A 129,307-nucleotide genomic window follows, 5' to 3' on the forward strand; every position below is an offset into this window, starting at 1 on the left:
AAAGCAAATAATCAAGAGGGAAAAGCACAAAAACAAGAAATACAGAGTGTGAGAAAGAAAACCCATACCTTTTTCTTGAAGATTTTGAGTTGAAAAGAAGCAACAATGGAGTTCGAAGTGGGTTACACGGAGCGTTTGGGAAGGAGACAGTTGAGAGAGAAGATGAACAGCCACAAAAAGTTTGAGGGAAAACTTAAAAAGATTTTAAAAACTGCCCTCACTATGCAAAACTCGCGTTTTTCGCGGCTAAGGTAAGTCGCCAGATAGTCACCAGACACACCCGCCAAAACACTTCAAGCCAAAATTTTTGAAAAATTTTCTAAGTGTTTTTCGCGACTGGAAGTCTCACTCGCGAGGGAGTCGTGAGCTAAGCCGCAAAAATCTCTGTGTACCCCTCGCGACTAGACCTTCCACTCGCGAACAAGTCACCAAAACTAACCCGCGAGCTCACGACTATGGCATGCAACTTGAATGACCTGCGACTGAGTCGCCAAAAAAAGGAACACTGTTTTTTGAAATTTTTCAGTTTTTGAAGAACAAAGTACTTTCCAAAAACACCTAAAACACTCAAAAATCGTTTTGTGTTTGAATCAACAAAGATTGAGCATGTGAAAGCACATTTTATCAAGTACAATCACACAAATGAATATGGCATTCATTGAACATAAACTTGTGTGTTGTGTGTGGGTATCAACAATGAGATAGTCCTTAGTCTAATGTGAAACTTCAATGATCAATTCAACCAAGGCATACACAATTAGCACTAGATCATGTGACTCATCTCAATTACAGAAGTGTGCATATATGACCTCCCACAAGACTTGATTACATAATTTGGAGCTTTACATTTTACTCCACTTTCAAACATAACATTTGATCTATTTGATCCTTTTGAGACAATCACCTCTCATTGTGAGAGTGATATTTGATATTTCACCTTGATGAGATAGCCTTTGGCTTTTTGAATGATCATTCACTTTAATTTTTGGTCGCTTTCCCTTTTTCCTAGTCGAATACTAGTATGTGCAACAGGCTTTTGCAACTCAATATCTCTTTTCATTTGGAGATTTACATTTGGTGAGCTCTTTTTAGCAAAAACAAAAATAAAGAGTGGGAAGATATATAGGCACAAGTCTATGCATGTCTCAAGATCAACATAACCATTCATTAATCATTCATGACAAGTTTGAAGATCTATTTACAACAATCGCATAGATTTCAAGATTTCTTCCACAGTGATAAGAGTGCAAAGAAACAAGCTACGCTCGTAAATGCACAAAGCCATTAGCACAAAGGTACAAGGCAAAACAAGTTTTGAGACAAAACTCAACAATGTCGATCAAACTTTTTGATTTTCTACTTTTTATGTGGTTTTTGGATTTTTGACACATAAGAAGGAAAAGATTGATAAAAAACAACACAAAGGAATAAACGATAGAATGCAAAAATAAACAAACACATTTCAACCAACACAATTAAATAGCACACAACCAAACAAAGTTACAAAGCATAGGAAGTATTGATGCATGGACATGTTGTAATGCTTATGCATGAGTACCCTTTTTCACCCACACGTCACTTGCGTTTGGGGTGATTTCCTTATAGGATTGGGTACGGGAGTTAGAGCTTTCAAACCTTCGTGTGAAGCTTTCTAAGCAGTTGGTGAAAGCACCAATCATCTTCATCACGTCCATCATTCCGGTATCACCACTTTGATCTCTTGATGGTTCACCAGCCCAATTTCTAGGTCTTCGACACCTTGGAGCAGTTGCATTATTCATTGCTCTCAGCTTTTGACAATTTGGCCGAGTATGCCCTTGAAGTCCGCAATGATGACACACATAATTCTATCTAGGACCTTTTTGTGATCATGGACGAGACTTGGCTCGAGATTCAGACCTGCCCACAGATTGATTACGAGGGTTGTTCAACATCCATTGGTTCTCCATATTCCTCTTCTCCTCAATCTTGGGCTTCTCAGCAATAGGGCCAACTTCAGCTGACTCTTTGGCCTTTATAAACTTCACTTCTTTAGTGATATTGCCAGATGAGCTACTCCCTCCGGTATATCCCAATCCGGATTTGTCTGAAAAGCTCTTTTGTGATGAAATAACATCATCTAGCTTCTTAGTGGTGACACTCTCTATTTTAGCATTTGCTTGCACGACCTCTTGCTCAAGAAATCTCACTTTTGTGTAAGCTTCTGACAGCTCACTGTTCAGTGTTTCTATCTCACATTTGGCCTCCTTATAGCGAATTAGAAGACTTTTATAGTCCTCCTCTACCTTCTTCATCTTTCTCACAGCTGCCTTAGCCACCCTTGTGTACTCACCCGACTTCTCTAGGAGTGAGTTATAATTTTCTTGAAGATTGGCTGTGCTTTCATCTTCTTCAACACCTGATTCTTCAACAACTCCCAATGATTCTTCATCACTATGTTCTCCAAGTTCTCGTACAAGCAAATTCAACTCGTCTAAAGACTCAACATGGGTGATAGTCATAAAAGCTTAATAATTCCCTTCTCCGTCACAACTTTCGTCAGAATCTGAGTCGGATGAATCCGAGTCACTCAATGTCATGGCATACACTTTGCCTTTCGATTTCAAATAATTCAGACATTCTTTCTTAAAGTGTCCATGCCCGTTGCATTCAAAACAAGTGACACCTTGTGTAGATTGGGATTCTTTTCTATCTTTCTTTTTGAATTCCCTTTTCTCCCTTCCTGAACTTTGGAATTTCCCTTTATCACCAAATTTGCCATTATTCTTGAATTTCAAGAATTTTCGGAAATTTTTTACAAGGTATGCAACATCTTTGTCAACCACATCTTCTTCCGATGAGTCATGGACTTCCACCTTCTCATTAATGGTCTTAAGAGCAAGAGATTTGCTCTTCCGTTGATTGGACAGAGACATTTCATAAGTCTGAAGAGAACCCACCAGCTCTTGGACTTTGATGTCATCAAAGTCCTTACTCTATTCAATCACTGTCATTTTGGCACGAAAACTTTCCGGCAATGATCGAAGGATCTTCCTTACAATTTTAGAATCCTCCGTTTTCTCTCCCAAATTGAACTTGCTTACAATCACCTCATTCAGCTTACTATAGAAAGAGTCAAAGGACTCATCCTCACTCATTTTTAGCTCTTCAAACCGAGTGGTCAGCATCTACAGCTTGGTATCTTTCACTTTCTTCGTTCCTTCGTAGGTGGTCTCCAATATCTCTCATACTTCTTTGGCAACGGTAATGTGAGAAATCCTATGAAACTCATCTGGAGACACACCATAGAAAATTGCATTAAGTGCTTTACTGTTAGCATTAGATGCAGCGAGTGCTGCCTTATCCCATGTGGATTTGGCTTCCTCAAGCCTGGTCCAACCTATATCAACAGCATCCCAAACTGATTCATCAATGGAACATAGAAATGCTCTCATGTGAACCCTCCAAAAAGTATAATTACTACCATCAAAATATGGATGTGCATTTAGGGATTGAGACCGATCCATCTTAATATGGAGTCAAGGATCACACTATGGTAATGAAACCACTAAAAGTGTACCCGCTCTGATACCAATTGAAAGTTCAAATAGTGTATATATCACCCTTGAACGTTTAGATCCCCAATTACAAAATAACTAATTCAAACTTTATGTCAAACAACTGGTGTGCGGAAAATGAAGAAAAGCTATAAACAGAATTGGTAAACAACCTAAGCCAATTAAAATCACAACCCACAGCAAATAATAAAAGGCAAAGATAAAAGGGAAGGAAGATGCAAACACAAGGACAACACCCGATGTGTTATTGAAGAGGAAACCGAAGCCCTCGGTGTAAAACCTCTCCGCCGCCCTCCAAGCAATAAGTAATCCACTAGAAAATGTAGTTGGGATACATGAACAGCAATAGACCCTCCAAGCCTAATCTACCCAGTGTACCTAAGCCCTCCAAGCTTCTTACTCCAACGAAGTTGCGCCGAACCTATTTCTTTTCTAACTTCCCGGATTCCGCTACTTGACCATAGCATCAACCAATGTAGATTGGTTCTTTCCTAACTGCTTCCCAGAACACCAAACAACCCTCTCACAGTAATGGATATGGTGAGAACAAGTTTTGGTAAATGACCTTTCAAGGGTTTAACAATGGAGACGAAGAAAGTTGAGGAATTTGAAGAGACTCTTATGTAAAGATTGTAGATGAATCAATCTTGTTTTACTCTAGGGTTTCTCTCTCAAAATTTTCTCTGGAAGCTCTCTTTCTTATGTGGGTATAAGGGGTATTTATACTAGGGTGAGAATGGAATGTGAAGAGTCAGGTTTTTCAAAACAAGGATGGCTCGCAGCTTGACTGAGTCACGAGATCCAACCGCGCGATAACAGAACGGTCAGTTTTCCTATTTTGTCCTGTAGTGCTTCAACTAGCATGACGCTTCAACTTCTAGCATGCTTGGCACATGTGCTGCTTCTGGCGGCTTGAAGCCATGAGTCACCCGCGAAATCAAGTCGTGAGTCTATGTTTTCTTACACACTCTTGAGCATTTCAACACTCTATCTCACTCACTACTCTTACAACAATCCCACCTAAATACAGGGTTGCTAAATGCTGAAATACAAGCAAATTTGGCACGGAATAAAGCCAACAAGATGGTTGATTAAATTCAACCTTACACATACCAAGCTCTAAGGGCTTGCTTTAAGCCATAAAGTGCCTTCTTGAGATATAGCACATGATCTGGAAAGTGTGAATCAATGAATCCTTTTGGTTGAGCCACATAGACATCTTCTTTAAGTAGCCCATTCAAGAAATCAGTTTTTACATCCATCTGATAAAGTTTGAACTTCAAATGACATGCTAGAGCAAGGAGAATTCTGATGGACTCCATACGGGCAACTGGGGCAAATGTTTCATCATAGTCTACTCCTTCCATTTGTTAGTAACATTGAGCTACAAGCCGAGCCTTATTGCGAATCACATTGCCCTCCTCATCAGTCTTATTGTGGAATATCCACTTTGTGCCGATGATGTGCTCACCCACTGGTCTAGGTACTAAAGTCCAAACATCATTCCTCTAAAACTGAAGCAGTTCATCATGCATTGCTTCGATTCCTCTAAAACTGAAGCAGTTCATCATGCATTGCTTCGACCCAACTTTCATCCTGAAGAGCTTCCTCAACTTTCGTGGTTTCAACCTGTGACAAATAACAAGAATAAGACACAAAGTTAGCAATACATTTATCAACTGTACATTTCCTTAATGTGAGTTCATTCATATTTCCCACAATAACTTCTAGAGGATGATTTAATTTAATCCTGGAGGAAGGTCCTTTCTCTTCATGAGATTCAGAATTTGGTGAAATGGGTATATCTGTAAAATCTTCCACAACACTAGGAGTACCGGGAGTACTTGGAGATGCAGGTTCTTGTTCAACAATTTCTTGACTTTCCTTAGGCTCAGAAGGAAGAATTTCTATGGGGAATTCCTCAATACCTTTCTCAGAACCATAATCTGAAGACTCATCAATAACAACATTCACTGTCTCCATTACCTTCATAGTTCTTTTGTTGTATACCCGATAAGCCTTGCTTGTGGAGGAGTAGCCCAGAAATATACCTTCATTACTCCGAGAATCAAACTTTCCCACATTCTTTCTATCCTTGAGGATGAAACAAGTACTTCCAAAGATTCTAAAATACTTCACATTTGGCTTCCTTCCTTTCCATAATTCATATGGAGTCTTCTTGGTGCCGGGTCTGAAATACACCCTATTAACCGTATGACATGCAGTGTTAACGGCTTCTCCCCACAAGTTTCTAGCCACATCCTTGTTGTGTAACATGGCTCTGGCCATCTCTTGAATAACCCTGTTCTTCCTTTCTACTACACCATTCTGCTGAGGAGTAATAGGAGCAAAGAATTCTTGAAATATACCTGATCTTGTGTAAAAGGACTCCATATACGAGTTCTCGAATTCTTTACCATGGTCACTTTGAATTCGATCAATCTTTAGGCTCTTTTCATTATGCATCTTGTACACAAAGCTTCAATGTGCTCAGGAGTATCAGACTTGGATCGTAGGAGAATGACCCAAGTATACCTAGTGAAGTCGTCTACCACAACCATGATGTATCTTTTACCACCAAAAGACTCGGTTCTAGTTGGACCCATAAGATCCAGATGTAGAAGCTCTAATACTCTAGATATAGCTGATGTCTGAGTGCCTGGATGCTTAGCTTTCATCTGTTTCCCAAGCTGACATAGTCCACACACTACATTGCTCATTCTACTAAGCTTTAGCATTCCCAAGACTAATTCATGCTTAGATACAATAGAAAGATGTTTGTAACTAGCATGTCTCATCTGTTGATGCCATAGATCTTTATTTGGCAAACGAATGCTATTGCACACAATATCAGTATCAGGAACCAATCCATCACAATTGTCTAGAGTGCGAACGCCACTTATGAGTTTCTTTCCAAACTCATCCATGACAAGACACTTTCCTTTTGAGAATAGCACCATAAAGTCTTGATCACATATCTGACTTATGCTCAACAGGTTCACCATCAGACCTTCCACATATAGAACATTTGCAATGTTCGACAGTCTAGGTAGAGAGATAATTCCCTTTCCTTTAATTTGTGACTTGCTCCCATCACCAAAAGTGACATTGCCACCTTTCTTAGACTCGAAAACCTTGAAGAGAGATCGGTCTCCAGTCATGTGTCTTGAGCAACCGCTGTCAAGGTACCACAAACATGTGTCCATAACTTTAAATGTGGACTTCATCATAAAACACACTTCGTGCTTAGATGACAAATCAGTAGGAATGGTGATTTCTCTCATGTGCCTTTTACAAGCTAAACCTTTAACTTTCACTCTTCTCAGACGAACTCCTTTACACATTTTCATTCTGAGACAGACTAGTTTCTTCTTAGGCAAACTAAGATCTTTTACAATGGTCATCACAAGTGAATTCAAATAACTTTTAGACTTGTATTTCCTGATACACTCAAACAAATAGAGATTAGAAAAACAAGATGTATTTGAATTAAAATATCTCTTCAAGCCAGTTGCAGCCATGACAACAAAGGTCAATGGATCAAAAACAACAAAGATTAAAACCTAATCAGAGTGTGCCTACTCTGATACCACTTGATAGGCCAAAAATGTATTGACCCCTTGTGATGAATTAATTAACTAATTAGCCAAATTTATTAATTAATCGAATTAACATGCTAACGCGTGGTAGCATAAACAAATCACCAATTAAACTAAGTGTAGCAGAAATTAAATTGAAACGGTGATTTATTTACGAATGGGGAAAACCAACACGGCAAAAACCCCACCGGGTAATTTTAAGGTCACCACTACCGAAATTCTACTATTGTCACAACAAGCGGTTATAAGTAAAGGAATCCCAGTACCTTATACAAACCTACAGTTGAACCCTTACTCCAATACCCAATTGGACTTGTTTTGTAGTGACAATTTCTCCTTTTGATGCACGGCTCCCAGTACGTGACTAACCAATTGCGCAGATCCCAATACGCGACTTCAATCACCAACTAGAGAAGGTTGTTGGTTGCAAAGTTTTTCAATTCATCCCAATGATGAAGATCAAGAAGATGCTTGGTCACAAAACTCTACGGTGCACAAACACAGCAACTTCTTCACAAGAACGATGAACTAGGGCAAAACTATGTCTTCAATCACAACTTGCTTGAACAAACTTTGCTTAACACTTGTGCAACTTGTGTCCACTTTGACGGCCTTTAAAATAATCATTTTATATGTCTAAGGTTGTGAGAAAAAACAGCCCAAACACATAATTTGTAACAGAACTGAAATTCTATTTTTCATAAACCTCGACAAATGTCTATCTGTCGAGTTGCTGTCAAGCTACAGGGCTGGAACATCTCTTCAAGCTCGATAGATGGCTAGCTGTCGAACTTTAATGACAGGCAATTTTCAGACTTGAATCTTGGACAGACTTGCATGGCTTCAACACTTGATCTTGAAATACAGTTTCTTGAAGTATTAAACACATCCTAAATTTACCCAAATACAAGTTAAGTGCGTTTTGTCAAAGGATTAGCCAATTACATAAAATAATGATATATGTTCCTAACAAGTGAATCACATATGTCCTAATAGTTTTGAATGCTCATCAATTTGCTTTTCTTGTATCCAAGTTGAATATGGTCAATATTCATGCCCCTCTTCCACTTGAGAGGGGGGAGGGGGGAGGGGGGTCAAAATAATACAAAGAAGAATAGAAAGGTTCAGGACAAACTACAAAATCAAGGGAAGAAGAAAGTTCATAACTCTGCTTAAACGACAGTGAGCAAAGTTTGTATGTTTGTTCTTATTTTATCCTATACGACATGTAGTTTTGCATTAGTGTATAGCTTTAATAATTGGCATGTGGACAGCACGTGGGTGGTTGTTAGTTCTGTTAGTTACGTTTGGAGGGTAGTTAGTTAGCTCCTTTAGTTCCCTCTATTTTCCCTTACTCGTGTACACAGAAATTCATCAATTCCATATTCTTCTTTCTCTGTTTTCCTAAAACACTATCACTATCACAAAAGAAAAAGGGTGGAAATTATGTGAGGTGCAAGTGGCGGGTGAAAGTGACGAAATTGCCATAAATTTGGCTTTTCTAATAAAAAGAATCGGACGTCTCAAGTGGGTTGCATGCCACATAAAAGGAAAAAGACAGAAGAAATTCAAATTCTACTTAGCTTTCGGTTAGGGTCTTGGTCAATTGTTATTTCGTTTTCAACAAGTCCCTGCTTTTCTACACAATCACCAACTCTCCCGGCGTTTTCTGCTTTTCTACACAATCAAAGTCACTACTTTCCTATATAAAAAATAAAAAAAGTCACTACTTTAAGAACGTTCTAGTTCATAAGTTCTAAATTTCTAAGATTGAGAGCTACTTGACTCTTGTACTGGGCAAGGCAGAGGTAGGGTTCAAGGAAGATGTGAAAAAGAGAGAAATATAGATTTTTTATTTTCAATTTGAAGTTTTTGGTTAAGACTTAAAGAAGGGGAAAAAGGTAAAAGGAAAAAAATTTCGTGTGTTGTGTTAAATTCTTAATACATCATTGTCTAAATTAATTTGTTCTTAATAAATTGGTGGAGTGACCGATCTTCACCATAAAAATTGGAAAACAATGCCATCTTCAATTTTTCTTATTTCATTAAACTAGAATTTGTATACAACAAGGGGTGGCCATGTGTATCACATTTAAAAAATAAAATAAAAAATTAAAATAAAATAAAAATAAAAGTATAATACAGAAAAGAATAGGTCCATGAACATAACTTTTTTTTTAACGATTTGCTTAAATAAAGTAGCAAATAATAAGATGTAATTGATAGATAAGTGTTGGTATTAACTAATAACCAGCTCATGTGTGATTGATATTAGACTTATTATTCGTCAACTTGCTAAAATGATATATATTATGGTTTACCATCACTGTAACCTACCAAAATATGAGTTAACTACAAACTCAACTCAAGTCACCAAAAATGTAATATAAAAAAAAAAAAAAAAAAGTATGGTCTTTTAATCCTTACCTTTCCCAAAAAAAAAAAAAAAAATGGTGTGGTATTTTAAAAGCCCAAAGAAATAAAGGATAATGGGCCGGAGCAAGTTAGAGAATGATGAGGAACATATAAATAAATATATTCGATAGGTAGAATATGTTCATCAAAAAAAGATAGGTAGAATATAGACATTGACTTGTAGTCTTGTGATGCTTTTTAGTTCTTTCCTACGAAGTTTCTAGGTCATAGTTCTAAATTTCTATGATTGAGAGCTAGCTCTTGACTCTTGTACTGGGCAAGGCAGAGGTAGGGTTCAAGGAAGATATGAAATAGAGAGAAATATAGATCTTTTATTTTTAATTTGAAGTTTTTGGTTAAGACTTAAGAGAGGGGGAAAAAGTGAAAGGAAAAAAAATTTCTTGTGTTATGTTAAATTCTTAATACATCATTGTCTAAATTAATTTGTTCTTAATAAATTGGAGGAGTGACCGATTATTAAAAAAAGAAAAGATGTTGGAGTGAAAATGTCAAAATTACTTATTTATACTATTTTCTCTCTATTTTTTCATACCAATTAAGTTCCATTAATGAGAGAATGAAAGATGATGGGCTCTCATAAGTCTAGGTTCATCCTTCCCCTACTTCTTTTCTTCACTATAAAAATTGAAAAACAATGATAAACCATCTTCAATTTTTCTTATTTCATTAAACTAGAATTTGTATACAACAAGGGGTGGCCATGTGTATACAAATGATATAAATTATGGTTTACCCTCACTGTAACCTACCAAAATATGAGTTAACTATACACTCAACTCAGTGGCGGAGCCAGGAATTTATATTAGGGGGGGCAAGATTAAAAGACAAAATTGGAAATAAAAAATTAATCTAAAAAAATTAATCAATATTAATAACAAAATAAGGAAACAACTATATGATAATGTAATTGTCATACAGAATCTAACATAATATGTAAACTTTAATTTATTTTTTCACACCTAGCTTATTTTACTCAATTGCCCTCAACGATTTTTTATATTTTGAAACCGTCGCATGATTTTTTCACACTTAATAGTTTTGAATATATCTTTCTCAATATATGTGACTAAGCAATCATTCATCCATTGATCTCCTATTTGATTGCGTAATCGATTTTTAATTATGTTCATTGCTGAAAAAGCTCTTTTAACAGTAGTTGTTGGCTTGTTGCAACTAGTAAGATCAATGCCAAAGTCACTAATGAGTAAACCAATGAATATGAAACATTCTTTTTCATTTCTACCATCTTTTCAACAAATTGTCCAATTCCTCTAAATGCTGAAAACTCTTCAGTGAACTGCATGTCGTGGATGTATGTCTCAAGTTGGTTATCCAAGAAAGAAACTTGAGACATAAAAAAATTCTAGGCGGTTTGGTCTAGTCCATCAAATTTACTAAGTGGGACCCATTAATATTTTATATATAGAGAATTGTACTAAGAGTAGAAGTCTACTACTGCTGGGAAAGCTAGAAAGAAAGAAAGAGAATGGAAGAGCTTTTGTTCTTTTTCTTTTTTTTTTAATTTTTAATTTTATTTTAATTTTTGTTAAGGAAGTTGTCTTTGCTTTCTACTTTTGTCGTTTGTTTGTAGCATGGACATGAGAACGCCGTGTTGTAACCGTTGAACCAATTTTCTACTTTCACTTCGCTTTTTCAAGTGTGTTGGGAATGGATGGCATTTTTGGGGGGTGGGGGGCAGGGGGGCAAAACATTTGAAATTTCAGGGGGGGCAGGTGCCACCCCTCGCCCCCACCCCCCCCCCCCCCCCCCCCCGACTCAACTCAAGTCACCAAAAATGTATTTAAAAAAAGTATGGTATTTTAATCCTTTCCTTTCCCAATTTTTTTTTTTTTATAAAAAAAAATGGTATGGTATTTTAAAAGCCCAAAGAAATAAAGGGTAATGGGCCAGAGCAAGTTGGAGAATGACGAAGAACATATGAATAAAAATATATTCTATAGGTAGAATATAGACATTGACTTGTAGTCTTGTGATGCTTTTTAGTTCTTTCCTACGAAGTTTCTCTTCTGAGACCATGGATTAACATTTATAACTAGCAAAGAGTGTTGCACAACTAGTCCTGTGGCTGATCTTTTCCTAAAGCTGATCTAACAAAGCAATAGATCGAGATTCGCGAGGATGAGCAAAACTCAATTGTAAGTTTGTAACGCAAATCATTTCTTCTTTCCCTATTTGTTTGTCCTTGTTTTCCTTCACTCTGTCTCTTTCCCTCTTCCTTTCAACTTTGTTTCTTGACCAAGAAACTTGATGCATCATCATATGTTAGCTAATTTTTCCTATGATTCATGATGGCAGGTATAGCAGTGGTTTAGAGTTGGCAAATTTCGTGGTGACCCATGATATCTTGCACGATGCATGGACTGCAATTTGGAGTCTATACTCAGAAATTAGTCAGAATGAAGGACCATCTTCCTTCGTGAGATTCAAAGTTTATGAACTACCAAACTATACCATTATAGCGTTTTTCACTTGGCCCTCTAGTAGCAAAGACTCCGTTCAGGGCGGTGGAGGAGGAAATTTAGTTTCATCTTCAACTTTTAAGGGGTCTTTTCCTTTCTTTGATTTCCTGTGCCCCAAAACCAAGGACCCAAGTTTCTCCATTAACGAACCTGCATTTCAGCTTTTTAAATCCATTTTTGGCGTGCTCCCAAAATTTGAGGTACCTCTCTATACTCTGAAAAATCTTTTTTTTTTTTTTTTTTTTTAATTATAAATTTTTAGTTTTGGTCATAGCACTTGTAAACTTGTCAAAAGATCAAGCAGTTAAGTCTCTAATTCAACCGTAGGTCATAAGTAACGAACTGCCTGAACAATATATCATTGCCCAAAATATCTTTATAAATTGATACAAGCTACTTTTTTTTATTCATTTATTTCAGAAACAGAGTTGTTGGTAGTTGGTAGTACACATTTGTGAAGTACTAGCTATTATTGTTATTATTATTATTTTTTTATCTGCAAATATTATTGATATTAATTAATAATTATTATCTACTTCTAAACTTTTAAAAATATCCTTGATATGATGTCGGATAAGTGATAATTGATATGACAAAAATAATATCTCGTGAATACTTGAGATGTCAACCACTATTTTTTTTTTTTTCGTGAGGATTGATTGATATTTGATTATTAATTATTTATTTAATACTCCGATTTTTTTCATATATTTCTGTATTTTTCGAATGTATTGATCTGTAACCCAATATATTAAGTTTGGGGGTGGGGGGGACCAATTTTGTATTATCGATGTGTTAAGTGGTCATGTGCACACTATATAACCATTTTTTTTATTAATTATAGTTAACAAAAATCAAATAGAGGTTAATTTGAACAATTTTCAAACTTCCGGTTAAAAATCGAAATAATACAAAATTGATAGCTCAACCTAAACCCAACCAATGGGGTCTTTTTGCATTTGAATTGTTTTTGTTGGTATTTTTCTTTTTAAAAAGTTTGATTTTTAAAGGCCAACAAGATAAGAGTATAATCATTTACATATCTGTTCTAGATAGAATTCCAATGTCATAAGCTTTCTACTTCTAGCATTCTCAATTTCAAGATTGTTTTATTTTTATAATTGTGTTTTTTATATTAAATTATGATATTTGTGCTTAATTAGGTTCGTTGAAATTGTAAGTTTTGTTCATTTTGATTGACTTGGTCTGTAGTCTTACTTTGATTTGTTCATTCTCTAATGGGCTTCTTTCATATCTCTCTCTCTCTCTCTCTCTCTCTTCCATGTCAATGGTGTCATTCTTGACTCAGTATACTCATGGCTTTTGACATTGTAAATCAATTCACCTCCCCGTTCTTGCTGATGGTGTCAACCGTTAAGAATGATTAATTATTATTGAATAGTATATTCTTTGACTTTATATACTCATGACTTTTGACATTATAATTTAATTTATATACATTTTATCTCTTTTTATATTGTATTATCCTCTCTTTAATCTAATAGATTCTATAGTAAATCAAGTTGACATTGTAAATAAAATTAGGGGTTTTTGTTTTTATGATCATATCCAAAATATAGTTTAGTTGGAGCATTTGTTAGATTAAGTCAAATGGAACAAATCAAATAAGGTAAAAGACATATGTCTCTAAGATTATTTTCACATGTTAGTCAGATTGTAAGTTTTCGTGCAACATGGTTCAAAGGGGTAAAATCTTTACTACAATTTTCTACCATTCCAAGCAGCTCCCCACTTGCTATTGTAAGATTAATTTCAAAAGTTGAATTTCTTATTAGTATGAAGATTTTAATATTAATTTATGCAAACTTAATTTGGTAGTAATATTATTAGGTTTAGATAATGTATCATTGAGCTGAAGTCATATATTTCGAATACATTAGGAAGTTATATTTATTAGTTTTGACATAATTGTATGCCTATATTTCCTTTGAATCACACGGAGTTGGTGACTAACATTCATAGTTACCATGTCATGCATAATAACATTTAACATGTACAATATGTTATGTAATTTTTATTGAACTATGAGAATTTGACAAGGCTAGTTATTAACACTGTAAGATTCATATCATAATGCAGATTGACAATTCCAAACCTTTAATTATCACCGGAAACTCTTTGGGAGGATCTGTTGCCACTCTATTCACCTTATCACTACTAGAAAAATTCAATTTTTCAAAAACCAAAGGCCCACTTTGCATCACTTTTGGTTCACCCCTTATTGGTGATGAGAACCTGCAAGAAGCCATATCTAAATATGCAGCATGGAACTCTTGCTTTTTGCATGTAGTTTCTGACCAAGATCTAGTTCCCAGAGTCTTAATTAACGGTTACCAACCTTTTGGCACATTTCTCTTCTGTTCAAAGCTGGGTTGTTCTTGTTTTGAGGACCATCATACCATTTTGGAGTTGTTGACAACAACCAATTTAGGGACTCTTGAAAATCAAGATCCTAATAAAGTTTTCGAGTCCTATGGAACATTTGTGAAGGATCTCAACCATAAGGTAATTTGCAAGGATACTACAGATGATGAGTCCTTAATTGATTGGACTACAACACCATTACGAGCAGGCATTATTACACAACTAGTAACAATCGGACTGGTGCAATCACAGGTAACTCAGTTACAACTCTTTTTGGATTGTATATAATTAGAATACTTATTTGAGCTATGTCATTTTATGGTACAGATAATGTTATACCTAGGCAATACACTAAATAGAATAATGTAATGAATGAAATACTTAAGGATTAAGTATTAATAACGAACCAAAGCCTTTATTGTTTCTTACATGGATAAACATTACTACAATTTGAAGTCTTTGTCTATGTCCTTGTGATCTTTCAAAACACCCCTTCTAGCCCAACTCATATTTACAAGTTATTGCAGCAACAGCAAAACGTTGACATCAACATTATCATAACAAAGACAGAAAAACAGGCAAAAATGATGGCAATTTCAAACCAGCATGCTTTTGATCCCACCAGGGGGTTGAATGACATTAAAGTGCATATGGTCTATCTAGAACAGTATAAGAAGTTGTCTAAAGAATATAAAGATGGATACTATGATAGATACAAGAACGGAGTCGATAGGAGTGATATTGACCTAGTAAAGCATAAGAAATTCCTCACATGTTACTGGGAAGAAATGGTTGATCAAGCAGAGAAAAGGCCTCAAACAGTAGGTGCCTCCCTTCGTACCCGTTCACTCTTCGGGGGAACAAATTATCGAAGGATGATTGAACCATTGGACATAGCTGATTACTACAAGGCAGGCAAACAAGACTACATAAATCAAGGAAGGTCAAAACATTACATAATATTGGAGCAATTGCTGAAAGAAACGGAGAAACCTTCAAGTGGTCCAAATGAATTGAAGAAACAGAATGTGGCGTCAAGTTTGACAGAGGATTCTTGCTTTTGGGCACATGTTGAGGAGGCTCGCATTTCATGCAAATTGCTGAGTAGCAGAGAATCAAATGATAGGGAGAAAGAAACAAACAAACTGATTGAGTTTGAAAAATATGTATACGGTTTGATGAAAAATTATGCAGTGTCTTCTGAGATTTTCTTACCTGAGAGTAGCTTCATGACATGGTGGAGAGAGTATAGAGAGATTAAGGGAACTTTTTATCGTTCACATCTCACTGGCTTAATGAATAATGAAGAGAATTACGACAAGTACGCTAAGGGCCGCTTGGTGATTCCCTGAAGGTTTATATGATTTTGATCACATATTTCAATATTTATGTGTGCACTTCCCTTCAAACATTTATGGTATTTCGAAGTCATTCCCCAATAGATTGTAAATTAAAGAAAATCATCTTTTCAACTTTTTTATTATTTTTATAAAATTTTCATGTCTTGCTTTTTCCATTTTTGGGTTGGATACTTGGATGTATGAGAGCACATTTTGGATGAGCATAATTCTCCTCAACAAGACCATTCATGATTTGCTAAACCCTTGAGTCTTAGTTTCACCCCCACAATCCTTCTGCAACTGAAATGGATTCACAAACTTAAGGGTACAAGCTGTGTGAGATTTTTCTCGTGTTTGTAATTCGGTAAATATAGGGTCTAAACTAGTTTAATTAGGTAATATCATTGGAATATATTGTATAATTTATTTTTTGAAATGATCAATATCATATATTAGGATTAGCCATATTAACAAAAAATTTCGCTCAATAAGAATATTTTATTTTAATGTATTAAACTATTAATTATAAAATAAATAAAAATATATATAAAATATAAAAAAATTAAAATAAATAAAAAAAACTCTTTCATCTTGCTCTTTACAAAACCGGGAAGGAGGTTTTTTATTTTTATTTAAAAAAAAAAAAAAAAGAATGTCACACTGTTTTCTCAATCAACTAATGAAAATTTTGACTAAATTTTACAAGTTCTTTTTCCATTTCACCATACAACGAAAACAATCACATTCGCATCCCTCAACCTTAAATTGTCTCAATACTTTTAAAGGGTACATTATCATATCTAAAACTGCAACTCTTAAAAAAATATTCCTGTTCTAGTGTACTAAGCCACTTGTTTCATAATCATTACAGAAGAAAAAAGAAAATTGAAACAAAGAACGGAAGAGAATAATCTAAAATGATAAATTTACAAAAGTTTTCAAGAAATAGGTCTCAGAAATCATGATTTGGAAAGCCAATTCAAGTTGATATCTTTCTTAGCCTTCATTACCTTTAAATTGGAGAAGAATTCCTCAAAAGGCTCCCATAACTTGGCCCTCTCTTCATCACATACCACAAGTCTCAACTGCTTGAGATCAATAATTGATGATGGCAACTGCTTGCGCAATCTCAAGCACTCTTTCATGTGTAACTCTTTCAATGTATGCAACTCACCGATGTGTTTTGGCAACTTGATAATGCTTAGGCAGTCAGATATGTCAAGAATGCGTAACTTATGGAGGCTTCTGGTTGACTCTGGCAACTCTGACAATTCGGTACAAGACCTAAGCCTTAGCTCTTCTAAATTCACCAACTTTCCGATTTCTTCAGGCAATTCAGACAACTTATGACAATTGGTGATGTTGAGTTTTTTTAGGTGGAGAAACTCACACAACCATGTAGGCAATTCCACCAAATCATTGCAATAGTCAATGTTTATCTCCATTAGATTTGGAAATGAATCTGAAACTTGTATAGTAGAATTCCCAAAAGTTTGACCAATATTACACATAAACAAAGATATTTTCTTCAAACTCCTCAATTGTACAAGGGTATTGCAAAGGGAAGAAAATGAAACCTTCTCTAATCTAATTCTCTTTAGATTGGGGAGAGAACTGAGTAGCTGAAAATTACTTAATTCAGCAGGAAAGAAACCATAATTAGTGACAATCATAACCTTGAGTTTAACCATATTCTTCACAAACTCAGGTAAGGCGTAATTCCTTGTTCGAAAATTCAGAATTAAAGCCTCAACTTCAGGTGCTTGAATGTCGTTGCACCAACTCGACGAAAACTGCTCATCTGCAAAACAAATATTCCATATGGTTTGACAAGATACTCATTGGTACGTTACATAGTGTGTGTGTGCCTTTGTTAGAGAGAAAAATGTACCAACCAGTAGAGATAGATAATAAGCGTGCATTGATAAGTTGTGGTTTCATCCACCAGTCTGGCAGATTGTTCTCCCTGATGTCCACAATCAGTCTTGTCCTTTCTATTATTGGCTTCTGGCTGCTCAATTGGATAGCTAGCTCCCTAAGAAGATCATGTTGGGTGACGAATTCTTCATTGTAATAGTAACTGCCCTCTTCTGCATCTTTCCTGGTGAATGACCAAAAGTATAAGCTTATAAGAGATTCAAATTCTTCAGTCCTCACATAAGAAAAATATATATTCCATGGCAATCGAACATAGTTGTGGATTCAATAACAAAGACATGGATTGAGACAATTAGTTTCTATCTGTAACAATTAAAATCAAACGGTTATAAGATAAGCAGCAAAAAGGTAAGACTACGAAAAGTTGAAATTCCCCTCTTTTATTGGGCAGAGTAATTGGACCCCTTATTGTTTATCATTTGATATAAAATTCCTTTTCTCTTTTTAGTAATCACCTTTAGCATCCTTGGTGTGTATATATATATTATCAATTGTGGCCAGAAGTTGATCAAGCTAGAAGACATAATGCAATATTTTGGGCCTTAGGTCATGTATAGAGATATCACATCACAACTAGCAACTAGAAATGATCAAATGAAGAACTTATCCTACAAGAAAATCACACTTTAGAAATCAGAAGTCTGAACAAACCTTTTCATAACAAGACTAGCCAAATTCCGACTGTTGAGTTCATGCAAATTAGCAATAGCATGGACATCGTTTTTGCCTGATTCATGTAATTCTGTCCAAACATCAATGAGGGCAGTAGCAGGGATTCTTTGGTCTTCAGGAAATGAACCTAGGTCCATGAAATACTCTTTGAGGATGATCTTGTCAGCAGAAAAGTCTAGACATTTTTGGAGACGAGCAAGCACCTCATTATCAGAGTCAAAAATAGAATGACCTTCAGACCATCCCATTACTTTACTTTGCCAAACCTCTACAGGCTGCCCACAGAGTGAACCGCCAATCACTTCAAGGGCTATTGGCAACCCCCCACAGTATCTTACTATCTGCAATTCAAGGAACCAAAGAAAATTAGTTCTTATCCATAGGTTACAAGGGTAATATTGGTCAAGACTGTTTTTTGTCTAAACTCTAAACCACTGTTTGTTCGGAAATGTGAAAATGCATTTTGTATGACTTTTTTATTTTCTTTCTTTTCCCTTGTCTTCACTCAAGTTTTGGGGACAATTCTTTCTCAAAAAAAAAAAAGGTTTTGGGGACAATTGGTTTGCCAGAAACAAAACAAACAAGCTTAAATATAATGCATGTGCAAGTATGAAAACACAATTTGGGCAAGTATATACGGTATATGGATCCATCAACCCAAAAATAGAATGTATATCTTTGGTCATATGCACACCTTAACCCAAAAGGCAAAAGCACAAACAAAATTAACCATATTTCTTATATATATATATATATATATATATATATATATACTGACAAAGTACCTTTTCCATATCTTCTTCTAGTATGTAAGAGCTCCCATCTTGCATTGATGCTGAGTGACAAAAAAGTCTCATTGCATCTTCATGAGCTAATGGATTTAATTGAAATCTAAACTTAAATCTTGAAAATGCTTTTCTTGAAGTCACCACAATCTTGTAATTTGGAATATTAAACTTGAACTTATCAATAAGGGATTCTGATTCAGGCCAGACATCATCCAAGATCAACAATATGGGTTGACCAATTTGATACAGTAGTTGCTCCAGCTGGTTGATTGCATCTTCATCACTTTGAAACTCAGGGCACTCATCACCATTATAACTAAATAGGTTTTGTACAATGACCTTCAGGTTGGGAGTTTTTGAAACGTTGACAAAAAATATATTGCCCATATATATGTCTATTCAAACACAATGTAGTTAGAAAGCTGCCACCAAGGCATGGTTCATGTCTAATAACATTATACAACTACATGCATAATGGTGAAGTGAAATAAGCAAAATTCCCAATCCCAACCACAGGGTAAGAAGTGAACAAAATCAATTTTCTAGAAAACTACACCAATTAGGAATATAAGAAAATTCATTTTTTTTTCTCCTTATCTTTTCTTTATCACTACTCTTCTCAGTAATTCTAAAGGATGAAATATGCCAAAAGCACTTCTCTGACCATTGAGAAATGTCCTACCATATCTTACCTTATGGCCCAAATATTTGTTTCAAAACTTAGTTCAATTCATTTGCATAAATTGGAATCTTCTGTTTGAATGAAGTATTCCCATTTGTTACAATTATGGTTAAACATATAATAATCAAGCAATGGTACATTTAAAGATTCATCAATAAAGTTCTCTATGTATTTTGTTTTTAAATGACCTAACCATTTACTTTTACTATAAAGTATCCACATACTAATACTATCATTACAAATAACCAAAATTAAAGTATCGCTCATGTTTCTTTAAAGCAAAATGTTATGAACACAACATTTTCACAATAATTCAAAACGGGTTTATTAGTGTCAATCACTTTTATTATGTAACATAAAGTACCAACCATTCAGATAAAGACATGGTAGTAGTTGGAAAAACAAAAAATGAAAAAAATTGTATTCACTAGACATATTTTAATTTGAGAAAAAGTACCTATAATTTCCTCATCCCAACCAAGCATTTTGACCAATGTGGTCTTCCCGCAACCTCCAAGAGCAGTCACTATAAGCACAGACACCTCTTCCTTCAACAGCTCCCTCTTCAACTCCTTCAAATGCAAATCAAACCCAACAATATAATCCCTGAGTTTAGGAACCGCACACGACGATGTCCCATATTTCTTCTTCATGTTCGAATTCTGACTCTCCACATGCTTCAAAACAAGATTCAAAGCCCTTTTGTTCTCATTCACCTCCGTCAATGTCTCCAATCCAATCCTTGTGTTGTGATTCACCTCGGCCAATGTCTCCAACCCAACCCTTGTGGTGTAATTCACATCGGCCAAAGTCTCCAACCCAATCGTTGTGTTCTGATTTAACTCGGCCAAAGTCTCCAACCCAATCCTTGTGTTGTGATTCACCTCGGCCAAAGTCTCCAACCCAATCGTTGTGTTGTGATTCACCTCGGCCAAAGTATCCAACCCAATCCCTGTGTTCTGAGTCACCCCTGTCAAAGCCTTCAACCCAATCTTTGTGTTCTGACTCACCAAGGTCAATGTCTCCAACCCATTCCTTGTGTTCTGTACTATCAAATTAACCTGACAGAACTTTTCAATAGCCTTGTTCAACTTGGATAGCTTGTTCGAATAAGAATAGGCTTTGACACAATAGTTCCAATTCCGACGCTTGATTTTGGAGCACTTGAGAACCAGCTCCTTGCCCTTCTTCATTTGTTCCACCAAGCTCTGTGTTTCCTTTACTGGGAAATTAAGAGCTTGGCTTAATTCTTCTATTTCTCGGACCATTGGTGCCACACCATCTAGCGTGGATTCTAAGCGTTTGAGTTCGGATTTGAACATGATGATTTGGCCAACCACATGCTTAACTGTATCGTGCAAAATAGCAAATCCCTCTCCAAAAGCTGCCCCCACAACACCCCCTGAAGCAAGATCAGCCATATCTCTTTGGGACCTCAATTAAGAAAGAAACACAATTTCAGATCTATCTACCGAACCATACCAACAAAAAAAAAACATGGACACCAATTTTTGCCTGGATGAATTAGATTTTCATTCAAACAAATGAAAGTGCAGAGAGAACGATCAAGAAGCTAGCTTTGATCTCAAAGCTCTTCAATTTGTTCTTCTCTCAGCTTTGATGCAAAACAATATGAGAAAAAAAGAAGAAGAAGAAGAATTTATGCTTCATTGTGTTTTCGAGTGACTATTGTCAAGCCGTCCACTATGACTAACAAGTTAGATATTTTCTGGAGTTTCCAAGTTAGTGCTAATATGTTTTTTTTTTTTTTTTTTTTTTTGGGGGTGGGGGGGGGGGGGGTTGTGGGAACTACTGTGATTACTTGTCCTACGAATAAATGGACGGTCGTTGTTGTTGTCGTCTTCGTGATTTTTTTTTTTTTGGTGGCTACCCAAATGGACGGTTGTTTAGGAGATGTTTAGTAGAGAAGTTTGAGTAATGTTATTTAAATGTTTTTGATATACGTGTAAGTAAAAAAGTGTAAAAAAATGTGTAATGTTGTTTAAAATACTTAAAAATGTGTTCAAAATAAACTACCAAACGGATCCTAAGGACAATTGTGATAGAGCCGTAAAGGAAGGGTTGTCTTTACTAACCTAATAATAAGAACCTGTGACCCATTATCTTGTGAATTTGAATTTGTTAGAGCATTCGCATTAAGTATCTCCAAATTATTCTATGTTACCATCTTAAAACCTACTTTATCATTTATACCATACTATTTTACAATACTTCCAACATTCCAACTTTTATTTTTCTATTTTATTCATTAAAATAATATTTCTATACAATAAAATAATATTTCTACACAATAAAATTATATATCTCCCAATCACCATCATCTATTCTTTCTTTCTCATTCTTTTTATTCAACAACCACAAATTTTACAGAAAACACCATCACCACATGCCCACCACCGCTGCACTACACACACTTGACACCACCACCACCACCACCAACCCATAATCTACCATCAACACCAAAAAAAAAAAAAAAAAAAAAAAAAAACACCCAAACCATCAAACACCAAACACCACAGCGCCAATCACCCAAACACCACACCGATCACCGATCACCCAAAAAAAAAACTACTTGCAGAAATCCACAGCCCAACGCTAATCACCCAAACACCACACCCAAACACTGATCACCCACACCAATCCAAACCCACGCAACCCACAGCAAACCCAAACAAAACCCCCGACAAACCCACAGCCCAACGCCGATCTCCACACCACCCCCAAACCCACACCAATCCAAACCCATGCAACCCATGACAAACTCATAGCTCAACGTCGATCTTCACACCACACCCAAACACCGATCTCTGCGCCAAACCCCAAACGCCGATCTCCATGCCACCACACTGATCTAGAGTTTTGGTGGCTATGGAGTTTTGAGTCTGAAGAGAGGGAGTGAGTGAGGATTGAAAGGAGAGAGAGTTTGAGATTGAGAGACGGATAGAGAGAGAGAGACACAATAAAATATTAGTTTTTTGTTTTAGAACGTGGAAGGAATGACAAATAAAGGTCAAGGCATTAAGGCTTCATTAGGCTCAAGGAATGAAAAAGTGGAGGAATTAAAAATATTTAAGTTATCTCATATGTGTTTGGTTGGAAGTAGTAAAATGGAGCAACGAATTTCTTTTTTTAATTGAAAAGAAAAATAAAATAATAGAAAATGTAGTTTGTATAAATATACCCTCATGCCTCTATTAGGGGGGAAAAAAAAAAAAAAAAAAAAAAAAAAAAAAAAAAAAAAAAAAGGTGCACATTATATTTTATTTTTTTGAGCGAAGATTTGCCCTTCATTTGGTTGAGTAGAAAATTGATAAATAGGAAAAAAGAATTAGGTTTTTTGAATAATCCATTTTTATGTTTTGGGGCTTAAAAACGGTAGCTATAAATCGTAATTAAAAACAACGGTGGCGCCTGAGTAAAGACAAAACAGTAAAAGAGAGAAAAAGAAGAAAAAATAATAAATAAAACTGGTAAATTAGACTCTGGACAAAAATTGAATTAGGATTAGTTTGAAAAGGGGGGGGAGCCATGTAATAATAAGTCAGCCATGTAATTAAATTCTGCTATTAACTTGGCGTTAAAACCCAATAATGACCCAACACTTCTGGTCTCTGATATGGCCAAGTCAAATTTTTTTTTTTTTTTTTTTTCTATCACTTTTGTCAAAAAAATTTTTTTTTTTTTTGAAAACGGCCAAGTCAAATTCTTAAGCACCTGGATTATCGTGTTTGCTGTTGTCGTTTTTATTCTTAACGAGTATGAATAAAAAGAATTCTGCAGCGCAGAGTCATTGACTTTTACTCTTCGTCTGGTACTAAGAAATTTCTCATGGGACCATGGATTAATTCGTAAGCAAAGATTGGCATTTGCTTCTCATCATTGTGTTATAAACTCAGAAGACACTAGTTTTCCATACCCAATGCATTTCTTTTTCTTTCTTTAGTTTTTTTTTGCTTTGTAACTTTGTTCTCTCTCTCTCTCAGTTTGTTTTTTGACCAAGAAACTCACTTCTAAACTTTGATCCACCACCATTTCTTAGCTATTGTTTTCTTTGATTCTTGGTTGTAGATTTAGCAGTGGACTGCAATTTAACAACAACATATATAGCCTTAGTTTCAAAATTTTGAGAGTGGTTATGGATCCTCCACAAACATTTAGCAGTGGGCCAGAATTGGCAAATTTCGTTGTCAGCTCTGGTGTCCTGAACCAATCCTTGGCAACGGTTCAGGATCTTCATGGAGAAAAAATCAATCAAAATGAACACCCAGTAAGACACAAAGTTTCTCAGCAATCAAACTGTACCATCATAGCTTTTTCTACTCAACCTGCTCGTGCCAAAGACTATATTCAGGAAAGAGGAGATTTGGTTTCATCATCAACTCTTGAGTCGTCTTTTCCTCTCTTCAATTTTCTGTGCACCAAAAACAACCCAGATTTCGCCATTAACAAAGTTGCTCTTGTGCTTTTTGCCTCCATCAGTGATAGGCTTCCCTCCTTGAAATCTGAGGTACATCTATCGCCTGAAAAATCTTTCTTTTTAATTATTTTGTTTTGTTACATAATACATTAATACTACTACTTAGCTTGGCAAAAGCTTGAGTATGAGCATGACTGTGATTGGAAAGTACAATAAATTGATTGGTCGTAATTAATGATTAGCGTTTTTTTTGTCCGTGACCAGAATAGAAATGGTAGCTACTCATTTGTTAATAGCTAAAAAACAATTCAAGATTAGAAAAGATATTAGTATATTGATGTTTCATATGATAGTAAAACGTTATGCTTAAAAATAACAAATTTGAAATTTTTGTTGTCGTATAAAGATTAGTCAAATACAAAGTGTTAAAATAATTTTAATTATAAAGTATTTTTGTATAAGTATAATATGTGTAATTTAATATATTCTTTATACACTTAATAAAAAAATGTATTTCTAAAATAATTTAATAGAAAAATTGGAGTTTTCAAAAAATACATAGTATAAAAATATAATACAATACGCATGTATTACTTACTCTGTTTTTCTTATTAAAAAAAAAAAAAAAAAAAAAAAAAAAAAAACAACAACAACAACAACAACAACAACAATAACAACAACAATTTGGAGCAAATACTATAGGATATTTTAAAAACTTGATTAAAAGATTTTTGAGAATGTGACTTGTCTTTTTATCCCCTTTTATATGTGATTTGCCATATCAATAACATTGTAAGATTCTAATGTTAATGCAAATTGACAATTTCAAACTATTAATTATCACTGGAAACTTTTTGGGAGGATCTGTTGCCTCTCTATTTACCTTATGGCTGCTAGAAACAATCAATTTTTCAATCACCAAACGCCCACTTTGTATCACTTTTGGCTCACCCCTTATTGGTGATAATGGCTTGCAAAATGCCATATTGAACTACCCAACATGGAGCTCTTGTTTTCTGCATGTAGTTTCTCACCAAGATCCAGTCCCAAGAGTCCTAATTTCACCCCACAATCCTCCTGCCACTGAATCAGCTTCACAAACAAATGTTTACAAGCCTTTTGGGACTTTTCTCTTGTGCTCGGAATCCGGATGTGGTTGTTTTGAGGACTCTCAAACCATTTTGGAGTTGTTGATGGCTACCTACTCAGAGGGTCCTGGAAATCAAAATCCTAATCAAGTTTTGGAGCTCTACAAAAAGATTGTGGAATATCTCAATCATAAGGTAATTTGTGGGGATACCACAGGGTTGCTTCAATGGACTACACCTCCACTACGGGCAGGCATTATTATTCAACTAGTAGCAATTAATGGACTGAAGCAACCACAAGTAGCTCAATCACAACTTTATTTTTTTAGATCAAATATAATTACAATGCTTATTTGTGATATATGTCATGCTATGGTATACATATGATATATGATACACCTAAACCATGTAAAGAATGAAATGCTCATTGATCAACAAGTAACCAAAATCTCTAATATTTCAAAAATAGCTAAAATTACTAACTTGTAAAATTCTTGTCGTTGCAGCAACAACCACAGAACAATGGCCTAAACAATATGATTACAAAGACAAAAGAGCAAGAAATGAAATTGTTCAAGTCCAAGGGACAGGGTTTTGATCCCTCCAAGAAGTTGAATGAAATAAAAATAAATATGGCTTTCTTTGAATGGTACAAGAAGTTTTTTAAGCAAAAGGGAATTGGATATTATGACAACTACAAGAATGGAAGCTCTACAAGTGATATTGATGTGATAAGGTTTAAGAAAATCCTCACTAGTTATTGGGAAGAAATGGTGGATGAAGCAGAGAAAAAGCCCCAGAAAGAAGGTGCCTCCTTTCGTACCCGATGGCTCTTTGTTGGAACAAATTATCGACGGATGATTGAACCACTAGACATAGCTGAACACTACAATGAGAGCACACAAGACTACATATTGTCAAGGTCTAAACATTACGAAAAATTGGAACAATGGTTGAAGGAAACGGAGAAGCCTTCTAGTGGTCCAAATGATTTGAAGAAACAGAATGTGGCGTCAAGTCTAATAGAGGATTCTCTCTTTTGGGCACATGTTGAGGAGGCTCGCATTTCAATAGCTCGCATTTCATGCAAAGGAGAAAGTGATATGGAGAAAGAATCATTAAATTGCAAACTGATTGAGTTTGAAAACTATGTGTTGGATTTGATGAAAAATTATACAGTATCGCCTGAGATTTTCTTAACTGGGAGCAGCTTCATGAAATGGTGGGAAGAGTATAGAAAAATTAAGGGAACTTCTTATAGTTCACGTCTCACTAACTTAATGAATAATGCTGAGAATTACGACAAATACGCTACTGGTTGTCTAGTGATTCACTGAATGTTTTATGATATGAATCACATGTTTCAATATCTATGTGTTTCTTAAGGTTATCATGACTTTTGAGTGGATTTTGTGGTGTCCTTTGTGTTAGAACCACATTTTTGTTTTTTCTTTTGTGTGTATCTATATGTGCACTTTCCTTCAATTATGTCTATAATAAATTGTATTTTTTTTTTCGACAATCGAAGTTATCCAAATATTTTGGAATATTTGACTATTTTCTTAAGTGTATGCAGTCTCTCCGTCTCACACGCACTAAGTTATTATAGGAAGGAATCTCACGAGAGTGGCTCCAAAATGTTGGTGGACATCATCTTTTCAATTTTTTGAATTATTATAAAATTTTCATGTTTTTCTTTTGCCATTTTTGGGTTGGATACTTGGATGTAGGGCTGTCCAGCGGTTCTTTGACCCGCCCAAACCGACCGGGTCCGACCGACCCGCATCCCAACGGGTGAACCCGAAACATGTAGTGAGTCGAATTCGGGTGTATTTCTTTCAAAACCCGATTATTCGGGTCGGGTAGCGGTTTAAGGAAGAAAAAACCCGCATTACCCGACCCGACCGATATTTAAAAAAAAAAAAAAAAAAAGTAATTCAGAACTCAGTTTACCCGTGAAGACTGAGTACTGAAGGGTGCTGTCCAGGACTGAAATGAGGGGACTGATTGGACTTAAAGCACTCAGTTTTTTTTTTTGTTTTACACGCTAAGTTCAAATCAGCCAACTTGCCCTTAAGATTTTTACATACCAAGCAATCATGGCCGTCCGATTTGAAAGTGATCAACGGTTAAAGCACTCAGTTTTTTTTGTTTTACACGCTAACTTCGCTAAACTCAAATCAGCCTACTTGCTCCTAATATTTTTACACACAAAACAATCATGGCCGTCCGATTTGAGCGTGATCAACGGTCTTGATCCTTCTGAAGATCAACAAAATCATTCCAAATTTCCAACGCACAAAAGGAAATCCCACAAAATCTCTCTTCACTCTTTAGACTCTCAGAGGTACAGAACGGCTAACCCTCAGTCCCTCACCTCACCTCAAATCATAATAAAAAATTTCCACTTCCCCAAGCCATGGCCGGTTACCCTCCCTCAGCCTCAAGAGACCCTCAACCCTCATCTCTTTTTCTTTTAAATAGATCTGAATCATCTGATATTTCTCTCTCTTTTACTTTTCTCTGCTCTCTAGTCTCAACTTCTGATTCAAAATCTCTCTTTTCTTTTGAAACACTTGACTTCTCAACTTCTGATTCACACGTATCCCCGCTGAGCAGAGGATCGGAGTGTTGTCGGCGTCGCTGGTCTGTCGCACCAAGGGCGCCGTCCGCCGCCTCTCAGCCTTCAAGCACGACCGCGGTTTCGCTTTCCTCGTCAACACTCAACAGGTTCGTGTCGCTCAAACAAATCTGTACTTTCTCTTTTTTATTAGTTATTTAGATTCTTCAGTTCTGATTGTTCTTTCTTTTCTCTCTAGTCTCAACTTCTGATTCAAAATCTCTCTTTTCTTTTGAAACACTTGACTTCTCAACTTCTGATTCACACGTATCCCCGCTGAGCAGAGGATCGAAGTGTTGTTGGCGTCGCTGGTCTGTCGCACCAAGGCCGCCGTCCGCCGCCTCTTAGCCTTCAAGCGCGGCGACCGCGGTTTCGCTTTCCTTGTCAACACTCAATAGGTTCGTGTCGCTCAAACAAATCTATTCTTTCTCTTTTTTATTAGTTATTTAGATTCTTCAGTTCTGATTGTTTTTTAAAGCTTTTAAGATTATTTGATTGCCTTATTGTATAAAGAATGGTGAGGACAATTTCTTTCACATGATTCTTCAGTTCTGAAGTTGTGTCTATGATCTGGTTTTATAAAAAAAAAAAAAAAAAGATTTGGGAAAATGTATTGGGCCTCTATGTTTTGAACAAGGACAATTTCTTTCACATGCTTATAGTTATACCAGTTCTTAGTTTTGTCTTGACTCTTAAACAATGCATACTTGCAATTTAAATGAAATCATGAAGTGCCATGTAATTTACCTTGATACAGAACACTGAGTGTTAAATGAAATCAGTACTAGTGAAGTAAATTCTTATGCATATATTTCTTATTTTACAAAGCTCCAATGTATGTGATTTTGCCCTTTAAGAGGTCAACTACAATGATATTTCTTAGTATTAGGTTTTTTATGGTTGTTTGTTTATACTTAAATTTGATGTCTTTAGGTCATGGAACCCTCTACTAATGCCCCCCCTTCCCAAACAACACCCGCTGCCCAAGCTGGACCTGCTGTCCAAGCTGAACCTGTTCCCACTCCAATAAATGCTGAGGCACTTCCACCTAGACCTAGTGATAAAACCAAAGTGAGTGAGATAGCTGTTGATTGTGGTAATAATAGGAAGAAGTCTACTGCTTGGGATCATTTTGAAAAAATAAAAATCAGTGAGGGTCAATTTAAGGCTGTCTGCCATTATTGCCAAAAAACTTACCGTGCTAATAGTAAGGGTCATGGTACTACTAATTTATTGAATCATACACCAAATTGTGTTAAGAACCCTAATAGAGCTTCACTTAAAGGGCAACAAACCTTAGCATTTGAACCCAAAATGAATGGGGAGGAAGGGTTTAAGCTTGTACCAACAGCCTTTACTGTTGAGGCTTCTAGGAAGGCACTCGCAGAAATGATTATAATAGACGAGTTGCCTTTTAGGTTTGTTGAAGGGTATGGGTTTCAAAAATATTCAACAACCTTACAACCTAAGTTGCAAATTAGGGATATCCCATCTCATCAAACTGTGGCTAGAGATGTGATTAGCATTTATGGTGTTGAGAGAGAGAAACTAAGGGAAGCCTTGAAAGGTCGTAGGGTGTGCCTTACTACGGACACATGGACTAGTATTCAAAATCTGAATTATATGTCCCTCACAGGTCATTTTATTGATGATGATTGGAACTTGCATAAGAGAATTTTGAATTTTTGTCTAGTGGAAGACCATAGGGGGGAGACTATAGGTAGAAAGATTGAGATGTGTCTCCGTGAGTGGGGTGTTGATGGCATATTCACCTTGACAGTGGATAATGCTTCCTCTAATGGTGCTACCATTAAATTTTTACAAACAGTCACTAAAGATTGGAAGGGGACTATTTTAGAACATGAGTTCTTGCACATGAGGTGTTGTGCACATATCTTAAATTTGATTGTGGGAGATGGTATGAAAGAAATTGATGCGTCCATTGCTAGGGTGCGTGAAGCAGTGAGGTATGTGAAGTCCTCACCAAATAGAAATCAGACTTTTAGGAGTATTATGGAGAGATTAGGTATTGAATCCAAATGTTTACTAAGTCTTGATGTACCAACTAGGTGGAACTCTACCTATCTCATGTTAAATACTGCTGAAAAATTTGAGAAAGTGTTCCTAAGAATGGACTTTGAGGATGATAGCTATTCTTCATACTTTTTGAACAAGGAAAATAGTGGTGGTTTGGGATCTCCTTGTGGGGTTGATTTTCAAAATTGTAGGACATTTGTGGGTTTCTTGAAACTTTTTTACAATGCAACTAAAAAGTTCTCCGGTTCTTTGTATGTGACTTCAAATACCTTCTTTGATGAGATGTTTGTGATTCAAGAAAATATTGCTCATTTAATTAAATCTCAAAATCATCTCTTAAAAAACATGGCAACTAAAATGGAAGCTAAGTTTGAAAAGTACTGGGGGAAAGGGGATAAAATTAATAAGCTTTTGTATGTGGCTGTGGTGCTTGATCCAAGGAAGAAAATGAGGTTTTTGAAGTTTTCTTTTTTTGAAATATATGGGAATGAAGTGGCTAATGAGATGGTTGACTTGGTGGGGAGTTTTATGGCTAGGTTGTATGATGATTACTCTAGGGTTGATTCACCAAATGTGGTGCTACCAAGTGAGAATGAGAGGACACACATGGAAGGTGATACAGTTGGTTGTAGTGATCCGTATGCAATGGTTAATTCACGATATGAGCGGTTTTTAGAGGTTGAGAAGTCTATAGGGTGTAGCAATGAGATTGAAAAATATTTGGCTGAAAATTGTGAAAGTAGAAGGGATGGGAAATTTGAGATTTTGAGGTGGTGGAAAGCCAATTCAGATAGGTACCCAGTGCTGTCCAAAATGGCTAGGGATGTGCTGGCTGTACCTGTTTCTACGGTTGCTTCAGAATCGGCTTTTAGTACCGGAGGGCGCATACTTGATCCATTTCGAAGTTCACTCTCCCCTCTCATGGTTCAAAATCTTATTTGTGCTCAAAACTGGCTGCAAGCCCATGTCCCAATTTCTTTTCGCAAGTCAAAGGACGAGATGGAGGCCTTGGAGGATGAATTTCATGAATTGGGTAATATGTTTAACTTCCAATCTTCTTGTTTACTTAGTGTTATTAAATGTGTTATATACTTGAGCAAAATTTAATCTATTGTCTCAATTTTTTCTTTTCTAGTTTTAAATCAAGCAACAACAGCAGCAAGTTCTAGTTCCTGTTCAAACAAAGGTGGTACTCGTACCACAGTCAATATTGATGAATGATCACTGATTGGATATGTTTCTGCCTTTATAATTTTTGTTCATATTGGTGTCCCTTTTGGTTATTCTGTTGCTGTTATTCTGTCTTTATATAGTATTGATAAATATTTTTCCCCTTGAATTGTAGGAGGATGGAAGGTCGCCTTTTGTATGGGAGGCAGTTTTTTTGAATATATTTTGAAGCTTTTTTGGACAGATGTGTAGCTTTTCTAATTATAATTATACATGAACTCTTGTCTTGCTTAGAGGAAGGAAAGCTTAGCATCTGTGTAGGCTTTCCTCTCTATAAGTTATGGACATGTTAACTATAGAAAATAGAATAGTTCTTTACTGCCTTAGGAAAGCTATTTTTTGGAAATACTTAATAGTATTTCATAGTTGTAACTTATTATATATACTGCTGGGAACTGCCTACTGCTTTGGTAGTTTATTGCCTTGTGCAATAACTGCCTTTTCTGCTGCCTCTATGGCTTTATATATCAAATTATGAAGATGATGTATTTTTAGTAGTGCTTGTAGCCTATGTGGTTCTGGAAATTTATTTGATGTGTGGAATGGTTGGTAGGTACTAGGTATGTTTTCACCTTGACAGATTGATGAATGTGGAAACAAAATGGTACTGCCTAGGCCTTAAGGCTTAGGCAATTTGGAAAATATTTGTTATAAATTTATAATGTGTGGATGATGAAAAAGGTGGTAACAAAAATGGTAATTGTGTTTTATTGATGAATGTGGAAACAAAATGGTACTGCCCAGGGCTCAAGGCTTAGGTAATTTGGAAAATATTTTGTTATAATGTGTGGATGATGAACAGGTGGTAACAAAATGATAGTTGTGTATTTGTGTTTTTATCTATTTGATTAATGCCTAGGTTTTACATTCTATTGATATTTAACAGGTATTCAGATTTTACTTTGAATTCATACTCAATGAAGGCCCATTTTACATACTTTGAATTCATAATGTATTGATATTTTACATTCTGGGAAGTATGAATTTGGAGTTTTGGACAAATTATAGTAGAGATGAAGGCCCATTTTAAAAGAAATTTAGTAAAAAACAGGCCCAATCTGATATGTTAAGATTCAAAAACTATTAATTCCTGGAAAAGTCCAATAATTTCGGCCAAAAGGCCCAAAAAAATTAAATTCAATAAAATTTACAGAAAAGGCCCAATAAGAGGTCCAACCCGTTCAAACCGATGATCCGACCCGGCGGGTTTAACCCATTTTTCAATTGATTGCGGGTCTTTTTTTCAGTGACCCGATCCAATCGGGTCGAGTGCGGGTTGGGCCTAAACCCGAGCTGACTCGACCCGTGGACAGCCCTAGTTGTGGCACATTTAATGTGGTGGTGGCAGCTTTCCATGAGATATTTTGGGTTTTATTCTTTTTATATGCTGGGAGGATGAACTGCAATGGTTGGGGCGCGGTTTTTGATCGGACTTCGTAATGTCCGAGGAGGAGTTACTCTTCGGACAGGTTTCTTTTATCGTAATTGGGCATGAATAATGCTTTATCTGTGACTTCTCCTCGGACAGGACGCTCCTTGGACGGGCCTGAATGTAGACTAGCCCATTATTTTTGGGCCGGGCCCCACATTAACCAATATTTTTTATATAATTATTTTATTAAAATAAATGTTTAGATTTAAAAAAGACTATATATATATATATATATATATATAGGGAGTTGGGGGTTTAAGTTATACCTGTTGTACCTTTTAGTAATGGTACACCACCCAATATTTTTTAATTATATTTGAATTTTGGTAAATTCACGGTTGGATTACATTATTTTTGTATATTCTCTATTCTTACAAAATTTAAATATAGTAAAAAATTAGTAATCATGTCATTAATCAATTGTTTAAATTCAATTTTTTGTAGTTTAAAATAATGTATAAAATATGGTTCGAATGGTAAATTATATCCGATTAGCATAAAGATTGGCATATATGTTAAGAATATATAAAACATGTAATTCAATAGTTGGATTTTCAAAATATGAATTCAAAAACAAGTAATTGGGTGGTGTAATTTGAACTCAACCCATATATTGAATATCCACTATCTAGTTTCAAATATTTATGATATTTTTGCAAGTATTTTCTAATAAATATGAAATATCAAAATACATATTTATGAACCATATTTTAAGATATATCTTTTTTTTAATGTAAATTTATGATAGTTTTCTGTTTGATATGAAATTGATGTCCTAATTCTATTTTAAGATATTGAAAACTCTTTTATGAGTTCAAAAAGAATTTTCTATTATGGATACCAAAATAACGTGATATCTGATACCTCAACAAGATTTTAAAAATCATTATTACATATTTACAAGTACATTATACTTTTTTATATAGGATATTACAGATATAAGGTATGGATTATTTATGTAATTTATTCAATTAAAAAAAATTAAATATAAAAAATTCAACATAAAAATGGGAAAAAAATACTAAATGAAAGTACATACAGATATGTTACGGATTTGAATGAAAATTTTAAGTAAATGAAAAACTGTAAGTGTTAAATTACTTTTTTATTATATTCTAATTTTTTTTTTTTAATATATATAGCATATGCTTTTGTTACCTTAGTATAATTTTACAAGATATTGCAAAAAAAAAAAAAAAAAAAAAAAAAAAAAAAAAAAAAAAAAAAAAAAACTAATTGAGTACGTATTGGTTATCTACCGTTTTTGACATAAAAAGAAAAAGAGTATTTACTAAATATTTTCTCTAGTTTCGGCTTGTTTTCGAGCAAAGTAGAAAACTAATTATCATATTACTATAGTTAAAAAATATTATACTTGTTTATTAATTTATAGCTAGCTAAAAAAAATTCTAGATTATAATTGAAAATATTAAAAATGTCGATGTTTCATATGATAGTAAAACTTGATGCTTAAAAATAATAATTTGTCTTATTGATAACATAGTAAGATTCTTATGTTAATGCAGATTGACAATTCCAAAGTATTAATTATCACTGGAAACTCATTGGGAGAATCTGTTGCCACTCTCTTTACCTTATGGCTGCTAGAATCAATCGATTTTTCAATCACAAAATGCCCACTTTGCATCACTTTTGGTTCACCCCTTATTGGTGATAATGGCTTGCAAAATGCCATATTGAAATACCCAACATGGAACTCTTGTTTTCTGCATGTAGTTTCTGACCAAGATCCAATCCCAAGAGTCCTAATTTCACCCCACAATCCTCCTGCCACTGAATCGGCTTCACAAACAAATGTTTACAAGCCTTTTGGGACTTTTCTCTTGTATTCGGAATCCGGATGTGGTTGTTTTAAGGACTCTCAAACCATTTTGGAGTTGTTGATGGCTACCTACTCAAAGGGTCTTGGAAATCAAAATCCTAATCAAGTTTTGGAGCTCTACATAAAGATTGTGGAATTTCTCAATCGTAAGGTAATTTGTGGGGATGCCACAGGGTTGCTTCAATGGACTACACCTCCACTACGTACAGGCATTATTATACAATTAGTAGCAATTGGACTAATGCGACCACAGGTAGCTCAATCACAACTTTTTTTTGGATCAAATAAAATTACAATGCTTATTTGTGCTATATCTCATTTTATGGTTCCCATATGATATATGATACACCTAGATGTTGTAATGTAAAGATTGAAATGCTCAGGATCTACTGTTTTGATACCTTGTTAAATTAATAATTGTTCTAGAAGTTTAAATTATTAGGATATGATAAATTTAATATTTAATCACATACTTATAACACATCGATCAACAAAGTAATCAAAATCTCTAATATCTCATACAAAGCTAAAATTACTACCTTGTAAAATCTTTGCCATTGAAACCCTTTATAATTCCACTTGTAGTCCAACTTATTTTTGAAAGTCATTGCAGCCACAAGGGCAGAACAATGGCCTCGACAATCTGATCACAAAGATAGAGAAACAAGAAATGGAATTGGTAATGTCCAAGGGGCTGGGTTTTAATCCTTCCAAAACGTTGAATGAAATAAAAATAAATATGGCCTTCTTTGAATGGTACAAGAAGTGTTTTAAGGAAAAGGGAATTGGATACTATGATAGCTTCAAGAATGGAAGCTCCCAAACTGATATCGAGGTGGTAAAGTTTAAGACAATCCTCACTCATTACTGGGAAGGAGAGGTCGATGAAGCAGAGAAAAAGCCCCAGAAAGAAGGTGCACCCTTTCGTACCGGATGGCTCGGTGCAGGAACAAATTTTCGACGTATGATTGAACCACTGGATATAGCTGAATACTACAATAAGGGTCTAAAAGACTACATAAACCAAGGAAGGCCTAAACATTACAAACAATTGGAGCAATGGCTTAAAGAAACAGAGAAACCTGCAAGCAATCTAAGTCAGTTGAAGAAGCAAAACGTGGCTTCTAGTCTAACGGAGGATTCTTGTTTTTGGGCACATGTTGAGGAGGCTCGAATTTCATGCAAATTGTTGAGCAGCAAAGAATCAAGTACTGGGGAGAAAGAATTGTCAAAGCACAACTTGATTCATGAGTTTGAAAACTATGTTTTGAGTTTGATGAAAAACCATGAAGTATCGCCTGAGATTTTCTTGCCGCAGAGCAGCTTCATGCTGTGGTGGAAAGAGTATGAGGAAATCATAAGAAAAGGAATTATGGGAGCTTCTTATTATTCACCTCTCACTGACTTAATGAAGAATCGCAGTTATCAAAACTATGCTACTGGCGACCTAGAGATTCCCTGAATTTGTATATGTATCAAACATTTCAAATCTATGTGTAATGTGTGCACTTGCCTTCAAACTTGTATGGTATTCTGAAATCGTTTCCCAATAAATTGTAGAGACATCATCATCTTTTTCCCAATAAATTGAGTTGGATACTTGGATGTATTTAGATGAAAACACTTTTAGTCATCATTATCAAAGGATTTTTTTTTTTTTTTTTTGGCATTGTTTAATATTCGTCTCTCACAGCAAGGAAAGGCCACTCTATTTTCTATACCATTGAAATAGCCTAGCATAATTCTCCCCAACAAGATCATTCTTGATTTGCTAATACTTCCTACATTTTTCATTTAATATTCATAATTGGTTAGTTGGGAAAATATTGGAAATTAATCAACAAAAGTCAAAAAATAGGATTTTGAGAGTGAAAGGAGCAATTCATATAAGGAGTAGGTTGCCTCTTGTTTAGAAATAAGTCCAAATTGTTACCGGTAGTTAACATATAAAAATCATAGGTTCACGTTCATTTACACTTTTGCTCGCTTTAAACCAACCCAAAAAATAAATGCAAATATTTTTGTGCATAATAAAAAAACTTTAGGGTAATTTATGTATTTAGTCTCTATCTTTTACGTTATATTTCAATTTAATTCCTAACATTTCAATTGTGTCAATTTGGTCTCTAACCTTTTAGTGTCATGTCAATTTAGTCACTACCGTTATTTTTTGGATGAAAATTGTTGGCATAGCAAACGATCAAAATAAAAAATTAGTTTATTGTCACATCAACTGACCAAATACGTATTTTATCCAAATAACTTTAACAATAATTGTATTTTTATGCATAATAAAAAGGGGTAATTGTTAAAAAGTTGTCAAAATTTTAATTTTTTTCTCATAAATTTTTTTTTAAATATATCATATATCAATACTTTTATGATATTCGTTAACTTTTCCCTAATAAAAATAGTGTCAATTGTGAATTATGCGAAAGTGATATCACTTAAATCATAACTTACTGTCTTAACTTCTTATAAAAATAATTGTATAAAAAAAAAAAAGTTGTGTCCTTAGGTAATGCTATGGAAAAAGAGAGAAGGAAAAAATAAATAAATAAATAAAACAAATTTTTAGTATATAAAAAAAGACCTCATTCCATTTGAAGACCCTATTTAACCATCCATAATCACCCATAAGATTGGAGTTCTGTCCTAAACGAATAAACAAGCCTTTAACCCAACAACCATCATGGTCCCGCATAAGGCCACCAGTCCCTAAAAAGGGCTTGGGTTCACATATTTTAGTTGTGGGGCCCAAGAAATGAAAGACGGAAAATTGATAGGCTAAAATGCTAAACAACATAATTCTTTAGCATATAAATGGTCTTTCTCTTAAATTTTTTATTAGGAATCTTTAGCATATTGTCGTTGACTTCAATCTATGCTTTTGTTCTACGAAATTTAGATTACTCAGCTAATTTTGGTATTGATTCTCATCGATGTTATAACTAACAAGACACAATATATTCTATATTATACGTTGCTGATTTTCTAAGTAGATCGAACAAAGTAACAGAGGATGAGCCGAATTCACTTGTAAGTAAAAACCATTTTCATTTCTTTTGTTCAGCTTGTTTTCCTTCTTTGATGCATCATGATTTCTTAGCTTTTTTGTTTCTTGATGACAGATTTAGCGGTGGGTTAGAGTTGGCCAATTTGGTGGTCAGCTCTGGTGTTCTGTACCATTCTTGGGCTGCAGTTCGGGACCTGTACAGTGAAATCAATCAAAATGAACAGCAATCTTTGTCAGTAAGGTACAAAGTTTCTCAGCAACCAAACAGTACCACCATAGCTTTCTTTACTTGGCCTGCTTGTTCCAAAGACTATATTATTCAGGGTGGAGGAGGAGAGGATTTGGTTTCATCATCAACTCTAAAGGAGTCTTTTCCTCTCTTTGAATTCCTGTGCACCAAAACCAACCCACAATTCTCCATTAACAAAGCTGCACTTGAGCTTTTTGCCTCAATCCGTGATAGTCTCCCCTCCTTGAAATCTCAGGTACCTCTATGCCCCGAAAATTCTTTCCTTTTTTTCTTTTCTTTTTTTTTTTTTCTTTTTTGACAAAAGTTTAAAGCATGAACTGCAACTGAGTCAATTGACAAACTTCTAGAACAAAGTCTAATTTTCTTAAACTTTCAATATAATTGATAACCAGGTCGTAGTTAACCAGCTACTTTTATTTTTTGCTACGTTTTCCCATTTTCTATTGTGTCTGCTGACTCTGCTTGACCAGAAATGTGGTCGCTAGTACTTGTCAATATATTATTGGTATCATGATCGTTATTAACATGAAGGTTTAAATTTAAAAAATATCATTTCTATTATTATTATTAGGGTATTAAACAAAACAATTAAATATCGTTAATATTGAAAAGATATGAAGAGAACGATATCTCATTGTCACTATTGATGTTTTTGTTTTTGTTTTTTTGAGAAGATAATGTTTGACATATTTAATTTAACAAAAAAAATTTTGTGATGATTGTTATTTAATTATTTTATTACTCCAATACATATATATATATATATATATATATATGTATATATTATTTTTTCCAACCCGTAAATTTAAGATATTTCAGATTTATTTTTTCTAATTTTAACGGCTAGTATCCTGCTGATAAATAAATTATAACCAACTATATATTCTTAGTCTACTAATTTTATCATGAAATATAATAACATATTAACAAGATTTTAATTATAAGTGCTAGTGGGATGTAGGAGGCAAGGGATGAAATTTAAGTTTTTTAAGAGAGAATTTCACACACATATACAGCTAAATTATATTAGAGTAGAATTTCTATTTTGTATATAAAAAAAACTATAATTATTAATTATTGCATAAAATGATATTTTGAGAGTAACTCTATAATCTATATTACTGCTTGCATGATGCATTAGGAATCTTGCATGATGCATTAGGAATGGTTTTGTTTTGGGAAAATAGAGAATTTTTCTGAGCAATGCTAATACTACATAAAATGGCAGAATTTAAACCGCAACTCGCCATGTGAGCAAGTTATGATACAAATTGTGTCATTTTGTATGATACTAGCGTTATTCAAATTTTTTATTAAAAAAATTAAATAAAGATTTTGGCCCTCTCATCCGGTCAATATCTCATGAGTGCGCTGTACCTTTTTTTTTTCATTTCTTTTCTTTTCTTTTCGTACAGGTAATCATTTTGAGTATTCCTATGTCATTTGAATATATTAGGCTATTAGCAAATTAATCTTTTTGAAATATTGCTATATGGTATGGATGTGAAATATATATTTGAAATAATAGTAGGATAATATTTATATAACTTTCCTAATAAATTATGAAAAATATCTTTTTATCTTTAATTCATATAAAAAATTGACCAGTTTAAATACTATTTTAGTCTATACTACTAATTTTTTGTATTTATTTATTTATTTTATATTATTTAATTATTTAAAATAATGACTTTATCACGGTCAGACTTTAAAGGTTTTGAACCTTTTTTTTATCGATTTTTTGAATAGTCCAAGACTGAAAATCATGATATCACATTACTATGTTCTTTTTATTTTATAATCATAGTTAATAGATTTAAGAAAATATACTTAAAATCCTGAATAAACAGATGAAAATATATATATATATATATATATATATATAGAATTACATATTACAAACTTGAATGAATATTTTTTATTAAAGAATTTTAAATTAATTTTCTTCTACATTCCAAATTAGTAGGATACTTATGCTACCTCATATAATTTCACAAGATATTGTTAAAAAAATAACTAATTGAGCATTTAGTATATTTAATACATTTTTTCAATTTTTTGACCCCCCATTTTTATTTAAAAAAAGAGAAAGAAGCTCTAATTTTAAATAATTGTATATATTAGTCATACTACGGCCATATATATATGGCCGTAGTATGACTAACATATAAAAAATCAAATTGCAGAAAATTTTTAATAGATAAAAAATTCAAGACTATAAATTAAAATAAGAAAACATTGATGTTTAATATGAATAATAAAACATTAAAGTAAAAGGTATTAATTTTGATAATCTTCTGCTGTATAAAGCTTAGTAAAAATAAGATATGTATTATTAGCGTATTTTATGCTTTTAATTATAAAAGACATATTTTTAATAGGATTTTTGTTTCGTATGGCAAATGAGTGGCAAACGAGAGTTCTTTTGAGAAAAATATTTACTTTTTTTTTTTTTGGTTGAGAAACATGTCAATCATCTTACGTGTGACATATGCTGCCATCTGTGTATTTTATTAACTAGGATTATATTTAACATTTTGGAGAAGATATTATAGACCCTTTTTTAATTAATCAAAAGAACTTTAGTCTTTAAGAATGTCACTCATCCTATTATCAACATTAATGTAAGATTTATATCTTAATGCAGATTGATTCCAAACCAGTAATTATTACTGGAAACTCTCTGGGAGGATCAGTTGCCTCTCTATTCACCTTATGGCTACTAGAAAAAATCAATTTATCAAGCACCAAAACACGCCCACTTTGCATCACTTTTGGTTCACCCCTTGTAGGTGATGATGGGCTGCAAGAAGCCACATCAAAATATCCAACATGGAACTCTTGCTTTTTGCATGTAGTTTCTGATCAGGATCCAATTCCCAGAGTCTTAATTTCACCCCACAATCCCATTGACTCAATTTACAAGCCTTTTGGTACATTTCTCTTGCATTCGGAATTGGGCTGTGCTTGTTTTGAGGATTCTCAATCCATTTTGGACTTGTTGACAGCAACCTACTTAGAGGGTCCAGAAAATCAAAATCCTAATCAAGTTTTGGAGTTCTATGAAGCACTTGTCCAACATCTCAACCATAAGGTAATTTGTAAGGATACTACACAATTGGTTAAAAGGAATACAAAATCATTTGAGGCAGGCATCATTACACAACTAGAAGCAATTGGACTGGTGCGGCCCCAGGTAATTTACTTACAAACCTTTTTTATAAATTGCATATGGTTACAATGCTTATTTGACCCATTTGTCATGCTATGGTTCAGACACGATTGACGATACGCTTAGTTAAACAAGACATTGAATAAAACAATGTAAAGAATGAAGAGCTCAACTATTAACAACTAACCAAAACCTCTCATATCTCTTACATGGCTAAAATTTCTACCTTGTAAAATAGCCCAACTCATTTTTATAAGTCATTGCAGCAACAACAGAGGAACAATGGCATCGACAATCTGATTACAAGGACAGAAAGACAGGAAAAGAAGTTGGTAATCCTGAAGAGGCAAGTTTTTGATCCTTCCAAGAAGTTGAATGACATAAAAATAAATATGGCCTACTTGGAATGGTACAAGAAACATTTTAAGGATAAGGGAATTGGATACTATGATAGCTACAAGAATTCAGGCAATTTAAGTGATCTTAATGTGGTAAGGTATAAGAAAATCCTCACTTGTTACTGGGAAGAAATGGTTGATGAAGCAGAGAAAAAGCCCCAGAAGGAAGGTGCCTCCTTTCGTACCAGATGGCTCTTTGCGGGAACAAATTACCGAAGGATGTGTGAACCATTGGACATAGCTGAATACTACAATAAGGGTCTAAAAGACTACATAAACCAAGGAAGGCCTAAACATTACAAACAATTGGAGCAATGGCTTAAAGAAATAGAGAAACCTGCAAGCAATCCAAGTCAGTTGAAGAAGCAAAATGTGGCTTCTAGTCTAACGGAGGATTCTTGCTTTTGGGCACATGTTGAGGAGGCTCGAATTTCATGCGAATTGTTGAGTAGTAGAGAATCAAGTATTGGGGAGAAAGAATCATCAAAGCACAACCTGGTTGAGTTTGAAAACTATGTTTTGAGTTTGATGAAAAACTATGCAGTATCGCCTGAGATTTTCTTGCCGCGGAGTAGCTTCATGCTGTGGTGGAAAGAGTATGAGGAAATCATTAGAAAAGGAATTATGGGAGCTGCTTATTATTCACCTCTCACTGACTTAATGAAGAGTCGCAGTTACCAAAACTATGCTACTGGCGGCCTAGAGATTCCCTGAATTTGTATACGTATCAAACATTTCAAATCTATGTGTAATGTGTGCACTTGCCTTCAAACTTGTATGGTATTCTGAAATCATTTCCCAATAAATTGTAGGGATGTCATCATCTTTTTCTTTTTTGATTATTTTTCAGTTTTCCATAACTTTTCTTTTGCCTTTGGGTTGGATGTGTATGTTGGGTGCACCATGCACCATGGTCCAGCCCACATGAAGTTAAAGCCCATATATAATGCACATATGCTTACTTTGATTTTTCTCTTAACTTGCAAATTAAATCGATAGTTTTATGTCTGCCCCAAACAAAAAATTTTGATCCGTCCTTAATTTAAGATCATAACAACTTAGAATGCCATCTTGGCCAAGATTTCTTGAAGGAAAAAATGTCATAATAACAATAACAACAAAGAAATCAAAAAGGATTATTGCTGTGTTATATTGGGCCAAGGGAGTTTAATTTTTAGGTATGGTGGTCCATTGATTGCCAGGTCTTAGTTGTGTGCGAACTAACAGGAGTGAACTATAAATGGAGGCTTTAAACTAAACTGGTAGGAAGGTGTACGTAGGACTAGGAACCACACGGCGTTATTCAATGCGGGACCGGCTAGCACATGCATTTGGGGTTTATGCTTGTTTCTCTCTTCCATTGCATTATTGGCATCTTGCCGTTGTCGTTCACAATATGGCTAAAGGCCTCTTCTCTTTTGTTCTCTATAGAAAAAATCCCCCTTTTTTCTTTTTCTTTTTGGGTTTGATCTTTTTATGTTTGGAACTCTATGTAAAGCTCTCGCCGACACTTTTTTTACTGAATATGCACATTTGTAAAGAAACCAAATGGAATGTTCAACAACGATATTCCACGTAACAATTGGCACAATATGTGGTTGTAGTTTAGGAGAAACTTTAAAGAAAATAAGTGTCAAATATTCACAAAATTAGTAGATATGTGAGATGTAAAAATAGAGAAAAATATGTGACAAAGAAAATAATCATACAAAATAATATTTACGTGGTTCGACAATTTATCTATGTCCGCAGAGTTGCAATAATTTCACTATTCACAGGGAAAAAATATAAGATATGGCATTACAATTTTTCCCTCTCAAAACAACCCCTCCAAACCCTAATCTAAAAACCATGGTATTTCACTCTTGCATAAAAAATTCACAATGGGCTAACACACTGGCAAAAAATTTGAGTGCTCTAGCTTGGGCCTAATGTCTCAAGCCTCCAATTTATGGACTAAACCTCCAAAAAAGTCACATTAAAAATTGTAGCATTTTTATATCAAGTTAGGTCATATTCCAAATCAAACACAACTAAACTTCACATAGCCCAATAGTGATTAAGTAGTTTCAATTGTAAATTTTCTTTCTCTCATTTATTGTAAGAACAAAAATATAATACATTCTCCATCTTTGTAGCTGTATGGAGGTGCAATTTAGCAAGGGGAAAGATTATATATTTAGTTTTTTTATTAGAATTAAAATTTTTTTTTTGGCACATATTAGAATTTAAATTTAATATATTGAAGATAGTTTTTCTTATAACAAGCGGCGTAGAAGAATAGTTGAATGAATTGATATTACATGTACAATAGTAGAGAAATTTTAGGTCAAATGTATTGACTTTAGGGAAACATTAATATATTGGTTAAACGGTACTCAATGAGCGGTGAGCACTAAATCCTGTAAGTTTTGTAGTTAGCATATTAAATGATAATGAACTTGGGTTCAGTTCTTTCCAACATCTGCCATTGGAATATATTGTAGTATTTTCTGCTGAAGCTTAATTAAATAAAAGATTAAGGTATTTAATTAAGTGATAATTATTGATATCTATATATAAATAATAATAAAAATTATTGTGTGTGTGTGTATATATATATGATAGGTAGGTAGTTGAAGAGGGAATGATATATTTATACCATAAACATGATGCATTGCAAAGAATGTCATTATTACTGGGCCAACTATTACTTATTTTTATTCTCAAAAAAAACTATTACTTATTTTTTTTCCTTTTGATAAATAAATAGATAGATAGAGTTTTCCTAAAAGAGATAAATAGATAGATAGATAGTAAGGGAGGAGGAGGAGAGATTCGAATCAAATATAAACATAGTGCACCACAAAATGATGTCATTATTGCTAGACTATACTGAGTTATCACATGAACACTCACATTACAATATTTTTAAAACTAACCTAACTGTTTAGTTCAGATTAATTTCCCAAAAATACAAAGTAAGGACAAAAAAAAGTATTTAAACAAATAATTACAAGACCAATTAAAATTTAAAAAATGGGTAAAATAGTTTATTTTTTAATAAAAAATAAATAAATATCTTAAACTAGTTGCCCAAGACACACTACAAAAAAATGGGGCTATCCCAGCATTTGCAAAACTGCTGGGATAACCCCAGAAAGCGCTGGAATAGGGTCAAAATTCCTATCCTGGCGTTTTTTTTCCCGGCACTTCAAACCGCCGCGCAATGACAATCGGTATAGCGTTGTCAAACCTATACCAGCGCTTTTCAAAAGCACCGGGATAGGTCTCAGCGCTTTCAAACCCTATTCTGGTGTTTTTATTTGTGTTGGGACAATCCTCACGGAAATATGAATATAACATATACCAACGCTTTTGAAAGCATTGGCATAGGCAGTATCTATTCCAGCGTTCTCAAAAGCGCTGGTATAGGTCTGCAATGAATATAATTAAAAATGCCTATATCAGCACTTTTGAAAGCGCTGGCATAGGCAATACCTATGCTAGCGTTCTCAAAAGTGCTGATATAGGTCTTGAATAAATATAATTTAAAAGACTTATACCAGCACTTTTAAACTACCAGAATAGGTTTTGCCTATGCCAGCGCTTTCAAAAGCGCTGGTATAGGGCATATGCCCATACCCTATTCCAACAGTTTTCAAAGCGCCGGAATAGGTCTTTTTTTTTTTTTTTTTTTTTTTTTAAATTTCTTTAGCACCTGTAATGTATCTACAATACATATTTTCCAATACCTATTTTATAGCAACTATAATGAACCACAATTCATATTTTCCAATAACAAATACAATACCACATTAAATAAAGAAACTAAATATATTTAATTACATCATATCAATAATTACATCCCAAATGTCTAGAATGTTATACACAAAATAATACATCCCAAGTGTCTAGAATGTTATGAACAAAATAATACATTCTACACAATTATGTAGAATGTCTTATACAAAAGAATACATTCTAACTATATAGAATGTCCTGGACAAAAGAATACATTCTAATTGTCTAGAATGTTATAATAAAGTTTCCAACTATGATGTGTCTATATAAATAGGTGAAAACCACATTTTCATCCCTACATTTTCACACGATTCCCACTTTGATCCCTAACTTTTTTTTCCACCGCTTCTAGTTCCTATTTTGGAAAAAGCGTCTCATTTTTGTCCCTACCGTTACATCAGAAACAAAAATTGCACAGGTGGCAAATGGCAGAATTAAAAAATATTTTATTTTATTTTAAAATAAAATAAAATTTTAGTTATTATTTAATTATTTAAATAATAATTGTTCTTCATGTTCTTCCCCCAAGAACATGGTTGCCCAAAAAATAAGAAATTCAAGATTTTCTTCTCTTTTCTTGCATTTTCTTAGCATCCAAACAAGTAAAAACATATACAAAACCATGATCAAACTCAAATACTCTAACACAATCAACTAACAAAACCCAAAACACGGTCAGATCAAAAACAAAATACCAAAACTCAAAGCCAATCCTCATCAATAAAATACACCAAAACACAATCATGAGCTAGTCAGATCAAACCACAATGACCAGCTAGGTTTAGAGAGAGAGAAGATCATATCTCGGTCAAGTTGGGTTTTGGCCATGGATCTTCAACCATGGGGTTTTAATGAAAAGGAGAGGATGAAAGACTGAAAAGGAAAATATTGTTCTTGTATTTAAATCTGGATTTTTTTTTTTTTTTTTGAGAAACATCTGGGTTTCAGGGATGGTGGAGCTGATGATTTCGTTGCTGATGAGGAGGTATTGGATCTTGGTGTGTGGGTAAAAGGGTTGGACATTGGATCGGACCCAAAGATTGGACAAGGTTTGGTTGGAGGAGATGTTGGAGATGAGTTCGTTGGGTAACATGATTGAGACTTTGATGTTTGTGTGTTTAAGGGAGTTAAGGATTTTTGGGTTTGTGTCGTAGATTTTCACAAGCTTGGCTTTGAGAGATTTGATAAGCTCCACTGACTTTGATGGTGATGGTAGATTGTTTCTCAATTGACCATAGTTAATTCCTACCTTGCTCGTGAACTTAGCACCTGTACAAAACTTGGTACACTTAGATCTTAGATCTTGATTCACGTAGTTTTTGGTTTTTAATTATGTTTTTAATTTTAGTTTTTTAAATTTGGGTGCTAATGTGGCATTTTTTAATGCCAAATAATTTTTTTTTTTTTAATGGCCACATCAGCTTTAAGTGTACCAACGGTGCACTCCGTTTGCCATCAATGCAATTTCCGTCTCTGATGTAACGACAGGGACAAAAATGAAACGCGTTTTCCAGGATAGAGACTAAAAGCGGTGGAAAAAAAAAGTTAGGGACCAAAGTGGAATCGCGTGAAAATGTAGGGACGAAAATGTGGTTTTCACCATATATATATATATATATATCAAAATTTGAAACTTTATTATAAATATCAAAATGTCAAAGTAACTACTCCAAAATAAGTGCACAAAGTATCGCCTACTGTGTATCATTAAATGATAAGTGTTGAGCATCGGGAGACTAGATATCCACTGCAAAATCACCATCACCATCACCATCCTACAAATTAAGAAACACAAAAAGGATTAATGTACTAAACAACAGAGTTAGTAGCTGAATGACACAATATCACTAGTATTACTACCAAGTGCCACATTAGCAATTATAACACACTCAAAATTTGAGATTTTAGTTAAGCATTTGAACATTCTGTTCCTTCAAAAACTCTCAAATTTATTTCCCTCCAAATGGTCCATAAAAGGCAAGCTAGAGTGGCTCCCCACAAAGTAAAATAAGTCTTTTTACCACACAGTCCAGACCAAATAATGAGTAGGTTTGGCACCAAAAACAGCCTTGAATTACAGTAAGGTACTTAGACTAGTGTGGTAAAAAGTGTAGAGAAAATGTTCAAACCTTAACTCTAACTCTCCTAAAAAGACCCAAGCAATACATTAAGTTATATGAGAAACATGTTTTAGATATCACATTCTATATTAGTAGAACCCTTAAATAAGTTCAATTAAATAAGCTACATCTTTCAAACTTATTTCCTTTAAGTGGGCACTCTCATGTTGCCCTATCCAACTTATTCAATTCACTCATAAAGTCACTCATAATTAACAACCAAAAAACTGCTTAGTAAAAGTGAGACCACTCTTCAACTAGTACATAAAAGCAAACTTCCCTAGTATCAATCAATTACTATGCCTTACAAATCACAATATTTTATGTCTCTCCATCCTTCCTTCCCCTCTCTTCTACTTATTTCTCAAATTCAAATAAACCCAATTGTCTTATTTTGCTAAAAGGAAACTAATTTCTAAGTGGATGTATGGCAATAATCAAAGTTATAACTCCAAGACAATTGTCACTTAGGAGTTCTTAAGGGAGATTTGAAGGTAGGCAGTCAATCAAAATTATACTCAAAATGAATTTCCGTTTGAGAATTTTATGAATATTTTCAATTACAAATTTAAAAAAAAAAAAATTATGCAATTGGTAGTGACTTTCTTGAAATTTTTGTAGGAGTTGTTGAAAGATAACAAAGAGCGACGTCGGAAGCAGACGGAGCTGCATACGCTGGGATCCATAAGCATGGCCCAAACGACGGATAACATTGTAAGAACAATATTATATATATATATATATATATATATATATATATTAATAACATGCTTAAAATAACAAAGTTTATATTATTTTGCATTCTAAAGTAGGAATAAATGTGATTTGACGCCATCGAATCGACACCCTCGCTTTAATATGTCAAATGTACTAACCATGTTGTAGGCAAAAAAGAAAGGCATGCAACTAGAGAGAGGTGAGATGTATGAAGTGGCATATTCTCACCATGATGGTACTATTGTGAATGCCACTAGGAAGCGAACATTGTAAGTTTGTAACAAATTATATTAGTAATTTATAGGATTAAATTTGAAATTATCGAATGAGTTCCAGTCAGTTCAGTTGATAAAGTTTTATATTCTTGAATAAGAAATTTATGTACAAATCATGTCTACACAAAAAAATAAACCAATTGATATATTAGTTTAATAATAAAGAATAATTATTATGGAATGAACCCCATCAATTTCAATCATGTTCTCTCAATAAAATATTAAAATCGTTGTTAAAGTTTAAGGATTAAATTATAATTTGCAAAAAGAAAAGAAAACTATAAGACCATCCACGTATATTAAATTATATGACTCATTAAATCATCTACATGTATAAATTTAATTGTAGCACATTTACCATGAAGCAAATGAGTGTGTAGATCTTTTGGCTAAAAGGGGTAAGGATGAAATAGATAAAATATGAGAATACATTCACTGCCTTTCTTTTGTACATGAAGCTTTATTGCTAGATATGATGTATTCAAGCAAAGTAAGAGATTGCCCTTCTTTTATCCTCCGATATGGTTCGTATAATTTCTTTCCTTCTTATTAAAAGAAAAAAAAGTATTTCATGACTATTAGATAGGTCATATGATTAAAATTACACTTGAATATATATATATGTGTGTGTGTGTGTGTGTGTGTGTGTGTGTGTGTAAGGGCAGTTTTTGGATCCTAGACCCAAAAGGTAAAAGGATTACGGCCCAAAGAGCCCAATTCAAAGAATTTGTAGAGAGTGGACTGAAAACTAGGTTTTAACGAGTTGGACAATGCTCACAATGGATTAAAGGTTGAAGTAAAACAAAGAAAATAGGTTTTATACGAAGAATCCTTCCTCAACAAAGTCCGAGGAGAGTAGTTCTTGAATATATTTCTCTTGGACTTGATTATAATTACAGTTCTTGGTGCTACTGTCTTTTGTCTTTCTACAGATTCTCCGCCCCTTTTTGTAGTTGGGGTCTTTCTTCTCTATATTACCTTATTTGCTTCATCTCAACCCTCCACGTGTAGATCAAGTTGTTGGCTTTTATCCTTGTCCTATCAACACCTTCTTAAAATCTTTGGAAATAGCTGTAAGACTGAATATCATTGTTCAAGTATCACCTCCACATTAATGTGGCCAAAGAGTTAGCTACAGAGCTTTTAATGCAGTGGTAGCAGCTTTCTCTTAGATATTTCTTAGCTTCCCTTTGTCTTATTCCCTCCTGATGTCAATCCTTACTAGTAGAATCATTCGAAGCGTAGCTCCTAATGGCAAACCAAACATTCTGACCTCTGCTTTGCTTAACTGAGGAGGCATTTCTCCTTGAACAACCTTACCTAACCTTTATGGCCAGAATCCTTCCACAACTCACCGATTGGTACCTTTCCGTTAAAGCCTACTTGTCCTCAGATTGCCAAATGTCCTCAAACAAGACCCACGGTCCAATATACACTCTTGGGTCCTTTCCCCCTACAATATATATATATATATATATATATATATATATATATATATTGTCTATAGAGAGCCTTAAAGCTCATTGGTATAGTCTGCTATCCTTTATTATAAAAAAACCCAAGGTTGTCACCTTCAAACTAGTTTGGACTTTGGAAGAGTCTATAATACATTTTATTTAAGTTCCAATAAAAATTATCTCTAAACTGATTTGAAAAAAAAAAAAAAAAAATCTCTAACATATTATGTCATGATCTTTCGAGAAGTCTATAATACATTTTATTTAAGTTCCAATAAAATTTACCTCTAAACTGCTTTGAAAAAAAATTTCTCTAACTTATTATGTCACAATTCATGAAGTCATTTATGAATATATAATCACATGACTTATTAAATTATTTAAATAAATCATATAGTTCATTACATAGGTTGCAAAACTAAAAATAAATACCAATAATTTTATAAATTATGAACGTAATAAAATTGGAGAATTTTTTTTTCTAAACCAGTTGTTCATAACCATTTCTACCGATGAACAAGCCTGGCAGATAATTCGCAGCCAGAAGTTTCTTATTCTTCTACATCTTCTGTTTTATTTTATTTTATTTTTTTAAATGAATATATGCAGGGAGATGCATTCATCACCACAGCAAGATCACCGTTATTCCATATAAACAGAATCGAATGGGACCCAATTAAACAATAATGTCCTAAATCTGGCACCCTCCAGCAATCAGCATGATGTATCATGTGACTTATACGAATTATGCGCCAAACTCACCGCTACCATTCATTAAGCTAAAAATTCATAGAGACGAGAAAAGGTAATAATTTTATTTATTTCAGGTTGGAATATGATTTTGGTTCATGTGCCATATTCTGTATTCGTGCATCAATGATCAATCAACCATTTGTTCTAATTTAATTAAAATTTTTTTTTTCCCTATTTACTACTATGCAAAGGGAATCTACCATATATCTACAAATAGTAAAAGTGATGAATATTATATCTCTATCATGCTATATCAATATTATAAAATAAAAAGACATATATGTGGAAAAAAAAAAAAGTATATTAACAATTATTGTCCATATAGCAATGAACTAAGTTCCATTGATATAAAGAATAGATACAAGAAATACAACAAAACTAGATTACAACAACATACTGCAGAAGAAAAAAAAAAAAAAAAAAAACCAGCTAGCGTTAATTATCTAGATCCCGCAAGAGCAAAGAGGTCACAATTAATACAGTTGGAACTTGGAAGAAATGCATAAAGATCAAGACCTGAAACCACAACGCAACTAGGTAATTCACTAATTCACCTATCAAAAAAAAAAAAGCTAGGTAATACACCAACTAAATACCAATGGTACATTGAGTTTTAACAAAACTAGATTCAAGGATTCCCCTTGAACAACAATGGGCCATGTCTAAGATAGAATTAATTCTTAAAACGAACTATGTCACCATCACGAGTTCTAATTAACTTCTCATTTATTAAGTTGCATTAAGCTTTCCTATGTTTTAAGCCGACCTCCATGAATATGATTGTTCCTTTGGAGCAAAGATGATAAAGAGCGGTTTCCCAAGCCACCATACATAGAACTCCCCTCATAACTCTTACCGAGGCAGTTATTTAAACCCAAATCAACTACCTCATCCCAATTGGTTACAGGTTTACATCAAGCATAAACCTCATAATCAGAACCCAAATTCTTCTAATTAAAGAGCAACTGAAAAACAAATGATGACGACTTTCAAGACAATTAATACCAAAAACATAAGTTGTATCACCTAAAAGGATATAATTGTATTCGGCCTACAAATGATAATTTCCTTCTTTTTTTTTTTTTTCTTTTTCTTTTTTTTTTTAAATTAATACGAGATATAAATTCTATTTTAATCTAATCCAAGTGTATATGTGTGTAATACTTCATTTTAGAGATTTGAACTCTAAGCGTATTTGTGTGTGTATAAGTGCATATTTTCTTCTTCTTCTTCTTTTACAAGATAGAAATTCTACTATAACCTAATCTAAGTGTATGTGTGTGAAGCTCCCTCCTGAATAATTGAACCCCAACCCTTACCCCTACACCCCACAAGTACTAATACCTGTGGAATGACTATCGCACCAAAGTTGTGCAGTGGTCAAATGACAATATCTTAAATAAGGTTTCATTTATTGAGAGAGAGAGAGAGAGAGAGAGAGAGAGAGCAATACTATTATATTAACTTTTGGTTAAACTGCATATTTGGTTAATAACTTCTTACATTTGTTTCAAATATATCAGTTTTGTTGTAGACGTAAAATGTTAATTCAATACACAAAAAGAAATTTTACGTCCACAATATTTTCAAAACACTTTCACAACAAATCATAAATAATAGATTATTATGGGAGCTGTTACTTGTGGATAATAAAGTAATTTAAGCAGTGAATTCAAATTAAAAACTTGTAACAACTTCCTAACTAAAATTTTTTGTGAAAATTTTATTAACCCAGCACTTCTCATAGACAAAATGGATGAAACTAAGATCACTTTGATGAAGTGAAACTTATAACATCGCATGAATTTCATTTATTAAGTGTCCGTTTGGTTTGCTCACGTTTGCGTCTGCGTTTTCACTCTTCTACGTTTTTGGCATTTTTTTTTTTTAAGCCTAGCGCTTCTTACACTGTTCATGTCCCATGAATAGTGCATTTAGGCATATTTACAGTAACCTTTGTGTGAACAGTAATTCAAAATTTTTTTTTTTTTTTTTCAGTTTTCAATAAAATAAGCAATATCCAACATTAAGTTAATATCTTTTTATCCATTGAATATTAAAATAAAACAGGGTAACGAGCCAAGAGGTTGAGTAACTTGAGTTTCCCTAGGCATAGTTTCCTAAATCGTAAATCCCCCTCCATCTAAAGCAGCCGCGTAATAAAGGGATAAAAATAATTAAAATGTAAAGCAAAACATGGGAACGAAAGTCATTGAGGTTGAGCTTCGAAAGCGCTTTTGTTTGTATAATTTGCGCGTCTCATAGGGACGAAATAGTGGCACAGCCAGCTATATATAATGAAGTAGTGGGCCCCCAATACTTTTCATTTTAATCCCCTATGGCTCCAAATTCATATACCCTCCAAGATCCACCAATACCACATCATCTCTCTCAGCATTATAGTAATTTCTTACCCTCACTAACACCATTTTAGTCTTTTGAAAGTAACCAAGCAAGAATCAACTTATGCGTGTCTTGCTCCGAGTCCCTGCATTTCCAACTCAAAATCCACCAAATCTCATCTCAAACAATTAAATCACCGTGGAGTCGTGGACCACCTCTACCCTTACAGCACGCATCCCGTGATTTGTGCTACGCAGACCAACGCGTGCACTCTTTTTATTTATTTACTTATTTTTTTTTTATTATTATAAGAATCCAATTAAAGTATATTCTTAAGATCATTTATTTTTAAAAATATTTTATGAAAAATTGAAAAAAAGTTATAAAATATTTTATTTTTTCATAAATAAATTTTTAAAATGGTTTATTAATATATACTCTAAGAACATATATTAGCAAAACCTATATAATAAAATTTAAACTTAGTAAATTTATTTTATAATGATTTCTTTTTATCAGCAAGTTAAGACATAAATATAAATGAACTCAGATCTCTTTATCAGTTGAGCTAACACACCACTTCTTACACATAAATTCACATAATATTTAAGTGTCAGCTTGTGATTAGACTTCAGCACATTCATATGAGTAAACGATCATGTTGTGTCAACTTATTTATCAATTAAGATTTAAGATTAGTTTAGATTTGGGTGTAAGAAGGGGTAGATGGGAGGGTTTTACTAATGAGTAATGACTAGGTGTCTAGATTTTTTCTTACAGAAATAACACACCACTTCTTACACATAAATTCACATAATATTTAAGTGTCAGTTAGTGATTAGACTTCAGCACATTCATATGAGTGAATGATCATGTTGTGTCAACTTATTTATCAATTAAGATTTAAGATTAGTTTAGATTTGGGTGTAAGAAGGGTTGTATTCCATAAACTTTTTTCTGTAAGAAAAAATCTAGACACCTAATCATTACTCATTAGTAAAACCCTCCCATCTACCCCACTCCCCTAGTTCACTACTCCAGTCCACACACAGCTCACTTTCCACTCTAGCAATAGCTGATTTATTAGCTTCTTTTTTAGATAGAAAAACCGAAAGGGGTGTCAAAAACACAATCACAAAATGGCATTTCTTCAGATTCTCTTTCTAACATCTCTCTCACTCTTCTTCACACCCTCGCATTCCCAACTCTCTTTAGACTACTACAAGCAAAAATGCCCAGCATTCGAGCAAACCATCCGAGACACCATAACCAACAAGCAAATCACAAGCCCCAGCACCGCCGCCGCCACGCTCCGCCTCTTCTTCCACGACTGCTTAACAAACGGCTGCGATGCCTCCATTCTCATCTCCTCCACCCCCTTCAACTCCGCCGAGCGCGACGCCGATATCAACCTCTCTCTCCCCGGAGACGCCTTCGACGTGATCGTACGCGCCAAGACCGCGTTGGAGCTAGCCTGTCCGAACACCGTCTCTTGCGCCGACATCTTGGCTTTAGCCACTCGTGACCTCGTAACTATGGTCGGCGGACCCTACTACAACGTTCTCTTGGGTCGAAGAGATGGGTTGGTCTCGAAATCTAACTATGTCGAAGGTAAACTCCCAAGACCCACGATGCCCATGTCTCAGATTATCAACGTTTTCAAATCTAATGGCTTTTCGATCCAAGAAATGGTGGCTTTGAGTGGCGCACACACAATTGGGTTCTCTCATTGTAAGGAATTCAGTTCTGGGATTTACAATTTTAGTAACCTTTCACAGTACGATAGGGAATATAATCCGAGATTCGCTCAAGGGTTGCAACAAGCGTGTAAGGATTTTACAAAGAATCCAACTTTGTCAGTGTTCAATGACATTATGACTCCAAACAAGTTCGATAACATGTACTTTCAGAATCTGCCAAAAGGGTTAGGATTGTTGAGGTCAGATCATGGGTTGTACAATGACCCAAATACCAAGCAGTTTGTTGAAATGTATGCGGCAGATCAGAACAAGTTCTTTCAGGCTTTTGCTAAGGCTATGGAGAAGCTGAGTGTGTATAAGGTCCAGACTGGGAGGCAAGGAGAGATTAGGCACAGGTGTGATGCGTTTAACTGAGGTGGAACATTTTGGAAAATTGAAACTTTTTTTTGGTGGGGGGTTTGGGTTTTTTTTTTTTTTTTTTTTTTTTTTTTTTTTTTTTTGTTGTTGTTGTGACTGTGATCTGTGGTGAATTGATTGAGGATCATAAACAGGGTGATGAGGATTTCGCTGAGGATCTGGTAATATGTATACATGTTTTTGTATCAATGTCCTATTGTCATAATTTTAAGTTTAAATTAAATATAGATACTTATTTGTTAGTATTTTCTTTTCTCGGTTACAGCTTCTTTTGTCATTTTTTAGGCCTACAATACAAGTGGTGATCTGGGCAGAGGTTTTGTTTTTTTTACTATTTCCTAAACAAATTGTAATAAAATAATAATTTGAAATTTAAGAACATAGGATCTCTTTTCCTTGTCTGTCTCATGGATCTTATTTCGGTTTCTATATTTGTTACTTCTGATGCATTAGTTTTAGAAGTTTTAATATATTTTATTGTACTCATTAATTACAGACTTTTTTATTGATGAAATTGAAACTGGTAGTGAATATAGTCTATATTTTGTAAACACAGAAACCTAAGATAAATATGATAAAAAGGACTAATTAGTTAAATTGGTGGAGTTGGTAAGAACCTTTTGCCCTTGAAAACAAAAAATTAACAGTGTCATTATATTCAAATTCTCAAACATACCAAGGAATTCAAATGTGTTGAAGGGCCAAAAGATTGGAATTTTTTTTTTTTCCTTTTCTTTTTCTTTTGGTTTGAGTCAAAAGTCAGGATTAGGTCCGAGGCATAGAAGATGTGCTGTATATTGGTAAGTTGCACGTTGAGACTGCTTGCAATGATAAGGACCTTAGTAGTATCTCAGGTGAGAAGGAAAATGAGGGGGGTCAGGGATTTTAATACTCTGTCCCAAACTCATCAATTGGTCAAGCTTCATTTCAATAATTGATCCACATGACTGGTAGATAATTGATTATGAATATAGGCTTCTGAGTTCTGAGGGGTGGAGAAGCTGTAATACAGCATATTAACTAATGATTTGAAGTGTGCCATCTGCAGAAACGCCAAAATCTTGAGAAGACAGAGTCAAAGAGACAAAATTCAACTCAGTCAGTAATAATTTATCATTATCTTCCATTCAGAAAATCAAAAAGCATCTTCCCCTTTTACTATGCTTCATTATTATAATCCTGATTTCATTCAATCGATAAGTGTAAATGTGTAATTACCAAACTAGTTTAATCCGTCGCGTTTCCAAGCAGTCACCTTGACTCTTGAGAAGACACAAAGAAGAGACACAAAGCATCTCTTCCCTTTTACAGTGCTTATAATAGTATAATCAACTTTGTTGCTTGTATGAGTTCACTTGAGTTGAGTTTCAAACTCTAATAACTATGTTTTATTACTACACTAACTTTTTAGAATCAAAATATATTACTACACTAACTTTGTAGGCATTTTAAGTAGAGTTGAAAATATATTTTTACCAGATAGTCTTCAAATTTTTTCCCTGTTAAAACGTAAAGGTTTAGAGGTATTTTTAAACTACAAAAAAACCAGTATAAGAAAACCTCATTTTCTGTGCATACTAAGTAAAATATTGGCTGGAATCAGCCGATGCTAGGTATACTCATTAATTAGTCAAAATATTCACATCTTGCCAGAAGTGATAAGAGTGTGGTTGATGTAGTATCATTAGGTCCAAATCTATTAGCTTAAGTTTTTGGGATAAGAAAATGTTGCATCCCAACATGTATCACATAATGCTATTCCTTATCAGAGTGAAACAACTCCATTTTTCAAATTCTCTTCTTCGCAATTTTGTTGGCCTTCAAATATTTGTCACGGGCTCAAATCTCTAGAACTTTGGCGAATTTGTGAGATAATTCTACTTGACAATGTTATTCTAATTGAAATTATTATAGGGAAAGTGACTCTTTCTCCTACATTAGACTTCAACAAGAACCTTTTGTGGTTTTTTTAAAAATGAAATTACATCAAAAGCAGACAATCTAAATGTCTGTTTCTTTTTTACTTAAGTTTTCTGGAAGTCATCATGATGCAGGGAAAAATGATGTGTTGTAATATGATTTAGAATTAGATGGAAAGTGAGTTTCTTAGAACACATTGATAGGTGGTTAGACACATTTGCAAAGAACACAAAGTTCTCAAATAAAAGCTCCCAAGGCTTCTTTCAATCGCATATACAAACTGAATACAAATAAGAGCCTAATCAGCTATTTATAGAAGCTACACTACACTGGCAGCCACTGGATTGGCTCGATTAAAGACTTAATCTGACTGGTAATTGGCAATCTAATCAACTAATGTATTAACTGAGTACAAATGGATCTAAGTGACTGCTATTACAATAACAAGCTCTAACCTGCTGTTTGGACACAAGCAATAATTTCTACTAGTTCTCTTTTCAGCTACAAATGTAAAACAACTACTTAAATGCCCTGCATCACATTTTCTCCAATTTTTGAGATCCCTCGAAAGTAGGGACCTTTCCTTGCGGAGGATATTTGGCATTAGGGTTTCCGTGATCATAGGGTGTCTTTCCATATGAGAAAGATATGCAATGAAGCCTTGATACGTGATGCGCAAGACATTTCCATATATGAGCACCCGTGGAGACCATGCATTGCCATGCTGGGACCGTCAGCCTACCCAACCCGTCGGTCTTGCGGCCCGTCGTCACTTTATTTCCTCTCGTTTGTATGAGACAGTCGAGCCTCACCGTTGGTCACCTGGTAAGTGCCATCGGCTTATCAAGGGTCCCTTGTTACCTTAAAGCCGAAGACCTTAAAGAGCCCGTCTGCTTTATGTGTTGAAAACGTCCCCAGCATAAGATAACACACTGAAAACGTTTTTCTCCTCCCATTTTTATAGTGAAGTTGTTTTACTCTAATCTGCGTGTACTAAAAAGTGAAACACAAGACTGAAAATGAAGCCTTTTAAGTTTTAACTATTTCTTTTATCGGTTCTTTATAAAATAAGTCTAGAATGGAAACGCAATTTCTGGTTATATTGGACTTGGAACTCAGTTATTTCTCAAATGAAGATGAAACTCCTTTTTGATCAAATACAATAAGTTGACACAAGAACTAAAAGAAACGATAGACAATTTTTGATACCTAGAATTGATCATGACCGAGAATTTGATTTAAAGTTTTATAAACGTGTACATAAATCTTCCAGCATCTTGTCTTACCTTTGATTGCAATAAAAGCATCTAAACAAATATGCTATGGATTTCAAGGCTAATGGATTCATCAAATTAGGCCTCAAAAACCGCTAACTGCTAACATTAGAAAAGTCTATCACCATGCTTTATGGCCAACTATCTGAAGCAACAGGCAGGCATGCAAGTTTAAGCATTTATTATCAATAAATCTAGGAGACCAATAATTTTCTTCATATTTTTTTATTTTTATTTTTTATAGAACTGTTGATATGACTAATTATTAGTAGTACATAATAAAAATAATGTTAGTGATAAACCCAAGTGAAAGTGTTGTTACTTTCGTTCTTAGTTAAGTGCTAATGTGCTATGCACTACGTGAGGAATACTTAGGAGTTAGGACAGCCCGGATTCTAATTGAGGATAGGGTTGGAAGTATCTTCAAAAGATAACTCAGTAGCTATGATGCTACTGGTTTAGTAGGCTCGAAGCTGGTTCAGTAGCTCTAAAACTGTCTTTGGTTTTAACCATGCGAAATTGTAGATGATTTGTATCAAGGGAGTTTTGTTTGTTCTATTGGTTTGGGTGTATATGTTTCATCTTGTTCTGTTTAGAACTTGCGTTGTACTTTGTTTCATGCTTGTTGCCCTGATTTTGGGACTAGAAGATCCTTATTGTATCATTTGATTTGTGATGTAAATAATCATTTGAATTATCAAATATATATATATATATAAATATATATATATATATATATATATTTTGATTCAATCACAGCAAACCATATCTACATTTGTGACAAAGGTTGCCTCCAACCTTGCTCTTTTTCTAAGTCCACAGAAAAAAGAATGATTTGAGGTTAGGCAAAGCTAGCACTTAAGTGGCCCAGATGCCAATCCCATCAATTTCTCTTCCTAAATGACCCCGGATCCAAGAGTCCATTGCATTCAACATCCAAACCTAATTGGCCAGGAACATTTCCTTTCGGCTTTTCAATCAAAGCTGAAGTGAAAAAAGGAAAGGTCTAGTCCAGTCATACAGTAATTAATGTTGAAGTAGATTAGATGGCTTTATCTCCAAATGAACCATTCAAAAAAGGTAGTGATTGGCATGAGTAACTTTAAGTTATTTCATTCTTTACATACGCGTTTTCATTTGGTATCGAGCATCTAACAAGAAGTCAGTTTAGATGTGGTGTGCCTTTGTATTAGAATTCATTTTCCTCTCTCCTGTGTGTGTGTTTGTTTCTCAAAAAAAATAAATAAATAAATAACAAGTCGGTCTAGCCTAAGGGATATCCTAACCGCGTCAATCATGCGACACTTTTTAACCTATGTTCTCTTTTGGATGAACATTAGTTTGCTCAACTCTATGGTGGGTAGACCTTTTCTCCTTTATTAATGATATTGATTGAGTGAAGAGTTTTGTATTTTTAGTGATAATAGTCTGCTAAAATTTTAGTAGTCTTGCTTCCTTTTATTAGAATGTATTTTTAGTGCTAATAGTCAACTAAAATGTAGTCTTGCTTTCTTTTATTAGAAGAGTCAAAGTTTGAATCTTCATTCCGACAATTAAAACTATTGCATATTCTATTAAAAACTTATTGTGTTATTTTTTTAATAATTTTTTTACTTAATAAAATAGATTTCAATGTATTACCAAACAAGAAACAATTTGGAATCCTCCTTCTTTTTTTTCTTTTTTTTTTTTTAAGGGAAGATAGAGGAGGAGGGGGAGAAAAAACACACACACATTTGTGTTAAAAAAAAAAAACGATTAATATCTATCATGGAGTGAATATCATTTTAAAACACATGCAAAACATGAAAGTAGGGAAAGCTACCTGAAATTTCAAGCCCAAAGCATTCTTCAGTTGTCATGGGCTCTGCCACCTCTTGGGCCTTTCATCTTTCATCTATGCCCCCCCAAAGAAAATTTTGGAGATAAGAAAAGAAAATGAATAGTTAGATTTTATCCAAAATCATACTGGAATTGAATGTTTTTCTTTAAGCACGCTCAAGACGAAGACTTCAAATATCATTTAGATGTATAATATGAATGATTAACAGAATTTATTGTGCAGATTTAAAACTATAAACGATGAGTATCAAGGAATAAAGTGAATAATAGCACCAAAGCAAACTTTACACCAATGTCTGAAAACTTTTATTTACACCATCACCACCATCTATGATTCAGGTGAAAAAAAAAAAAAAAAAAAAAAATTGTTCACCAGAGAGCATGAGCATAAAAATAAATAAAAACATGTAACAAGGTCCAAATAATTACAACCCAACTAAAAAAAAAATTAATAAAATCAAAATACCAAAACACTGTACTCAAAACTCATTCAGATTGATACTGAGTGTGACTCAACTCAAGCAAATCTTCCCAATTCACCACCTCCTCCCCCATTTCCTCCTCCTCATATTCCTTACTTGTCATTTTCATCATCTCCAATATTGTCATTGCCTTCTCTCTCACACACTTGCTCCCTTCTTTCACCATCTTGCTCAACACCTCCTCCGTCTTAACCGCCTTTGCCAAAACCCTAAATCTCAATCCACCTTGACTCAATCCATACAATACACTCAAACAACTCTCTTTGGTTGACTCAGAGTTCAACTGGGTCCCACCCAAAAACTTGACCAAACATTCAACCGCACCCGCACCCAACATTGCAGCCCGCCCATCCGGGCACCAAGCCATGTTACCCAACACAAGCATTATTCGACCCGTCATATGACCCGGCTTAACCATACCCAATAGAACCGGGACCAACCCGAGTTTCACTAACCTGACCCTATTACTCTTAACGAGTGAGAGGTGATAAAGCGCAATCACCGAGTCATGCTGAGTCCGCTCATTCTCTGACCTCAGCAAGTGCATCAACGGCTCTAAAGCACCCAAAACACCAATTGCAGTCTTGTTGTCATCATCAAGGGCCAAACTGAAGAGTGCACCAGAAGCATGTTCCTGCGCCTCAGGGAATCCCCCCTTCAAAACATCAATCAAGAGTGGGACCATTCCTGACCGTACGATCTTCACCTTGTTGATATCCTCCAAAGACAGATTGACCAACGCCGCGATTGTGTTCACTTGAATAGTTGAGTACCTGGACATGATCAAAGATCGGAGGGCTAAGAGTAACCGAGGGGTACATAAGCGGACCCTACTGCTCTCTGTGGACCGTGTGATCTGTCTCAACGAAATCACGGCACGTTCTATCTCAAACACCTGTGGGCTTTTGAGTTTCACCAACAACTGCTCCTCTTCTTCGTTGAAACCAGGGTTTAGGGTATCAGAGGAGGAGGACGAGGATGAGTTGTTGTTGTAACTCGGGTGAATCACGAGTTGGAGAGATGGGATCGACTCGGCGGTCTCAACTGAGTCGACTGAGCTCGAGCAGGAGTGAGTTAACTCGGGGTCGTTGAGATTCACTGTAGGGCTTTCTATAGCCCCTTGAACCAGGTTCTTCCCCGAGATTATGATCTGCGTATCTGGGTTTTTGACCTCGGTCTCCATTAATGCACGGACGAGGTTTTTAGCGTTGATGGGGTCGATGGGTTTTGGTGGGTCTACACAGAGAGTCTTGCACCAGTTGAGAATGGCGGTTTTGAGAGCGAGGTTGGGAATTACAGAGGAGAAATCTGGTGTGGACGAGTCTTCTTCGAGAGTGGGAGTGAAGGATAGGGCTTTACAGGCTAAGACGCAAGCCTTTTCCAATGTGTGGCCTGAGGTGACGATAACTGGTTCGGCCATGAGAGACCCAGAGATGGGACAGAGAAACTCGTTTGGAGGCTCTTTTGATTTTGGGTTTCGAGGTGGTGAAGATGAGGACCTGTTGAAGAGATACATCAACTTCCATTTGCGCCTGGGAGTCATAGTAGGAGTAGGAGTCTCTTTGATTCTGCCTTTCTCTGTGTCTTTTTCGAATCCCCAGTTTACCTCTTTGGGCTTGTGAACCACATACCTCATCATGCCCTCTTGAAACTCCATTTTCTGTGTCTAATTTTTTTTACTATCCCACAAAGACCGAAAGGTTTCAGTTTTGTACGTGAATAAATGAAGAAGCAGCAGTACGGAATATCAAGAAATGTTGCAGATAATGAAAGTCCATTGGGTTTTTAGGAGAAGGGTGAGCTGGAAGAACAAATTAAGATTGTGGCAGTTTGCCCAAGTGTTGATCTCCTAAAGATGAGAGAAGGTACGCTGAAGAATATGGTTGTTTTGACTAGACTAGGTCTCTTTGAGAGTAAACAGAAACATAGAAAGAGAGAGAGATCAGAGAGTTTGTTAGGATATAGAGAGAGAGAGAGAGAGAGAATTAAAAGAGAATTTGATGGATTTTTTTTTTTTTTTTTTTGGAGAAACTATAGGGTTATTGTTGATTAATTCTTGCTTTTTTTAGTACTATAGTATTGTTTATCCACTTGGGTTTGTCTCTCAGGTATTTACGTTAAGTGAAAAAAGAGAATGCCACCTCAATGTGTGTCTGTTTGCTTTTTAGGCCAAAGTTATCAGGTTTCACTCAACTTGCAAAGCTATAATTCAGTCCCCAGCTTTAAACCTGCAATAATGCTAATTATACGGAAAGATAGATAGAAACGTTTAACGGCAAATATTGAATAGAGATACTATCACTTTGATTAATGTATATATTTGGATTTGGATTTGAGGTGATGTTGACTCATTATACATTTCTGTATTTCTGTTTTTATCGTTTAAACCCAATTACATAGTTTGATTTAACCATTTGTTTTGATCTGATATAAATCTTCTAGAATTCTTAGGTACTTTACCAATACATTTCTTTAAATTTTAACTATTCTTTTATGATTTAAAGATCTAAATTTTATCATGTCATAAAAGAATTGTTAAAATTTAAAGAAATCTATTTATAGAGTACATTAGAGACTAGAGAATCTAAATCATGTTGTAACTTAGTCTATTTGCCATATGGTCTAACTTTTAACTTATTCTGTTTATGTTTAGTCAAACCTCAAATTTTCAAATATAAGAATATTTTAGTCTATTTTCAACAAAAATACATTAAACAAAAAACGAAATAAACTACCGTCTAACCTCAATATATTCATTACCATATTGAGAGTAAATTTTTTGAACAGATACAGTACTATATTGAGAGTTTGGAATATCATAGTCTTTATAACTAAATGGAAAGCTATGAAAACAGTAGCAGGAAAATGATGATTGGATGGATGATAAACGATTTTGGTTCATGTGAATCTCAAGATTTCTCTTGGGGAACTTATCAGGGTCATTATTCATGTTCATATGGGGGGCTTATTTGCTAAAATAAATTAAACAAGGTTACTCTAATACTTTATTTCTCTTTCTAAATTAACAAGCATGTTTTCTCTAATCTAACCTACAAAATAGAAAGGTATATATAAAGAAGCAATATTATCAATATATATTAAGAGGATTCAGAAAGTTAGCTATTATTTTTTTCCCTGTGAAAAATACCCCTAAACATGGAGTTAAAATAGTAAATTGGCAAAAGAAAGTTAGTTATTGTTTTTTTTATTGTCAAAAATACCTCTAACTAAAACTTAAAAATGAGGTTAAAATAGTAAATTGACAAAAACAATAAATTCCTACTTCTATGTTGAAATGTCTTTATACTTCTAATAAACTCCTACTTTTACGTTAATTTAAATTCTTACTTCTACTCGCCAAAGGCCTTGTAACTGAATTGACACCTCCTCATGCACAAAGTGCTTGGGAGTTTAGGAGGAAAAGGGTTCGAGCTGCAGGGTTAGCAGCATGTTGTAATTATTTCTCAAACAAAAAAAAATTTCCTACTTTTACTCACCAACTCCCTACAAAATAGGATCACTCTTTTGTTAGTTTTAAAACTCCTCAAATCTTCTATCTTTCCCTCAAAAAAAAAAAAAAAAAAATCATCCAATCTACAAAACTCATCTTACATTTTTTTTTTTATATATGATTAGAAGAAGTAGAAATCCCAAATTATAATAAATGCAAATTATTAATTTTTATCTAAAAAATAGAAAAGCCTCTAAGCACGCGCGTGCTCAGAGGCTAGTATCTATTATATTTTTCACAATTGTTGAAAAACTTAATAACAATTGAGTTATTAAGTTGTTATTGGTTCTTATTTATGCCTATTTTGAGTTATCAAGTTATTATTAATTCTTCTCTTTTCCCTCTCTCTTGTGTGTATGTTTGTTTTTTTTTTAAAAGAAGTTATTATTAATTCTTATTTAGATTTATAATTGATATCACTTTATTATTTACCATTTACAACTTATTATTTCAACATTTATGAAATCAATAATGGTAAGTCTAGACTTATTGATTAAAATTTTCTAGATGCTTGCATGATAGGAGTTTACTCTGTGCTCAACAGTGGTTTGAGTGAATGCTGATGTGTCATTCTCTCGACCCTTCATTTGATACAAAGATCTTTGCAATGGGCCATCGTATGACAACCCTCTATGCTTTAGCTCACTATTAACCCGAAAGTTACAGAAAAGGAGCTCTTACTTCGCAGAACACACTTTTCTGTCCAATAAATTATGTTTTTGTGGGCTATTCCCATATTTGTTCTGACCACTTTGCATGGAGATATTCCAACTAATAAGTCACCAAGAATACCATACCACTACATTTTTTTAAATTAATTATCGAATCCTTAATAACTAAGTTTTTGAAGCTGATATGCATTGTACTAGTGTTCTAGGCTGGATTATGTCTCCTTTTCTTTTTCTTTTTGGTTTTCTAATTTTCTCTTGGTTCAGAATAATTCCCTTTCTTTACCAAAGTGATTGATTCCATTTTGTTTCTCCACAGATGGCCCACCCATTCAAATTAAATGACAAAATAGGTAGATTCTCTTATTATATTTGGGGAGAAGTCCAAATTGTGTTGTACAAAATTGTTCAATTTTGCTGTGAGCCTTTAGAACCATGAGAGAGTCCCATTCCATAAGCACTTTTGGCCCTCAAAACGACCTATCGTTTCTGCTAAAACCTTCATTTATTTTCTAAGAGCAATGATATAGTTTTTTTTTTAATCCTATTTTTCACTGCTAAATTGTGTTTAGTGCAATATTTCTTTCATATGACATATTTTCACTACCACTTTTATTATATATCAATCACATCATAAGATTTATTGATTTTTCTAAAAGATAAAGTCACACTTAAAATGCAATTTATAGCCTTATATATATAACACAGTACCAGTGTACCACAGGTCCACAGTAACAGAGAGCTAAAAACAAAGCTCAGAAAATCTTCAAAATGGCAATTCCTCTTAAATAAATACTGAAAAAAATTATCAAATTCTCTCCAATTCTTGGGAAGAAATCCATAATATTTTAACACAAATTATTATATTTCTGCTTTGGTTTGGCTTAGAAAAATAAAAATTATCTGAACATTTCACGTGCAGCTAGTGATAATATAAAAAAATCATAGCAAATACAGGGGCCAGTGTGATTAAGCACTTTCAGGCCGTAAAAGCAATAAAAAGGGACGTACCAATTTTTATATGCATGAGACTGAGATCTAGGATGTCGCTGGCAGTCTGGCATGGAACCCAATAAAGGCCCACTTCACAACAAGTCATACACCAGGAATTATTCTTCTTCTTTTTCTTTTTAGGCTGAACCTTGAATTATGCTTTTTAATTCTTTAGTAAAAGTGTCCAAAAATAGCATCTGGAAAGATCCTGGAAGCAATCTATTTCTACAATATTAATTTAATATTTTTGGCTATATAAATATATATATATATATATATATTTTTTTTTTTGGAGATAGGCTATATATTGTTAAAGGTAATAGATATTGATGTCGGCCTTGTGGGCCATTTTGGACATGAGTCAGGTCAGGTGTCTCTCACCTATTTTCCTAGCAGTGTTGGTTACTTATTGGGCCACATTAAACTAAACAAATATGGACAGATTGGGCCTTGAAGTGTTCAAAGTGCCCTCCAAATTATCTCTGTTTTTTTTTTCTTTTTTTTAATAATGGTCGATGTTTTGTGCTTGGGCCAGTTTGACCCGGCTCATAACTTATGATCCATGAAGCATCCACATGGGTTCTCTGAAAAGATTTTGGGTGAATGGTTTTGGCAAGATTGAAAGAGTTTTTACCATCAATATAAAAATATACACTCATGGCTGAAGAAGAAGAATCGGCTGGAGAAGAAAGGCCAAAGGGAAGGAGATATTTTCTCTCTCTGATGAGAATGTGAAAAATGAATGGTGGAGGAAGTAAAATTACGAAGTTCTAAATCGTGGTTTGGCCTTTAAATTAAGTTTTTATTTTATTAAAATTTAATGATAAGATTTTACTAAAGAAACTGACAAGTATGTTTTTAAGGAAAACTAATTATAATTTATGACTAATAATTTCTTAGATTAAGATTAGATTTTTTTTTTTTAAAGAAAAAATAGAAAAGGATAATAATAAGTTAATGAATATTAATAATTAAAAATAAATAAAAACTAGACAACAATTAAGAATTTTTTAGGAAAAATTAATGAATAAATTCATTCCAAATTACATAGATGTGATCGATTTTAAATTACATATAATTTTTAAATGACTTGTACAAGACTAACATAGATTTAATAAAGACCAACAAATAAATAATGCAAATGTTAAAATTAAGATTAGAATTTAATATATAAAAAAAAGTTGAAAATTTTAAAAATATTACCGTTGGAAGATTTAAAAAATATAGTGGTTGGGAATGAATAAATGAAAATTGAAAAATAATAAAAGAGAATTTTTTGAGAAAAAAAGATAGAATAAAAGAAATTTAAAAAATGAATGAAGAAATAATATGTAAATTAGTAAGTAAAAGTTAAAAGTAACTATTTGTTAGAGATACTCTAAATTAGTTAATTAAAAAAATAAAGGGGTCTTTGTACAACCTCAAAGTTTAGAAGTCAAAATAAGCTTTTATTTTTTTAAACTATTATTTTTCTACTATTATATAAAGACAAAAATACAGATTAAATATATACCATACGAATTACGATATACATACACCACCCTGTGACGACACGGCATACCCTCGTATTTAAGGCTGCTGCTAATTCCGCGTAGACACGTTGGACCAACCGACCAAGGTTTTCAAATCCCGTAAACAACTGGAATCCCAAGTCAGGTTGGAGTTGTCTTTCTACCCAAGCCAACTCCATACCTATAAAAACAGCCCCGCTCTCCTTGTTTTGTTCAAACATCTTTAAAAGTTTAAACAAAGCAAAGGAGAATTCCACAGCCAGAAAGAAAAATTCAGAGGAGAAACAAATAATAACACAGGAACCATGGGAGGAGGAACAGAAGCTTTTCCTGATTTGGGTCAACATTGCCAAAACCCAGATTGCAATCAACTCGATTTTCTACCTTTCAAATGCGACGGTTGTCAAAAGGTATACACTTTTTCATCCATAGCTCCCTCTATTTCATGATTTTTCGTTATAGAGTTGTGGCCTTTTTTGGGTTTGGTCTTAAATAATATATAGAATCATTGTTGTTGATGTGTATGTTTTTGTGAATATGTAGGTGTTTTGTGTGGAACATAGATCTTATAAGGCCCACGAGTGTCCAAAATCCGACCATAATAGCAGAAAGGTTGTTGTTTGTGAGACTTGTTCGATGTCTATTGAGACAACAGGACGAGATGGTGAGGACGAGAAGGCTATGTTGGAGAAGCATGAGAAGTCTGGTAATTGTGACCCCAGGAAGAAGAAGAAACCAACGTGTCCTGTTAGGCGGTGCAAGGAGATACTGACCTTTTCGAATACAAGTACGTGCAAGACTTGCCAATTGAAGGTGTGCTTGAAGCATCGATTCTCGGCTGACCATGTGTGCAAAAAGGCAGCAGCAGCGGCTACTGTGGTGGAGGGTAAGGGAAGATGGAATGATAGGTTTTTGGCTGCTATGGCTTCGAGGAATGGAAAAGATTGTGGAAGCAAGAGTGGACATGGTTCTGCGTCTACTCCCAGTACACCTTCATCTGTTAAAGCATATTGATAAAGATCGTATACATGTGTTTTAGATTTAGTTTTACAATTCATTGTAGGAAAATTATTTTGATAAAGATTATCTGACAGAATGTTGGTAATTGATTGTGTGCTTTCAATGATCTTAATCATCTCTCCAATCCAGCTAGTTAAGCATCACATTCACCAATCAATATCTCAATTGCATAGAACTCATGTTTTTTGCTATGTTTACAGTATAGTGGAGTTGTATTTGGTGAATTTATACTCCAAAAAGTCTCAACAAATTTTAACAAAATTTGCACCAGTGAACCTATGTTTCCAGTCAAGCATGCAGATATTATCATATTGACCTTCTCACCTATGCAATATCCTATAGATTGAATATGCTTTCGGGTTGGTTTGGATTAGCTCTTAGCTTTCAGCCTTTTAAACTATTTGTTTGTGTACAGTTTTTTTTTTTTTTTTTTTTAATCTCACTCATAAAGGTACAATTATACTTTTGCCAAGTTTCAATAAAAAGATAATCCAAACACAAACGAATCATTCCAAATCAATATGCAAAATGAGAATAAAAATTAACTTGATTAAACAAATAGTTAGATGTTTCACTAGCACAACCGTCCATATCCCATTACATATATAAACCGTTCCATTTTTTTCTCCAAGACAGATTTCGGTTCTTGAAAAGCAACACACTCATATCTCCACCTAAAAAATACTTACACTCCCCATGCTTGTCTATATTTACTCGAGCTATAAGTAATAGATGTAACAAATAAACTCCAAAGTGCAGCCAATAAAAGTTTGCAGCTATGGTTGTTCTCGTCTGGAATGAGGCCACAGAGCAAGAAGAATCTTCTTCCTCGGTCCCTGCATGTCAAACAGCTTTTGTGAGAACAGATTAATTGTTTTCCATTGGACATCTATACATGAAATGAAGATGATATACAAGTCAGTTCAAGGTGATTGGCCCGTAAAGGGGCCTTTCAGCTGCAGTCAGAAGTCCGTATTTACACTGAGCTGAACTTATTTCCATACAATTTATTGGGCTCACATTAGACTAAAAGAATTTTGATCAGCCCCTACATGATAATGTTTCTTTTAGCTGCAGTCAGTAATCAGTATTTACACCAAGCTGAACTTATTTCCATACGTATCATCGGGCTCAAAGTAGACTGCAAGAATTGTGAACATCCAACATGAACCGTGAAAAAAAAAACCCCTCAAGGTAGAATAAGAAAATCATGATAACATAAATAAGCAACACAGAGGGGGTTCAAGCCTGTAGCTTATTTGATGCTTTGATATTATTGAAAGGTACCAATAAAGAAACTTTTTCACAGCAAAACAAAATTAAACAGTTGTCAAATTTCTAGAGAGTGAAAGCACGGTACCATTGGTATCCCCATATCTTTGAGGTCCTTATCACCCATCTGCTTCAATGCAGTCATGTCCACCTATGATCAGATGAACCAAGTATTAAATGATTTTTGTTTATGCATATCCCAGTCACCACTCTGTACAGGCTACAGACTGATATTGCTATTGCTCGAAACATAAACCATCACAAAAAATCTATCTTGCTCTCTCAGAAATCACATCACTGGCTTATACTTTCCATTCAAAATATGGAAAGGTCAAACATTCACCACAGAAAAACTTATCCTCAGGAAATTTTTCTTTCAAAAGATTGGATAGATGCAGGTTACTTACCTCTTCAGCCCGGAAATGAATGCTATATTTCCCCAAACCAAGCGATTGCAACAGGCTAGGGACAGTGTGAGATTCCTCCACCTTTTAAAATTCCATTCAACAGAGCATGATTAATACATAACATTAGATGACCAAAAGCAATTATACACAACCATTAATCTAGATAACCTCGCAAACACAAACCAAATCCTCTTAAATTTAGCTAAAACAGTGCAGCAGGGGGAAAAAATCATACTGAATGAAAACTTTTCTGCCCAATGCCACCTATTGGTGTAAGCTGCATAACTAGCTCTGAAGTATCAGGACCTTTGACAGTTAGAGGTCCTGTTGGCCTAGAAGCACCATCATTGCTTAAAAACCATCTAGTTCTTGAATTATCAGCTGCCCTTAGCGATGGTACTTGGTGCAGCTCATTGAAATTTCTTTGTGGTGAGAGTCCCCTAGAAGGTTTCAGATTTCTATTTGGGGATCTAGGTCGTTCTGTGGCTGGCGTTCGCCACAAAAAAGCACGCCCTTTTAATTCAGACCTTTGCTGCTGCATGTTATGCCTTGCAGGCTGAATAGTTTTTGACAACCTTTGACTTTGGTCCATCTTTCTTCTCTCTTCAAAAACCCTTGGAATTCGCTTCATCTTTCTTTTGTTTATCAGTTTCAAACGCAGATCATTTGGATTCATCTGGGAATCTTCAAATGAATCAGGGCATCAGAGTTAGGGCAGTGAAACATATAAAGAACTAGAAATATAAAAAGCTTATATAATAAAAGATAAGTAGTCACCATGCACTCCAATGTCACCGCGACCCCGATTGATACCATTACTTTGCTGCCTGTAAATGACATACACCCATCAATATTAAACTAAAAACATTTTTTGTAACAACTGAATCAGAAACATGGACAACTAATTCTCTGAATACCATAAACCAATCCATGAGACCCTGTTTTAAATGAAATTAGGTTTCCATGAACAATAAGACAGGAATCAAAATGTTCAAAGAATTTTCATCACTTTAAAACGCATTAGAATTTCAAAGAAAACACTGCCCTAGACCACCTTGACCCTGGTGATGCTTTTGGAAAAGAAGCTGGGAAGAATGCCACTAAACTCACCCCCTGCTATAACCAAGGTTTAAACTCCTGTCTCTTCTCTCTAATTTTGCAGCAACTGAATAAAGCATAAAGCTTCTCCTATTTTTCCTCAGTAATCATGAAAGGTATTTAATTGTCTCAACAGCCTATATGGTCCTAGCATAATGGTAACCTGAAATCCCTAAAACCATCAATCTAGACCATCATAAAATACTGACAAATTATACTCAAATCAGTTTAAATTCACAAAGCAACTAAACAACACGCACCGCTTGTTTGGGGACCAAAAACCATTGGCGTTACTCCTATATCTCTCTTCCCTGGACCATTTGCTTCCATTAGCTCTAGGATGTGCGTGGGCATAGCCTGATCTATTTCCTTCCCCCTTTACTACCTGCAAAAGAATTGAAGCACACAAACATTGAATCAACAAAACAACACACACAACGCAAATACAAATGAACTAAACTCAATCTAATCATCAAAACAAGTTACTTCTCTAAAACCCAAATCCAATAACTCGCCCACCAATTCACACAAGCAACAAAATTAATCTCAATTTAACCAACAAAATTAGTTACTTCCCCAAAAACTGTATCCGAAAACTCAAACCAATCAGTTCACATGGTCCGACAAGCTAAGCTCAACTTAACCAACAAAATTAGTTACTTATAAAACAAACCGAGTCCCAAATTCACCAAATCAATTCACATATTCAATGAGTTAAACTCAAATTAACCAAAAAAAAAAAAACCCAGTTCCTTCTCCAAAACCCAAATCCGAAAACTAGTCAATAAATACAAGCACAAGCAGGCACAAAAAAGGGTATGCAGAATTAGGATCACGCAACAAAACAAACAACTCAAACAAACCCAACAAGGTCCAAGTTAAATAATCACCAAAATAACCAACCCCACAGCTTTAGCTTATCAAATCACCCACTTATTATTCTTAAATTGCCAACCCCAAAAGCAAAAAAGTCAGCTTTCTTGTTTTCCCAGCAACCAAACAGACAGAAAATCATTAAACTAACTCAGAAAAAACCAAAAAACAAAAGAACATGTGTGTGTGTACCTGACCACCAGAGCGGCCGAGAGTGATGGTGACACGTGGCTTGGACATTGTAGGAGACTTGAGAAGTGAGCGAGGAAGATGGAAGCTTTGAAGATATTTAAGATAGAGGTAAGTAGGTGACTGACATTTTCAATGATTTTTTTTGGTTGGGGGAACCCTAATTGCCGTGATATTTCCAAGCAAAGAAGAAGAAGAAGATGCGAAAGAGAATGGTGGGAACGGAAGAAGTTTTCTTTGTGAAGAAGTTCTAAAAAGAATGTTAGTCGAGAGGGTGACGTGGGTCAATCAGACAAGTCAATGTAATGTGTCGCGACGCTCTCGCATCTCCAATGTATGTATCAATAAATCAACAAAATTGGTATAGTTAATTAGTTACATTTACATGTAACATATTGTTGTATTCAATTCTTTCCATCAGTAAATATAAGGTTAAGTTGTGGGTTTCAGTTAGTTCAAATGGTAAAATCTCTGATGATTGAATAAGATATTTGATGTTTAATTCCTGCCTACACCAAAAAACCTATTGATAGTATTCAATTACCGTTTTGGTTTTTTTTTTTTTTTTTTAATGATTTTTAATCTTTTTTTAATAAATAATTTCTAAAAAAAAATAAAAGAATTGAACTATTTATATTTTATTAAGGAAAATTTTTTGTTTACGTTGTATTTGTAATATAAGATTTACATTGTAAACTAAACAAATGTGTTTATGATCTTATACTGATAATACAATATAAACTTATTACCATTCTTTAAAATATAAATAGAATTAATTTAATTACAACACTTTCCAAAATTATTATTGAAAATTTTTTATAGAACCAAGTCAAATTGTGAAGAGTATATATATATATATATATATATATATAGCACTCAAAATAGTCATTAGGTTCAAAATGTACAACTTTCTTATTCAAAATATGGCACTCAAATTGGTTACTAAATTTTGTTTCTTTCAAATATAAAATAAACCTAAACTAGCTCTTGATGTGGGTTAAACCATAGTTTGATTTCAGCCCCACTTAAGGATCTAATGGTTGCATACACCAAAACACGTGGATTTGAAATGTAAATTTTGAGGAGTCAAAGAGGATTTAGGGTCACTGCCTCATTTGGATTAAACAATAACCTGATTTAAACTGCACCTAAGGATCTAGTGGTTGCACGCACTAGAATACAATAATCCTTGAATTGAATGAATTTATGTCATTGCTCTTGGTGAGTTCGAATTTGCGACATACCCTACAACCTACGCCATAGAAAAAAGATATAGTGTAATAGACATTTGTAATGCCTCCAACCTCATGTGACAAGGGTGTTACATATGCTTATTGCACCACATACCCCCTCTGCACCAAGACTCTAATAATTAAGCCACAGACCATAATGTTATTTGTGTTCTAATTTGATCATGGCATTACTGTTTACCCATAATATAGTTCAAAGTCAATTGTTCATTCGTTGGATTAATTGCTCAATTTCTACTTTGTTAGCCAATTATGATATGTTGCCTTTTCCTTTTGAGAACCCTCCAATGAGAAGAGATCCAATTGATGTGCTATACCCATGCATATATTATGGCCAAAAATGATTGATACTATGTTCTTATTTAAGAAAAGTTCGTAAATACGTTTTGAGGATTGTCATTGCATTCACATAGAACAAAAGTCTTTAGTGGAGTATAACAGACAGGCACCAGGGCCCCCTAAATAATTCATTATTGCTGTGGTAATACCAATAAGATAAGAATATGATATGCCTAATGCAAGTCAAGGTCCTAGCTATAGTAAAGAAAGTGTCCCAAGGAGCAGAAAGAAATTAGCATTTATCTTTTGTTATGAACCCAACTATTCTTTTCTTGCGGAGGTCATGATAGAGAACCAGCGATTGCCTTGTTGGTGGGGTTGACGTTAAATGTCTACACTTCGGGGCCCCCAGCATTCCATTTTAAGTTCTCTCTCACATTTGTGGCACTGAGAACTATAGAGAACTATGCAAATTAAAAGTACATAATAGGAAATAGGAAAAGCCAGATATGGATCCTGATTAGGATACAAATATACATACAATGATGATTATTTTTTGCCTAATACAGGTAATTCACTGCTTAAACAAGTAATTATGATACACTAAACCATGTTATATATTTGCTGTTGTTGCTCTGATCTCGTCCAAGGAGATAGCCTGCAATGGCAAAACAAAGTTGGATTTGTACCAAAGAAATACAATTCTAATTAGAACATGTATAACTATAACCATGATAATTAGAAGAAATTTAGTAGTAGTACTAGTTGCAGTTATTGCAAGATGATGATGATGATGGCGGTGAAATAAGCAAAAAAAAAAAAATGTTCTGTGAGTGCAGGTGCACCAGTGAATGCATGTCAAAAAATGAGGCTACTGTCTAATATTGGAGTCTTGTTTTTGAAAATTTTGATGGCAATCCAGCATCATAAACAAGCTTCAACATGTTAAGTCCAACCTTTGAAAAGAGCTTAGTATCCTCCACCTTTTGATATGATGAGTATCATATCAAAGTAAATCTAGTGAAACAAAAAAACCGTGTAAACAATTACCTGTTCCTTGCCAGCAAAATCATTGTCAGGAGTAAGAAAGAGCATGCAGTGGCATTCCTTCCTGCCAAGGGCAACTTAAGATTAATTTGAAAGGCCAAATTTACACATACAAAAATAACTAAATAAGTAATTGAAGAAAATGATGATCTGCAATTGCTTGCAAGTTCACATATTAGACTTCCTGCCAAGGGCAATCTTATGATTAATTTGAAAGACCAAATTTACAAATATGAAAATTAGTAAGTGAAGAAAATGATGATCTGCAATTGCTTGCAAGTTCACATTTTAAAGATTTAGATGGGTAGATAAGCTTACAATTCTCAAGCCATGTTCAAGAAAAAGTAACTTCTACCTCTAATAGCATAATATTTTAACAATACACACACACACACACATATATTTTGGGGGGGATAAGTTAAACAAATACCTATTCCTTAGATTACAGAATGCAAATTTTCAAGCAATCATCCAATTTCTTGAAGAATATATTATAGAGATCAATATAGAGTTCAAAATGTTTATAAACATCATATGAGCCATGACTTAGACAAAATATATATTCTGACATTAACAAATCTTGATGCCATCAATATACTTTTATCATTTTGACAAAGAGAACCAAGATACAAATTATTGTATGACTTCCATAATGCAATACTGATATCTCACCCGTGCATAATGTTAAAATGACATTAAAATTAGTCAGTATTAAATTTTACTTGAAGCAAATCTACATTTCAATAAGATTTAACAAAGTCCCAATACATGCTGCCACCCATATCCTGAATTGGAACAGCTAATTAATACTCTCAATGGATATCCTTGTGGCCTCTAAATAGAATTTCAACAATAACAATTTTTTTTACTAGAAACTTTGTCCCTTTCTCTCACGTAACTCTTCCAACTAATTTACTGTGCCCAACCTTGCACTGGCTATGAGCTGTTACAGATACCAATAGAATTTAAACTGGTAGGACTTTTGCAAAGGATTCAACTGAAATTAACATCTGCTCCAAACTCATATTATCTATGTACTGTCTTGCTATTTAATCTAAGGGTCTGTAAGATAATTGGAGGACATTATCTTCCATTGTTAGCTCAATTGGCATCCATATTCTGTTTCTTAACAGTGCAAATGGTTTCTTTCTTTGGCACAAAAGGAAACAACCTAGCCAACTTTTTGTTATATAGCATTACCTACCTACCTCTAACTCCATGCAATTGGATTTCTATAGAATCTAACCATTCTTGTAGCTAGAATAATCTAAACTCCACACCATAAGGCAGGGGAGACTTTGAGCCAAACTAAGGTGAATCATCTGAACTTATAAACAAAAAAAAAAGTTGAATCTTCTGTACTTGTAAATCTTATGCCCTCTCTAATGGTTTTATATCAAGTTAGTGTGTGCGTGTTTATATACACATACAATATCAATCTCTTTTCTTAAATTTTAAATCCTATAATATGCTTTATATTAGTTAAAAAAGAAAACACAAAAAAGATTTCTACTTCTCTTGGAACTATATCATCATTTACCAAAACTAAATGGTCCCTCTATCTCAAAATAATATTCCAACTTAAAAATATATAACTTTTAAGGAAAAGTAATAAAAAAACCCTCTTACCTACCCCAGTATTTTAATTTTCCAACATTATCCCTTACATTTATTTTGAAAGTGAAAAGGCTATCATTTTTTTTTTTGTTGGTAATAAATACAATTGAAAAAGGCAATTATTTATAGGGAGTGTAAAAAATTATTCTGCACCTTTTTGACAATGAACTATTACTTAGATACAGCCAAAAAACAGGAAGTATAGACTATTATTGAGAGACAAAGGGAGAAATTTTTCTGCCATCACTGACTAAAAGTTCAAGTTTGACTTATGACTGAACCAAGAAACTAATTCAATTTCATAATTCCAATGATGAAAAGACTAAAATATATCAACATAAATCCTACATAGCCATTAAGTGCTTATATTTCATAACAAGCACGGTCAAGACATTGCAAAGCATGATTTTGATTTCCTTGATAGAAGCTTAGCAACAACAAGCAATCATCCTTGAAAACACAGGACATTTACCTTTAAGTTCATCAACTTGAGTACCAACAATCTTAAGCTTATAAGGATTACAACTATGATAAAATCCAACTACAACATTCAAATGCATGCATCTGTCAATTTGTTGCATATCATCTTGAAATAATAAATATATATTTACCTTTCTCTCATAGGAACACATGGACAGTTCCAAAACCCCTGACCAACCTCGGCAGGTTTGTCATCATAATGTCTGAAACAGAATAGGTGCATACTTGGATTATGAAATGAATGAATATAAATTAATATTGACCTTAAAAACCAGTTAGAGATCCACTGGAAGTATAGCACATACAGAAAAATATCTGGTTAAAAACAAGGTTCAAAGAGAAAATATTTACCGACAAGGGCATAGTGGTGCACCCAATGAATCTTTATGGTCAGCCAATCCCTGTTCAAATTTGAAGATAAGTTTCTTTTAAATATGTTACTACTAAATGGTTTTCAACAAATAAAGGTAGATGCAATGGAAAGATTGAAATAAAGAAAAGTAACCAACAACAAAATGAGTTCAACATTTAAAAATCAGATTGGAAATGACATTTTTCATATTTAATCATCTGCATTCTTATCAAGTGCATCCCTAAATTTAAGAAAGATCTGGTTTCACTATCCATGAGAACAGTTTGCAACAGTGCATCCACGTCTATTACTTGTATCATTCTGATCTTTTGAGAGAAAGTCAATTTCTAGATTTTGCACAAAATTTACATTGAATGGTACAAACAGCTAAATTTGAAATAGAACATCATTTCAGTGATAGATATGATGTTGATAAGTAAATAATTTCATTGCAAAAACTTAGATAGTGCTACAAAACTCAGACTGTATACAAAATTAGGAAGCACAAAAAGAAATGAAAAATAAAAACAAATAAACAAAGTGAAAAACAAACGGCAGCAGCTAAGAGAAGCTCAAGGAGTCTGAAAATTCTAGAAGCCCCTCAATAGAAAGGAAAAAAGGACATAGTCCCCTCATATAAGGATTTTAGAAGTAAGTATTTCAACTTCATCATGCTGACTTCCTGACCCTTAATCAAAGCACCAGGATCGCATTCTCTCTATAGACACCACATGAGACACAAAGGAACAACTGACCATATCCCCCCAATCCATCTCACCAATGATGTTATGCTTGTGTGTTTAAGAAGTCACCATGCCTACATTATCATTCAAAATTATTTGATAGAATTCACAAGTTGGAATGTGAAGGGCCTTCAGATTATAAGGGAAACCAATTTAAAACAGAAGGCAAAAACACTAAACTCCCAAGAATGGGAGGATCACCCTTACCAACAAGCAAAAAATAATTCAGTGCTCTAACATGAATATGTTACACCAAATAATTAAAGAACATATTCAGGGATGGGCCATAAGAAGTTGCAACCAGTCATCCAAGCAAAATACTAGAACAAGCTATGTTTTAGAACCCTCTTACCAATGTGGTGCAGACACAAGATACAAGGTTACAATCACACATGCTTATGGACCACAATGCAAGAAGAAGACGGCCCCACTATTGACCTCATGGATGGAGCCTGCTAGCAGTTGGGCCTAAGACCTAATCATTTACTTTCTAGGATTGAAAGTAATTGGTTAACATTTTCTCTTTTTCTCCTTGGTTTAGGAATTTCATTCATTTTCTTACCTGGGTAGCAGAATGATAAATACATTTATTCCACAAAGGTTACTGAAGGCTGGATCTCTTGAATGCCATCAAGAAGCAGATTATTCAAGGTAAAATCCATATATAGAGTGCTATATGCTGGAGGTGTGCAGTCTTTTCCACAAAAAGGTATTTGGAGGGTTAAGTAGCTTGTTTCTTACATGGACAGCAGCCTTAGGGAAAATTCTAACGATAGTTGATACCCAAGAAGCTTAGTGCAGTCAATATTAGAGATTTTCGCCCTATCAGCCTTGTGGGTAGTTTGTACAAGCTACTTTCTAAGGTCTTGGCACATAGACTTCGTTGTGTTTTGGATAAACTTATTTCTAATTCCCAAAATTCTTTTGTTGGGGGAAGACAGATTTTTGACTCTGTTCTAATCGCAAATGAATGCTTGGATAGTAGATTAAAGAGTGGTGTTCCGGGTGTGATTATTAAATCGGATATTGAGAAGGCTTATGATCATGTGAGTTGGAGTGCCTTATTTTACCTTATGGAGAGGATGGGTTTTGGGGAGAAGTGGGGGAGATGGATGAAGATGTGTATTTCTACTGCCCGTTTTTCAGTGCTTGTTAATGGGTCTCTAGCTGGTTTCTTTGGCAGTTCTCGTGGTCTTCGCCAAGGGGATCCTTTATCTCCACTCCTATTCTTATTGGTAATGGAGGTGTTGAGTAGATTGTTGAAAAGGACAGAAGATGGAGGCTTTCTCAGTGGTTTCCAAGCAAGTCCCAATGCAAGTGGTGGTTTGCAAATCTCTCACCTTTTGTTTGCTGATGATACTATTCTCTTTTGTGATGCATCCGAGGAACAATTATTACATATTCGTATGGTTCTAATTTTCTTTGAAGCTATCACAAGACTGAAAGTAAATGTTGGCAAGAGTGAGATTGTGCCAGTTGGTGAGGTTGGGAATTTGGATGCCTTAGCTCGTATTTTATGTTGTAAGATAGGTTGTTTACCCATGTCTTATTTGGGTATGCCTTTGGGGGCACATTATACGGATTCCTCAATATGGAACCCTATCATTGAACGGATGGAAAAAAGGCTTGCAGGTTGGAAGCGGTTATATTTGTCAAAAGGGGGTAGACTTACTTTATTGAAGAGTACCCTATCAAGTCTTCCTACATACTATTTATCTTTGTTCACTATTCCACAACATGTGGCGGACATATTAGAGAGGATTCAGAGGAATTTCCTTTGGGGGAGATCTAATGATGTTTTTAAATTCTCACTTGTTGCTTGGGAGAAAGTTGTGTGGCCCGTGGAGGTAGGTGGCTTGGGGATCCGGAAGATTGGGCTATTTAACCAAGCTTTGCTTGGGAAGTGGCTATGACAATTTGGGAATGAGGTCACACATTTATGGAAGCAAGTTATAGCTTCCAAATATGGGGAGGCCAGTGGGGGATGGTGTACTAGAGTTGTTAGAGGGACGCATGGATGTGGTATGTGGAAGAACATTAGGAAGGGGGTTGAGAGCTTTTTTGGTCATGTGTTGTATGCAGCGGGTGAGGGTTTTCGTATCAGATTTTGGTATGACCCTTGGAGTAGCCCTACTGCCCTGAAGGATTTATATCCGGCTATGTTTGCTATTGCTATGGATAAGTCAGCTATGATTTCTGATATGGTTGACTATGCACCAGATGGGGGTGGTAGAAGCTGGAACTTACGTTTCCGTCGTGCTTTTCAGGATTGGGAGACAGGGATCTTTTATGATTTTTTTGCGCAATTCTCATCCAAGCTACCTAGAGGGGGTGATGACACCATGATATGGCAATTGAATCGTAGTGGTGTTTTTGATGTGCGCTCTTTCTATTTCTCATTGCTAGCAGCCCCGTTGGTGTCTTTTCCTTGGAAGAGCATATGGTGTGTTAAGGTCCCTAAAAGGGTGGCTTTCTTTTTATGGACAGCTGCTAGGGGTGGGATTCTTACTATAGACAACCTTGTCAAGAAGCATTTACCTCTTGTTAATTGGTGTTGCCTTTGTCGATGTGAAGAGGAAACTGTGGATCACTTATTGATCCATTGTAAGTATGCTCATACCTTGTGGAGTGAAGTCCTTTGTTTGTTTGGGGTTCAGTGGGTGATGCCGAAGAACGTTGTTTCTCTTCTCTCTGCATGGTGGAATTGGTTAGGGAGTCACACTTCAAATATGTGGAATATGGTTCCAGCGTGTCTTATGTGGTTAATTTGGAAGGAGCGCAATGCCCGAACTTTTGAGGATATTGAGAGACTTGTAGATTGTGTGAAGTCTTTGCTGCTTAGGACTTTGTTTGAGTGGTCTCGTGTTTGGGGGTTTACGCATTGTCATTCTTTGTTTGATTTTCTTAATTCTGCTAGTCTTTCTTTTTGATTGGTTTGTATTTTTTTCAGTGCAGTGAGTTTACTATCGTAAATCCATTGTACTTCTATTATCAATAAATTTGTTATTACCTATCAAAAAAAAAAAGAAGAAACATACTTGTTGTGGAATCATACTGTATGTGCAAGAAGATGGAGAATCATTTGAACATTGCTTCTAAATTGCGATATTGCAAGAGAATTACGGTCTCTAGTGCTATGTTTATTTGGGGTGCAGTGGATCATGCCTAGTGGGGTAATTGATTTGTTGGATTGTTGGAAGGGAGGCTTTCTAGAGTCTAGACATTGGAATGGTAATGTTTGGAATGTGATCCACTTGTGGCTTGTGCTTAATGTGGACCATTTGGATAGAAAGCAATAGCCATACATTTGAAGGAATAGAACGAGCCACAATGGATCTTAATATGATCTTATTACATGCCTTCTATGATAGGATGGCCACTTTATGTGGTCATCCAATCTATAATTTACTAAAGTTTCTTGATTTTTGTAAGTTTAGTTGATTTGTGTTGCCTTCCAAGTACACAACCTATGTACTTGGATATGCTTTTTCTATACTTCTAATAAAATTTCTTACTTATATTAAGAGGTTAGTAGAATTAATATAATTGGTTACAATTGTTCCCTTGCTAGGATAAAAAGTTTGGAACAACAAAAAGACTTATTACCAATTGACGGGATATTGGAGGTAAGTTGGCCCAGGGAGGAGAAAATAGAATACAATGCCCTCATTTGCATAAGTCTAAAAGACAGAACACAAAATATAAAAGAATTCTTGGATAAAGGTTTGAAACCAAATGGGTATATGAGAGGCTATCCATTTTTGGACCTTGGTAGACATTTGGTACCTCACTTCTTAAAGATCAACTCAGCCTGATAACCAGTTCTTACTATAAAGAACCTTGGTTATGTGCATAAGTGCACTACGTTCATAAAAATAAATATGCACAGTAATAAAGCAACTTGACATGATAGACATCCAGGTGTAATCATCTTGCTTATTTTACATGAGAGGATATTATACCTTAGTCTTGGCTCTACCCTGAGATTTAATTAGGTAGGACAGAAAGACAGAACCTCTATTCTAAAGCTCAGAAGACAAAATTGAACATTAAAGAAAAACCAGATTTGACACTCAATGGCCAGTGGTAAGGTAACTAGAAAACAAATGTTAATGACCAACAGGATATCAGAATTCACAAAGCTAAGGAAAATCCTTCTCTCATAAATTTTTGATGCTATTCATCAGATGTAATATGCTTTAATCTAAAGTATAAAGTAAATCTTATTGCAGTTCGCACTATAATTCAAAATTGCAAAGCCCTTAAATCATATTCTGATTGGCTGAATTTGACACTCAACCCACACTGGCGCAAGATGATTCTATGCCCAAAACCATGTCATGTCATATAACACAGGGGTGCAGTTACAAAGCTGAAACAAGTATCATAGTGTTGTAGGATGCTGTCACAGTTTCATTTTAGAATATTTTTGCCCCAGCATGGAACATTTCTGGTGCTTAAAAAAATAAATATGAAGGAAGAATGTAGCTGCAATGGGGGTGAAACTCACAAACTGCATTGGGGAGAAACTCATAAGCACTAGAGCAGTATTTTATCAAGACCACACAACTGTGCTCATGGGGTGTCAAATTAGAAAATAAACAAATGTTTACTAACCAACAAAACACTATTATTACGACATGGGTACAATACCTTAAATGAAGTGTTTGTGCTTCTTGGTTAAAATACCTACCCAAGTTCCCCACTTAATATAGCTCATTAACCCAAGACACTCAAACAAATTATTATTATTGTTATTATATACTGATGAGGAATGTCAAATATTATATTTAAGCGAAGAATTCCAATATGCAAAAGAGAAAACAAATACATGAATTCAATATTCATCATCAAAATACTGTAGCAAATACAATCCACTGACAATATGTACCTTGATAACAACAGAAGTCACTCCCTTGTCCACACAGAAGTATGTTCCCGATTTACGAGCATACTGCTCGGAGAACTTCCTCATTATCTCAATAGACTTCTCTGAAGGGTCCACTGAAAGAACAACCAATTCAAATCAAATTTAAAATTAAAAGTAAAATTAAAAATTAAAAAAAAAAAAAGATATTTTATTTTATTTGTCAAATTAAAGGAAAACATTTTCCATAGTTAATGGCCTAGAAAACCTTTGCCAATGATAACTTCTTCTTTTTTTGCCCAAATCAATTGTTTTCCTACTTAATATTTTGCATAGATTCTGAATTTAGACCCTACTCTCCCATTTGAGGTTTTTTTTTTTTTTTTTTCATATGATTATATGGAGTTAGCGCTAACGAAACAACAAAAAAAAAATGTTTTCTAACTCATTTTGAGAGTCACAACCAAACAAACAGGAAAATTAATAAGTAACCAAACTAAGTCATTTTCCGGATAACATTTTCTTCCGAAACAAAAAGGTAGAACTATAACTTCAACAGTTAAATTCAATTACAGCATATCTCACACACACACACACTGTCGAAGCTTCCAGAAACTAATGTTTGAAACAAAATTACTTAAAAAGTTAAACAACAAAGAAGAAAATAAAGAAAATGTTGATTTTTTTGTATTGTTTTTGGGTTACCTGCGGCTCGAACGACAAAGCGGTGAGGGGAGCGAGTGAGAGGAGAAGTGAATGAGGAGGGAGGAATGCGAATGGCGAAGGAAGAAGAAGCTTGAGCTTGAACTTGAACTTGAAGAGTAGTAGTAGTAGTCATCATCGCCAAAACTGGACTAACACAGATAAAAACTGAGCGCTTTGTGATTTTTATTTATATTTTTGGGTGGATTTTTAATTTCTTAATCTTTTGCTTTTAATTTAGATTTGGGGATTATTTTATTTGTTTAATTTTATTTATGGTTTCTTTTTTTTTTAAGCTGTGCTCGCCACACCCACAGCCACTCATTGTTATATCGGTCTAGAAATTACATCAACCACTCGGTCCGAGACCGCGTCACCAACCTTTTCTGGGCCTTGGGCCTCAAGCTTCAGTTAGTTTTTTTTTTTGGGGATAAATGACGTATTTAGTCATTTAGCCCAAAATATATATATATATATATATATATTTGTTTAGTCTTTATCCTTTACACAATATTTTATTTGGTTCTTAATTTTTTAATTTTGTCAATTTAGTCTCTAACTTTACATTGTAGAGTTAATTTAGTCATTGTCGTTAACTCTTCAAATGAAAATTGTTAACATGATTAACGACCAAAATATAAAATTAATTTATCACTGCATGACAGAAACTAATTTTTTATTTTATCTATTAGTCACATTAGCAATTTTTATCTAAGAGATAACAATAGAGACTAAATTGTCATGACACTGAAAGATTAGGTACTAAATTGACACAAATGAAATATTAGAGACTAAATTAAAATATGATGTAAACAATAAAGACCAAATTTATAGTTTACCCAAATTATTTTTTATAATTTCTTAGTTTTGAATTTAACCTAGATGTTTGAATTAGTATCAATTTTAATCCTAAATTTCTCAAATTTGATTAGGGATTTCAAATAATTGATGCAATTTGAAACAAATGAAATTATAGAACTTTAATACTAAGTGTTCGTTTGGCAAAAATAATTTTTGCCAACTTATTTTACAATTCAGCTTATTTTTTGTTATTATTCATAGGTCTCATTGCACTTTTTGGTACTATTCATGGGTCCCACTATAATATTTCAACTAATTTTTATTTTTATCTACAGTACTTTTAGCAAAAAGTTTTCAATTTCAGTAAAATAAGCAGATCCTAATTATCATCCTAAAGGTCCGTTTGGGATCTGTTTATTTTGCTGAAACTGAAAAATTTTTACTGAAAGTACTGTAGATAAATGTAAAGGTTAGCTGAAATAGTACAGTGAGACTTATGAATAGTACCAAAAAGTAAAATGCAATAAAACCCATGAATAGTAGCAAAAATAAGCTGAATAGTAAAATAAGTTGGTAAAATTAATCATGTCAAATAGGCACTAAAATTATAGAATTTAATTTGTTTTTGGTTTGAACTGCCACGTATCACATTAAACTTGGACCCCACCAAATGCATCTTATTGTCCTAAGCATGTGGGATATCCTTAAAATAATCAAAATCATGTTCTCAATCTACGCGCATCAAGATATTTTATAGTTTATTTGACAAGCTGTATATCTAATACAATCTTCTTCTGAATTTTTTAGGATAAAATTATATCAATTTTAATTTTAATTACTTTATTTTATAATCGAAAGTTCAATTAAACTAGTTTTGAGTTCTGATTTTTATGCAATTTATAAATAAAAAACTACATTCCTGATCCATTCATAGCCAATCCAATTTCATGATTTTTCAACAATTTTTAAACATACTAATAAGCGTAAAAAGGTATTCTAAGTACACTTATAACACAGACAATTATAGTGTGGTGAATTCAATCTTTTATCTTATTAGACTGTATTTTAAGGATTAAGAGTTCAAATTTTTCTGTCTTCGAGCTTGAATTTGATAAAGCTACAAGCTTGATTCCTGATGAAGTTGGTCTTACCTAATAGCCGAGGGCCGGAGAGTGCAAGAATGTCTTTGAGAATTGAGCCCAATTACGTTGCTTCTATTCTTAAATCAGTGAGAGCCTCCACCTTTTGGTACAAAATGGCCTTCAAGGAGACCCCAGATGAAGAGTTTGGTAGCAAAACCTTCACAGTTATGGAAGGTTGTTTGTAATCCAGCTCCTGGAATTGCAAAATATAAGACTTAGACATGCATGTACCTATAGAGATCTCTTGCAAATGATACAGCTCCAATTTATAGAGTTATACACATCAGCCATTCAGCATTGTTAATAGGGAAGTGAATGACTTTTAGTTATAACCACTTAGTTGGATTGGTAATTATACCAAGTTTTCAGAGCTGTAGGAATCAATAGAAGGGCTAAGAATCACATGGGATATCATTTTCTAGTTAAAGGACTAGCAAGTAGCAACTATACTTTGTCTCAGAAAAGGTGTTTAACTAGTAAATAATTCAAAGATCTTACTGCAAATCCCATAACTTTCTCAATCTTGGAATTCAATGGTCAAACGCAGCCCTTACTCAAAAATTTCAACATCTGGGAACAAGAACTTATTCAACAATCTAATCATGTTGCAAGCCTTAGATCGACTTTTCAAATAAGTTTATACATTCATGGACAATATATTTCGAAGGGGTAATGAAATTTACCAACAATCCAAATAATATAAATAAGTGTGCAGCCGTGCAGGGAACGTTTAGCTTGAGATTTTTTTTTTTTTTTTTTTTTCCATTTTATTTATTATTTATTTTTTTCATAGATATGATAAGATTTATATTTATATATGATTGCTCTTTATTATTAGGTCGAAATATCAATAAGGATTTTAGTTGGCGAGATTCAAACTCAAGTCTTTTATTCAATAAACAAAATTTAACCAATTAGTGTTTGTTTAGGAAAGCTTATTCAACTTTTTTCTAAAAGTGTGCTAAACTATACTTATATTTCAAAAAAGTAAAAAAAATAAAATAAAATAAAACTTTAAAAAATTGTACATAAAAACTAAAAACTGAACTTATAAGGTAAAACTAAAGGGACACAACCATTTTCTGAATTTTGTAATTGCTTTATGTAGTACTCCTCCACACCTTCTCGTTTTTTTACTTTCCCACACACATTACAAACACACACAAAAAAAAAATGGTGTTTAGGGGTCGGTCAATAAGTCAATTAAAACTCACTATTTCCCTCTCTTTTTTGTTATATTGTTTTCTCTTTGGTTAGAAGTTAAACTCCAATGCTTTTAAGTAGAGTTTATGGTATTTTTTATGTAAAAATTTCATTCCTCTTGTTGTGTGTGTTTGTTTTTGGAAAAAAAAAAGTATATATTTCCTTTAAGGAAACAAAAATTAATAGATGCCCTAAAAACATTAATTTATAAAATATTAAAAAAAAAACTAATTTTTTTAACAATTTTTATATTTCTCATGAAAATAATATAAAAAGTTTTCTTTAAAAAATGGTAAAAGAACAAATTATTTTACAAATTTTTTTTTATAAAATGTTGATGTGATTGATATAGTGAGTAGTTATTAACAAGTAAAAAAAATGATGTCAATAGTCGACCCAAATGAAATTCAATAAAAATTTACTACATTAACGACTTATAAAAATATTGTAAAATAATTTGTATTATTATTCTTTCTAAAATATCTCATTTACAAACGTGAGAACATTGAACAGAACCTCTTTAATGCTTTCGGGCTTTTGGTGAAGCTAGACCATGTTCAATACCTCTGCTGCTTACAATTAAAGCTTGTTCTGAGGCTAGTCAAGCCCAATAAATATTAACATTATTGAGTGGCCTATGGATTCACTGACAAGTGCTATGGATACACCCTGGTAAGTGATAATAATAACTTCCCAAGTAATGTAGTAATAACTAATTATGGTAAACCTGCCCAGTAGAACAACCCGTGAATCTATTCGCTACCAATCAAAATAGCGTGAGATCACAACCAACAGTTTAATTAGGAACAAAAACAAAAGAGCCTAAGGTTAATCTGTTATTTAATTGAAATGGTAAATGGGAATATATATAAGTATTTGGTTTTTCTTTTATTTTTTGTAAAAAAATAAAAATAAAAGAAAAAGAGCACAAGTCCCAGGCTCTCAAATCCATAAAAAAAAAAAAATAGTACTTAGTTAATCACGCCGCTTAGTTTTCCCTCCAATGCTAAACAACTCACATGGAAGAAAATCATGTGCCAAAAGCCCCAAAGTCTTCCATTTTATTATGTTTCAGTGTCACCATAGCCATAGGTCGAGAAAAAGTATTGAATTATGTACGGTTCACCAAATGGAAATGTTCACAGTTCATCAATCTGTCCTAGCTAGGGGATATGAAAGAGTTTGAATATAGCAAAAGCCCATTCACAATAGTCAAAATAATAGGGGATTTTATACTTACTGAGTTTGACATTACCTATTTTAGTGATATTAAAATAATTTGAATTTGACCAAGTATTTTTAGTTTTTAACTAAAACAAGTAGGGAAGGAAGATTTGAATGAGGTCTTTCTTCTCGTTTGTGGAAGAATTACACTGTTAGTATTATGGAATTAATCAAGAATCAGCATATTGGGCTAAACCTTTTTCCCCATTGGGGTTAATTGGAATTTCGGAATCAAACCATAAGTGTGAATATATTAATTAAGTTTTTAACAACAAACCATCACTTTCTCTAAAAACAATTAGGTTACCACCCTTCCAAATCGGTAGAGAACTTTCTGTTGATTCCTTCACCTTATCCAATCATCATATAGAACATTTGCCATTTTCTCCATGACTATGTGCATCAACTAGTAAGATTTTAAAATTCAGACGAAGATCCCAATGTTGACTGGCCAAAAAGAAAAAGATATAGATATGTAATATATGCAGATAAACTAATCAACTCAGTTTATAAATTCTGTAAATTTCCCTAATAATTTAGAGACAAAACATGCACCTTGGAGGATATTCGGGCAAACTGGTAAGTTAAAAGTTTCCAAACATAAAACCATCATTAGTGAGAAACTTCACAGAGGTAAAAACAATAATTATTAACATTGACAAGCAAAATGGATCCATTAATTCTAAAGGTAATGTATGTTTTAGCCACACACCATTAGCCATTTGGTATTTCCAACGAAAAAATCTAACTAATTCCCTCCATTTTAACTTTGAATTATCCATATATATATATATATATATATATATATTTGGCCCTTTGAGATCAATCTCATAATCAAGTTAAAAAAGTCTATACTTCAAATACTCAAAAAGCGTGCAAAAACTTACATTCTCATAATAACTGGGGTGGCCAAAACTACTACCAAAAAGAAAAAAATCTCTCTCAAATTCTCATCCACCTACAATAACTTTATTCTTTAGCAAAGGCATGGGTACTTGTAAAATCTCCATGACACTTAGGGGTGTCAATGTTCGACCCAACCCGCGAACACGACACGAACCCAACACGAGTTTTTTCGGGTTAGGGTTGGGCCTTAATGGGTTTGGGTCATAAACGGGTTGACCCGAAAGCGACACGATAAAAAAAGTGTCATAAGCGGGTCAACCCGCATAACCTGCAATAGACACGTTTGACACGCCAATTTATTTGTGCCATCCCAAAATGACCCATTTAACACAACTCGTTTAACTCGTATAACAAATAAATATTTATTTTATTTTAGATTTGTCAAACACCTTTTATATCCAACATATATTATAAATTTAAAAAGAAAAGTGAGTAATTATAAAAATTTATAAGGGATATAATTGGAAATTGAAACTTTACAGACCCTAGAACTACTAATATATATATATATATATATATTTTTTTTTGGCATAGAACTTTCACAAATGAAATTGGATGAGCTTGTGGAAGATGTTATGAATTTGGACATTAACAAAGAATCTATGGATGGTAATTGTGGTCATAGTCAGGATTAGTCTACTGTTTGCTCAAATTCTTTCAATATTGATACTTAGCATTTAGCGAGTTCCAAGGATATTATATTTTTGTTGAGCTATGTTATTTTATTTTTGTTAAACTTTGTTATTTTGAATTTGGGTTGAAGTGTATGCACTTCTTTTGGAGTGTAAAAAACTTATTTCTAGATGAATGTTATATTTTTGTTGAACTATATTATTTTGAATATGGGTTGAAAACTTGAAGTGTATGCATTGCTTTTTGGGATGTAAAAAAAATTATTTCTAAATAGATGTTATATTTAATATTATGTAGGTTGAAATAAGTTGTGTTACATTCGTGTCAACCCAACACTACTTGTTTATTAAGTGTGTCAAATGGGTTGGGTCAGGTCAACCCGCTTTATTAACAGGTCGGGTTAGGGTTGAAGGATCATGACACGATTATTAAATGGGTCGGGTTAGGGTTGAGTCATTTAGTCGAATATCCCTACCTCGACACGACACGAACCCGACACGCTAACCCAAATTGACACCCCTAATGACACTGTACAATTCTAATACCCAATGAATATGTATCAGTTAACAAAATCTGGTCCTGTCATTGTTCATAAAAGATGGGCAAAATAACAGATAACATTCATGTGTATGGCCTTAAAATATAGGATTACCATGTGGTTTGACACTTATCATGCGTGATTTACTTTATGAGGCATTTATGCTAAATTTAATGAAATTTAATGATGTGGCAAGTGCCAACAACACACAATGAGAGAATTAAAGAGAAATATTGTTATACCTTAAAGCTTACATCTTATAGATAGATACAAATCAAAATAATGATTGAAAGAGAAAATTAGAGTGAGAACCAGAGATGTGAGGTAGGTAGAACAATCCTCTTTTTCAATTCTTTTCCAATAAATGTTACTGTCATGTGTTGTTGAAATATTCACGTGTGAGTAGTGTAGTTAATTGAGTAGTGCATTTTCATATTGGATACTAATGAGAAAAATGAGTGGTTAAATAAAACATAATTTGGCTTATACTCTTATACTCAAGCTTCAAGTAGTATCTCTATATATTGTATTAGTCTTTTTATTAGAGTCTCCTCAAGGTTTTATCTTCCCAACAAGTAATATCAAGAGTTGATAGTCCGAGAGCAAGTGTTTGTTATTGGATCCAACTAAGTAGAACTAGCAAGACTCATGTGTTGATTCACTCATGATTGAGTAAAGGGTGCTATTTTCATGATGGTAATGCATGCCACTTGGATTGTGAAGAAAAAAGGCTTTCGTTTGAGGGGGAAACTAACCAAAGTGTCAAAAGTAATTTGGTATAAAGCTTGCACAAGACAACATAAATTTGTTAAAATATTCACATGTGAGTAGTTGAGTTAACAAATGCCACACCACCAAATTCTATTAAAGCTAACAAAAATGCCTAATAAAACTAATCACAAGAAAGGTAAACATTACAAAATGTACCACAGGATAACCTCATGTTGTAGGGGTATACCACTTGGATGATATCCTTAATTAATTTACCCTAAAAATGAAAGCCCAAAATTTAGCTCTTACCTCAAAAAATCACCGCTCAATTTGACATCTTAAAAAAGATAAATTTAGTACTTGAAAAGACACTTTATGCTCCAAGAAGATATATAAATTTAAAAAAAAAAACAAAAAAACAAAAAAGCAACCATAATTCATATGGCAACAGAACAAAGGAGAGAAAAGGAATCATTAATACTTTCAACGTATAAAAACTGAGCTCTAGTTTCTATGCAATCCCTTCTCCTAAAACTAAAATATGATATGCCTTTCCCATTAATCAACAAGATTGATTATATATATAAAATGTCTTTCAGGAATATATGAATGCAGACCATTCAAACCGGAACAAAAAATCAAATTGTATATTACACAGCATTTACACCGTAAATTGCATATAATAGGGTTATATATTCCCCTTTGTATTATCAAATGGCTCATTTTTCTTACTGCAAAAAATTCCTCAACCAACTAAGATGGCCCCATGGAAAAAGCTTATCTTGAATTAAATCATAGAAATAAAATCAAAAACTTCTTTAAGTAATCATATTTCTTTCCAAAGTACGTTTCTTATGTATTCCTATCTGCGTATATATACGACTATATGCTTGTATGCATATAACAATAGGTTCAGAACACAGTAATATTAGAAGAGGATGGCTCATTAAACACGGGTAGTTTGCATGGCAGCAAGCTTTATAGCATTGAAGAGGAAAAAAGGTTAAAGCTGAATAATTAAACATCAAACCATAATACGTTATAAGGTAGATCTGCTTGAAAAAATTATAGCTAAAATCTCTCATCAAACAAAGACCAAAGACAGTTTCTATTAGAATCAGAATATTCTTGAAGGTAAACTATGTTTCATTCCATAAGCACAAAACATAGATTTATATCTCCAAAAATCAAGTTTGCACCAAAACAGTTCCACACAAACAAGTATAAAAACTAAAACCACACAAAGTAGGTCAAAACTCAAAACATGAAGGAGATCTAGAAAAAGAGAGAAAACAAAAATACCCTTATTATAACTTCTTAGTTGTCTTCAATAACCTAAAATCAACCAAAAAAAGTTGAAAACCACAAACCCTAACTGAGTTACAAGATCTAAGAAGTTCACCTAAGCAAAAGTGAAGAACACATATAAGTAAGAGCTTGAGTAATTAATTTGCTTGAAACAAGCAAATAATCGGACCAGGATGCTTGATTCCCCAAAAGCAATAGACTTTCAAGTTTCAGCGAAAGTCTTAAAAAGGAGGAGACCACCCTTCACTCAAAACCAAGAAGCAAGTAAGCAAGCAGCTGAAGAAAGCTAAATCTTCTGCTAATACCTCTTCTTTTGCAAACACATGTACAGCATGTTTGTGATCTTTTTCTCTCTCCTTTTTGTTCCTTCTCTTTCTTGCACCTGGAAATGATGATAATGATGATGCTTTGAGGTTTGTGGTGGGGGTGGTTGAGAGCAAAAGAGAGGATGGTGTGGGAACAATGATGGCGATAGAGAAGATAGGCAGAGGACATGATGATTGCTGTTGGGTCTGGGCGTTGAAAGAAAGGCAGGAGATAGTCAAGGTATTTTGTGCCCTCTCTCTCTCTCTCTCTCTCATTCTTTCCTTCTCTCTGTGTCAGAGAGAGAGAGAGAGAGACAGTGATGATAATCATGAAACCCAACACTATATTAATAGTACTTATATATACAATTGGTGGAAAGCTAGCCCCAACCTACATGAGCAGTGCGCGCGTGAAATGAAGTTCAGTACTAAAGCTGGTTATACGATAACTGTGTTATGAAATTCATCAGAAATAATACTATGTGATACGAATGAATGAAATGATGAAAGTCTTGTTTTTTACTTTTGGTAATATATGAAATAGAGAAGAGAAAAGTTGTGACAAAGTAATTTAGTCCGATGTTCATTTTCATTTGCATAAAAATATGGCTAATTAAGCACAATATGTTTGATATCCAAATGGTTGGTTTTTACATTTTTTTTTTTAAGGTTAAATACGGCTTTCTCCCTCCAATTTTGATGTTACTATCACTTTGGCCTAACTTCTAAAACTGTAATCAATTAGTCGCCTAAACTTTTGAATGGATGTCAATTAGACCATGAAATTTTGACAGCGTTTTGATTGTTGTTACAACGACTTGATCTATCAAAAATCGTGAAATTGAGGTCTAACGTGTTTGATTAAAGTCAACTATTGCTTAGGTTTTTGTAGCCTACATGCAAACATATATAAAAGACATCTCATGAACACCACTTCACAAAAGTTTTAAAAAGACTACTACCAAGTACTACGTCAAGAGAAAATATAAACTTAAATTGATTAACGCGTGAGTTTAGAAGTCGGGATTCAAAAAGGAGTTGCTACCTTTTAGCAAGGCTTTCAAACCCGGACCGTTCATTGAACCGTAAAAGAGAAAGATTCAAAGTTTTTGAGATCGAACCGAGGTTGAACTGGAGTCGAACCATGATGACGTCACAATTAATTTAATAATTAATTAAAGCCTAAATATAGATATTAAATTTATGAAACTAGCAAAATTGACAATATATCTATATATGTGAGGGAAATTTAATAATTTTCAAGCATATATTTAATAATTAAATAAGAAAGTTAATAAAAATAATAACCATGAAAACATTAAAATTTATGATTGAAGTAAAGTTGAATATCTTTAAAGGATTTTAATTATAATTTTTTTTTTATTTCTTGTAAGAGATGGATAATTTAATTAAGTAGAATAAAATTGTGTTAAGTTGTTTTTATAAATAAATAATAAAAAAATGCTAAGGGGTTCACAGTTCTTGCCACCGGTTCGTGCGATCCAACCCCGATTTTAGGGGTTCACGAAATTAACAAAAAATTCGGTTCTTTATGCTTAAAAAACCGATTTTCACGATTCGACCTCCCGGTCTGGTCCGAGTCCAAAAACCTTGCCTTTTAGTGTTAAAGAGATGAATCTATAGAATTAGTGGTTTGCATGGTCCGGTTGAGGGGATGTTTTCGACCCAACCCACTGTGGTGGATTAAAAAAAAAAATTTAATCTAATCCAACCCATCATAGGAGTTCAACCCAATCCACATGGATCGGGTTGGGTCAGGTTGAACTCATAGGTTAGACAGTTTTTTATTTATTACTATTATTATTAAATTGAGTAGAAAAAAATATATCCCACTTGCCACCTGAATTGATAAATAAAATATACATAAACTAGTATTCCAACTCAATTATAAACAAAATATATCCAACTGAGTTAGTAAAAAAAATGTACATGAACTAGTATCCCAGTTTAGTTATAAACAAATAGGAGTAGAGTGGGAGACTAGGAGTAGGAGGTGACAAAGAGAGATATAAGATTGTTAGGATTTGTGAGGTAATTGAGTTTTATATAGAAGAGCCAAATAGGGGAAAAAATTAAATAAAAAAATGATTAATTATATAATATTTTTTTAAATATATATAATTTAAATTTTAAATATATAGGTGGGTCAGTTCAGGTTAGGCAAGTTTGTAATTGTTATGACCCAAACCCAACCCAACCCACTATTAAATTTTTTTTTTTTTTTTTTTTTAATAACTGAACCCATCCCCCCAACCCCTAAAAACCGACCCAACCCGATGGATTGGGTTGGGTCGGGTCGGTTTTGACGAGTTAGTAGGTTGGCTATACACCCCTATACAGAATCATCAATCCTAATGTGCTATTGTGGAGCTCAAATCCTCAACTATTGTCTTTGAGTTTGTCAAAGTTGGTTAGAGGGTTTGATCGTGATCATAGATGAGGTTTTTGAAACAGATTCATGTATGAAAAGTTCAGAAATTCAAGAGCTGGTGTGAGGCATTGCAGAGTAAATTAAACTATAAAGCGATGTCTAGGTTCAAGGATTTGAACTAAATTGTAATGCTTCTCTCTACAGTGAATTGCTTTATTAAGGTACAGGTACCCTTGTAGCTAGTAGTTTTTCCTTTGGAGTGTTTATCAATTTTTTCCACTTTATTATCACCAAATCTATGTGTTTCTTGTGTTTTGTTATTTGATTTTTAGATTTAGTATTCAGTGTGGCTGTGATTAATTAATCTAAGTTGTAATCATCTAATTGACTTAAGTTAATTAATCATTAATTAATTCGCATAATTAAATTGAATCAAAATTTCACCACTTTAAGGTATTAACTATTTTGAAATGACATTGTTTTTGGGGGGGGGGGGGGGGGGTTGGGGAGTGAACTAAATGAAGTTATAGAGGGGTAATTAACGACCAACATTCATCAAAATATAACAGAAGGACCATATCAAGATCAAGTTAAACATTAGGATTTTAAATTGTTAATTGAAAGTTTTAAATGTTAGAAAGCAAATGTAAGTTCTGAAACTTAAGAGATCAAAATGAATTAATAACAGTTAAAGAGTAAAATGTATTTTAGTCCAATATGTTATTATTATAAATGGTAATTTCGAAAAGGAGTGGCATGGTGATTCTTCACGAAAAGATTGTGAAAGTAAATAATGAATGTATATAAGCTGATGAGCGAGACTTGCATGTTTCAAATTAAGGGATCACGTGTTTGACTTTTGTGCAAAATACTCTTAACTTATTTCGTATGAGGAGGCGTATTGAGAAAGGATTCTCTCTCACTTAAATCCTTAAATTTTCTTCAATTTTAAACAAATTAACAAATCCATACTAGCTTATTTAAATGTATGAATATTAAAATTTTTGTTTTTATTGTTATATTGTCTTGTTAAACAATTGAATAATATTATTAAGTTTTTACTAAAAATTAGTTTGATTAGTTGTAATTTCAAATATATTTATATTAATGAAATATGTTTTTTTTTTTAATTATAATAGTTGTGAAGTAAATTAACATGAAGTAGAATTTTACAGGATGGGACAAGACCCCATGGGAATGGGGCAAAGAATTTTCCCCATCATAATTCATATGACGTGGGACAGAAATGTGTCAAGACAAAAACATATAGAACAAGGAAAAAATCTCCTCCTTTGACCTCACCCCTCCTTATTACCATCCCTAAATTTAAGGATTTCAATGGGAGAGAATCTTATCCGATAAGCCATTACCTTCCCGTAATTTTCTCTCATTTTTATTTGACACATGGAGATGATAGGTTGTTGGTGGCAGCTTCTTCAAATTTCTCATGCTCCTTTCAACGCTAGAACCCTTTGGTTAAAACGTAAAAGAAAAAAAGTAGAGCAACATTCTAGACCTCAAAGATAATAATCATTCTCTTTCACCCAAGAAATTGCTGATAGAAACTAATTAAGTGGTCCACAGTCCACACTTGAGGAGTGAGTCTAAAGAGGACACGCCCTCTCAAGCAATTGACTAAGGAATGATATAGTATGTTATGTTTTTCTCTTGAGACTTGTGAAAATCCGTGGAAAGTTTTTTACTACATAAGAAAGTGTTTAATTAGATTTCGAGCATCTTAAATTTAGGGGTAGCATATATTCCAATCGAGATGATTAGAAATCTTCTTCCCAGTGTTCTGCTTTTTAATTTTAATTCTACCAAATATAATACAACTTGGAGATCATAAATAAATAACTTGTCATGAGTTTTTTTTTTTTTTTTTTTTTTTTTTTTTTTTTTTTTTTTTTTTTTTTTACTTTGGTTGTTTCGCAGGAGAAAAAAGGAGGGAAAAAGATAGAGAGAGAATATATGACAATTTGTAATTGATAGAACATAAAGTGTAACATACAAAATGGGATAAGATTTTTTTTTTTTTTTTTTCTCATTAGACACTAAAGTCTTATGATCATTAATTTAAAAATCTTCCTTTTCTCCATAGCCATACTTCTTCCCCCCCCCCCCCCCCCCCAATATACATTTTTTAGTGGGGATGTTTCTGTTAGAAACATTAGACAATGTTATTAAGCTTACAAACCTCTTCGCCTCTATTATTTTTTCCCTTGAAGCAAACTTACTGACGAAAAAAAAAAAAAAAAAAAAAAAACCCACCGTTTCTAGTGTATTATTTTAGCAAATATATAAATAATTCTTAAAGTAATAATCTAGAGTCACAATATTTTTATAAGTCAGATGAAATGCATCAATAATGTTGTTCAAAATTCAAATAGAGAGTGGAGCAAATATCCTGAAGGGGATTAACTTTTGAAGGTAATTTTGAGGGAGAGAGAGAGAGAGCTAACAATTAATTAACCTCCCATAACAAATTACTTACTTAAAAGAGGATCAAAGATGTACAACTTAAAATAATCAAAGAAAATTTTTAAAAAAAATATACTGTAATAATTATGTGGTCATTTTAATAAACTAACATGACTCAAATTCAACCCATGTTTTATATAACAATAAATTCAATAAACAATTTTGGTAGAAGTATACAAAACTCTCTTGTGGTTTTTTCTAAAATGTGAAACCCCCTCTAAAGTATTGAAAGTGGGGTTTGGTTTGCATCCAATGCTCTATGCACTAGAAACAAAACTTGTCCTATAAAGGCCACATGTCACTCAAGATCTTGTTTAGGAGGATTGAACAAAAATTGCATCTTTGAATGAAACACTTAATCACCTCCTGAGATATATTATTTTATGCATAATTTTTTTTTTTTTTTTTTTGGAGACGATTTATGCATAAAATGTTAATTGTATAACATGTAATGGTCTTGAGATATTTTAACGTAACACAAAATTCTAATGTGATGTTATTTTATTTTTCACATATGCTTAATGATTTACATATAAGTAAGAGTTTCTCAAGTCTCCATATTTTCTCTCTCTCTCTCAACTAAATAATTTCTCATATCTATTCACACACAGCCTCTTATTATGATACAATTACACTGGATCTATTATTAAATAATTTTTTTCTTTTTATATTTCAAAAATATCCATTAAATAGGATCCATCGAGATTCAAGGCGTGTGGTTCGAGTAGTTATCCTAGCATAGTGATGGAGCTTTTTAGGTTATTTCACCCTACAAGAGAGATTAGCCTTTCGACAGATAGTGGGTCTGGAATCTCGACTTTTAGATTGAAACAAATTTAGACTTGGTCCCACTTAAAGTCACCAGTTCGATTAGCTTTTCTGTGTGGTACCATAATATGTTATCTTTTAGGCCAACAAAAAGCTAGCACTGTAATTTGAAGAGTAAACTAAAGTGTGAAAGAAGAAAAGTTTACTTTCATATTGACCCGGGTATATTTTAAAAGAGAGAGCTTTTAGTCATTGTGATGTGTCTCACTCTCATCACTCATGATGGCACTTTCTTTTGCTAAGACAAAATAGGATATAATGGGAAAATAAATTTAAAGATTTTCATGAATTGTACCCGAAAGTAAAAAAAAATCAATGTTTTAAGCTGTCTTTTACACATTTTATTATTGTTCTTACTAGATTAAAAAGAGGTTTTTTTTTTTTTTTTTTTCCTTGGTGACAATTCCTAGACAAGCAAATTAATATCTGAGCATGTCTACAAAACATGTCGGCAACGAAGGCTCAGCTAATGTGGGACCAATTGGAAAGAGCTCATTTCATGAGAATCATGACTCATGAGTCAAGACACACTACAGACTCTAAAGGCTACCTATAACTCCAGCCCAGTACAATACAAGCATCACAGGTGGGGTGAGAATCTCACCGTGAGATCCCGAATTTTGTGATTCTTACAACATTCAGAATAATTAAAAGCTAAAGTATTCGCCATCTTTAGCAAAGGATCTCTCCTTCATACAAGTTTAGGGTTAGTTTATGGTGGAGCAAAATAACATTCATCCAACTCAATTTTTATTCTAATACAAACAATTGGATGTTAGTTTTATTGAAACCACATAATAATTTGATTTTGAGACTCAATTGGAACCAATTCTAGGTATGCCCCAAGAATTTATTATTGTTATTTAAAACTAGTAAATACATACGGATCCTATGGGCCTTGAATCCATCATCATGTTGCTTTTGCAAGAAAAGAGCCATTAAAGCCAGAGGTCATTGGCTATTGCTGAAGAATTTCTTATATTACAATATCGACTGAGATGTCACTAGAGTATTTCCCTCCTTGCAGCAGAAGACCAGTATACATACGGAGGGCACACTCAAATACAGCAAATAACTAATAAAGACCTTGCTTTCGAAGATGTCACCTCTCCATCTTGTTTCTAGATTTACTGTACCAAAAGAGGAAAGCAGACAGAAGCATACAGTGGAAATCAGGCCAACATACCTTAGGATTGTAACTGCTGTTCAGAGATATGGAAAGTATATATGTGCATGTCCCTCCTAGTTAAAATGTGCTGAAAACTGAATATATGATGAGTTGGTATGATCCTGAAAATGTTGATTTAAGCACTTTATCCAACACCAGAGTAGGAGGAACTTTTACCACAATTATAGCTCAGAAACAGAAAGTAATTCACAGTGCCGGCAATAATTACTTACCCAAAATTAAATAATATGGACAAGAATCATGGGACAGCGGATGGCAGGCTACCATGGATACAAGCTTCAATTCCAAGTTATAGAGTTGTCTCTTCCTTTACGTGACCCTGCAACCCACACTCCATTCTGATTGCTGCCAAGAGTTCAGGAGAGACAGTTGGCCGAGTTCCACCCTCTTTCCCAACATCAATGACATTCTTCTTTTCGGTGTGCCCAGGTATATCTCTCACCCCCCAACCCCTGTAAAGTATGACTTTGCTAGGCTCTTGAGAGACAAGAACTGCACCTGTTGCTTGCTGTGAGGGTATAAGAGAGAGAGAGAGAGAGAGAGAGAAACTATCAGCCAATCTGGTTAATCTATATGTAAAAACAAAGAGGGCCTCAGGTGTGCATACCTCCAGCTTAAAAACCACCTCCTGGACTGACGTTCCTTTTGCTCTACCTTTGACATTCACAATAGCAAGAGGATGCTTCTTGAAATGAACCATGATTGCTTTTGCAACACCAGAGACAATGTTGTTTCTCCCTAGTATCAGTACCCAAAAATGATCAAGTTGTTCAAAATACATCAGTTGCTAGCAAATAGATAGGAAACATAACCAAAAAAGTTGGGGGGGGGGGGGGGGGGGGGGGTGTGGAAGAAGCAAATATGCAAAGGCCTAAAGAAGAAAATGTATAATTCTTCACCATAAGTTATCTTAGGATATTGAACATAATTCAAAAGTTTCCAATTACTACAAAATCTATACGAACTTTTAAACAGTTGAAAAAAGTTTCTGAAGTTTTTATCACTTATTTTTTGTCTTATTAAGCAAGTAAACTTATAAATTCTGAATACAGCTCCATTCTGTTGAACACATTTCAAATAAAAATCCAGCAGTTTATACCATAAAGAAACAATTCCGGATGAACAAAAAACTGAGGGAGAATGCAGCTAAGATGATAATTATGACCAACCAAGACCCGTATGAAGTTAGAAAAGGCAAATGTTGTAATTACTAAAACCTTAACAACAATGAGGGAAAACTGAAAGCTGTGAAAGAGGATTAAAAAATTACCTACTGCCAGTACAGGGCGAGTTTTCATCTTCAGGGCTTGCTTTCGTAAAAGAAGCCTCTCTTTATTGGAAAGAAGTACAGCTTTGTGGGGCATCTCTGATCCATTTTCCACTGCTATTGGAACCAGTTTCAAATCAATTTTTGCCGACTTAGCTGGTTCTATTGCATTGTTATCATAAACACAATGCTGAACTACCGCAGAAGAGCCTGTTTCTTCTGACTGAAAGTACACAAACCATACAGCTTTAGCCATTAGAAGAAAAACATGAATATAAATAAACACAGAAAGGATTCTTTACATTACCATAAAATTATCAGGGCAAGGTGTAGAGACAGCAGTTTCAACTTCACCATTCATATCCTTGCACAATTTTGCATGGAGTTCTTTACTAACTAATTCAGATGAAAATCCAGCTTCAATTTTACCAGTCCCATCCCCCTTAAAAGTTGATGAGAGGCCAAGCACTTTATCTTGTTGAGTGGCTTGTGGATTGTATATTGAAGCATCCGTGCCATCATTTAAGTTCATGAGAGTTAATTGAGCTCCATGTTTGTCCTCAGCCTTAAGTATTCACACAAAGCACTATTTCAGATATCAGTTTGAATAGATTTATTATTTTTGTATTACATGTTGCATGAAACATCCTCTCTCATGGGGTGGACCCCACACTGGTTACACATAGTACCACCTCGTTTGGGAAGGAGGTGGTACCATATGTATTAGACACAAGTAGCATCTCTGTCATAGTGTATGGGTCCCACACGTAAATGGGGCCCACGCATTCTGAGGGAGATGCTACATGCATCTAATACATAAAATACTTTTTCGTTTGAAAGAGCATCTCAAGTTACAATATATCAATAGTTAATATATATGTGTATGCGCGCGTGTGCGGTGGGTAGGGGGAGGGCTTAATTTTGTGCTAATGTCTCTCCCGCATTAAAGTTCAGTGAGGTATCCTGGTGTTCCACATTTCCCCTTCCAAATTGACTGTGAGTGATTGTGCCACACTGGTGGAGAAAATCTCTGCTCGGGCCAACTCTTGGGCCTCTAAGAAATCATCATTTGCAGGCAGAATACAATTTATATTCTCTGTTTTGTTTAGCATTAAGGTGTATTGAGCTAGCATTTTCATCTTGCCCAAAAACGAGATTAAAACTAAAAAGCAGAAATTTTGTAGCTTCTTGCAGAGTGGTGGAGATAACCATCCAAAGGGGCCAAGGAAGCTTGGGAGCAAGTCTGTGGTCCAAAGAACGAGGGGAACTTGGGTTTAACAGAATTGATGATTAGAATCGTGCAGCTATAACAAAGCATATAAAGGTCAGCCTTGGTTCGATGGCAAGTGCCTTCCACCAAAAGTGATAGATGGCGGGTTCAAGTTTGAGAATTAGCCTCTCCAATAAAATAGGACCAAAGCTGCCTAACATGACCTCTCCCAAGCCCCACAAAAGTGGAGCTTTTTGCATTGGGTACAACTTTTTAGCTATATAATGAAGCACATCTGGAATTTGTTTGCAAGGGCTGGATCAATTTGGGTAGCTTGGGTCAAGGAAAATCTCCTAAGAGAAAGAAGCTTCTAGTTGATCAAAGTCTCATAGGTATCTTCATGGAGATGGAGGAAAATGCTCAAGTTTAGAAAGGTGGTTAAATCTCTTCTGAAATTTATAATTGGTGAAGGAAGGTCTATCTTTTTATGGCTAGACCATTAGCATCCAGATGGGGTCCTCCATACCAAGTATAGTTCTAGGGTGATATATGATGCTGCTAGTAAGTTAGATGCAAAGGTTTCTAGTGTGCTGGAGGATGGAAGGGATTTGGTGTTGGAAAATCCTTCTACATTTGATGCTCTGGCTGCCATCCAAAGTAAGTTGCCTTTAATTGAATTTGGTGACTATGACAAACCTGTCTGGCTCCCTTCCAACTCTGGTACATTTAGTAATGCTAGAGCTTAAAACGTTGTTAAACATAAACTCCCAGACGCAGTATGGACTAAACTTGTATGGATCTTAATGGCAGTCCCCAGACATGCTTTCTTTTTGCGGTTAGCCCCCAAAAACAGGTCGGCCACAAGGGATATGCTAAAATGGGGTTATCCAGGTGATACAACATGTGTCCTTTGTCGAAATTGTCTTGGAAGCCGTTATCATCTGTTCTTCAGTTGCCCTTTCACTGATAGAATTTGGGCTCACATCATAAGATTATGTTTGCTTTTTAATCCTGTAACCAGTTGGAATGAGATAGTAGATTGGGGTTTGGAAAAACTGGAAGGGTAAGAGTTTGAGTTTTGTGTAAATTAGCTTGGGGAGCTGCTCTTTACCATCTATGGGTCCAAAGAAACAACTATATTCCGGGAGGCCCCATCTCAAACAGAGGAAAGTTTATTATAGGACATTGAATTGGAAGTTAGACTTCGTGTTGCTGGCGGAGCTCATTTTAAGAATTCTATCTTGAACAGGGCCCTTTGCTGTTCTTGGGGGGTTTCTAAATTGAGTCTTGTTTAAAAGATCAAGTGGTATTGATATTTGGTGTATTTCCCAGTTGAAATGTGGTTTTATTGTAAGTTCTCACTTGCTCATCAAAAAAAAATGCCTCATAAGGTTTTGAATGCAACTATATCAATTCAAATGGTAAGCACACATGTTGGATTTTTATTTTGAAAATGAGAACCCCATATATGCATAGACCTAGAAATACAAATAAAAAATATAAACCACATTGTTTTAGCACATAGCTTCTGAATCCAAGATCAATAACTTACCTCTACATTATTCTCTTCATGGCAAGCAGGAATTACCGAGTGAGAGAGAGGACTGGAATTATGTTCCACATGTGATCTCAAGCATTCAGTTGCCTGCATATTGTTCATATCCTCTTTCACCTAATTTAACTCAAACTGTAAACTTCACCACAAATTTATAGCTTTACTTGGGTGAAAGAACACAGAATGAACAGATATGTAAGATGGCTCACCAATTTATAATTCAATGCATCAGCTGGCAGAACATTGTTTGCCTCCTTGTCTTTATCCTGAATCAAGAAAATAACACATAATTTTCCTCAATATGATTGGGTAAATCAGCATAAAATAACAAAGCAAAAATTATCAGTGAAAAAAAGAATACAATGAAACACAGACAAAAGATAACTTACCAACTGAAGTTTCAAGTCATCTATGTTTTTGGTAAGGCTCAAAACATGGAGTTTCAGAGACTGCATGACAAAGCAGGAAAAAAGAATGCTGAAGTAAATATCAAGGTAAAATATTAGCTGATATAAATTAAACAAGCCAGCAGTCTCCCCATTGATAAACCATCCTGGACAGAGTCAAGGTCCATATCATAATGTATTTATGCCTGCAACTAAGTCCCTTAACTTGACAGGTTCCACATGGAACACAATTCTGACCAAATCAATCAATTCTAACCATATCTTTATAGGGCTTGCCTTGTACCTTTGATGCTTTAACAGGGATAGATCACTTGGTCATCAATTCAATCTCCTTTTTCTTTTTTTCTTTTTTTTGCGTGAAAGTATGGAAGGTGCCTTTTCTATTATTATTTTAAGTTCAAGAAGAGAGTGAGAATTAACCACCCGCCTGTTAGGTGGGATGGTACCTCCCCAAACCTTAGAGATTGGGGTTTCAAGGGGGGGGTGGGGGGGGGGGAACGGGTTCAAGCAGTAGAGTAGGATTACAAACTATTATCAAAAGAAGAGAGTGAGAATTAAAACTAGTTGACATATATGTGTGTGTATGTGTGTGGGGGGTGGGGGGAACAGGTTCAAGTAGTAGTGTAGGATTACTAACTATTATCAAAAGAAGAGAGTGATAATTAAAACTAGTTGACATGTATGTGTGTGCACAGATAGACAAGCCAATTTACCTTGCGGCGTTGTGCCTCTATAGAGCGTTTCAATGCTTCTCTTTTATTTAGGAGCGTCTGAGGCCTTAGGCTAGCAGGCCGTGTATAATTCTTCCCACGATACACAATGATTGCATAACCCTTGCTCACTCTCTCAACCGCCACTAATATTCCACCACTTTCTGCCTCTAATGTCCGTGCTTCTTCGTGAACAGCTTCAATGCTTCTGGTTTTAGATATTATCTTCACAAGTTCCCTGTACTTCCAGTGAAGATGCATGTTTTCAACTGTTCCATCAAAAACCCCTCGCCTACCTGAATATGGAAAGATAATATGCTCATTAGTGCCCACTTCTGTGTGACATTTTTATCAGTCTTCAACTGCCATTCTGTTTACTCTTAGGAGAGGAAAAAACTGCATGCCCACTGTGCCAGGTTCAGCGTACAAAAAATGTATGCTAGATGGCAAAACTCACCCATTAGTAGGAAAGGCTTCATTCTCAGGGCAACCTTCCTTAGCATATATCTTTCTTCTTTAGTTATACCTTCTTTATCTATTTCAGATTGTTGGGGGATCTCTTCTTTCTCAAGCTCTGCTAGGAGTTTCTCAGCCCTTGCTTTCTTTTCTAGTGCCTATTCATGAGAAAGATGCTGAGTGCAAGATAAAAAACAATTCGACAAGAAATTAGCCACAGCGCCTTAGTAAATCATACCATCGACAATTTGATGCTAGTTCTTTTGATAGCTGCCTCAGTGGACCTTAGCTTTCTTTGTTCTAAAAGGAGACCCCTTTCCACATTATTGCCCCCATCAGGTTCACTTTCAGAACTACACTCTGCAGTATCAAGTTTAGGCTCCTGTACAGTTGTCACTGATGTACTACATCTTGTCCTTTCTTTCTCTCCATGAATTCCATACTTCCTCCGCACTTCTATTGCAGAAGAAACTGCAGGTGGCAGAAAATCTTTCCCTCGATATAGGGCAAAAAATTCGGAATCCCGGGAAAGTAATATTCCTCCAGTCAGCCGCTGCAACATTTTTTAATTATTATTTAAAAGATGTCTGAATTTTTTTATAAGTAAGGAATTTACTAAAAGCACAGAAAAGGTGCAACCCAAGTACATGGAAAGCATACAATAGGAATAGCTACACCAACAATTATGCACAAAAATTACAATGGTCGAGCATCTCAATGAAATTTGAAAATGAATATAGGCCTAAAGCTGTCATCCTCTCAAATGAGGATTTGAGGAATGAAAGTTTCAGGTCCACAACTGATTTTTTCACACCCTTCAAAGCGCCTGACATTTTTCTCTCTCCAAATGAACCACGTGAGTCAATGAGGGATTGCCTTTCAGAGTTCAATATATCTCCAGATAAAGTTGTTGCAAAGAATAAAAGTTCCCTAAAAAATTTTCAAATGACTAGCTTAAATATTATCTTTACATAAAAATGGAAATACATATCTGTTTTATTTTTTTATATAATAAATAAAAGTCAAATTCCCCACCATTTAATTCTTCATCAGTTAGGAAGAGATAATATATAAGAGAGAGAGAAGTTAGCAGATATTAGAAACATAGTTGAATTATTTGTGCTTTGTTAAGATTATTTGGGTGCACAGGCATTGAGAAGAGTCAGAAATCTAGGAATTGCAAAACAAAGAACCTTCTACATCCGCAAAGTACAATCAACAAAACAACCAAGCCTTAGTCCCAACATTTTGGGGCCAACTACGGATCCTCAAATGGACTAGTCAAAGTCGGTCACATGAACTCTTTTCCACCATTCTATTTTATTACTTTTACTAATGTTTTTTCTTTCTTTTGTCTTCCTCTTCATTTTTTCATTCCCTCGAGTTGAATAAATTTATTCTTTCTCAAGGTTCATTAATCTCACTCCTTTGTACATGACCAAACCATCTTAAGAGACTCTTCCACATCTTTTCCTCAATAGAGGTCACCCCTATCTTTAAGGGGATTTCCTCATTTCAAATCCTATCTTTTCTTGTATTTCCACTTATCCATCTTAACATTCTCATTTCAACTATATTCATTTTACAAACATGTCCTCTCAACATCCCAACATTCATCACCTTAGAGCATGGCTAGTCTAATAGAAATCTTGATCAAGTTTTTCATTTAACTTACCTATCCCTTTTTTTTGGGCTGAGGAAGTAAAGCCCTACTTATAATTACCACCAAAAAAAATTCCACCTTGACCGTAAACTGCAAATCTATTGTACTTTCTCCTGTTAACCTTAGTGATCAAGGACACAAAGGTAGGGGGGATTTAGTAAAGTGCTTCACCCATTTAAATATATGTAGAAACACAGGAAATTTATGACAAATTCTATCTTTTATAGTGGCCAGATAAAACATGCTCACATCACTCATCTACCAACAGTTTTCTTGCAGTCTAAAAAGTAGGGAATTACATCTCCTTATCCCTTCACATGAAAGAACTATGAATCTATGAATCATAAATATATTTTAGTTTAGAGGAAAAAGATCATGCGTCAAACATAATTGAGGTGGTAGGAACTTAAAATACATATATGTTCTAAATTATTGTCACATTATTACTAACCTTCAGCTCTTCAGCCATCATTTCACTATTAGTGTTCTGTACCCCTCTCTTAACAGCAATTTTGGCAATCTCACATTTCTCCCAGAGCTTGACAATGGAAGCAGCCAATCCTTGAAGATTCCTATTTCTGCCTGTTTAAAGGTATAAAGCAAGTAAATTTGGGTTGACCAGATTGTAACAGTTGTGTATCAAAAGCCATACTCACCTAATGCAAAATGGCATGGCAAGGGTCGACCAAGTCTTTTTAATGTAGTCATTTCATCATTTGTTAATACAGACTTCACACCATAGGGAAGAAGGCGGAAAGGCTTCCGGTATCCAGGAACAATGGCTGGCAGAAGATCAGCATCAACAGGGAGAGGGTCATAACCCCACCAATCAGTAAATCGTGGGCCCAACCCCTCTAATAAGCGATCCGCTTCTTCTGCAAGCTCTGCCTCACCTGGCAATTGAAATCGTACTCTGTTTGGCATACCAACACCTTGGATTAATTTTGGTTGAGATATTTCTTTGCTTGGACTAGTTGCAGCAGCTTTTACACCAATTATGCTGGATGAGCAGCTCTCCGTTTCATTTTGTTCACCATCATCAATGTGTGGATCCAGTATATCATCAGTCATGGTTTCATTTGTCAAAATTTTATCAGACAAAAAGTAAGGGTACTTATAATTGGCCCCCCTATACAAGACAATCTTACTTCCAGACCTCCAAACAACCAGACCTCCAGTTTTCCTCTGAAGATGTTTAAACAAAATTAAAATTAGAAAGCTATACAAGATGGATAATTATATATAAATTCCAAACCTCATCCTCTAACGACTAATTGTGGATATCAGGAATCTAAGTTAAGTGATTATCACAAATCAAGCTCAGTAAGGCACACTATAAAATTTTTTAATGACCAAAACAAAACCTCAACGACTATCAGAGAAAAGACATTCAAATAGGTAAATCAAAACATTACCTAAGGTTTGCAATTTGAGATAGTGCTAAAAGTGTGGTCAAGGTTAGGCATGTTTGTAAAAATTTATTGACTGGGTTTCACATAATCTGTTTAATGACAAATAAAATCAAGCAAAATTAACAGGAAAGCCTGACGCTTTCTGGGAAGAAAAATATCTAGCAAGATAACTCCGAAGGGTCGGTCTAGTGGTTTCTAATGACTCATGAAATCCCTGAGGTCTTGGGTTGAAAACTCCTAACAAGCATCTTGGGGCCAACCCCAAAGGATCCTCTTTATAATTACCAGGTGTGTGCAGAACAGGGGCAACCTACACCAGGGGAAATAGTCAAGTGCTTGAAAAGCTTGTGGGTTGTGCACTTAATGAATATAAGATTAAATTTATCATGATTGCCAATCACAGGTAAGTTTTTGAAGCAAAGTTATAGTACTTAGCAGAGATGAAGGAATATAAAGATCATTCCTTGGCTTTTAGGTTTGTCCTTGTTATGCTCATGTTCCTGAATACCAAACAACCTTAACATCCAATACAATGAGAGCGCCATTATAATTACTCACAAAGGTACTCCCGCCACAGGTGCACAAGGCTCCTGCATAATACGACATTTGGAAGAAACTGATTCTCAAATCAAATTCAGAACACATTGAATGGTCGGAAGACACTTACCATTGCACCAAGGTTTAACCTTTAAATTCTTAGGAGAAGTACCTATACATAACACAACTCTACCCCACTCTCATTTCCTTTCCACTTACAATCTCCAATTTCCACTAACACACTACTTCATGAATTCGATTGTAATTCAAGCATTATAACAACACAAACATTAATAACTACACATAAACTATCCAATACAGCACATTGCTCAATTTACAATTCAAAAGCAAAAGAATTGGGAAAGCTTTAAGCTAACCTCCAATAACTCATGAGTCCTCTTCATGTTCATCCTACACAGATCCTCGCACTCGATTTTCACGACCTCATAGCGCCTCCACCGCTCATGAATACCGTTTACAATCCCTTCAGTAATCCCCGCCTTCCCAACTTTTAGCTTCTTCCTCGTCTCAATCCCAAGTCTCCTCAGCCTCCTCAGCTCCGCCTCGCTCAAGCTCAGCTCCGCCAATGTCGGAGCTTTCTTCTCCTCTCTCTTCTCCTTCTTATGCATCACCTTCTGCTTAATCACCTCGCGCCTCAGCTGGTGGTATTTGGTTATGGCGGAACCCGTGCCCGGAACCGGAACCGGGTTCTCGGGAGTGGACCAGCTCGCATCGAGAGTGTGCCCGACCCGGTGTTTGGGTAATTGATGGGGCAGAGGGATGAAGATTTCTCCGGCATTTGGGCTCGGATTCGGGTTCGGGTTTTGGGGGTCTTCGGCGAATCCGAGAGAGCGGAGCTTGTGGGCAATGCGTTGGATAGCGGAATTTGGGAGGGTTTGGGTATCCGAGGTGGAGCTCCGAATGAGGAAACGGGTTTTGGGGAGTGGTGAGTGTGAGGGGAAGAAGGTGAAGGGGAAGGGTGATTGGTCAGTGACAGTGAGGGGGTTTGAAGGGAGTGAGGAAGGGTGAATGTGAATGTGTGTTAAAGGAAGCAACATGAAGAATATGGATAGATATGATAATTAGAATCAGATAGATAGAAAGAGCGAGAGTAGTGTAGAGGATGAAGATGAGGAGAGGGTAATCCTTTTCTCTTTCTGCGAGGGAAAGCTAATTTTTTCTATTTTTACAATTTCGGAATTATTTTATTACATTTACAGTTCCAAAGTTGCTTTTGCAATAAGAATTTTTGTCAAAATCAATTTTCACAAAGTCATGCTTAATATTCACTATATCACAGAAAGATTAAAGCTAAACTATATTTGAAACTTTTGTTGCAAAAAATTAATGGAAAATGCTAATAGATGCCTTAAAGTAATATTTTATAATTCATTTAAAAAAAATTATGAGAAAAAAAAATGTTTTGACAGCTTTTTTTATTTTCAATAAAAGTGATGTCAAAATTTTCTTAAAATGGACGATTAACCATTACCCTAAGAGCACTTAAGAGCATGATCCGAAATTAATTAGTAATTAGTAATATCCATAATAGCAGTTGTATGGCACGGCAAACCATGGACAGCAAGGTCGACGGCAAGAAAAAGAACTATAGCACCAAAGGGAGGGATGTGACAGTCGACATCAATTCTATTGTATCGTCTCTACCTAAGTTTCTCTCTTCTTTTCATACTAGTTTAGAGACTTAATAATTTAATATTGGTATTTTAAACTTCACATGTGTCTCACATGTGTTTTCTATAGTGTAGTAACGGTAGGCTAACTAAGGTATTAATTTGGCAAGTGTAAGTTTTAGTAGTAAATTGGTTAAAATAAAAGTTTAGGTGTAATAATCACTACTCTTGTAGGGGTGATAGGCCCAAGAGCCCATATCTATGTATATATTGGGCTAGGAGCCCAATTCAAAGACTTTAGGCAGTCCAAGGACAGGTAAATACCTTCTTAAGAATCCGTGTTGGTAAATAAAGAGGTGAGGTTTGATCATAATCATTCGAGAAGGCTGTCCGAGGAGGAATGCTTCCTCGGCTAAGCAAAGCCAAGGTTAGAATGTGTGGTCTGACACCAGGAGTAACGTTCTAAACGATTCCACTGATGAGGATAAGTATCTAAAAGGAACAGGACAAAGGGAGATCATGAAATATCTCAAGAGAAAGCTACTATAATCGCATTAAATACTCTGCAACTAACTTTTTGGCTGATTAATGTGGAGAAGGCCTCTGAACAGTGCTGCCTTGGCTGTCCTAACTCACAGAGGGCCTAAGGGGGTGCCCGATGGGATAAGCACTCAAGTAATGGCTTAGATGATTAATAAGTGAAGGGTCAAGATCATCCAAAGAGAACTATATAATGTAAGAGACCCTTCATGGAGAAGAGATCAAGAAATAAAAAGAAAAACACTGTAGCAATCAGGAATTGAACTTGTAATCAAACTTGAGAGAAATATATAAGAACTGTTCTCCTTAAACTGTGTCGAGGACAATCTTCTTTAAATTAAACTAGACTATCTTCATTTTCTTGTCATCTGAATCCACTTTACTTGTTATCTGATTCATTAAAACCCAATTTTTTCAACCCACTCTCTACAAATTTATTGTATTGGACTTTTTGGACCTAAGTTCATTCATCATTTGGGCTAGGGACTCAAATCTGGTTCTTACAACTCTAAAGTTTAAGGGAGTGTATGAGCATTTTTCCTTGAGTAATTTAAGGAAGGTGTCTCATTTGTATTTTATATATAGCTTAGATCTACGGTAAGCATGAAAGTGCAAGGAAAAGAAAGTGAAGCAGGTGCATGTGTAAGGAAATACCACGGAAAGAGTAAAATAGTAAAAAGTATGTGTGTAGCAAAGTAAAAAGTATGTGAGATTTAAAGTATTTGATAAGATATTTCTTTCTGAGTATTATTTATTATTCTAACAAAAAATTTTGCACCAAAAAATCTCAACAAATCTTTGATTTTCAAGCTTCCACAGTTTTTTGCAAAATCTCCAATGGACGGCTTCAATTTTTTGTTTCCCTTTGTGGGCAGATGCATACCATTCTCCACCTTGGGTTTTGAGCCCAAAAGACTTCCTCTAGAGCTTCTCCTTGTTGATTGAATTCATTCAGGGTTAAAACTTGAAAGCCTTGTTTTGGACATCAACCAATTTGTTTTTGGTTTCCTTGATTTTGTAGTGGAGGCTACCAAACACAATTTTGTTGCGTTCCATAAAATTATTTTGGAGCACTTTTAGTTTGGAGGATATAAGCAGCAGAACAAGATATATAATATATTGATATTCAAACAGATATGGTCCACGAGACTACGAGACTACGTCTATATCTTGGTACAAAACAAGTATCCAGAACTGGCGGAGCATAATCTGATGATACTACTATTGGCCATTGGCCAAGCATCCAAGTTAAAAAATTCAAAATCCTTTAACCATTCCTCGCTAACAAAAGCTCGATCAATGCGTTTAAGTACAAGATCACAGCCGTGTCTATTATTTGTCTTAGGTGTAATGGGCGCCTTTAGCTTCATGGATTGGAGCCATTGCTTCCTGCTGCACACAGAGATGAAAAGCCATAGCCCCTTGTGGACAGTGGATGTTTTAAGGAGCTCTACATAGATAACCAAGTGTTTGCTAGTAACAACATAATTATCATTTTTGGCGATAACAAATGCATAATTCTCTTCTTCACAAAACTGCGACCCCACATTTCAGGTGCCCGGATAACAGATGCATAATTCCCTTCTTCACAAGACTGCGACCCCACACTTTAGGTGCCCCAAACCTGACAGACAAATCCCTAAAACTACAAGCAGTCAACTATTGCCCTTATTGTGAAGAATTCAAACCAACAGAACATGAATGCCAACCCATGTACATTGACATAGAAGCAGATAACTCCAACCCCCTTGATTATGACAACTATGTAGATACAGACTGACTCCCACCAACAGGCATGGTAGGCAGACACAGTTCATTAGCACACTCAAGACAGACATGTAGGTAAAAGAATCTCTACATTTCATCATGGCAAGATAGACAACTAAAGATGCCACATTTCATCATTACAAGAAGACAGAATAAGAGCAGAAAGATGATAGAAAGAAGAAATGATAGGAAGGAACCATCTAGGACAAGGCCTACATGATAAAACAAAAATGTCACTATTCATGAAAAGTTTAAACTATTCATTGAATAGTATCTTCTATTGATAGATTAACTAGGGTTTACTTTTCGCAAATAAAAGGTGGGTTTGGATCTACGTTTGAGTTTTGCTTTTGCTTTTTGTTTTTTTTTTTTTTTTTTTCTACACGCATTTCAGGTGACAAGTGCAACAGTGGAGTACTGTTCAATACTGTTTGGCCGTGTTTTTTTGACATTTCTGTCCATCAGTGGGCCTGTGCACTATTCATGAACCCACAAATTTTATTTTTTTATCAATTTTTTCATTAAAAATGGGTTCCACAGCACTATTCACACATTTAAAAATTATTTTGCTACATGTTTTCAGTTTTCAGTTTCAACAAAATAAGTTCTATTCAAACACACCCAAAGTTACTTTTTAAGGCATATCATGATTCACTACTTCTACAAATAGTCAGGGCTCTTGATGAAAGAAGACGTGTCCTAATTCACTACTCACTCAGAAGGTCTAGTGTTAAGGTACATAGCCACATTCCACACCTCTTGCCATTTATTGAGACACGGTTGGTTGCCTATAAACAAAAGAGATATAAGTTATAAACATGTTTCTCAAAAATAAGTTATAAACATAGATCCACGGACCACTGCGTAAATTTGTACGTGCTACGTGGACCTAAACCTCTACAGATCCAAGAGATGATCCTTACGGTTCCATTGGAGGCTTATTTGAGCCAGCCTTTTAAAAGCCCCATAATCTCAGTTTGCAGATCAGGTATGCTCCATATTCTTCTTTTGTAACACCTTTTGTGTACTACTATGCTCGGCATTATCTCGCCTTGTAGTAAAGAGGTTGACGTTGAGTCAAACTGGTTAAATGGGTCTAGTCACTAGTGTAATTACTTGTGAGTACGGGCAAGGATGAGGTGGATGATTATTCTAATGGAGTGGGCTTTCTCCTTTTGGGCTCACCATGGCAAAATTATAGAGCCAGGTATCTGGGTCAAGTCCTTTTATAGGGATCGCATGCAGCCCCAAGTTCAATAAAGTGGACCTGGATTAGAGTGTGCACTTTGTGTGAGGAGCTTGATAAATGTTTCACTAAAATGAAAATTACATCATTTAAGTTGGGATAATTTTGATTTTGATCGTTACCGTTTCAAATTTTGGATTTAGTGTCGAGCATTTGATAGAGTTTTGAATTATTTCCTTCTGGCCATGCTTATTAATGACGTGTTTATTAAATGATAATTAAACTCAAAACTTCGTAGTATTAAGATGCAAAACTATGTACTTCTAAACATGGTAGAAAAAAAAAATTCCTATTTTTTATTCACATTATATATAAAAATGTATTTCTTTCACGTGTTTTATCCTCTTAAAGCAAACCTCTCCTGCTTCGATTAAGGATCCTCCATTTCAATTAAAAAATACTCCCTCCATTTTAAGTGACATGGAGTGGATCATTTTTTTTGCAAAAATAACACTCCACATGGCAAAGAATTGAGAAAGCATGATAATGATATTATATTGATGGTGAAACACCCAAAAATGACAAAATACATTAATTTTAGACTTTCATGATAGGTGAAACTAAATCCAATGTCATGTCCTTTAAAAATTTAAATGACATAACACTTTGTACTCTATTAGATTCAAGAAATAAAATCTCAATTGTAAATAGACTCTCCATTTTGAGTTAATTGAAGAGGATCATGTTCTTATTTCCGCACTAGTTTATCAAATCCACTCAATGAGAAAGTCGCCATGAATGAGGCTTAAGCTAGTTGAAGCTCAAAGCTAAACATTGCCATCTTTGATTTTTCTCAGGACCAAGACAAAAGGACAAGCATGGTACCTCGACTATGAGCATAGCCACTAAGTGCAAACCAAGTCATAAATGATGGTCAGCCTCGTATTACAACACTTTAAATCTCTCAAGGTTTTATCCTCTCTTTCTCTCTCCTTCATATTTTTCTTTTTCTAGATAGTAACATTTTATAGCCTTTTTTTGGTTGCTCATAAAATGAGGCAAGGGATATGAAATTTTGGGGTTGTTTGGTTTCAAAAAGTGGTGTATCTACTTTTTGTTTTCTTTATTCTATATTTAAATCCTGAATTTGAATAAATAAATAAAAAAAAACACTTATTTTTACATTTAGGAATGTTTGGTAAGTTGTTTTGAATACATAATTTAGGTGTAGAATACATCATATCTAGGTTTGGTCATTATTTTCTATTAAATAAAAAAAGTAACTTTTCTCACTCACACATATCACATCACTAAAAAAAAAAAAAGGGTAACTTTGTATTTTCACAATATTTACGAATATGCCATTGTATTCGTATACATGAAAATCGTTGAAAAGTTGTATTCAAATCTAACTTTTAGGATACTAAAAATGAAAGCTGAATAAAAATACTAAAATGAAACCAATTTTTTTAATGATGGGACCTACTAAAAATTGAAAATAAAAATAAAAAACAGTGCTTTTTTCAACTAACCAAATAGGCGCTATGCGTATTTAGAAATTTGGAATTGAATTTGGAGAATTATTTTTTATATGACATTTGCTTTTCTATCTTTTCATATAGATCAATAATTTTTATATTTGCTTACATGTTCTTTTTAAATAATATTAGCTTGTAGCTTTATGTATATACACGTGATATATCTACAAATAAGCACAACTAGATAATAGATATAATGTTTGTATATATGAAAATACAAAATAGATATAAAAAAAAAAAAAAGGGAGGGGGGGTTGGGTTGAGGAACCGTGCTTTGTTTGCCATAAATAAACTTGCCTAAAAAAGGTTTGTTAGCTGCTTCAGGAGACTAGAATGTATACAAGGAATTCTATATATAGTAGACTAGAAACCTCTTGATCTGATCCTTTCTCCAGGTAATACGATCTTTAAATATGCAACCATTCTCATGTGATTTAAACCAGGAAAGTTTAAACTAGATTAAATACATATATAAAATTATAAACAACATTTTTTTTTTTTTTTGGGTAGAACGAACTTCAGAGCTGTTAACCGAGATCACTCAGTTCAAAAACTAAGCAATGGCATCTAATTAAGATACAAAACGATTTCACAAGGTACAACAGAATAAACTAAAAAGCCTATGTCCTCTTCTTGGTTACTTCCAAAATTAGCTAACACATCGACACAATGTTTGACTTCATGTAAGACATGCTTCAGACTGTATTGCTCAAGCTTGTTCAGCAACCACCTACAATCAAATTAAAGAGGAGAGAGATCTATTAGAAGAAGAGTTGGAGTTGACTATGTCCACAACAGATTTAGGATACAACTCTATTAGAAGAAGACTGGGAGTTGACTAAAGTCCACAACAGATTTAGCCTACGAGTCTATTTCAAGACTCTTGAACCCCAACTTAGAAGCCAAGATTAGCATAGAACTCAGCAACCACGTAGGAAGAAGCCCCTATAAATCTAGAGAATCCACAAATCTTCATAGTACTTATTAATCTAACCTTCATGCTATGTTTGGAAGTTTGGAGGGAGAGGAGAGTAGTTGGGAGGAGAGTAGAGGAGAATGGTTATCCTCTACCTTATTTGAATGTTTTTAAAATTAAGTAAGGGGAGGGGAATAATTAACCCTTTCATAGTTTGTAATTTTGTTAATATGGTAAGGATAAATTTGGTAATTCATTTGGTTAAAAATTTCTATGTTCTACTTTTCCTCCAAATCTCTCAAATTTAGGGGAATTAAAAATGAGGGGTTAGAAGTAGTAAAAACCCCTCCTCTCTTAAAAAACTTCCAAATAAGGTAATTTAACTTACTCTCCCTCCCTCTACTCTACTCCCCTCTACTCTCCCTCCATCCAAACAAGTTATCAAGGTTTGTTTAATTTTGAGCACAAATTCCGGAAATACCATCCTATTACAAAAGGATTTAGCAAATCTATAGTCTTTGAGATTGTGAATAATGGGTTCATTACCTGAGTTGCAAACAGAACAAGTAGTGGTGCAATTAATGCCTCTCTTGGAAAGGACCTCTCTGACTGGTACTCTATCCAGCACACAGCCACAGCAAAATCTCAGTTCTGCTACTTCGGTTCAAACTTACATAAACAATACTACTATATTATGCATGCGTTGAAACACAACATTACGACAAAGTCTACAACTCAAACTTAAATAGTGTCAATGATGGAATAAACACTTCACATCACTGCAACAATGTCTAATAATTGTTACCAGAGAGGCCATTCTAGTGTCAATAAATGACCACATGAAATAACATGTTGAAACCTTCCATCGAAATTTAAACTAATAACATTAGTTATTGGATGTGAGACTTTATTAGAAGTATGGAATTACCTCGTTTGTCAAGCAACAAAAGATTGTATAGTGAGCAACAAAAGATTGTATAGTGAACAATCATCGTGGTCCTGATAGAATTGAAGGCAATAATGGAGTAGCTGCAACAATATGCACTTCCTGGTTATCAACTCCAGCTCTTGCGTTTAGTAAAGGTGCATTTGAGAAGAAATAATCTAGGTCTAATTCAACATTCATAACACCTTCAAAGACCTTAACCACCATGGACATAGAAGGCCTCTTTGTGAAATCATTTTGCAAACACCATGCTGCAACCCGCATCATATTCACAACTTCTTCTCCATGCAAGTGCATATCTTCACTATACTTATCAACCAAATCCAACAATCTGTCCTCCTTAAACTTTTTCTTAAATAAATCAATTAGATGCATTGCTTCCTCTGGTTGAGAGCGATCAAAGTTTCTCCTTCCACACAATATCTCCAATAGCACTATTCCAAAGCTATAAACATCTACTTTTTCTGTAATTACTAAACTCAACCATTCTGGAGCCATATAACCAGGAGTCCCTCTCATAGTTGTCACAACTTGGCTCTGGTCATGATCAACTAGTTTAGACAATCCAAAATCAGAGACTTTTGCATTAAAGTTCTCATCCAAGAGGATGTTATGGGGTTTTATATCCATGCGAACAATCTTCTGCCTACATTCCTCATGCAAATAAGTTATTCCCCTTGCTATGTCAAGAGTGATCTTCTTTTTATGTTGCCAATCAAGTGACATCTCAATATTTTTGTGAAATATCCATTTATCTAAAGACCCATTAGACATGTATTCATAAACAAGAAGCTTATGAAATTTTTCAGCACAAAATCCAATCAGTCTTACCAAGTTGAGATGGTGAGTGCGGCCAATTGTCTCAACCTCAGCTAAAAATGATTTTTCGATTTGACTCAAACCATCAAGACGCTTCACTGCAACCTTAGTGCCGTCAATTAGAGTCCCTTCAAAAACTGTGCCAAATCCTCCCCCACCAAGCTCCTTAATGAAATTTCCTGTCATGGCCTGCACATCATGATAAGAATATCTTGTAGGCATTTCTAATACATGATCCAAACAGTACTCCTCAACTTCATCAGCATTCGTCTTCTTCCAAAAAAGAAAAGCAAAGATGCCAATTAAAAGAAACAGAACAAGCAAAGATCCGAGGCTAGATCCCAATATAATTTCAAGCTGGAGTTGTCGTGGAGGAATATTCTGCACCTTGATGTATACTTTGACATTAAAGTAAGTCTTTGTTTCTTCATCCTTGGACTTCAATGAAAAAATTTGGGATAGTAAATAGCAATTCCTAACATTGAAGCTCGAATCATAAATAGCAGCTTTGCACAAACAATTTTTTAAGCATGCCTGTGTACAAGTCTTTAAAGTTATATCTTGGTAGTCTGGCTTTATATATGGGGGGTATTTTGAAAAGGGAAAGTATGTGGTGTTCTGGAGCTCTAAAAGAATGTGATTTTTGGAAGCTTCACAAGACAAGGGAGTAACCAGGGAGCATCCAAGATTAGGCAGCATTTCATTAATTTGCCGAAAATAGTTTGTTCCATTAATGGGTGAAGGACAAATACATTGGCTGTTTGAACAAATACTATAATTGCCACAAAACGTAGGGTAACCACAATCACCATCATTAATATAATGTGTAAGGACATCATACCATTGTGTCCAATCCTCATAATACACTCTCAAGTGTCCGTCAGGCTCAAATCTCATGTATTGCAATGCTGATGATGTTGAAACCATTTCTAATTCGCTAAATAGCTTAAATGATTGATTGAAGAAAGCTAAGCTTCGATTAAGAAATTGAACATAACTGATGTTGTCAATACCTGGATTATAAAAAAAGTAGCCTTGTGGAGGATTAGAATTGATATAAGAAAACAACCCTTGACTAGTGAGGGAGAGTGAAAACACTCCTCCTTTACTAGTGAGTTGCTGCCCTGCCACCCACTTTTGCCCAAGAACCAGTGTGTCAGTTGGGTGATCAAGAGACTGCCAAATTGTTGCATTTTTTTCATCCAATAGCATGAGGTTGCATGTGTTAGTTAAGAGTAGGCCAGCCACAGATTTGTTGCCGATGTTTGTGGACCAAGCTATAGTTCCATCAGCATCTTGTAATACTAAACCTCTTTTTGAAGTGAGCTTCAAAGTTGCATTATTTCTGACCGGATTGTTTGGGTTGGCAGACCATGGTACTTCTGCACCATCTAATGCCACAGAGGTGCTGTCATAATAAGAATGAAAAGTGAAAATGGCAAAGAGAGAGCTGTTGCACGTTTGATTACAGAAGAAGCCACAACCACAAGCAGATCCATAGCCTGGATAGGAGAAGGATCTACTGGCAAGTATGATTCCAGCATTGGGTTTGTAAAAATTGGCAGTAGGCTCTCTGTCGGTCCATAAAGTAGGAGAGTTTTCAAAATCGCCAGTAGGCTCTCTGTTGGTCCATGAAATAGGAGAGTTTACAGGCAGATAACCATAAGCTGGCAGGGCAGTCACTAAGATGGGAAAAGGAGTTAGAAAAAAAGCAATGTAAAAAAAAAGACCATAGCAAGCCCAGCTTACACCCATTATCTGTAACTTGTATATGGTGGTAGAAGAAAGAAAGGCAAAATGGACATTGGACAAGGAAAGAGTGATGGAATGACTAGCATATATAGGCTATAGCTAAACAATTCTTTTGGGCATAAAAATAAAAATGTTAATGATCCTGTTTGACTGCTAAACTTGACTGCAACTACTGCAACGACAATTAATATCATTTTTCCCCCGTTATCTGTTCATCCCATGTTCCAGCAATCAAAATATGCTATGTGTCTACTAATTCCTAATTTTATGCTATTTATTTGACTTAACTAAAATAAATAAAAAGGAAAAAACCTCAGGGCACATGAGGGACTAAGGCAAAGTCAACAGTGATGGTGGCGGACTTGGTGGTGGGCGAGGTATTTGACTTAGACCAAATTATTTTATTTAATGAAAAATGCAAGCATTTTTTTTTTTTTTTTTTTTTATGAACAAAACCCAGCCCACTTGAACCCATAGTACTCATGGTGTGGGGCACCCTTGGGTGCGTTAGAGCTATCAACGTCGTGGCATAGCATTTTTGCGAAGAGAATGACTCGAACCAGACAACGCAGGTGTGATCCAGTCCAAAACTCCTACCAACGGACCATGTGCGCAGGGGGCATGAAATTGTACCCATGGCAAAGAGTTTTTGGCACACCATGAATTAAAATTAAGTAATAATAATAGGTCAGTTTTTGATCAACAAGGTCTAACCTCTAATTTCTTACTAAAAAGTACCTGCACAACTCTATCCTACTTTCATTTCCTTTCCACTTAGGCACTTACAATCTCCAATTTCCACTAACACACTACTTCAAGAATTCGATTGTAATTCTAGCATTATAACAAACACAAACTTTAATAACTACACATAAACTATCCAATACAGCACATTGCTCAATTTACAATTGAAAAGCAAAAGAATTGGGAAAGCTTTAACCTAACCTCCAATAATTCATGAGTCCTCTTCATGTTCATCCGACACAAATCCTCACACACGATCTTCACGACCTCATAGTGCCTCCACCGCTCGTGAATTCCGTTAACAATCCCTGCCTTCTTTACCTTCAGCTTCTTCCTCGTTCAAGCTCTGCTCCGCCAATGTCGGCGCTTTCTTCTCCTTCTTCTGCATAATTACCTCGCGCCTCAGTTGGTGGTATTTGGTTATGGCGGAACCGGGTTCTCGGGAGTGGACCAGCTCGTACCGAGAGTGTGTCCGACCCGGAGTTTGGTAATTGTTGGGACAGAGGGATGAATATTTCTCCGGCATTTGGGCTCAGGTTTGGGTTTGGGGAATCTTCAATCTTCGGTGAAGCCTAAGGAGCAGAGATTGTGGGCAATGCGTTGGTTAGCGGATTTTGGGAGGGTTTGGGTGTCGGAGGCGGAGCTCCGAATGTGGAAACGGGTTTTGGGGAAGGGTGTTTGGTCTGTGAGGGGGTCGTGCAAGGGTAATTGCGCGTGAAATGAAGTTTCGTTTGCAATAAAATTTTTATGTCAAAATCTAAATTTCATAAAATCCTGCTTAATATATTAAAGCTAAACTATATTTGCAACCTTTTGCAACCAAAAAGTTTTTTTTTTTTTTTTGGGAGAAACATTTTTGTTGCAAAAAGTTACCTTCTCCATTCCACTTTTTTTGTTATCTATTCCATTTTGAGATATTCTAAAATATTATCCTGTTTTTAAAAATAAAAATCATTAATTTATTAATGTTCTTATTATACTCCTTTTAATTTACTAATTTAATTTTTTGATAAATTTTTTTAATGGTAGTTTTAGAAACTCATACATTTTTAAAAGGTAAACAAGACAATAAATGATATTCCCTTAAAGAGCAGAACAAAAAAAGTGGGACGGAGGGAGTAGTTAGTAATTTTGTATATAAAAAATGAGAAAACTAAATTCTAAATATAAAATATAAAATCTACTATAAAATTAAATAGAAATAATGTTGTAGGGCCAGGGAACTTTTGATCCGGCCCACGCTCTACTAGGGCCCAGGACCCGTGCTGAGGAGGGTATTTGCCGAGGACGAATAGGGAAAGGCCGAAATGCCGGGGGCACAGCCGAGGATGACCCTGTCCTCGGCACTCCAAGACTTCGAAAGGAAGAGCAACGTTTCGTTGAGGGCTGTCCCCAAAAAGCCCCCTGAAGGAGATGCGAGTAGAATGGGACCGACGTGAGGGTACGCTGTGAAACTGGTTCAGGGTAAATACGTCCCCTCCGCATTAAATGCACCCGCCAACGTCCTAACCATGTTAATGAGAAAAGACGCCTGAACAGGGTGACTTCGATCATCGCAACTAACAAAAAGTAAGGAGGGACAGCTGATGGGACGGGTACTGAAGTAGGCACCTGCCTGATCAACAAGTGGAAGGTTAAGATCAACCAAGAAGGGCTATATAATGCGAAGGTTGACGTGCCAAATAAGGGGCTGGGGGGGGGGGGGGGAAAGGCCAAGAATCAGAGCCTCCCAGACCGCCTCAAGAAGAGAGACTCCTTGAGCGAACACGTCCTAGTTCTGTACGAACAAGACGACTAACCCTCGTCTGGTGACCAAGGCTTAGCCTTTTAAACCCACGCTCTACAAATGATATTGTTTGGGCCTTTTTACGTGCGAACCCAGTATCGTTTTGGGTCGTTACAAATCGCGCCCTTACAATTGGCGCCGTCTGTGGGGAGGGCTTGCGTGTTGGCACAGGCGGTGGGTTGGGACAGTTCTCCTGTCATTTCCAACAGCAGGTTGTAGTGTTCTAGCGTAAAGTTCCACTAGGGACTTCATTTCTTCACTAGGGGCTACGCTTCAAAGCGTTAGTGGCGCGAATGGTTCTAGGGGCTCGACTGAGGAGCTAACCCCCCTAAACCACGGCCCTACGCCATAGCCGAGGGGTTAATTCCCCCAACTACTTAAAAATCAAGTTTTGGACAGAACCAAGGTATTGCATGGTCCTCGGACTCAAACCTATAGGGAAACCAACTACTTAAAAATCAAGTTTTTGATAGAACCAAGGTATTGCATGGTCCTCGGACTCAATCCTATGGGAAAATCAACAACTTAAAAATCAAGTTTTGGACAGAATCAAGGTATTGCATCGTCCTCGGACTCAAACCTATGAGAAAACCAACTACTTACAAATCAAGTTTTGGACAGAATCAAGGTATTGCATGGTCCTCGGACTCAAACCTATGGGAAAACCAACTACTTACGAATCAAGTTTTGGACAGAACCAAGGTATTGCATGGTCCTCGGACTCAAACCTATGGGGAAACCAACTACTTAAAAATCAAGTTTTGGACACAACCAAGGTATTGCATGGTCCTCAGACTCAAACTTATCGGGAAACCAACTACTTACAAATCAAGTTTTGGACAGAACCAAGGTATTGCATGGTCCTCAGACTCAAACCTATGGGGAAACCAACTACTTAAAAATCAAGTTTTGGACAGAACCAAGGTATTGCATGGTCCTCGGACTCAAACCTATGGGGAAACCAACTACTTACAAATCAAGTTTTGGACAGAACCAATGTATTGCATGGTCCTCGGACTCAAACCTATGGGGAAACCAACTACTTACAAATCAAGTTTTGGACAGAACCAAGGTATTGCATGGTCCTCGGACTCAAACCTATGGGGAAACCAACTACTTACAAATCAAGTTTTGGACAGAATCAAGGTATTGCATGGTCCTCGGATTCAAACCTATGGGGAAACCAAGGACTCGAACCTATGGGGAAACCAACTGCTTAAGGGAAATTTGGACACCAAGTTGGTCCAAATGGCACATATGATATTTCAGGTGATGCCTATGTACCCGTTAAAATAGGCCCAGACACGAGTTCAATACCCTATGGGGGCGGGCGTGCTAGTATTCTAAAACAGGATCCTAAACATGTCATATGTGCAATCATGCATACATGTTATGATAATTAGTTCAGAAATCATAAACAGTAATAAGTATCGACAAGGGCAACTAACAAGAAACCAAAAGGAAAAAGGAAGAAAAGAATTTCATATATGTGGTCAATAGGTTTAAACTACCAGCAGACTACAAAGTTTTTTCAATAAAAAAAAAAAGGAAACTAGTTAATCATTAAACTAAAAACAAATACGGAGCCTGGCCGGGGTTTCTACTTCTTCAATTCTGCTTCGGCCACACCCTGGGAAGGCAGAACGGGACTAGCTTCGACGCCCTGGAGGACAGTTCCTTTTGGGGAAGACTGAGCAGGATCAGTAGTGGTGCTCTTGGGGACCACAACGAGGGGAATTGCCTGTAGGGGCTGGGCAGGTATGGCTGGCTCTTCGGCATTAGGCATCTGAGCGCCGACCACAGGCTCAGCAACCTCTTTGGGTACCTCGGGATCCATACGCTCAGATGCTTCTATCACATCCTGAAGCTTTCCCCCTTTAAACGGCTCGCCAGAAGAGGCGCCAACCTGTATAGCTTCCGACTGAGTGACCCCTCCCTCATGTTGGTCGCTCACCGCCTCGGAGCTGGTGGAGGTGGTCTTACGGATGGCTGTAGGGTAGAATATGTTCTCTACTTTCCACAAATCAGACGAAGCATCCACCCCAGCCCGCTTTAAGGTCTCTTCCCAAACCTGGGAGCAATAAAGCCTGCATACTCCGGGAATTTGGGCTTTAAGGGAGGCTTGAGTGTCAGCTACCCCCGCGTTGTAACCCTCATCCTCGGCCGTTTCCTTGGCAGCCTCAGCCTCGTTTCTGGCAAACTCAGCCTCTTGCTTGGCCCTCATGACTTCGTCCCGGGCATACTCTGCCATACCTTTGTCATTTTCTACCAAGATCAGTCTTTTATTTAAATCACTGATCTGCTCCTTGGCTATTCGTAACTGGTCCTCGGCTTCGAGCAGACGTTTTGTTTGGTTCTCGGCCTGTTTTTGGGCGCCAGCTAAACCCGCCGAGGCGCTATCCCTATCTCGGATAGCTTCTGTTAAGGCAGCCTTGGCCTTGGCGAGGTCGTCCTTGGAAGCTTTGAGAGTTCGCGTGGCCTCTAAGCGCTTGGAGCGTTCATTCTCAGCCGCCTTACTCTGCTTATTCACTTCCTCTTTCATCCTATAGGTGGCCTGGAAAGCCTGTCAAGGGAGATAAATACATCGTGAATGACAAACCAAGAGTAAGAGTTAACACAGTTTTAGGTTTCAAGAGTCTTACCATGCCCAAGTACCTCTTAATACTGAGGAAAACCTCCTGCATCCTCATTTTCTTCAACCCATCCACGTCGGTGAGAAGTAGCATGGTTCGCCTTAGTGCGTCTGCCACATAACCACCCTCGCCATCTCCGAGGTCCCTCATGGACGTGGTTTCCAACAGTGGCCCCCCGTGGAGCATTGGGGCGGGAAGCCAAGCGCTTTGCAAGGATTGGGCCTCGATCCCCTTTCCCTTACCTTGGGAAGATTGGGCTTCGGTCTCTTTACCCTTGCTTTGTTGCCCAATCTTCAATTGTTTCGCACGCGGGGCTTCCTCCCTCTCCTTAGAAGGTTGGGATTTTCTCCCATCCATGGTTTCCTTGCCCTTGGGACTCTTCTTTCTCTTTGAATCGGTGGTCTCCGGCCGAGGAGGCAGAGCTGGTTGGGGAGGAGCAGGAAGTTTGGGCCGGGGGGATTGTGGCTGTGATTTTGTGGAGGATGACCTAGTATGGATAGTCTAGGGCTGAGGTGGTGGAGACGGAGCGTGGGATTGTGGCGTTCCCTGTGCACCCTTCCCCGGTTGACCCTCGAGGAGGTCGAGTAAGCTGGTCGGGGGCTTTCTCTTGAGTCCCATCTCGGCTTGAGAAGATGTGCCTACTGATGACAATTCCGCCTCGGACAAGGCTGGGTTACCTATATTACCAGAAGGATCCTCGGATTGATCGGCTAGGTCAAATACCCCAAATCCCTCCTCGGATTGATCTAACTCGCCTTCGTCCTCCGCTACTTGATGAGATGAGGAGAGGTCCACCAGTGGGACGCCCTCTAGGACAGATGATCCTTCGGAGATTAAAAATCCCGACTTGGCCACTGTAATTTTTGGAAGCCGAGGACGGCTGGCGCTGATCACGTGCCTGGGGTCGGCAAATGACTTCTGAAGGGGAGCGTACCCTAAGATTTTGTGAGCGGCTCGGACTTGACCATCTTCGTCATTTACGAAAACCGCCGCTTGAAGAACAGTCTCCAAGTCCACCCGATTAACTAGGTGAAAGTGCCGGTGAAAAGCGCGTGGATCTGCCAAAAAAAAAAAAAAATACACACACACATGCGTAGAGTTAGTTACCGAACCATATTAAATTAGACTGGCGCAAAGGGTCAGCACCCTTCCATTCCCTATACCCCATCTGGTTCTCCTTCTACCGTGGGGCACGAATCGCCATCATGCCATTCACCGGGGACGATAAGGAAATCCTTGTTTAATCCCTTGTTGGAATCAAGAAGGCATTGAATTAGTCGAACCCTCTCGTCTCTCGTCTTCATATAGTAGGATTTTCCCTTTAAATTTTGGAGATTATAGCACCAATTCACGTCATGGTGGGTCAATCTTAGCCCCATCTTTTCGTTTAAGGCATCCACAACCCAGAATCCTGAACATGTTGCCAGTGCACTGGGTAGGGGCTAATCAGAAGTGACTAAGGTAACCCTTCGTTACCGGCCCCATGGGGATTCTCATACCCCCCTCTACGAAGGCAAGAACAGGAATTACCACCTCGCCTGTTCTCCTCAAATAGTACCACTCCCCTATCTTATAATGCTTCAGACTTACGTTGGGAGGAATCCTGTAATCGGCGATGAACTTTTTCATCGCCTCTTCAGTATCGACTAATTTCCTCAGTCTCAATTTAGCCATCTCTACGATTTACTAAACAAACTCAACCAGTGACGGAAGAAGAAAGGGAACCAGAGAAAAATAAACCCAGAAAAGAAAAAACACGAGTTAATGGAGGCAGGGAACTTATAGAAAAGAGGAAAGACGCTTCGGACAGGCTTTTTGTGCTGGAGGTAGACTTGAGTTTGGACGAAAGTTCAGATGAATCCAGGGTATACACGTTAGAACTCTAAAGTGTAAAACTGAAGAGACAGATCTGTTCCAAAAGTCATTTACACTTCCTATTGAGAGTAACTGCACGAATTTTCCCGCCCATAAAGGCCAAGGAATCCCCATTGTTAGATCTCCATCATGCCATAGAACGTGGGAAACACAAAGCCGCCTGCATTTAATGAGGCCACGTTCCACCTTCCAAAGTCTCCAGGAACGTGTCTCGGGCAGACAAAAGATCTCGGGAACTGATAGGTGATAAGGATTGACAGGCATTGACAGATGTCTGATGTCATCAAAACCCTTCTATTCGTCCGAGGAGCTGGATAGTAGGATTTTGAGGGGCTATTGTAGGGCCAGGGAACTTTTGATCTGACCCACGCTCTACTAGGGCCCAGGGCCCGTGCCGAGGAGGGTATTTGCCGAGGACGAATAGGGAAAGGCCGAAATGCCGGGGGCACAGCCGAGGATGACCCTGTCCTCAGCACTCCAAGACTTCGAAAGGAAGAGCAACGTTTCGTTGAGGGCTGCCCCCAAAAAGCCCTCTGAAGGAGATGCGAGTAGAATGGGACCGACGTGAGGGTACGGTGCAAAACTGGTTCAGGGTAAATACGTCCCCTCCACATTAAATGTACTCGCCAACGTCCTAACCATGTTAATGAGAAAAGACGCCTGAACAGGGTGACTTCGATCATCGCAACTAACAAAAAGCAAAGAGGGACAGCTGATGGGACGGGTACTGAAGTAGGCACCTGCCTGATCAACAAGTGGAAGACTAAGATCAACCAAGAAGGGCTATATAATGCGAAGGTTGACGTGCCAAATAAGGGGCTGGGGGGGGGGGGGGGAAAGGCTAAGAACCAGAGCCTCCCAGACCGCCTCAAGAAGAGAGACTCCTTGAGCGAACACGTCCTAGTTCTGTACGAACAAGACGACTAACCCTCGTCTGGTGACCAAGGCCTAGCCTTTCAAACCCACGCTCTACAAATGATATTGTTTGGGCCTTTTTACGTGCGAACCCAGTATCGTTTTGGGTCGTTACAAATCACGCCCTTACAAATGTGATTGACAATAACATTATCATCTTAGTATTCAAATTGTATTGATCTAGTAAAGAGAGAAAATAATAGCACCAGCTCATATTAAGTTTACAACACAATTAACATTTGAGTGAATTTTGTTTCATTGGAAAGTAACATTTGGGGCTTTAAATAATCCAATTAGAATTTGAAATGAGCCAAATATGATTATTTGAAGTTAGCATAGCTATGTTGTGTCCAAGGGTGCTCAATCCTTGCTATACCTATATGCTTGCTCAACCAAAATTGCAGCAAAGCTAATAATTTTGAAATGTTCTTCAAAAATTCCACTTTGTTACAAATTTGTATGAATTTATTGATTTTGGATTTTGGTGATACTTATTTTTTATTTATTGATAATTCTATAGACAAAACATATAAATACTAAGAAAGTAAAACCCTAGAATGATTAGAAAACATCTAAAACCCTAATTCGCATCAATTACGCAATTAGGTGACAAAATACCAAAATTTACCAAAAATGACTAAATTGAGTTAAATGCAAAATCATAAACTATTGACCTTAAGGGTCTTCCCAAAACAAATGAGACCTTATTCTAACCTTTAAATTAAAAAAATATTAAGGAAAAATAAATATAACTATAAATAGGAAAAACACTGTTTTCAGAAACTTAACGAAGGAATTTACCTAAATTTAGGTGACAATCGAGGTTTCAAGTCTGGATGAAAATGTTGTTTCCCTTCAACTTGCCAAATTTCATGCAATTTCGACATTGTCGCTCTGATAGCCTCTATTGGCACTCCCCCTTGATCTTGCGTTGTGACTTCCGGTGTCGCTGCTACTCCAGAAAGACATGTGCTAGCTGTTCTACATCATATTGTGTTTGTTCAATTCAATATATCAAATTGTTAACTTTAAACTTTTCAAACAAGAATTTTTGCAATTGAACATCTATGCATTATACATGTCAAAAAAAAAAAAACTTTGGACAGAATTGAAAATCTATCAGTCAGTTAATTCGTTATTCTGATTTTTCAGCAACATTGCATGAAAAAAGTTTTCGCTACACAACTAAGTAAGATTTTTTTAGCAACGTTGCATGAAAAAACTTTTCAAAGCAAGGATTTTTGCAATTGGACATCTATGCATTACACATGTCAAAAAATAAAAAATAAAAAACCATATCAAATGTCCAACCCATTGTCTGTATTGTAACAACACGTATATGGTGCTAGAAGAAAGAAATGCAAAGCGAATTCTAGACAAGGAAAAGTGGGATGGAAATATGACTAGCATAATTTTGAAATCTTTCGGACAGCAAAATGTTAATGATCAACTTCTAGAATGACTTGACGACATTAAATAATGTAATTTCATTGTTCCTTCCCTGGCGATTCTCTCTAGTCCACACACACACACACACACACACACACACGCAAGTTCATATCCGTGATTAATAAGCAAATTGGGTTAAGCTCACATCGTGCACTAATGCATGTTAGGATGCGGAGGACACGGCTTGTGTCCATTGCATCAGTCCCAACCTAGATGCTGACACATATCTTCATTGTATTAATACATTGAATACAAGCCATGTCTCAAATCTAGTACCACAATCTTATGTGACACAACTTTGTTGTCTTGACAAACTGTGAATGGTAGAAGAGAAAATATTGTAGAAGAGAAAATATTGGATCTATATATGTGAAAGTAACAAATAACTAGTCACACTCTAGTACATAAAATAGTTGGGAAAAAAAAATTGTTGTGATCTTAAAATTACTCGATTAATAAGTTCATTAGTGCAACATTGTTGGATTAGATTATTACGTTTTTCTTTATACATAATTTTATATTTTCATTTTTAAATTCCCACTTGTGGCTTCAGTCCTATTCTAGATGCT

The 129,307-nt window shown here is 35.2% G+C and overlaps 12 protein-coding genes and 1 pseudogene across 16 annotated transcripts; 7 read left to right on the forward strand and 6 right to left on the reverse strand.

Moving 5' to 3' along the window:
• The first annotated feature begins 11,560 nt into the window (after window positions 1-11,560).
• On the forward strand, window positions 11,561-15,973 carry LOC115976721 (senescence-associated carboxylesterase 101-like). Its single transcript, XM_031098183.1, has 4 exons — window positions 11,561-11,748; window positions 11,909-12,272; window positions 14,173-14,709; window positions 14,985-15,973. The coding sequence occupies exons 1-4, from the start codon at window positions 11,732-11,734 to the stop codon at window positions 15,807-15,809; spliced, it is 1,743 nt and encodes a 580-aa protein (XP_030954043.1). The 5' UTR covers window positions 11,561-11,731; the 3' UTR covers window positions 15,810-15,973.
• A 541-nt stretch (window positions 15,974-16,514) lies between these two features.
• On the reverse strand, window positions 16,515-21,589 carry LOC115976722 (probable disease resistance protein At5g66900). Its single transcript, XM_031098184.1, has 5 exons — window positions 20,335-21,589; window positions 19,193-19,590; window positions 18,387-18,748; window positions 17,693-17,898; window positions 16,515-17,598 (listed from the first exon to the last, which is right to left on the reverse strand). Exons 1-5 carry the CDS (start codon window positions 21,296-21,298, stop codon window positions 16,757-16,759), a joined length of 2,772 nt encoding a protein of 923 aa, XP_030954044.1. The 5' UTR covers window positions 21,299-21,589; the 3' UTR covers window positions 16,515-16,756.
• A 2,282-nt stretch (window positions 21,590-23,871) lies between these two features.
• Window positions 23,872-26,887, forward strand: LOC115978301 (senescence-associated carboxylesterase 101-like). Of its 2 annotated transcripts, none has more exons than XM_031100322.1 (2): window positions 23,872-24,405; window positions 25,910-26,887. In XM_031100322.1, exons 1-2 carry the CDS (start codon window positions 24,034-24,036, stop codon window positions 26,738-26,740), a joined length of 1,203 nt encoding a protein of 400 aa, XP_030956182.1. In that variant the 5' UTR covers window positions 23,872-24,033; the 3' UTR covers window positions 26,741-26,887. The 2 variants fall into 2 exon arrangements, with proteins under 2 accessions (XP_030956182.1, XP_030956181.1); XM_031100321.1 differs by lacking the exon at window positions 23,872-24,405 and adding an exon at window positions 24,967-25,598.
• Window positions 26,888-28,959: 2,072 nt separating this feature from the next.
• LOC115971498 (zinc finger BED domain-containing protein RICESLEEPER 2-like) lies at window positions 28,960-31,281 on the forward strand. The gene is made up of 2 exons (XM_031091461.1): window positions 28,960-31,093; window positions 31,196-31,281. Exons 1-2 carry the CDS (start codon window positions 28,960-28,962, stop codon window positions 31,279-31,281), a joined length of 2,220 nt encoding a protein of 739 aa, XP_030947321.1.
• A 2,939-nt stretch (window positions 31,282-34,220) lies between these two features.
• On the forward strand, window positions 34,221-36,102 carry LOC115971506 (annotated as a pseudogene).
• Window positions 36,103-37,405: 1,303 nt separating this feature from the next.
• Window positions 37,406-42,198, forward strand: LOC115976723 (senescence-associated carboxylesterase 101-like). The gene is made up of 4 exons (XM_031098185.1): window positions 37,406-37,604; window positions 37,697-38,066; window positions 40,479-41,027; window positions 41,270-42,198. Exons 1-4 carry the CDS (start codon window positions 37,588-37,590, stop codon window positions 42,113-42,115), a joined length of 1,782 nt encoding a protein of 593 aa, XP_030954045.1. The 5' UTR covers window positions 37,406-37,587; the 3' UTR covers window positions 42,116-42,198.
• An 11,700-nt stretch (window positions 42,199-53,898) lies between these two features.
• On the forward strand, window positions 53,899-55,211 carry LOC115978303 (peroxidase 31-like). Its single transcript, XM_031100323.1, has one exon. The coding sequence runs from the start codon at window positions 53,989-53,991 to the stop codon at window positions 54,961-54,963; it is 975 nt and encodes a 324-aa protein (XP_030956183.1). The 5' UTR covers window positions 53,899-53,988; the 3' UTR covers window positions 54,964-55,211.
• A 5,051-nt stretch (window positions 55,212-60,262) lies between these two features.
• LOC115976724 (U-box domain-containing protein 40-like) lies at window positions 60,263-62,469 on the reverse strand. Its single transcript, XM_031098186.1, has one exon. It carries the CDS (start codon window positions 62,139-62,141, stop codon window positions 60,489-60,491), a length of 1,653 nt encoding a protein of 550 aa, XP_030954046.1. The 5' UTR covers window positions 62,142-62,469; the 3' UTR covers window positions 60,263-60,488.
• Window positions 62,470-67,278: 4,809 nt separating this feature from the next.
• LOC115978304 (zinc finger AN1 domain-containing stress-associated protein 12-like) lies at window positions 67,279-68,272 on the forward strand. Its single transcript, XM_031100324.1, has 2 exons — window positions 67,279-67,577; window positions 67,711-68,272. The coding sequence occupies exons 1-2, from the start codon at window positions 67,473-67,475 to the stop codon at window positions 68,179-68,181; spliced, it is 576 nt and encodes a 191-aa protein (XP_030956184.1). The 5' UTR covers window positions 67,279-67,472; the 3' UTR covers window positions 68,182-68,272.
• Window positions 68,273-68,709: 437 nt separating this feature from the next.
• LOC115976725 lies at window positions 68,710-72,319 on the reverse strand. Its single transcript, XM_031098187.1, has 7 exons — window positions 72,030-72,319; window positions 71,225-71,349; window positions 70,644-70,693; window positions 70,102-70,550; window positions 69,867-69,947; window positions 69,548-69,610; window positions 68,710-69,023 (listed from the first exon to the last, which is right to left on the reverse strand). Exons 1-7 carry the CDS (start codon window positions 72,075-72,077, stop codon window positions 68,964-68,966), a joined length of 876 nt encoding a protein of 291 aa, XP_030954047.1. The 5' UTR covers window positions 72,078-72,319; the 3' UTR covers window positions 68,710-68,963.
• Window positions 72,320-74,020: 1,701 nt separating this feature from the next.
• LOC115976726 (ferredoxin-thioredoxin reductase catalytic chain, chloroplastic-like) lies at window positions 74,021-83,647 on the reverse strand. Its single transcript, XM_031098188.1, has 6 exons — window positions 83,367-83,647; window positions 82,686-82,798; window positions 77,051-77,100; window positions 76,831-76,902; window positions 74,606-74,666; window positions 74,021-74,213 (listed from the first exon to the last, which is right to left on the reverse strand). Exons 1-6 carry the CDS (start codon window positions 83,500-83,502, stop codon window positions 74,169-74,171), a joined length of 477 nt encoding a protein of 158 aa, XP_030954048.1. The 5' UTR covers window positions 83,503-83,647; the 3' UTR covers window positions 74,021-74,168.
• Window positions 83,648-98,654: 15,007 nt separating this feature from the next.
• LOC115976730 (CRM-domain containing factor CFM2, chloroplastic-like) lies at window positions 98,655-109,377 on the reverse strand. Its single transcript, XM_031098193.1, has 14 exons — window positions 108,619-109,377; window positions 106,949-107,477; window positions 106,744-106,874; window positions 104,868-105,182; window positions 104,631-104,787; window positions 104,177-104,469; window positions 103,446-103,505; window positions 103,266-103,322; window positions 103,054-103,173; window positions 100,599-100,856; window positions 100,295-100,514; window positions 99,632-99,762; window positions 99,237-99,532; window positions 98,655-99,125 (listed from the first exon to the last, which is right to left on the reverse strand). The coding sequence occupies exons 1-13, from the start codon at window positions 109,297-109,299 to the stop codon at window positions 99,314-99,316; spliced, it is 3,171 nt and encodes a 1,056-aa protein (XP_030954053.1). The 5' UTR covers window positions 109,300-109,377; the 3' UTR covers window positions 98,655-99,125; window positions 99,237-99,313.
• Window positions 109,378-115,371: 5,994 nt separating this feature from the next.
• Window positions 115,372-120,807, reverse strand: LOC115976729 (G-type lectin S-receptor-like serine/threonine-protein kinase SD2-5). 4 transcript variants are annotated; one of them, XM_031098191.1, is made up of 3 exons: window positions 118,598-118,778; window positions 116,748-118,022; window positions 115,383-115,633 (listed from the first exon to the last, which is right to left on the reverse strand). In XM_031098191.1, exons 1-2 carry the CDS (start codon window positions 118,775-118,777, stop codon window positions 116,808-116,810), a joined length of 1,395 nt encoding a protein of 464 aa, XP_030954051.1. In that variant the 5' UTR covers window position 118,778; the 3' UTR covers window positions 115,383-115,633; window positions 116,748-116,807. The 4 variants fall into 4 exon arrangements, 2 of the variants coding, with proteins under 2 accessions (XP_030954051.1, XP_030954050.1); XM_031098190.1 differs by lacking the exon at window positions 118,598-118,778 and adding an exon at window positions 120,282-120,807 and having other exon boundaries at window positions 115,387-115,633; window positions 116,748-117,773; XR_004088358.1 differs by lacking the exons at window positions 116,748-118,022; window positions 118,598-118,778 and adding an exon at window positions 120,282-120,807 and having other exon boundaries at window positions 115,372-115,633.
• Window positions 120,808-129,307: the final 8,500 nt, after the last annotated feature.

The sequence above is a fragment of the Quercus lobata genome, chromosome 2, assembly GCF_001633185.2.
Source record: "Quercus lobata isolate SW786 chromosome 2, ValleyOak3.0 Primary Assembly, whole genome shotgun sequence".
NCBI classification, from domain to species: Eukaryota; Viridiplantae; Streptophyta; class Magnoliopsida; order Fagales; family Fagaceae; genus Quercus; species Quercus lobata.

Bases quoted from the DNA above. Each gene is read 5' to 3' on its own strand.
- LOC115976730 (XM_031098193.1), bottom strand. From the start codon at position 109,299: ATGTTGCTTCCTTTAACACACATTCACATTCACCCTTCCTCACTCCCT. The intron at 104,788-104,867 runs GTATGATTTACT...TCTCATGAATAG, and splicing joins CTAGCATCAAATTGTCGATG to GCACTAGAAAAGAAAGCAAG. The intron at 99,533-99,631 runs GTATGCACACCT...ATACCCTCACAG, and splicing joins AGGTGGTTTTTAAGCTGGAG to CAAGCAACAGGTGCAGTTCT.
- LOC115976729 (XM_031098191.1), bottom strand. From the start codon at position 118,777: ATGCAACAATTTGGCAGTCTCTTGATCACCCAACTGACACACTGGTTC. The intron at 118,023-118,597 runs GTATTGACAACA...TTTTCATTGAAG, and splicing joins CTACTTTTTTTATAATCCAG to TCCAAGGATGAAGAAACAAA.
- LOC115978301 (XM_031100321.1), top strand. From the start codon at position 25,119: ATGTTAATGCAAATTGACAATTTCAAACTATTAATTATCACTGGAAAC. The intron at 25,599-25,909 runs GTAATTTGTGGG...TTGTCGTTGCAG, and splicing joins TGGAATATCTCAATCATAAG to CAACAACCACAGAACAATGG.
- LOC115976722 (XM_031098184.1), bottom strand. From the start codon at position 21,298: ATGGCTGATCTTGCTTCAGGGGGTGTTGTGGGGGCAGCTTTTGGAGAG. The intron at 17,899-18,386 runs GTTTGTTCAGAC...GTCATTCACCAG, and splicing joins GCTAGTCTTGTTATGAAAAG to GAAAGATGCAGAAGAGGGCA. The intron at 17,599-17,692 runs GTTGGTACATTT...TTTGTTTTGCAG, and splicing joins CTTATTATCTATCTCTACTG to ATGAGCAGTTTTCGTCGAGT.
- LOC115976725 (XM_031098187.1), bottom strand. From the start codon at position 72,077: ATGTCCAAGCCACGTGTCACCATCACTCTCGGCCGCTCTGGTGGTCAG. The intron at 69,611-69,866 runs GTAAGTAACCTG...ATCTGATCATAG, and splicing joins TTCATTTCCGGGCTGAAGAG to GTGGACATGACTGCATTGAA. The intron at 69,024-69,547 runs GTACCGTGCTTT...TTTGACATGCAG, and splicing joins AAGATATGGGGATACCAATG to GGACCGAGGAAGAAGATTCT.
- LOC115976721 (XM_031098183.1), top strand. The intron at 12,273-14,172 runs GTACCTCTCTAT...ATCATAATGCAG, and splicing joins GCGTGCTCCCAAAATTTGAG to ATTGACAATTCCAAACCTTT. The intron at 14,710-14,984 runs GTAACTCAGTTA...AAGTTATTGCAG, and splicing joins TCGGACTGGTGCAATCACAG to CAACAGCAAAACGTTGACAT.
- LOC115978303 (XM_031100323.1), top strand. From the start codon at position 53,989: ATGGCATTTCTTCAGATTCTCTTTCTAACATCTCTCTCACTCTTCTTC.
- LOC115976724 (XM_031098186.1), bottom strand. From the start codon at position 62,141: ATGGAGTTTCAAGAGGGCATGATGAGGTATGTGGTTCACAAGCCCAAA.
- LOC115976726 (XM_031098188.1), bottom strand. From the start codon at position 83,502: ATGATGACTACTACTACTACTCTTCAAGTTCAAGTTCAAGCTCAAGCT. The intron at 77,101-82,685 runs GTACATATTGTC...AAATTTGAACAG, and splicing joins TGACTTCTGTTGTTATCAAG to GGATTGGCTGACCATAAAGA. The intron at 74,214-74,605 runs GTAATTGTTTAC...TTGCCATTGCAG, and splicing joins ATTTTGCTGGCAAGGAACAG to GCTATCTCCTTGGACGAGAT.
- LOC115976723 (XM_031098185.1), top strand. The intron at 38,067-40,478 runs GTACCTCTATGC...ATCTTAATGCAG, and splicing joins TCCCCTCCTTGAAATCTCAG to ATTGATTCCAAACCAGTAAT. The intron at 41,028-41,269 runs GTAATTTACTTA...AAGTCATTGCAG, and splicing joins TTGGACTGGTGCGGCCCCAG to CAACAACAGAGGAACAATGG.
- LOC115971498 (XM_031091461.1), top strand. From the start codon at position 28,960: ATGGAACCCTCTACTAATGCCCCCCCTTCCCAAACAACACCCGCTGCC. The intron at 31,094-31,195 runs GTAATATGTTTA...TTTCTTTTCTAG, and splicing joins GGATGAATTTCATGAATTGG to TTTTAAATCAAGCAACAACA.
- LOC115978304 (XM_031100324.1), top strand. From the start codon at position 67,473: ATGGGAGGAGGAACAGAAGCTTTTCCTGATTTGGGTCAACATTGCCAA. The intron at 67,578-67,710 runs GTATACACTTTT...GTGAATATGTAG, and splicing joins AATGCGACGGTTGTCAAAAG to GTGTTTTGTGTGGAACATAG.